This window comes from Vipera berus (genome assembly GCF_964194415.1).
Source record: "Vipera berus genome assembly, chromosome: 5".
In the NCBI taxonomy this organism is placed as follows: Eukaryota; Metazoa; Chordata; class Lepidosauria; order Squamata; family Viperidae; genus Vipera; species Vipera berus.
Genome location: NC_138207.1, coordinates 39,082,975 through 39,216,388, shown reverse-complemented (window position 1 = coordinate 39,216,388; position 133,414 = coordinate 39,082,975). Strand labels below are relative to the sequence as shown.

The following is a 133,414-nucleotide window of genomic DNA, read 5'->3' as shown; positions in this document are numbered from 1 at the left end:
CATAAGAAAGGCTGAGCGCCAAAGAATTGAGTCCTTTGAACTATGGTGCTGGAGAAGACTCCTGCGAGTCCCTTGGACTGCAAGGCGATTAAACCGGTCAGTCCTAGAGGAGATCAACCCTGACTGCTCTTTAGAAGGCCAGATCCTGAAGCTAAAACTCAAATACTTTGGCCACCTAATGAGAAGGAAGGACTTACTGGAGAAGAGCCTAATGCTGGGAAAGATTGAGGGGCAAGAGAAGAAGGGGATGACAGAGAATAAGGTGGCTGGATGGAGTCACTGAAGCAGTAGGCGTGAGCTTAAATGGACTCTAGAAGATGGCAGAGGACAGGAAGGCCTGGAGGCATTCAGCCTAATCTGTGCTTTTACAACATGTCTAAATCACATTTTTTAAAAATCAAACTGATTTTATTGAAATAGAAGTACAAGAATGTTCCTTGTAACTGGATTTGTAACAAGTACCACAAATAGTTTGATCTACAGATCTTAGAAGGTTTGGGAATGAGATTACATTCAAATCAGTAGAAGATTCCAGTCAGATCTCAGTGAACAAGAGTGAAAGAGAACTGCTGTATCAGAGAAGATGCAACTAAACCTTGTTGCTACATACTGTATTTTCCGGCGTATAAGACGACTTTTTAACCCATGAAAATCTTCTCAAAACTTGGGGGGTCGTCTTATACGCCCAGTCGTCTTATACGCCGGAAAATAGTACATAAATCAATCGAGCGCCCCCGTTCTTGCAAAGCAACTTCAAGCCTCCTTAGTCCAGTCCCCCCTCCAACGTGACTCTCCCTTCCCACCCCCAAGAGCCTCTAAGCCCCTTCCCCTCCCCCTTGCAAACGCCAGACCCCGGGAGCTCTTGCATTTATTCCAAAGGGTGGGTGGAAGGAAAAGCCCCTTTCGGCTCTGGCGTGGCTGCAAGTCGACGAGCCCGGGAAGGCATGCCCTCCCCTCTCACTGTGGAGGAAGCAGGGCAGGCTGGCGTCAGGCGGGAGCCGGCAGGGCAGTCCTGCGCACGCGCGTGCTCCCCAGCTGCTAAGGTGTCCTCGGGGAGCCGTGGCAGGCGCTTCACGCCCTTCCCTCTCGAGGCGGCACCGGCAGAGCCGTCCGGCATCGGGCAGGAGCCGGCAGGGCAGTCCTGCACACGCGCATGCTCCCCGACTGCTAAGGATTGCTCGGGGAGCCATGGCAGGCACCTCACGCCCTTCCCTCTTGAGGCGGCACCGGCGGAGCCGGCAGGGCAGTCCTACGCACGCGCGTGCTCCCCGGCTGCTAAGGAGTCCTCAGGGAGCCGTGGCAGGCGCCTCACACCCTTCCCTCTCGAGGTGGCACCGGCGGAGCTGTCCGGCATCGGGCGGGAACCGGCAGGGCTTTGCACCATCTGCATCAGACAGGTCTGAATCGGGCTTGTGTCGGACACTTGGCAACTGGCATATAAGTATTTTCTGGCGTATAAGACGAAAAATCTTGAAAATCCTTTCAAAAGTCGGGGGTCGTCTTATACGCCCAGTCGTCTTATACGCCGGAAAATACAGTAAGTAAATATGACGTGACTAAAATAATTGCAATACTTCCTGTTTCTATATAGAAGTTTACTGGATTGGCAGCTGTATCTTTATTCAGTCCAAGATAGTAGCATCTTTGCATCCATATAGATTAGATTGTGTTGTATAACATAATTTTATACTTCCCATGTCTTCCTAGTGTTCCTTTAGATTTGTTTTTTTAAAGCATATAATTTTATTATATTGTAATCTGTCTCCAGTACTTTAACATTAAAAAACCCAGCTTTATATAACTATAAATCATATTTTACAGATTGTGGTGTGAGAAATTTGAATTGGATGGATGGATAGATGTGTGTGTGTGTGTGTGTGTGTGTGTGTGTGTGTGTGTGTGTGTGTGATGTTAGGGAGATAAGTGGAAACCTCAGGTTGAAAATAGGAGAAAAAGAATAAGACTTGGGTACTGCAAAAATACAAGGACTTGACTTGAAGCCCTAGACACTGCTATACAGCCCTGGCTACCAGCCTAAGGAGACAACACTAGAGAAGCAGGTGTCAAGAAGACAAATGCCCTGTTCTCCATGGTGTACAGCTAACTGCAGTGCAACACAGAAACAGCAGCACATGGGAAAAAGAGAAAACACATACCGGTAGCACCAGGTGGCTGCAGGACCTGAAAGCAGACCATATGATCTCCCAAAACAGGAACCAGTTACCACAACAGTAGCAGATAGCCAACAGTAAGTCAAGAACGTGACATGCTACACAGCACCTGACCCAGACATGATCTATACCTACTGGTTAACAGTGTTGCATTGATGCCTAGTAGGACAGATGAACCAGCTGCTAGCACCAGGCTCCCACCCAGACTGGCTAATACAAGGAAGGATATTATTGGTCATCAAAGACTGCCACAAAGGAACAGCATTGTCCAACTTTTGACATTAACCTGTCTCCCCAAAACATGGAAAATCCTATCAGGTATTGTAGCCATCAAGCTACAGGGCCATATGGGTCACTGCATATGCACAGTTCAGAAAGGCATTTGGAACAACACCAGAGGCTCAAAACACCAGATGCTAATAGATAAAAAGAGCCATCCTCAAGATCTAGACAGACCGACCTGAGCACAACCTGGACTGACTACAGGAGAGCCTAAAACTTGGGGGCAAACTCAAAGGCAAACAGATGGATCTGTGGTTGCCTGGCACTACAGGACACTAAGGATCTTCCTCAAGAGGACTGTGTGAGACAACACTGGCAGCTCATATAAATGGCTATTAAGTGAGGCATATAACAAAGTAATGCACTGTCCCCACTGCTCCTCTGCTTATGTTTAAACTCCCTCAGCTGGATTATCACAAGAACTGGATACCATGAGAGTGGAACTACCATTAGTCACCTCCTGTACATTGATGATGATGATGTCAAGTGTATGCTAAGAGTAAATGAGAGATTGATCCACCTGACATGGATCTATAGTGAGGACATTGGGATGTCATTTAGATTGGAGATGGTAGTAAAGAGAGGGAACATAGTTAAGACTGATGAGGAGGGACTACCAGCAGGCCACATAGCAGACATATAGACCAGCTAAAAGTATCTTGTTATCCCACAGCCACATGGGAACCATGAGAAAAATATCAGGAAGACAGCAACATTCAAGTAGCAAGTATCGACAAAGGATAAGACAAGTCCAGCTCAATAGAAAGAAAGAAAAATCACACCATCAACAGATATGCCCTGCCAGTTATCAGGTACCCTGTCAGTTACTGAGGATATGGAGGATAAAGAATCTGCCAATGTGAAAACCTGGAAAGTCTTCACAATGCACAGAAATTTCCATTGCAAGTCCAACACCCCAGAGTCTACACCAGCCAGAAAGAGGGTGGATAAGGTTTGATTGACTTCCAATGCCTCTGCCCTAGAGAAAAACCCAGAGCATCCTGGAATACCTTGGCAAGATGGCATCCAAAGATGAGCTGCTAAAGAATGCTTGAGACACAGACAGACATGAAAGAAAGATCAAGAAGAGGAAGTGCTGTGACAAATCAAAACCTGCATGTACCAACAAAGATAGCTAAGGTGTCAGCAATTGGGAAATCTTATCATTGGCTGGAAAGGGCTGGATTAAAAGACAACAGTGAGGGTCTGATTAAAGCAGCACAAGAACAGGCACTAACATTCATATCCATAGAAGCAGGAGTCTAACAAGTTAAGTAAGACGCAGGGAGAGGGAAAAGAGAGGAAAAATCGGGTTGAAACTAAATGGGTAGGAGAAAGCTTGTGGCCACTGGTTCATTCAGAGCTATGGATTGCCTTCATCTTCAATGGCCCTCAGACAAGACTGCAACATCTATGATTCCATTTCCAGAAGGGTGAGTGATATATATCCAGCATGTTTTTCCTGTTCCAGTGAGTATTTCAAAGGGAGCTAATAAAACACTGTGCAGGTGACAAATCTGTATGGAGGTGTCTGTAACATCAAGATAAGAGGCCATCTGCTCAGCAAGGTGCTTCATTAACTCTCCTCAGTGCCTCTCTGATAACTGCCATTCGCTGTTCAAAAGAGCCATTTTTATCTCACCAATAACTAAAAAGTAACCAAAATGAACTGCCAACTCAGCAAAGAAATCTTACTGATTAAGGGGAAGACTTCCAATTGATCTAGCTACTGGAGGAACAGCTTCAGGAGTTTGTTGCACGGAGACAGTGGCATTTCTTATTCCCTAATTTGATAAATGCTAGAAGATGGGGGGGAGGGGCGGGTGTCACAATGAGCATAGAATTCCTATGTGCCCTCTAAGAAAGTCATCTCCTGGGAGACAAACCTGTGTTCTTATCTACTTCAGTACAAGTAAGGTGACATCACAGCAAGACATGATATCTTTTCCTGCAATCTCCCCCCCCCCCGAATCCTGAAGTTCAAAAGCTGAGGTCTCAAGCTGCAATTAGAATTGAAGCAATGTACAAAGGTTGTTACCAAAATATAAATTCATTGAAAAGATTTATTAAACATAATTTGTATGGACTCATGTGAATTATATTTCATTAACTTAAATTAGAAATGAAATGAAATTCCATTTAGTTTTCGTTCTAGCTTCATCCCACATTTCTTTAGAGTGTGGTTCCCCCCTCCATGGCACTCAACAGGCAAGTGTGATCATCTAGGAAAAGTTTGTGTATCATGTAGTTTTTGCAGATGTCATGCTATCAAGAGCCTGTTTCTTTGGGGAGATGGGTAAAGGGGAGATAAGACTAGTTCTGTCACATCCAAACAATGGGCCAAGGAAGATCAGTGAAAAAGAAGACAACTTGAAGATGCTAAAAAGGAGGGAAACAGAAAATGCATCTGTGATTGCTATCAATGTAATAAATTAATAGTATATACGAGTCTAGGAATAAATGGCCTCAATGTCTTGGAAGTTCTTACATGTTTAGTTCTATCTGTCACTCAGCTGTGCCACTTGCACAATAATTGAGAATGGTCAGATTTTTCACATTTTTGACCTAGCTTGACAGTGGCCAATTTAAGAGAGGAAATGGTTTAAAATCGAAACAGATAAGGATTATTTCAGGTGGCCCCTGGTGCAGGGAGGAGTGATATGAAGACAACTTCATGACAATATATCACAAAAAAAGATGTTGCCAGGGCAAGTCTATGTTGTGGTTAGGTGCAACTGGAGAATTTTTGATTTCTACTCATTTTCCTCTAAAGGTTTGTGAGATATTTTTCATATCGAAACTGCAGGACACTGCCTCTTCAGTATCACAGGAGCCTTTTTTTAGCTAGACATTTGTAAATAGCTGATCAAGCCAGCTTGTATAAATTTATTTCTATTTACTTGTCTTTTTGTGATTTTTTTTTGAATGGTTGCACTCCCACCCCATGAGCGTTCAGTACTGTTACATATCTTTGCTGCACAGCAAGTGAAATAAAATTAAAAACATTTGACCAATGTCTCATTTCCTACAGTTATTACTTCCAGGTAATTCAGTTGATGTTTATGTTTTTAAACATCCAGAATAACAAATTTCACAGTCCTGTTCTCTCAAATATTCCAATGCCTCCAAATAATTTAAGTTAGAGAAATCTGTACCTCCAGTTAGTTGGCAATTCTGCCCAGGGATGATAGGGATTAGAATTCATAAACAACTAGACATCTTATTCTCCAGTGGCGTAGCGTGGGTTGTCAGCACACGGGGCAAGGCAAGTAATTTGCGCCCCCTAACCTGTGGATTTTAGCACTCGAGTCTCTTCCACTAGCTCAGGAATTCTGGGAGTTGAAGTCCATGAGTCATAAAAGAGCCAAGGTTGCCTACCCCTGAGTTAGGTTCAAGGCAAAAAAGGGTCTCTGGAGAAGAGGGAAAATGCTAGTTTAAAACTGAAACAAGGCAACTTTAAGGTGCCTCAGCTGTGATTTAGGATGAGACAAAGAGAGGACATGGCGTTGAAAATGGTTAATGGGGCATGTTTGTTCCACTCTTAGTGGACGTCAGGATAAACCCCACGAGAGAATGACCTTACAACAGATGTGAATAGGCTTGGACTACGTTTGTAGATTGAGTGCATACATCACATGGAGCGATGATGGGCTTCATCAAGATTTATGATCCCACAATTGGCTAGTTTTCTCCATCTTGTCCTAAACCCTGGATACCAACCACGGTTTATGGCTTAGCATGTGCCGTGGGGTTGACCCAACATGTTAGGCGACAAACAATGACTTCCAACTTACAATGCCTCAGCTTCCCAAGGTTATTCCAAAGCCGGAAAAGCCAACCAACCCACCCTGCAGCTTTGCCTGCTTAGGCTGAACCCCAGGAATTCATACTTAAAGTTGGGAACTTTAACTGAGTTTCCGAGTGAGGTACTATCATTCCTTCTCTTTGTACCTTTATCCACATCCATAACAATAAGAGAGTTGGAAGGGACCTTGGAGGTCTTCTAGTCCAACCCCCTGCTCAAGCAGGAGACCCTATACAATTTGAGTAGTCTCCTCTTAAAAACTTCCAGTGATGGAGCAGCCACGATTTCTGGTGGCAAGCTGTTCCACTGGTTAATTAATTGTCCTCACTGTCAGGAAGTTTCTCCTTAATTCCAGGATGTTTCTCTCCTTGATTAGTTTCCATCTATTGTTTCTTGTCCTGCCTTCTGGTGCTTTGGATGTATAAGTTCACACACACACACACACACACCATTCTTTGCTGTCATGTCACCCCAATGATACGTTTGGTTTGCCATTAGGGTGCTGTGTGAATGTGGTCTTTAAATAAACCGCTGTTTATTAAATAAAACAGTTTTTTTTAAAAAAAACACAAACAAACCCCCTTTAAATAAAAGGGAAAGTCTGTAGCTTGGGAGTTTGGAGAGAGAAATGTTTTGACACAGTTAATGTGTGTTTCTGTGACGTTCACGAAGCCCCGGTTGAATGACATGAAACGAATCCCAGTTTATGGCCAATTTGGGGAAGGCGGCATCTGAGCGCTCGTTTTCCCCGCACCGGGTCCGGTCAAATTCACACACTCTTGAGCCAATCGAACGCATCCTTGTCTTTTAATCCTGTTCGCGCTCCAGAAACTGAGATTGAAGGCAGAAGAAGAGTTCAAGCTTTTAATGGGGGGGGGGGGCGAGGGCTGCTTTTCTGCATTCCAGCAGGATAGGATTTTTTTATTTTTTTATTTTTTATTTTTAAAAAAGCGCCTTTTGCAGAACAGAGACAGCACGGGCGCGCCCACAAACACACACACACACGCACACGCACCCGACCACGTCCTCTCGCCCCCAAAGTCTGCATGCACGGTTGGATCGGCAACCTGCCGACGCAGCTTTCGTTCCAGAGCAGGGACCCCCGGAGAGACGCTGCAGCGATCCTCCCCCCGCGGGAAATCCACCCTCTTTCAAGCCCCGCCGCGCCCCCCCCCCCGCCTTTGGCAACCCCGGGAGCGCCTTGGGAGAGCCTCCGCAGCGGAGCCCCGGGCTTGCAGGAGGGCCGCGCTCTGTGCACGCTCAGGAGCCGCCTTCTCCTTTGCGGGGGGGGAGGAGGGAGAGAAGGCTTCCGTCCAGCGCCGGAGCGAAGGCGGAGCGGCCCGAAGGAGGAGTCACGCTGTGTGGTTGTGTGTTTGTGTGTGTGTGTGTGTGGCGCGCCGTGGGGCGTCAGGCCCTTCCCGGCTGGGGCTCCGGTGCCTCCGCCCTGCCGGATCCCGGCGCCGTCGAGCGCGCCCCCCCCAGATGTTGCGCCCGGTGCGGCCGGCCCCCCCTGCACCCCCCACGCTACGCCACTGTTATTCTCCAAGTTGCCCATCCATGACAGGTTGTAGTTAAATTATAGTTTAGCATTCCCTTTCTTCTGCAGCTTACTTTGGGAAAAGAGGATAACATTTTTAATAGAGAACTTTCAAAATTCCTACTAACGTGTCTGGGTATTGTTCACATTGTTCAGATGCTAAAAATAGCCCACCACTTCCAAAAGTCCTGTTCTGGGACAATAATTGCACTGCTGGTTCTGTTCTCCTGGTCCTTGAACTTGATCTAAATGGGCTTCTTGAATTCTATGGTTTTTATGACCTTGGGAGAAAAGAGATCCTTTCAATTACAGTTTCCTTTGTTGCTGTTGTTCTATTTAGTGAAAAGCCGTATCAAACAAAAATCCTTTCAATATCTCTAAAATACATAGAGTAGTTTCAACATTTGACTAGGGAAGTTATTTATCAGAAAAGAAAGGCAAATCAATCAGATAATGTCAAGTGCAAAACTATGTGTAGGTGATAAAAAAATAGAAGGGTAGAAAGAGGGCCAAAGTAAATTGTAAAAAGTTAATGTATAAGTTCAACAAGAAACTAAAACTGAGTGAACAATGAGGATTCAAATATTTATTTATTTTCATTTACAGCAGAAAGAAATTGAGTCCTGGGAAAGGTGATATTCCTGCAACAGAAATATTTGCTTTAACATTTAACCTACACAACATGCACAATCATTTTGCTTTACTAAACAAACGAGCATTAGATTTTGCTAAACAGCAGATAAATTAGTGTCTTGGCTGGTTTCTAAAGGAAGAAGAAAGGCCAGAAAATGTGCAGCAAATCCAGGCTGGACCACAGAGCTCCATTACCTAGCAATCCACTTTTTTATATTTAATAGATACAATTGTAATTCCTAAAGTCAAACAGAATTTGTTATATAATTATGCAAGAGCAGAGCAAAGTTTTAAAGTTGTTCTATAAAGAATAATCAATCCCATTGTTGGCTTTCAAATAAATACTAGAAATTAAAATTCTTTCACAATCTTGCTTTCCTTTTCACTCCAAGCTGGAGTGTTAATAAAAGGAGGTTGAGAGTAGCATTTTTCCTCTCCATTTATTGCTTCCTTTTGATACATATCCATTATTCTATGGGCATCTTGCCAGTCATAAATAAAGTTCACAAACAGTATGAAATCCAACAGACTGAGGATGCACCTTCATATATTTCAGGAAATGATGTGGATACCCAACAAAAGGAACAGATAATCAGAATGTGGATAGGAAGCATGCAATAGTTAAGAGAGTATATCCTAACTAAATATTCTAACAGCTCAGATTTGATGTTTCCTAAATGCCTTACTTCCCCTTCATGGATTACTGCCTTGTCGTGGCGAAGGGGCTTGCGTAATTCAATGAAGCTATGAGCTATGCCGTGCAGGGCCACCCAAGACGGACAGGTCATAGCTGAGAGTTCTGACAAAACGTGATCCACTGGAGAAGGAAATGGCAAACCACTCCAGTATCTTTGCCATGAAAACCCTATGGACAGTACCAAAAGGCAAAACGATATGACGCTGGAAGATGAGCCCCTCAGGTCGGAAGGCGTCCAATATGCTACTGGGGAAGAGCAGAGGGCTAGTACTAGTAGCGCCAGAAAGAATGAAGCGACTGGGCCAAAGCCGAAAGGACGCTCAGCTGTGGATATGTCTGGTGGTGAAAGGAAAGTCCGATGCTGTAAAGATTTTTTCTCCATAGGAACCTGGAATGTAAGATCCATGAATCAAGGAAAGCTGGACGTGGTCAAACAAGAGATGACAAGACTGAACATCGACATCTTAGGTATCAGCGAACTAAAATGGACAGGAATGGGTGAATTTAATTCAGATGACCATCAGGTATACTACTGCGGGCAAGAATCCCTCAGAAGAAATGGAGTAGCCTTCATAGTCAATAAAAGAGTAGGAAAATCAATACTGGGATACAATCCTCAAAATGACAGAATGATCTCAGTTCGAATCCAAGGCAAACCATTCAATATCACAGTAGTCCAAGTCTATGCCCCAACCACCAGTGCTGAAGAGGATGAAATTGACCGGTTCTATGAAGCCCTACAGCACCTTATAGAAGTAACACCAAAAAATGAGGTCCTTATCATCATGGGGGATTGGAATGCTAAAGTAGGAAGCCAAAAGATAACTGGAATAACAGGCAAGTTTGGCCTTGGAGTACAAAATGAAGCAGGGCACAGGCTGATAGAATTTTGTCAAGAGAATACGATGGTCATAGCAAACACTCTTTTCCAACAACCCAAGAGACGGCTCTACACATGGACATCACCAGACGGTCAACACAGAAATCAGATTGACTATATGCTCTGCAGCCAAAGATGGAGAAGCTCTATACAGTCGGTAAAAACAAGACCAGGAGCTGACTGTGGCTCAGACCATGAGCTTCTCCTTGCAAAGTTTAGGCTTAAACTGAAGAAAGTAGGGAAAAGCACTAGGCCACTCAGGTATGAATTAAATCATATCCCTGTTGAATATACAGTAGAGGTGACAAATAGATTTAAGGAATTAGATCTGATAGACAGAGTGCCTGAAGAACTATGGACAGAGGTTCGCGACATTGTACAACAGGTAGCAACCAAAACCATCCCAAAGAAAAAGAAATGCAAGAAAGCAAAATGGCTGTCTGAGGAAGCTTTGCAAATAGCTGAGGAAAGGAGGGAAGCGAAAGGCAAGGGAGAAAAACATAGATATGCCCAATTGAATGCAGAATTCCAGAGAATAGCTAGAAGAGATAAGAATGCCTTCTTAAATGAACAGTGCAAAGAAATAGAAGAAAACAATAGAATAGGGAGGACCAGAGATCTTTTCAAGAAAATTGGAGAGATGAAGGGAACGTTTCATGCAAAAATGGGCATGATAAAGGACCAAAATGGCAGGGACCTAACAGAGGCAGAAGAGATTAAGAAGAGGTGGCAAAATTACACAGAAGAACTATACAAGAATGAGCTTAACGTCCCAGATAATCACAATGAGGTGGTCACTGACCTCGAGCCAGACATCCTAGAATGTGAGGTGAAGTGGGCCTTAGAAAAGCTGAGCAACAACAAAGCTAGTGGAGGTGACAGTATTCCAGCTGAGCTATTCAAAATCTTAAAAGACAGTGCAGTAAAAGTGCTACACTCAATTTGCCAGCAAATTTGGAAAACTCAACAGTGGCCACAGGATTGGAAAAGATCAGTTTACATTCCAATTCCAAAGAAAGGCAGTGCCAAAGAATGTTCAAACTATCGCACCATTGCACTCATTTCTCATGCTAGTAAAGTCATGCTTAAAATCCTACAAGCTAGACTTCAGCAGTATGTGGATCGAGAACTACCAGAAGTACAGGCAGGATTTCGAAGAGGCAGAGGAACTAGAGATCAAATTGCCAACATACGCTGGATCATGGAGAAAGCTAGGGAGTTCCAGAAAAACATCTACTTCTGCTTCATTGACTATGCTAAAGCCTTTGATTGTGTGGATCATAACAAACTGTGGCAAGTTCTTAAAGAGATGGGAGTACCAGACCATCTTATTTGTCTCTTGAGAAACCTATATGCGGGTCAAGAAGCAACAGTGAGAACTGGACACGGAACCACTGATTGGTTCAAAATTGGGAAAGGAGTCCGGCAAGGCTGTATACTGTCGCCCTGCCTATTTAACTTATATGCAGAGCACATCATGAGAAAGGCAGGGCTAGATGAATCAAAAGTTGGAATTAAGATTGCCGGAAGAAATATCAACAACCTAAGATACGCAGATGATACCACTCTAATGGCAGAAAGTGAAGAAGAACTAAAGAGCCTCTTGTTGCGGGTGAAGAAGGAGAGTGCAAAACTTGGGTTGAAACTTAACATTAAGAAAACCAAGATCATGGCATCTGGCCCTCTCAATTCCTGGCAAATAGATGGGGAAGAAATGGAGGTAGTGACAGATTTTGTTTTCCTGGGCTCCAAGATCACTGCAGATGGGGACTGTAGCCAAGAAATTAAAAGACGCTTGCTCCTGGGGAGGAAAGCCATGGCAAATCTAGACAGCACACTAAAAAGCAGAGACATCACCCTGCCAACAAAAGTGCGTATAGTCAAGGCTATGGTCTTCCCAGTTGCAATGTATGGCAGTGAAAGTTGGACCATAAGAAAGGCTGAGCGCCAAAGAATTGAGGCCTTTGAACTATGGTGCTGGAGAAGACTCCTGCGAGTCCCTTGGACCGCAAGGCGATCAAACCGGTCAGTCCTAGAGGAGATCAATCCTGAGTGCTCTTTAGAAGGCCAGATCCTGAAGCTAAAACTCAAATACTTTGGCCACCTAATGAGAAGGAAGGACTCACTGGAGAAGAGCCTAATGCTGGGAAAGATCGAGGGCAATAGAAGAAGGGGACGACAGAGAATGAGGTGGCTGGATGGAGTCACTGAAGCAGTAGGCGTGAGCTTAAATGGACTCCAGAAGATGGTAGAAGACAGGAAGGCCTGGAGGAATGTTGTCCATAGGGTCGCGATGGGTCGGACACGACTTCGCAGCTAACAACAACAACAACATGCCTTACTTAGTGAGCTCTATTGCACCCACATCTTGGGTTCTCCCCCTTTTGAGTCCATACATGGGGAGAAGACCAAGGCATTTTAGAACAGACCTTTTGCAATCAAAGCTGCTCTTCTGAAGAACATCCCAACTTTAACCACTGGAATATTGAATGCATAATGAAGTTCTGCTTTTTACTCAGCAACTCTTACCATTCTCAGTGCCGATGCACCAACTCTCACAAGTCCAGACAAAGGAAGCTTTCTACAACAACCTGGACCAGAATATTCAAACAACCATCACCAGTGATAAATTCATCATTCTGGGAGACTTCAATGCTAGGGTGGAGACAGACAGTGACAACTGGAACGGAATCTTGCAAGATACAGGGTGGGAAAACAAAACAGCAATGGCTGGTCTCTGAGCAAATATGCTGAGTGCAACCTCTGTATCACAAACACTATGTTCACACTTACAAACAAGTACAAAACTACCTGGTTGTTACAAAAGTACAAAACTGCCAAATCCAAGCACTGGCACCTACCTAAGATATATGTCATAGTATGTCAGTGTGATCTTAAAAGCCCATTACCCATGTCATGTGAAGTGCTGAGTGCATCACAAGCTGGTCTGGTCAGTTCTCAGCCTACCCATTTAAGCAACCAAGGACTGACAGAAAGTCATTCAATATTGGTAGACTACAATAATAATAATAATAATAATTTAATTTTTATACCGCCCTTCTCCCGAAGGACTCAGGGCGGTGTACAGGGCAATACAGTACAATAAAATACAATATATAAAAGTTAAAAAATATTAAATACTATAGCCCAATTCAATAAGTTAATACAATAGCATTAAAATACCCCTAAACCCATCAGACCAGGCCGGCTTGTTCAAATAAATATATTTTTAGGTCACGTCGGAAGGAGCGAAAGTCGGGAGCCATCCGGAGCTCGACCGGTAAACGGTTCCAAAGGTCTGGCGCGCCCACAGAGAATGCCCTCCCCCTGGGGGCCGCCAGTCGACACTCTTTGACCGACGGCACCCTAAGGAGGCCCTCTCTGTGGGAGCGCACTGGACGAAGGGAAGTTGATGCCGGCCGCAGGTGCTCCCGTAAGTAACCCGGACCCATGCCATTTAGGGCTTTATAGGTCATAACCAGCACCTTGAATCTTACCCGGAGGACAACCGAAAGCCAATGCAGCTCGCAGAGTAGAGGTGTTACATGGGAGTATCGGGAAACCCCCACCACCACTCTCGCGGCCGCATTCTGCACCAGCTGGAGCCTCCGAGTAGTCCTCAAGGGCAGCCCCATGTAGAGAGCGTTGCAGTAGTCCAAACGGGAGGTCACGAGTGCATGAGTGACTGTGCGCAAGGCATCCCGGTCCAGATAGGGCCGCAACTGGCGCACCAGGCGAACCTGGGCGAAGGACCCCCTAGTTACAGCTCCTATATGATCTTCCAAAGAGAGCTGTGAGTCTAGGAGGACACCCAAGTTGCGAGCCCTATCTACGGGGGGTAATATCTCACCCCCCCATAGTCAACGATGGAACAAACTGAATTTCCTGAGATGCCGGCACACACAGCCACTCAGTCTTGTCAGGGTTGAGCCGAAGCCAGACAAGACCCGAACCGCCTTCAGGCAACGGGACATCACATCGAGGGCATCACTGGGGTGGTTTGGGGTAGAAATAAAAAGCTGGGTATCATCCGCATATTGATGGTACCCAACCCCAAAACCACAAATGATCTCACCCAGCGGCTTCATGTAGATGTTGAACAGGAGAGGCGAGAGGACTGACCCCTGAGGGACTCCACAAATGAGAGGCCTCGAGACCGACCTCTGCCCTCCTGCCAACACCTACTGTGAACGTCCCAGGAGGTAGGAGGAGAACCACCATAGGATGGTGCCTCCCACTCCCAACCCCCAAAGACGCCGCAGTAAGATACCATGGTCGATGGTATCAAAAGCCGCTGAGAGGTCTAATAGGACTAGGACAGAGGAGCAGCCCCTGTCCCGAGCCCGCCAGAGATCATTCACCAGCGCGACCAATGCCGTCTCTGTGCTGTACCCGGGCCTGAAGCCCGATTGGTACGGGTCTAGATAATCAGCTTCCTCCAGGAACAAAGGGAGCTGCTGCGCCACCACACTCTCAACAACCTTCACAAGAAAGCGAAGGTTGGAGACCGGACGATAGTTGTTTAACACAGCTGGGTCCAGGGCAGGCTTCTTGAGGAGGGGTCTCACCACCGCCTCCTTCAAGGCGGCGGGAAAACTACCCTCACTCAAAGAAGCAGTTATCACTGCCTGGAGCCAACCTCGTGTCCCCTCCTGAGTTGAATATACCAGCCAGGAGGGGCACGGGTCCAATAAACACGTGGTGGAGCTCAGCCTCCCCATAATCCTGTCCACTTCTTCCGGAGTCACAAGATCGAACTCCTCCCAGATGACATCAACAAGACCACCCATGTTCTCACCATCAGACTCTGCCCAGTCGGAGTCCAAACCGGTCCGGATCCGAGCGATTTTGTCCGACAGATGCTGGCTAAACTCCTCGGCACGACCCTGCAAGGGTTCCCCCCTCACCTCCTGATTCAGGAGGGAGCGAGTCACCCTAAACAGGGCGGCTGGGCGATTATCTGCAGACACGATGAGGGTGGCAAAGTAGTTAGACCTTGCCGTCCTCATCGCCGCGAGATAAGACCTCGTAAAGGATCTTAGTCACAATCGGTCGGATTCAGACCAGCTGGACCTCCAACGGCTCTCTAGACCTATACCAAGACCTATACCAAGTCCAAGGCTTCCAAGATGTATTTTTATTTTTTTTTTATTTTAATTCCATTTATATCCCGTCCTTCTCCGAAGACTCAGGGCGGCTTACAAGCTTAGCAGTAGCCTTCATTCTATGTATATGCCTGCTTATTAGGGCTATCACACACACACACAAGCGGCATTATTACAAAGTCAGCTTAATTGCCCCCAACAATCTGGGTCCTCATTTTACCTACCTCGGAAGGATGGAAGGCTGAGTCAACCTTGAGCCTGGTGGGATGCGAACCTGCACTAATTGCAGGCAGCTGGTGTTACTTAAGGAGGCATTAGCCCACTGCTCCACCAAGGCTCTTTTAATGTACTTAATGAAATACTGTCTGCCGCTTATAGGAACCTATTATGAAAAGTAGACTTAGTTTAAAGATGTCATCATGCAGACTGTAACAACTGTATCTGGACTAAAATCACATCAAGACTGGTTTGATGAAAACTGCAAACACATTTCAGCAGTCGTTCACGCCAAGAGCAAGGCCTACCCACATTGGCAGAATAAACCATCATCTGTCTCAAAGAAAGACAAATTTAAGTACCTACAATCCAAATTACAGATGAAACTCTGAGAAATACAGGATAAATGGTGGCAAAAGGCGGCTGTGCAGGTGGAACATGAGGCAATCATGCATGACACCAAAAAGTTCTCCAATGCCCTGATTTATTTATTTAGCTTATGGTGATGTTACATTAGCTAGGAGACTACAATGCTAGTACATGGTAGTAGTTTGGCTACGTAAGACTACCATTCTGTTAACGCTCACGTACTTTCCAAGGCACACTACAGGAGGTGAGCTAGCTTTGCCAGAAAGAAAGATGAATAGCATCCTGCAGCAGCAGCCGGGGCCTTCTTCCTCCACCAAAGTCACCTCACAAATGGGTGTTGCATCCCAGAAGGTCCAGCTCCAGCAGGGTTTTTTGACTGTCTGCACAAAACACCAGCTTGTCTTGTCTTCCCACCAAATGTCATAAAACTGAATGCTCCCCCTTATTGTCATCTGATATGTAAGCTTGATCAAAGACTAGGAAGCACTGGAAAACCACTGGGTTGAACATTTTTCCAACTTTCTTTATAGGCCAATCCACAGCTGCAGCTACGTATTTTACTGCAGATTCCTCAGCTGCCAGCCTTGGGTGCCCTAGACCTGCTTCCCTGTATTAATGAGATCAACATTGAATCATTTCCTCAATATATCAGCCTCCACACTTTCATCATTTGCAGTTCATGCTTGACCTGATTTCTTCTGGTTACCATCACTAACTCACCAAAGCCAGTGAGATAATATCTGAACTTATTTTATAGCTGCAAGTTTACAGCCACTTGACTGGTTTCAATGAGACTCTGTATTCAGGTCATTTTAAACCATCTTTACATATACCTATCAATGTTGAAATGAGACTTTTTACACCATAAAATTCTCTAATGGCTCAAGAAAGCAGGTATTCAGAACTAAGGATAAATTTCCTGACAGTGAGAATAAACCAGTGGAACAACCTGCCTCCAGAAAGTTGTGGGTGCTTCATCAGACCTCCAAGCTACCCTTTCCAACTCCATTATTCAGACTATTAAAATGCAAAGTGCTGCCCAATTTATTTTAAAAAATTTGGGTGAAGGGGTGACTTTGAATAAGTGTTGTTTCATGATCCCGGAAGTTTTCTTGGCAAGATTTTTTAGAAGTGGTTTGCCATTGCCTACTTCCTAGGGTTGAGATTGAGCAATTGGACCAAGGTTATTCGGCTGTCTTTGTTCCTACAGTAGGACTAGAACAGGGGTAGGCAACCTTGGCTCTTTTATGACTCATGGACTTCAGCTCCCAGAATTCCTGAGCCAGCATAGCTCAGTGATCTATGCTGGCTCAGGAATTCCGGGAGCTGAAGTCCATGAGTCATTAAAGAGCCAAGGTTGCCTATCCCTGGACTAGAATTTACATTCTCCTTGTTTCTAGCCTGGTGCCTTAACCACTACACCAACCTGGCTGTCATTAGGAATACAAGGTTATTATTTCATTTATTTGATTGCAAAAATATGAAAAAATATGATTTTTTATCATTGAACAAATATGAGTACTCATGAATACGAATTACCCCCTAATCCATGAGGTCACTAGCACTTTTTGCCCATCTATTTCATCCGTTCACTACCCTAATTTCCATTGCCACACCCAACAGACAGGCTTGCTGCTGTGTTGCCAATATACCTGTTTACCCACCTCTCTTGTGAGAGAGAGAGAGAGGGGGGGGGGGCAAATCTTCCATTAGTAATTGGTGTGGCTAAAAAACAACATCTGGCTAAAAACCACCAGGAAGGAATTAGAATTGAGGATTGTTTAGTGCCAAGTCCGGGGGTGGGAAAATTTCATCATCAGCCAGCCAATTCGTCTTCCTTTTCCTACTCAAGAGACACACCTGTGGCTTCTGTCGCACCTGCTCTCTCTCTCAGCAGGTGCCGGTTAGATGCTGGGGAGGGTGGACACTAGATGGGGGTGAACGAGAGGCGACAGAAGCAGTTAGGCCTCCGTTCCTTCCAGAAGGTGCAGCCAACTCCTTCAGGGGTTGGGATTACCCTCTTCGCGGGATCATAGACAGCCGCGAGCCCCTCCTTCCCCACCAGCAATCCGGGTTCGTCTATGCACAAGCACACCCCTCTCCTGCAGCACCGCATTGGACTGCTGGCGCTCCAGCATGACATCAGGCTGGCTGGGATAGGGCCAGAGCGCAGGCGCCGAGGACTGGGGCGGGAGGCGAGCGGGTGGCAGGCGGCATCCAGGAGCAGCAGCGGCAGCGGCAGCGGCAGCAGGCGGCCGAGAGCAGCGCGCTCGCTCCAGCATCTCCCGCAGCACTCCTCCGGTGCGGACTCGCGTCCTTGCCCGTCACCCGCAGGCTGTGCCCCGCTCTGGCGGCTCCCCTGTAGAGGTCGGAGCCTCCCTCCGCTGGTGGCGAGGGCAGGGGAGCGCTAGGGTCGCCCCGAGCAAAGGAGCCAGTCCGCAAGACGCTGCTTCTCCCCGCCCTGCCCCTCGCTTTCCTCCCGGCGCAGCCCTCTGCCGAGCCAGGCGCATCATGTCCACGGGCGGCGATTTCGGGAACCCACTTAGAAAATTTAAATTGGTCTTCCTAGGGGAGCAAAGCGGTAAGTGGCCGGGCGCGCTTTCTAGCCTTATTCCCCCCGCTCCCCCATCCGGGTCGCCTCCTGCCAAGTAGCCGCTGCGAAGGGAGCGTTGGCGCGCGGTGCCCCCCGGCTTGCTGCGGCAGGTGCCTGGAGGCGCCCGGCTGCTGCTCGAGCCCTGCGCTTGTGGGCGCGCTGTCCCCGACCGGTCTCCTGTCAGGCGGGGGAGGGCGAGCCAGGTTCTGGCCGACTCTATTGCGGCAACTCTACCGTCGCTGGGGCGCCGCTTCGCCCCTTTCTCGGGCTGCCCTGTGCTGTCGGGTGGGCTGCAGCGTCGCTTCTGCCTGGGAAAGAGCATCCGGGGAGTCGGAGGCCGGGCTGCTCGCCAAGGAGAAACGGGGAAAGATCGAAGTGTGGGGTGTGGGTTCCGACCGGTCGCTTCGCCTTTGAAAACAGGCAGCCTCCCCGTCGGCTTTGTAGGACCTATCCGGGGGCGAGGGCTTAATAGGCAAACCTGTCGTTAATGGAGGAGCCCTGGGATCTCCTGCAAAAGAGATGGGGGCGGCGACGGGTGCAGGTAGACAATTCCGTTTGTATTTATTTATTTATTTTTATTGTCGCCCTTCGGGTGGTTCTCGGGTCTTCTACCTCCCGGGTGGCATCGTAACCAGGGGATTTCCCGCTCTCCCCTCCGTCCTCCTCTAGTCGGTTGCTTCTCCTTTGGGAAAGGTTTGCGCCAATAAAGCAGGAAGCGAGAGACGGGAGAGGACACACCCTGCCGCTGGTCAAGGCTCGGCCCCCGCCCCCCATCTGCGACAGCGTTTCCCAACCTTAGGAACTTGAAGATGCGTGGACTTCAACTCCCAGAATTCCCCAGCCAGCTATGCTGGCTGGGGAATTCTGGGAGTTGAAGTCCACGCATCTTCAAGTTCCTAAGGTTGGAAAACGCTGAGATAGAGAACTTCCTGGGTTGTCTTCGCCGCGAGGGAGGGGAGCTCCGGGCGTTCAGTCTCAGGCCTACACCGCGCTTAACCTCCCCCCCCTCCGCCCCCGCACCATCCCTTCCTTGGCTTTGAAGGAGGGGGAGAGGCCAGAAACCTTTCCTCCTATTGCCTCTGGCTGCGGAGTCCGCTTAGCAGCAGAAGGGGAAAGGACAGCTGTTGCAGCCTGCAGGGCTTAACTTGGGCCAGGCTCGAAGGCTTGCCTCAAGGTACCGCGAGCTGTAAAACGGCAGAGCCTAGCAAGCATTCTCTCTCAGCTGGTTTTTGTTGCATGTATTGCATAAAGAGAGTAAGAGTACAGCCCAGCTAGACTGGACCACAAAGACACCCTGCATCGTGTTTTCCAGCAGGATGCTCCAGAGAAGACTTATTAAGAGCTGGGAAGAAGAAATGGGAAATTGCTTATAATGGAGTGCTGGGCGGTTAATTTTCCCAAGGGCCCACATGAGAACTTGGGACTGTTGTAGAGGCCTGAACTAATAGGGCTGTGAAGTTGCACAGGCATACAGGCGTGCTCATATGTAAATTGAAAAAAAAATAGGAGTCACCTTCAAAATGAAGGCAATCCATGTGAGCTGGACACACAGCCAAAGGGCTGGATGTGGCCTGAGGGCTATAAAATGCCCAGGTCTGTTATAATGGTTGGATTTCTACATCAGGCTTAGCCTTAGCCTGCATTGTTTGCTTAACAGTGTAACTTATACATACCTGCATTAAATCTTAGTTTGAATAAAGTAAGCTACAATCTATCTTGGCTGGCTTCGCAAACCACACTGACAAATTCTAAACACATTTTAGGTAAATGTTGCACAAATAAATCTGTGATTTGATGTGCTTGGCTAAAGTCTTTAAGGTCAGTAAGTCATGATTTATGTCTTAAAGTGGGTGAACACATCCAGTTGTTATTTAACAAACTATGACTTAGTGCAATGCAGTCCTTGCCCCTGATTCAGACCATTGGTGCATCTGGTCTAGTACTATTGATCTGGCAGATATTTAATGGATGTTTATCCAGCCTCTATAATACTTAGGAGTATTTGAATTATTGCACAGATAATTTTCTGTGCAATAATAATTGCACAAAATTTCTGTTACTTTTGTCTCTGGCTCCAGTATGTCGCCTCCTTGTCCCACTGCTGAAAAACCACAAACCAGTTTCTGCATTTATGGAATATGTAGCACATGACTTCAAAGACTCTTGAGACCCATCATTTTTTTCTTTCTTGAAATTAGGTATCCATTTGATAATATCTACATCATAACAATTAAAAAACTAAAGGGAAGAAGCATGTATAATCACTTTGAAGAGCAGTAGGTCAATCTATGGGCCCATCCTCTTGGGATATACTTCCTCTTTAAAATTTAGCACAGAAACACCATCTGCTGGATCAAGTCTATTAACCAAGCCACTTCTATATTTTAGACCAGAGATCCCCTTTCTTCATAAGAAAGCTTTGATAAATGATAAAATTCATTTTCAGGAGCTGTTTCCAGTGCATTCAAATCCATATCCCAGAGTAGTTTCTCTAGCCTGGAACTTCCTAAATGGTGTCTGGACCACAATTCTGAGGATTTCTCATTTGTACTCTAGTTGCTCCAGTATTTGAAACTCCCATATGATTCCTCCAAAATGTATGATGTTTTAACAAATTGGAGACAGGTGCTGCAATAACACTCCATGTGCTCCAAATCAACTTGGGAACCTGAGCCTAAAGCAGGGGTGTCAAACTGCCAGCCTATGGGCCAGTTTCATCATACTGAAGCCGCGCCCACCCCATTGCCGGCAATGCACAAAGAGTCGCGATAGTATGTCACGTCACTTCACGTGACATGGCGAGTTTGACACCTGTGGCCTAGAGAGTGCAAAGCGCTAAGAAATGCAACAGTACTTTACAGCATTACTTTTTCTTTCAAATGATTCTTCAACTAATCATCTAAAAGAGGTCTGTCACATCTTTTGTGTCTGTTCCTTATTGCTTTTATTAGATGCCTGGACAAAATTACCGTACTAAGGTGAACTTCCTCTATTTTTCTGTGAGATGCCCTCTTCCTTGCCAAACTTCTGATGCTATTGAAAGCACAATAATGGGCTTAGTGAGCAGCCATCTTAAGTTCCATTGAGGGCAATGTGTTGAAAATGGAAAGAATAGTATTTAAGTGGCTGCTTTCTGTTGTATAGCCAACTCATATACCTTCAGGCCAAACCATAATGTTTTACAACATTAGACAGAGAGAAACACTAGACTTTAGTGTCCACAACTTACAATATGTACAATATGAGGTAGCTGTGCGTTGTGATGGCTACAATATGATGCTAGCCGTAGTCCATTCTTGGTTATTTGCCAAATTTATTCCAACTTGCATGGAAGTATAGTTTGGCAATTCAGGGACCTGAAGTGTCAGAATTTAGAGGATCTCCAGGTTGGAGACACCTTGAATCACCCTGAATCCATCTTGTTCACAGTTTGATAAAGCATTTTTGCATTCCATTTTTTAAAAAAATCCAGAATTAGGAAAAGAATGAGTCTCATTAGTGAACACAGTAATGGTGATATAGAAAGTGTTCAATCACACTAAGAGGGCTATCCTGTTGTACAGTACTTATATGGGCTATGTAAACAGGAGGAGGGTTTTGTGAGGCGGGTTTGCTGATGTCTGGCTCAGCAAGTACCTCCTTTCTTCAGGACTAGCCCCATCAGGAGGCATTTTGTGGCAACTGCTGAGGCCATCACACTATACAAAAGGTAATTCATACAGTCACAAAACGTGTCATGAAAGATAATTATTACCACCATAACTATTAGCATCTACTGCCCGGTAGGGAGGGGTGCGTGGGTTTTTCTTCTTGGATATTATTCATCTGCAGAACACTGAGGTCGCCTTTGTCACTCTGCCTCGAGCAGCGAAATGCTTTGAGCTGTCCCTGCTCAGAGACAGAAGGAATGTTAATTACATTTTGAAAATGGTACATTCAAAAAACTGTGCAAGAGCGGAAGAGGGTAAGTCAAATGACCTTGGTTGGCTGCCTGTACCCGTGCACCTGATAGGCTGCTATATTTCAGAGAATTAAATGGCTTTATATTGAACAAAAATATTTGATTTATCAGTGTTTGCCATTCCTCCATATCCTCAGGACAAAACCCCTAAATTAATAGCTTTGATACATTTCCTCTTCTTCTCTATCTCCCCTGATTGCCTTGGCTTCCTTGTCTACTGTATATTCTTGATCCATGGGGGGAAAAATTAGTTGTTGGCGTGGATTGCTGTCTGAGGCTAAAAGTGGAGGGAGACGGCCTCTTAGTTTTGTTTCAGTTCTTAAGGCAGATAGACAATTGCAGTGGTAGAGAAATACATGCTTTGAGTATGAATTGGGGAAAATAATCCAATAAAAGAACAGGCTTTTTTGTTTTTAAGCATTATTCCTAGTTTCCTTTTTCTGTAACATGATAGACTTAGGCCCCAGCAAAAACAAAACAAACCCAAGCGGCATCCTTAGGAACAAAAGCAGGCTTGGAAGAACCTGTAGGACTCCATGGCATGAGCCCACACACTGCAGCTATTTAGTTGGGTTAGAGAGGAAGCGAAGTGAATGAAACATTAAAATATAGTTAAAATAGCTGAAAAATAGGAGTAGTAAAGAAATAGTGGCCTGGTTATTTGTGGCCATTGGGGATAATGAAAGTTTTAGTGAAGCTGAAATGGTACTTTTTGGTCAGTACTATTCAGTATCTTCATCAATGACTTAAATAAGAGAATGGAAGGGGAACTTATCATATTTGCAGATGACATCAAACTGGCAGGAGTAGCTAACACCCTAGAAGACAAACTCGGGATCCAAAAAGATCTTGACAAACTTGAACAACGGGCCCTATCCAACGAAATGAGTTTCATTGTGGAGAAAAGCAAAGTCTTACATTTAGGCAGGAAAAATCAAAGGTACAAGTACAGATTGGGCAAGATTTGGCTTAAAAACAGTAACTGTGAAAAGGACCTTGGAGTCCTAGTGGACGATCACTTAACCATGAGCCAGCAATGTGCAACAGCAGCCAAAAAAAGCCAATACAATTCTGGGTTGTATAAATAGAGGCAAGAATCAAGATCATGTGAGGTATTAGTACTGCTTTATAAAATCCTAGTAAGACCACACCTGGAATACTGCAGCCAATTTTGGTCACCATATCACAAAAAAGATGTTGAGAGTTTAGAAAATATTCAGAGAAGAACAACTAAGGTGATCAAAGGCCTGGAGACTTAAAACGTACAAAGAATGGCTGCAGGATGTGGGTTTGGCTAGTCTAAAGAAAAGAAGAGATAGGGGAGACATGATAGCAGTATTCCAGTATTTGAAGGGCTGCCACAAAGAAGAGGGGGTCACATTATTCACCAAAGTACCAGAGGGAAGGACGAGAAATAATGGTTGGAAACTGATCAAAGAGAGAAGCAACCTAGAATTAAGGAGAAACTTCCTGACAGTGAGGACAATTAACCAGTGGAACAGCTTGTCTCCAGAAGTCTTGAGCATTCCATCACTGGAGATTTTTAAGAAGAGGCTAGACCAGGGGTAGGCAACCTCGGCTCTTTTATGACTCATGGACTTCAACTCCCAGAATTCCTCAGCCAGCATGGGGGAACTATGGCCCCCTCATGACTCATGGACTTCAACTCCCAGAATTCCTGAGCCAGCATGGCTCAGCTTGGAAACCTCTCCCTTTCCCCTCAGCATAGCTGACTCAGGAATTCTGGGAGTTGAAGTCCATGAGTCATAAAAGAGCCGAGGTTGCCTACCCCTGGGCTAGACAAATGTCTGAGATGGTAAAGGTTCTCCTGCTTGAGCAGGGGGCTGGACTAGAAGACCTCCAAGGTCCCTTCCAGCTCCGATTCTATTCTATTCTATTCTATTCTATTCTATTCTATTCTATTCTATTCTATTCTATTCTATTCTATTCTATTCTATTCTATTCTATTCTATTCTATTCTATTCCAAACATAGGATTACCAATGGACCGCAAAGGCAGGGTTTTCTTTACTTCATAATCCAGTTTTTTCCTCTTTAAAGAACTGGCAGGCCTGTATTTTTATACTATTCTTTCTTATCCACTTTGCCTGAATAGCTTATGTCCTCTCTTAAAAACACAATGTCTTCTTTAAGTTCAGATGCTGATGGCTACATGGGAATAGCTGGGTAGTTTTCTCTGTAGAAATACTGAAGTCGGTTGCCAGTGTTTCTTCCTAATGTGTTCTATCAACTTTATTGTCTTCTCTGCCAATATGGGATTTGCTGGGATTTTCATCCAAGTAGCTAGAATAGATGTTTAAAAATCATCAGGCACTGTTCACTTAGGTAGCCATCCTATTCACCTAAAAAGTTGTTTGTACTAGATTAGGTGGCAAATAGACATGGCTATCGGACATTGTTAAATAAAATTTAAGAAACTTGACTTTTGAATCAGCTCCCAAGGCAAAGACATGGGGCTACTTTAAACACCCTGTTTCAGTAGGCCTGGGTTTGAATGGAACCAACTGAATTGGCATAAAGCAGAACAGGTTTTGCCATCCTCTTGTTTTTATTTCTTGTATTTATATAGTAGCTATATCCATATCAAATTCTTTTCTGTTTGTCATTCTGTTTATAATAATGTGAGCAGTGCAGATTCTGAATTTTCATGTATATTAAGATTTTGCTATTTTTCTGTAATAGTGGTATCTTGCTCAATGGGTTGTTGCAAATGAAGTATCTTTTGATCATGTATTTGGAAGCTCAGTAAATCAATTTGTTTAAACTTTTTTTCTTACAAGGATGAATTTAAGGAGGAGAAATCATTCTTTTCAGTTCTTAGGAAAAAACCTGGTGCAGAGCACTAATTAGCTCATCTATAATATTTATTATTTTTGGAACTTAACTGAATATTAATTAAAGCAATGTATATTAATGAAGTATTTCTCAGCCTTGTGAACTTTAAGATGTGGGGACTTCAAAACCCACAATTCCCCAGATAGCACGCTGGCTAGGGATTTTTGAGAGTTGTAGTCCACACATGAAATCTTACTGAAAGTTCCACAAATGTCACTTTAGATTGTAGTCCACAGGAAATGGTGAACTTCGCTGATCTGAAATAAAAAAAAATAAGCAGTGTCAGACCTGGTTGTCCTTGGATGAGGATATAGCAGGAAATCTCACAGTTATAGATAAGCTGGAAAGTTCAAAGAACATCTGGGGAGGAGGGGGAATAGCAAACCATTTCCTATTGTTGCAAAAAAAAAATCACAACACACTACAGTTTATCTTTCCCAGAACTATCCAAAGGATTATCTTTCTAATACTGTCAGGTCCCCAAATCCTTATTGTTTTCCTTACATATATACTCTTGTGCTTTTGTTTTGGGGCCTACCATTATGCTTGGGGGAGAGGAGACATTTGATTTCGCTTGGGATAACTTTCGCTTTCTGCTCGTCCTCTCCTGCCTCTATCCCCTTGAGAGAGGATCGTGTCTCCCTTATCATGGAGAAGGTTACAAACAAAACAAAACTGGAGAAGATCTTGAGATATGCGCCAACTGTGCTGGTTACCTGCACATCATGCCACCTGTGGATTGGCTGGATTTCAAATGGACGTTATGACTTTGGTGGGGGGAGGAGGAATATTGCTGGTTTAACTATACCAGGGGTAGGCAACCTTGGCTCTTTTATGACTCATGGACTTTAACTCCCAGAATTCCTGAGCCAGCTGGTTCAGGAATTCTGGGAGTTGAAGTCCATGAGTCATAAAAGAGCCAAGGTTGCCTACCCCTGAACTATACGTTTAAGCGAGATTTTCCCCAGGTGGGTCCTTACAATTACCCAACCATGGAAATGTTTTGCCAGAGAAACGGTGTCTTTCTTTTTTCAGATTACTATGTTAGACCTCTCACTTCTTCCCCATCCAGTTCTCTATGACTGAAGAAGCCCTTATTAACATTATTAGCAGGATAGCCCTGGGCAAATCTTACAAAGTTTCAGGACTTATTAATTGAGAAAAATCACAAATTCCTGGACGGATTGTAGTTCAGTATTTTACACCCATTCAATAGTTTCAGGAGGAGAACTAAGCATGTGTTCTGTACATATTTATAATGTTTAAGGTCCCATGGTGCTCAATATATCTTTCTCCTTAATAAGTATGAATGTGTTGCAGTAGGTTATAATGCCTTGTTCTCTTGCATAGGAATGAGTCCTATTTGAGGCTGGTGAGATTTATCTCCAAGCATTTTCATGCCTGAATCACACGTTAATTGGGTGTTTTTGCCCATATGTCAGGGAAGTAGCCTGAAGCTCATCATCAATCGGCAGGGCTCCCCCTGACCTCTCACGCTTTTTTGCTCACTTTACTGCTAGTTGCCTGGCAACTGAATAGCAGCATTCTGTACATATCTGTGTACCTGCTGTCAGGACCACACTTTTCCAAAGGCCAATGGCTTACACAAAGTGAATGGAAGAGTTTCTCCCCCCACTGTGATGGAGTAGAAGTGCAGCTAAAGAGGCTGCAATGCTGGCTGGTATGATGAGGAGAGGTGCACAGTTTGCTATGAATTGCACATATATTTTTATTTATTTATTTTTATTTTTATTCCATTTATATCCCGCCCTTCTCCGAAGACTCAGGGCGGCTTACAAGCTTAGCAGTAGCCTTCATTCTATGTATATGCCTGCTTATTAGGGCTTTCATACACCCCCCAAGCAGCATTATTACAAAGTCAGCTTAATTGCCCCCAACAATCTGGGTCCTCATATACTTGAATGTTATTTGTTCCAACCCACTGCATGGAGAACAGCTACTTGTGGAAGCAGCCAGAGTAAGCAGCCAGAGGTGATGCCGTCTCTTTGCCCCAGATTCTGTGCTACCATGGAAATGGGATTGTTGGTGCTGCACCCTTGCCAATGTGTGTCTGAGTAACCCACCCATCCTAGGAACCCTGTTCATTGTGACAGATGCTTTTGCTGCCCAAGCATGACTAATTGAGAGAGCAGACATGGGAAGAGTGGTTTCCACTCCATAAGACATCAGGATGGGCTTTAATTATGCATCAGGATGTTTGGCAGTACCACTGCTCATCTCTCATGAGTTCTGTGTTTCCCTTCATAGCTCTTGTCATCTGCTGTTTTCTCAGTAGTCAGTTTATGGTTTAACTCTTTCATTTGTCTGAAATGGTATAGGGTTTCCTGCCTGAGCATGGGGTGGTTGCTGTTGTTGCTGTTGTTATTGTTGTTGTTGTTATTCATGCGTTCACATAATGCCCAAATTCTTTCTTCCTTCCTGACTGAATCTTCTATTTCTTTGCTCCTTATAATCTTTGGTACTCAACGCTTAGGACAAAAATGTAGATGTTCCATTGAGAAAATGGTTTTGCTATTTCCTAAATTAACAATATTAATAAATAAATAAATAATATAATGATAATAACATCCAATCTGGACATCTGGCTGACTGTGCAATGAAGCAACATAACCAGAACTGAAGAGAAAACCCCCCGGAGAAAATCGCAAAATATAAAGACCTGAAAATAGAAGTAGAATGACAAATAGGCACTTTGAGAGCTATCCCAAAATGACAGCAGCACCATCTGAACACCATCAGCACTGAGAAATTCACCATAAGTCAAATACAAAAGGTAACTTTACTTTGAAAAGCTTACATCCTGTGATGGTACTTCTAATACCATTAAATCCAGTTTAAACATCTGGCTAACAGTGTGATCAACCAACGCAATTATAATGGTGGTTCACACACTAAGCCAAATGTTTAGACCAGATTTGGCATTTTTGTCCACTGATCGAGTCCTTCCCAAGGACTTGGGATAGGGTAGATGATGTTGCTGCCAGTGCAATAACAAATAGTATTGGTAATAGTGAGTGTTCTTGAAAGATTCTTCTCTTGATATTAACCTCTCTCAATATGGCCAGGCCCACACATAGATAAATGTTCCAGTTCTGGAGTGGGGAAATGTTTAATCTTCTTAATCTTCCCTGCAGCTGGGATTCCTGGCTGGGAAATGATGTGCATTTTAGTCCAATAAAGCTGCAGGACAGTAGGTCAGAGAAAGTAGTTCCCTAGTATAAAAATAAATAGAATGCAACTAAATTACAAAAAGGTGTATTTTTTTCATTAACATGAATACCCAATTGAGACCTAATACGAACTGTAAAATGTATTCAATGTATCCAACTGTAGCCCATCAATTAAATGTAGCAGAAATAGTTATTTTTTATTGGAAAGAATCATATTTAATATTTCTAAACAGAAGAAAGATCTTTGGGAGAGAAATTTAAAATATTTTTCCCCAACTTCACATTGCCCATAATTTCTGGAGGATGCTAAATAGGAGAAAGCTCATCTGGATACTCCCTTTTCCATGAACCTCCAAAAGACTGTTCTAAGAAATCAAACTGAAAGTGTAGTTGCATAGAAAACCTGTACTGTTAATGGTGCATATTTTCAAGTTAAGGGACCACAGAATTAATCGGCAGTAGGAATTTTAGGTATGACATGGGAGAAAACATTTGTTACCAAAAGATACTAAGCATTTCATCCTAATGGTCTTGATCTGTATTTTGTCACTTTTATGAATATAACATTTTCTTTGATATTTCAACTTACATGTGTATGAATGATATACAAATTAATGTAATAATTTACTATTCAGTTCTTTGGACACCAGGGGATTTGCGGAGCACTTTACAAGATCAATCAGTAAATGAAACAATATAGCTATAAAACTATTTCAGCTAGTGTAATAAAAAAAGATTGCAATTTAAATAAACAAATTTAATATATAAGAGCATCTTTTAAGTCATGAAACTAATCCTTGATTAATGGCATCCTATTCTGAACAAGTTACGTGTTTTGCAAGTCTCAAATCATGCTCATCTTGTTGAGTTTCTGATTATTAGCTCTCATTTGCACTATTATTGGCTCGAAAAAATTTGTGTCATATACAGGGGATAGTTAAGTGTCATCTGCTTGTGGTCTGATATTGTAATCTAAGTTCTCAGGTGAACTCAGAGCAATATTTTCAGACCAGTTCAACCTTAGAGGGAAAAAATGAAATTAGAGTGCTTTCTGGAACACTGCTGATAGCAAAAGATCCCAAGGACTTCTAATGGAAGAAGTATGCTGCTTTGTAGGTATGAATATAAATTGGAAGTATCATATAAATATCCTTCAATGGTGCTATTAAGATACTTAATAACTTCTGCTTTTCCATCCAATAATAATTTTGAATTTAGAACATTTATAGAACTGATGATATGTAAAGGTGTATCTGCATCTAAGATCCTTGTCCCTAGCCATTCCATTTTCTCTCTTCCTGCATTGAGCTGGAATGTCAGAAGTACTCAAAGACAATCTTGTATTAGCCCAAGACTTTTTCTCACTGTACGGTAACTGTAGCAGGAACTCAGAATGTGCCAATCAGCTGCAACTGACCAAGAAGGAAGAACCAAAATCGGCCTCCGGTGGATACTCCTCACCTATCCCTGCCCTTGCTTCTTCATCTCATGTTTATGTTTGTAATATAAAACTGCAGAAATCTAGGGGAGTAGTTCAACATCATTATAAAAGCCTGGGTAAGAACCCTGGGACACTGAAGCAGCTTAATGGCTTGTGGGAAAAGACAAAAAAAACAAACAAACAACCTCCAAGATAGAGATTGGCATTAGTTCCTGCCAACAGGAAATTGGAAACTTGGAATATCCAGTATCATAAATTCCAAATCAAATTTGAGCTTCTGGTTCTGAAAAAAAAAGAAGTTGGACACTTCCCAATATCTCATCTAAAATTGCTGTAAGATTAGAAAATGTCTTGTTTGGTTTGCAGATATTACAGAAATGTCATGTGTGCTGGTATCTTTTATTTAGAGGCACCTAACCATTAGCCCCATCTCCACTGCTGCAGAGAATGCTAGAGCTTGTTGGAAATTTCTACTATTTAAATATATGATGAAGAAGAGTAGTGCTCTGTTCAAAATCAGCAGCCTATCACAAGCAGACAGTTGTCTCCAGACAGACTATAAAACAGTTATTTGTTCAAAGTCACAATACCTTTTTTCTCCTCTAGTCAGTATAGCTCAGTCAGGACAGATTTTTCCTGTGTTCCATGGATAATGTCAAAGAGGCCTGTGACCTCCATGATGAATTGCTGAGACTGTTTTGTGCTAGACACCTTTGATCTAGTATTGATTTGGCTAGGCTGCCTGGCTAATGGATAAAAATTGTCCTTTTTCTTTCCCTATCTTCGATATCTTCCCAAGAAGAGCAGTGAAGTGGCAATTCTCTCAGTCTCTGCTTGCACAACACACTGAATAATAAAGTACCTAAGCCATTTTAGTCCTGTGTGTCCACTGAACTAAGATCATATTGCTAGTCAATAATTTAGAGTATCCCATGAAGCCCCCAAAATGGCTTATTTAAATTAATTATGAGTGCACCTGCCTGTAAATAAAATGTCTGGGTTGGTTGTAGTATACTAAATTCTTACCTGGAGTTCCAGATAAGCTAGGTTTTAATAATATAAAATCATACCTCCAAATCTGTAAGATGATGTATGATAAGAAACTGTTGCATATTTATATTAGGTTTCCTGTGGAACTGATTTTTTTTCCCTTTTGTTTCATTATGCATCTATTTCACTTTTCATAATACCCATCCTTAATAACCAAGTCAATTGAACCACAGTCCCTGAATATAAAGCATTATGTGATTTTCTGCGAGAAGAATTTTAGATGAATTGTTGGACTCTGGGATGATCTGGCTACTCCTTTTTCCTGCCGTTTTATTATTTTAGATTTGTAGGCAAAGCAGAATGGTAAGCTAGTAAAAGACTGATTGTGTTTCTGTGAAAATGGCAACAGATCAAAACTCCAAAGACCAAGTGTTTATAACCTTTTCAGGTTGCCAGCATGTAATGGTCAAAAAATATAAAGTCTCTTAGGAGAGAAAATCTCTTGTGAGTTTTTGCAAGATTCTGGTGTTCTTGCATGAGTTCTGGCTGGTGCATGTGCCTGGAATACAAACAGCCTGCCTGTTTATCAGTTTCTCAGATAATGTATGTGTGAAGTGGGTTTCACCTTTCCCTTTGTCTGACTGGACTTTGAAGAATAGGATTGACTGATGCAAGTGTTACAGAAATTGTTAGCTGAATATTTGTCTTGTTTCTTGGATTCTGTGCATGGATCCTGTGCTGAATGTGTGTCATATGAGTGTAAAGAATGCTCTATGCAATGCCAGTATTCCTACATAAACTCCTTAGGCAAAATAAATGTGATTGGGTTAGGCAGAATAATATTCGAGGAAGATAAACTTTTATTTAAAAACAATCTGGAAATGTTTTTACCTTGCAGCAATGATGTGAAATACCAATATGTTAAGTTGGAGAAAGCAGTTACAATGTAGGGCAGAAACAAGCAACCTTTAAGACATGGAATTTTGAGAGAATGGGGCTGGTTTTCCAAAATGGCTTTCATGGTGAGGAAGATCAAGAAGACAGACAAGTTGTGATATTCTTCACATCCCCTGGCACCTCAAGACTTCCCTGTATGGATAGATATTATTTCTTTTTGTTTTCCTTTCGTATCTTAACACTTTTTAATTGAATATTATTTTATACTTTTTAACATAGAGTGTTTATTCGAATTGAAGTGGTTTGCATTGTAATCACTTCATATTAACAAGAACCTACAAAAGTTAGGAAAAAGCAGAATTGTAGACCACAGAAGGGGCATCAATCAACTAACTTCTCATTTTCTACTATCTGGCCCAGTCAGACCATGACACACACCGTGTCTGCACATACCTCATCTTTAACAAGCGTAAGGACCTCTACCCCCATTTGAAGATGATACTGCATCTGAGGAACTTTATCTCATAACTCATGTACTAGAATGAAGGCTCTTTCTTATTTTAAATGCCACAAAATTGTTTGTTTTTTTAGGTATTGAAGATTCAGTGTGTCTGGTTAGACAACACGACCAACTTAGCCAGCTTCTCTCCTGGAGTATTGATTTAGTCTCATGTATCACCAGTGCATAATTAATTATTACATTTGTATGCCACCTGACTGAACAACTTTGAGACCCTCACAACAAAGAATTACAATAAAATCATTAAAAATAAAGGTAAAAGATGGCAAGTGTGATGAACTCTATCAGTATTGTAGAAACAATTGAAGCAGTCCTAGCTACTCTGAAGGAATCTAGAAGATACACCATCATAAAAGGAAGACCACTAAGATATCTCCATCCTGGTTTTTATTCTTTTACAATTGCAGATGGTGACAAACATAAAAAGGAGGCTAAGTAGTAACTTAGTCAGTGTGGTGTAGTTGTCAGGACCCACCCCAATCCACGTCTTAGGAAAACAAAAACTCTTGGAGTCAGTTCTAGTCCAAAAGGAATCTTTACTAGGACATGCTTGGTTGTGGGAATACAAGACAGGACTTAGTATTGTTTTACAAACTGAAATTTTATAAAGGGTACCCGGTTCAACCCCCCCCCCCTTCCCTCAACCCCATTTGGTCAGCCCCCATCCTTCTACTTCGTGTCATCCCTTTCGTGGGGAAAAAGGAACTTTGAATCTTTATGGTTATTGCCTTCTTCCTCTCCAGAATTAAAAGAAGACACAAGCCAGATGCCTTCTTCTCTAACCCTCCCTTTTGTTCCCCCCAGTTCAAAAGGTTCCCTTGGCCTTTGAAATAACCTAAGGCAGGCTGAATCCACATATGCTCCTCCTTCCTCTGGAGATGGCAGAATCCATAGGGGGGAGGGATAATGTTTTAAACATACATTTATGAATGTGATATAAATGAATTCTGACAGTAGTAGTTAAGGCACCAGGCTAGAAACCAGGAAACTGTAAGCGGGATGAATACTTGTCACTGTCTTAGCCAAACCCATCTCACAGGAGTGTTCTTGTGAAGAAATTAGGAGAAAAAAAGTATTAGGTATGTTCATTGCCTTATTTATAAAAACAAAATGTGGCTCAAAAATTTATAAATAAATAAATATCCAGAGAAATTCTGTCTTTTTAGGACCTCTCTGGAGTTCAAGATTAATTGAACTGAATTACAATGTTCACACAACAGCCTTTATCTTGACTCAATTAAGCTGTCATGTGAATAGAGCCATTATCAACCAAATGAGATATTACCTAGCAGTTGGATATTTTAATCTCATATACAGAAACATTTTCCTCCTGCTCTAGGAATTATATACGGTAAGATGGCGTAAACCAGACATGTCAAACTCACGACGTCACGTGACATCACATGACATATCGGAGCTTTTTCTCCATTGCCGGCAATGGGGTGGGTGCGGTTTCCTGATGATGTGTCCGGCCCGCGGGCTGGCAGTTTGACACCGCTGGCGTAAACTAAACTAAATTCATCTACGTAGTATAGCCTTGTTCACTTTAGATTAACCTGTGTTCAAACTATTTTACTGTGAAGGAAAATAAAATTCTAGGTAACTACTATTCTAGCAATTCCAGTACGTTCACATGCAATTGACCACTTATGTCCATCCTTAGGAGCAAAGCTTCATACAATGTAAGTAGTCCCCAACTTACAACCATTTGTTTAGTGACCATTTGAAGTTACAATGGTACTGAAAAAATGATTTATCCTTGAACTTACAAAAGTTGCAGCATCTCCATGGTCAAAATTTGGGCAGTTGACAACTAGCATACTGTATATTTATGAGATCGTGTGATCGCCATTTGCAATCTTCCCAGATGGCCTCCAACAAGCAAAGTCAATGGGGGAAAACCATATTCACTTAACAACCATGTGATTCACTTAAAAACAGCAATAAGTCATTTAACAACCATGGCAAAAAAAGCTCTTAAAATCAGTTGTGACTCACTTAATAACCACCTTGTTTAGCAACAAAAATTCTGGTCCCAATTGTGGTTGTAAGTTGAGGACTATCTGTGGTTTCCCTTCTCGGTATCACTGACTGACAATAAACCTATTCAGCAAGTCCACATAGCAAAGAGCAAGAAAAACCTGCCGTGCAGATTTCTGATATCAGGAAACTCACTGCTACTAAGAGTAGTATCTTTCTTTGTGCCTCAGCCTTGGCATATTTTGCATAATTTTCCCCTTCATACAAACTGATATTTTTTTTATTTTTAAGCCAGGTACTACTGTGTCCTTGACGAGAGGCTTTGTGGTCTATCCTTCCTGTGTTCTTTGATTTACTTAGTTACCTTCTGTTCCTAAAGAGAAAGATGTTAGCACATTATTTGGTCTTTGATTGCTAGCCTTTGTCCTGAAAACTACTTTTCTTCATCCTCAATTTATTTTATTACTAATTTACCCCAACATTTGGGGCAGATTTCAGTTACAGAAAAATGTTTTTAGAAATACTTCATATTTTTAAAGGTTATTAAAGAAAAACAAAACTGTTTTGAAAGAATTAGCTTTTAATCATGGGTAAATAATTGCTTATGTAAGAACTAGAAATATAAAAATTATATAAGCATTCTAATACAGAGAATATGTCTTGTGCCATTTGTAGCATTTCAGTTAACAAATGCATAAAACTATTTGGATCTATCAGTTTCCTGAAAATAGGAATTCTCAAATACAGCTATCTTTAAAAGTATTTAACAAAAACTAACATTGGCAAATTATCAAATTATTGATTAGAAAAATGATTATTGTTCTAGCAGTTTTCAATCACTTTATGGATTATCCCAGAAAGTATTAGGACACATTCTTGCAAGACATATACAATGAATTCAGATGCCTACTAAATTGGACTAACATTTTTTCCGATCATCTGTTTGTTTCTATAAATTGATGGAGGTGATTGTTGATATTTTATTAGGATATTTAGATATTGATTAGGATATTTTGATATATTTAAATATTTTGTTGTATGTTGTGTGTGATTGCTTACAATTTATCATGAAGGAGAGGGACTTGTGTCTCTTCTTTTTGTACTATTTTGCAACTTCCAAATTCTAGTCCTTTATGATGAAACAAATAAGCTGCAAACGTGGAAACCATGTCTGGGTCCATTGTAGGGAAGTTGTGAGCTTTTGTTTCATTATATAAAAGCCTCAGACCAGCTTGCATTTCTCATTCATACATTTTGGTATAGTCTCTGAGTTAACAACTGAATGCTGTTGTACAAAAGAATTCTGGGAAAGAGAAGATCCAGAATTGGATCTTTTGATATTTTCATGTTATACAAGTAAGAGCAATGCAATTTAATTGGTTGATGAAGGTGTGTGTGTGTGTGTGTGTGTGTGTGTGTGTGTGTTGTGTGTGTTGTGTGTGTTTGCGTGTGTGTTAGTTAATCTTTTTTCATAAATCCCATACAGTAGTGGAGAATGTAGATTTAGGAGTTTGCTTCATCAATAGAATTGAAGTTAGCTAGTAAAAATGTGTGTGAATTCTTGCAATATTGCTGACATCTACCATCCAGGAGCAGATTTTTCATTATTTATATTCTGATTTTTTTTCTTTGTTCTTGTTATAAGCCACCTTGAATGTTGGAATAAACAAAAGATAAGCTGTAAATTCAATATGAGAAGTATAATTTCAGAATAATTGCTAAAATTCATTCTGTATCCTCCTCCTATCTATCCTATAACCTCAAAGGTATATCTGACTAGCCAGATGTCCTATTTTACCAGATCAATTTGAACAATGTCTGGTTTTTTAAAAAGTTATTTAAGTAGAAGCAGAAGATATGTATGCACAGGTTACCTAGTCATAATTTTTCTGACATGGTGAGTTGCATTTTTTAATTCAAATTTACATTCATAAATTAACAAATGCGGATTTTATGTAAATGTTTTTCATGTCATGCTCTGTTTTTGTGGATATTTTTCTTAATTCTTTCTCTCCTTCTTGACAATGCATAAATGGCCCAAAATGGAATTATGAGTTGGTGCTTGTAGAAGTATGATAAAATGTCATGGAACAGTGGAACCCTTCTACAAGGAATCATTCCTCCTGCTGCCCTTGTTGGTGTTAAAAAGAAATTGTCTCTGGAAAAGAAATTGTCTCTGGCATCGATAGCGATGGCTGCTGGAGACAATACTGTTTATTCTCTCCTTTCCCATTAAAGGAAAATCAGTCTGCTATGTCCCCATCTTGCCATACTTTTGTTTTTGTTTTTTAAAGAAGTGCTAAATAGTTGTACCATTCCTATAAACAACAATTCCCTTCTTTTCCACAAGCTAATCATATTTTTCATGATAGCTCTGTAATGCTATAGTGCTAAATTAGCTGGCGTTAAGCCTTATCCACCGAATACTGTATAGTGCTGAAGAAAAATAAGGTATTTTACCTTTTTCTGGCAGGAGGTTTTGATGGAATGGAAATGTGTGAAAAATTCCAAACCAATAAAGACCCTTGCTGTTGCACTCCTGCTGGTATGCCCTCGGCACAGGATGCTCATTAAACCTAAAGAGAGCTCCTATCTTTACAGCAGGCGCAACAGAGGGAATTAGCATAGTTAATTAAGGCTCTTGATGAATGGCATTGTAAAGTTTCTTAATTAACCAATGACTCCTAGGGGGGAGATGGTCTTAAACCAAGGTTGAGTTAAAATGTTTTCCTTTAAAATGTTTTCCTTTTTGTGCATTTAATTAGCATAATGAGAAATGCTGGTTTTTTTCATTGTTGTGTGTAGAAAGGTAGGTTTTTTTTTGTAGATGGGCTTTACATATGGGAGCGTGTCAAGAGAAGTATAGAACAGACACCATCATGTCTTCTCTTGAGTTAGCATAGGAAGCTGCAGACTATAGAAAGATAATTAATTGCCGAGCAAGAAACAAGTCACTCACCTATCTTAAAACTAAACCAAATGCTGGAAACTTTGAAACTACAAAGAAAGCAATCTTATCAAAAATAATAATAATAATAATAATAATAATAATAATAATAATAATAATAATAATAATAATAATAATAATAATAATAATAATTGAAAGTAATGCAGTAGAAGTTTTTTGACACAGTGGTAACATCTGCTTTTATAATAAAACATTATCAAGTAATCAGGCCAGCTCAGAGACCATCAAAGACTCCACAAAAATATAAGTAATATCCTGCTATTTTCCTCAATAAAGAATTAAAGATTAGGGCCAATTTCTTAACACTTTTTATTGCCTCAGTTCTCTGATGGGACAAAGGATTTGTTTATTTATTTATAAAATGTATATACTTCACTTTGGATAGCTCTAAATGCTAAACCTTAGAATAACAGTACAACACGCCCTATTCTTATGCAAAAACTATTAAAATCAATACATTAAACATAATAGTGTATTTTATCAGTACTGTATATGCTAAAGGGGGAGCTGTTATAGATTTTCTGATAAACAATAGAAACTTTTCCATATAGCTGTGTTTCTTTCAAAATGAAAAACCTGGCTGAGAAAAAAACTGAATTGCTTAGACTAGTTTGCTTACTTAGAGGGTCTCTGGTTGGGTACCCTTTGTTTCTATCTTCATACTTCATCGCTTCAGCATAGACTCTGTGTGCTTCTTATTCCTTGTATCAGTGACCACACTGAAGCATACTGAAAATGTTAAATCATTTGCTTAAAGCTATAGGCTAGAAAGGGACGCGGTGGCTCAGTGGGTTAGGACGCTGAGCTTGTCGATCAGAAGGTCGGCAGTTTGGCGGGTCGAATCCCGAGTGCCGTGTAACAGAGTGAGCGCCTGTTACTCGTCCCAGCTTCTGCCAACATAGCAGTTCGAAAGCATGTAAAAATGCAAGTAGAAAAATAGGGACCACTATGGTGGGAAGGTAACAGCGTTCTGTGCGCCTTTGGCGTCTAGTCATGCCGGCCACATGACCACGGAGACGTCCTCGGACAAGCGCTGGCTCTTCGGCTTTGAAACGGAGATGAGCACCAACCCCTAGAGTTGGAACCGACTAGCACGCATGTGCGGGGGAACTTTTACCTTTACCTATAGGCTAGAAATTTAAATCCATGCAGTTTGAATCCACTTATACCTCATTTTCAGTTTTGTCTGATTCTAGGGCCCTTAGTCAAGAATCTAGATAATAATAATAATAATAATAATAATAATAATAATAATAATAATAATAATAATAATAATAATAATAATAATAATAAGAAGAAGAAGAAGAAGAAGAAGAAGAAGAAGAAGAAGTTGGAAGGGACCTTGGAGGTCATCTAGTCCAACCCCCTGCTCAGGCAGGAAACCCTATACCATTTCAGACAAATGGCTGGCCAGTCTCTTCTTAAAAACTTCCAGTGTTGTAGCATTCACCGCTTCTGGAGGCAGGTTGTTCCACTGGTTAATTGTTCTAACTGTCAGGAAGTTTCTCCTTAGTTCTAGGTTGCTTCTCTCCTTGATTAGTTTCCATCCGTTGCTTCTTGTCCTGCCTTCGGGTACTTTGGAGAATAGCTTGACTGCCTCTTCTTTGTGGCAACCCCTGATTCTAGATAAAGAAACGAGTATTGCTTAATAAGAGGAGTACCAAATTTTGAAGTCCTGTAGCAATGGGTTGATAATATGCCTGCAAAGTACTGGTCACCAAGAAACCAGATTTTCTTTAGGAAATACCAACACATCTAGAGAAGACGAAAGTGAAGTGTACAGTATAAGCCTGAGATATGGCATAATGTTATATCATGGTAGCTTGCAGTGCTTCAAATCAATCATATATATGCCATTTAGATGTTTTTGGTTTAAATCTTATGTTCCATCTTTTCTCAGAATTACACACATCAGTTCTAATCTTGTGATTTTTCCCTTACTTAACTTGCAAGATCATTAAACTGCTTTTGATTCAACATTTCTTCTACTTGGATAGATTTTTAATTCTCTAGAAAATGTCTTTGAATGCAATGAAGACAAATTTCAAAGAATTATTTTAACAAAATAATTCATAATAATAAAAATGAACTACAGATAATAATAATAATAATAATAATAATAATAATAATAATAATAATAATAATAATAATAATAATAATAATAATAATAATAAGAAGAAGAAGAAGAAGAAGAAGAAGAAGAAGAAGAAGAAGAAGAAGACGAAGAAGTTGGAAGGGACCTTGGAGGTCATCTAGTCCAACCCCCTGCTCAGGCAGGAAACCCTATACCATTTCAGACAAATGGCTGTCCAGTCTCTTCTTAAAAACTTCCAGTGTTGGAGCATTCACCACTTCTGGAGGCAGGTTGTTTCACTGGTTAGTTGTTCTAACTGTCAGGAAGTTACTCCTTAGTTCTATGTTGCTTCTCTCCTTGACTAGTTTCCATCCGTTGCTTCTTGTCCTGCTTTCAGGTGCTTTGGAGAATAGCTTGACTCCCTCTTCTTTGTGGCAGCCCCTGAGATATTGGAACACTGCTATCATGTCACCCCTCACCCTTCTCTTCATTAAACTACACATACCCAATTCCAGCAACCGTTCCCTATATGTTTTAGCCTCCAGTCCCCCAATCATCTTTGTTGCTCTTCTCTGTACTCTTTGGTCGTGGTGACCAAAACTGGATGCAGTATTCCAGGTGTGGCCTTACCAAGGCATTGTAAAGTGGTATTAGTACTTTACATGATCTTGATTCTATCCCTCTGTTAATGCAGCCTAGCACTGTGTTGGCTTTTTTGGCAGCTGCAGCACACTGCTGGCTCATATTTAAGTGATTGTCCACTAGGACTCCGAGATCTCTCTCACAGTTACTACTATCGAGCAAGGTACCACCTATACTATACCTGTGCATTTGATTTTTCCTGCCTAAATGTAGAACCTTACTTTTTTCACCATTGAATTTCATTTTGTTAGATAGTGCCCAGTGTTCGAGTCTGTCCAGATCCTCCTGTATCTTAAGCCTATCTTCTGGAGTATTGGCTATTCCTGCCAGCTTGGTGTCATCTGCAAATTTGATGAGTTCCCCATCTATCCCCTCATCCAAATCGTTGATGAAGATGTTGAAGAGCACTGGGCCCAGAACCCAATATATATTGTTGTGGTTTGACTTGTTGGAAAATGCCTGTAATAATTAGAATCTGTTCATAAAATAAGATGTTATGAAAAATATACCTATGATATCAGTAACTAGAGAATTAAAATGTCACTTTGAGTTTCTTGCCGAGATAACAGAGGATAAAACTAAATCCTTTTTGAGTCAATCAAGTTACATGATATAACAACATTTGGATCTTGTTATTTTATCATTTTATATTCCTTCTCATACTACCGTATATGATAAGTATCATCATGTAGTTTTACTAAAGTTTCTGTTTCTTGAACTTTTAGGTAGCTCAGAAGTTTAAAATTTCTGCCATTTTAGTATGTTTTACAAATTATAAAATGATCAAGTATATAAGTATTTGAAATCTGGGGGTTTAAAGAGAATGGATAATGCTTGAGGAGAGGGGTTTAAAAGGCCCTTTTTAAAATGTTTCCTCTTTATTGTGCTGAACCTGCCAATTGATGGAATAAGGTGGATGACCTTCAACTATTGCTTTGGCAACCATTTCACTGTGTCTAAACTACGCAGTTCTTAGGAATGTCTGTATGCAGGCTAGTCCGGTCTTCCTTTTACAGATACAGGTTTGAGGAACCTTGTTGAATGTTTTGCAACAATGTTTAAGGTTATTTTTTTCTCTTTGACCCTGAGATCATTTGTGAATAATTTTCAAAAATGGAAAATTAACTTAAGTACCCCCATTTTCACATCTCATTTGGATAAGAATTATGCTTCTAAAATACCTGCTTATGGGTTGAATGGGATATACAGGATTGTGACTGATCTCAACATTCATGGCTACTGTTCAATCTCTAATTGTTGTTTTCCTTTACAGTTGGGAAGACATCCCTGATCACAAGATTCATGTATGACAGTTTTGACAACACATATCAGGTTAGCTGTTTTATTTTCAATCACTTGATATATGCTAATGAAGAAGAATGTTTCTGGGTTAGTAGGCTGTGAATGTGAAAGCTTGCATTGATATTTTTTTCTAATTTTATTTAATAGCAGTGCTGCATACCGATTAAATTATTGTTTGTTGCTCAGTCAGCCATGTTCAGACCGGATTTGGCATTTTTGTCCACCTATCGAGTCCTTCCCAAGGAGCTGGGATAAGCACATGTGAACGTTTGTTAGCGTTTAAGGTATTGTCACAGGTCATAGGATATAAGCTGTTCAGAGTAATATTAACTGCCTTTTGCAATTGATTAATGGTGATTTTGTCAGTGCTGATAGTATTCAATTGATGCCCCAGTTGTTTTGCAATTGCGCCCAAGCATCTATTGCTTTTGGTACACCTTAGCTTTCTTTTGCTACAGTCATTCTATTTCTATTTGCAGGCCTTTGTATTTTATTATCTTCTCCAGTTCTTTCTCTTCTATTCTGCTGTCTGCAGGTACTGCCATGTCCACTATGCAGACATTTTTTTGTCTTTCTTTTATTATTATTAGCCACCTGAAACCTGAAATTTCTAAATCATCTTCAAATAAAAAGGTCATTGCAGTAGACCAGCCTTTCAATTAAGAACTATATGAGTTACCAAAGCCAATCTGCCTTCTTCAGAGATAGATGTCACTACTTTATCAGTCAGAGCCTCTAAAACCATTCTCGCCTCTAATAATATGTGGCCATTCAGCATCAGTGATGGACCCAGAACAACCTCTACAGTACAATTATATAACTTAATGGAGAATACAACTCCATCAAAATCAAGTGTATTTCCCAAAACCCTGCTCCCAGTTATAGCTTCATCTTACTTGAATGCAACTTCTGGTTTATTTTCCCATATTCACAGTTTTATGCCTGGATAAATTGGAATGTCTGCTACATGCAGACCTGATTCCATAGGAAAAATACATTGAGAAAATAAATTTAGCTGAACATTATCAGCGTATTGATGACACCAAGTTCCAATTTATTTTATTTATTTATTTATTTTAATTCCATTTATATCCCGCTCTTCTCTGAAGACTCAGGGCGGCTTACAAGCTTAGCAGTAGCCTTCATTCTATGTATATGCCTGCTTATTAGGGCTTTCACACACACCCCAAGCGGCATTATTACAAAGTCAGCTTAATTGCCCCCAACAATCTGGGTCCTCATTTTACCTACCTCGGAAGGATGGAAGGCTGAGTCAACCTTGTGTGAGTGATCCTTCCCTATACGGCTTCATATAGATATTAAATAATATGAAAAACAAAATGGAACCTTGAGCAATTTCTATTTCTAGTAGTTAGAGATAAAATGTTAACTACTGAAGACAGCATCCTAGGAAGGATACCATGGCCAGCAGTATTAAAACCAGTGAGAAATCCAAGGGTATCAACACAATGCATCCTCCTATCTCCTTCCCAGGCAATAAAGGCCATCTCCATTCCAAAATCCATTTGCAAGTAATTTATTACAACTCAAATCTGGACTACATAAGTTATTGTACTGTTATCTGGGCAAGACACATCTGCTATTCTGAGCAAAACAAAACAATTGTTTAGTTATCTTTTAACTTCCATAATGTCCCTGACCTCCAAATCTGCTCCAATTTGTGTGTGTGTGTGTGTGTGTGTGTGTGTATTTCCCCCCACTCTGCTTTGTCCTGTTTTCCCCACTAGAAATGGCTGTTAGCAACACACAAGGAGGGGATACTTTCCTAAGAGCTCACAATTCAAGAATACCAATGTTAACTTGGATTGCCAACAAAGTTCTGTCTGTGACAAAACAGAACACAAAATTGCTTTCTCCTTCGAACTAGGGCATTTACAACTGAATTGTCTCCTCCCTCCCTCCCTTCATTCATTCATTCATTCATTCCTCCCCTGCTTTTTTTTAAAAAAAACTGCCAGAGGCTCCGGGCATAGGTGGCAACAGATAGGCAGTGGTGGGCAGAAGCTTCACATTTTGACCCCTCCCCCCTGTTGTTGCCTCTGCGTGTCTCTCAGTTCACCTCTCCCAGACTCACATTTGTGTTTCTGTGTACACGTGAGAGGGTCTCACCCCTTGCAGCCCCGTGCCCTCAACAGAGACTTTCTGCGATGGCAGGCTGCAAACTAATGAAAGCTATATTTTTGGAGTACTTGTTTTTTCCCCCAACATGCCGCTGATCACATTGTGCCCTGGCCCCCTCAGCTCCCGCCCCAAGCCCCGTGGAAGGCTACAAGAAACTCCCATCGCACCTTCTCTTATCTCTCCCATTCTTTTCTTCCCCAATGCCACAGTGTGAGGCTGCAAGGAGTGACACACACACAAACACACACCTCTGTGCATGGGTCTGGGAGTGAAGTGTGGTGGGTTAACACACAACAAGATGATGCCAGGCAGTGAATTCAGCTCTTTATTTGTAGAGAAGAACCAGCAACAGAATGGGCTGCCTGTGCCCTTTATATACTCTGGCTGCTGAGCTGACAGCCAATCAATTTAACCAGGCTTTCCCGCCGAAAGCTGAGCCACGCCTTGCAACAGTTATGTACAGCCCCTTCTAGCTGTCATCTGTTAAGCTATTGCTTAATACAATACACACTCCAATACACAGCACCCCTTCCCTCTTAAGAATGAACAATACAACAATATAATACAACTATAATACATTTTTCCAGACAATATGTTGGTTCTTATGGTTGCACATAGTCTTTGAGGTAAGCCGGTGGCCTGTGATTCCTAGCAGATCTTCTCAGAGGCTCGCCCCTGTCCTAAGCCGATGAGTCAGCGGGTGCCTCTGCTCTGTCCTCACCCAGTGTACCACCCCCAGTTCCTGATTTTGTACCCAGCTCATTGTGAGCTCCTTGTGCCTGTTGTTGCCTGGGTTGAACAGTTCTTTCTGGCCACAGGTCCAGTTCCCCCCTTGCGTTTGGCTGGTGATCATACGGAATCGTGGGTGGTACTGACAAGTGTCCCTCATGTTGGTTGCTGGCTGGCAGTCTTTCAGAAACTCGTGACCTGATCTGATCAATGTGTCTTCTTATTTGTCGATGCCCCTCCACCCCTATAATGTAAGACAACGGCCCCGTTCTGTCAACCACCACCCCCGGGATCCATACTTGTCCATGCCCATAGTTCCTTGCCCATACCAAGTCGCCTGTGTGTAGTTCCCTAGGGGGGTTGGATTGATCCAACTCCACAGCCACTCTGTCGGGGTGCAGTCTGTCTAGCTTGGTGATAAGCCTTCTGCCCCAACGAAGTTCCGCTGGGCTCTTTTCAGTAGCCGTGCATGGTGTGGTGTGTTGATTAAGTAGGAATTGGGCTAACCTTTGGTGCCAGTCACCGCTGATAATTCGTTTTAATGCGTCTTTGGTTGTGTGCACCATGCGTTCTGCCAATCCGTTGGTGGCTGGGTGGAAGGGTGCTGATGTGATGTATCTAATTGCGTAGCTCCTCATGAAAGCCTGGAATTCAGAGGAGGTGAATTGAGAGCCATTATCCGATACTAACACATCCGGGAGACCATGTGTGGCAAAAAGTCCCCTGAGCGCTTGGATTATCCTTGCTGTGGTCATGCTAGTTACTGGAACTACCTCCAACCACTTGGAATGGCTATCTACGACCACTAAAAACAATTGTCCCTGGAATGGCCCTGCGTAGTCATTGTGGACACGGGACCATGGGGTATGTGTGGCCTCCCACTTGTGAACGGGCGCATGTGGCATCTCAGGTCTGGACCTTTGACACACATAGCACCCTTTTACTTGCTCCTCTATGGCCTTATCTAGGGCTGGCCACCACAGGTAGCTTCTGGCTAGTGCCTTCATCCTTACTATTCCTGGATGCCCCTCATGTAGAGATTGGATGACTCTGTTCCTTAGCTTTTCTGAAATTACCACTCAGCTGCCCCACAATAGGCAACCCTCGTGCATGGACATCTCATGCCTGCGAATAAAATACACCTGGAATTCTGGCCCCGGGCTTTTCTCCTGCCACCCAGTTGCTACCCATGTTAAAACTCGGCTCAGGATTTTGTCTGCCACTGTCTCAGCAGTGATATCCTTTGCCTTGAGTGGGCATTCTGGCAGGTCCTGAATGGTCAGTAGTTGAGCTGCCAGTGCCGGATCCGAATCCGCTTGCGTTAGTGGCAACCTACTTAATCCATCAGCGTGACCCATCTCCTTCCCTGGCCTGTATACCAGTTTACAGTTATAGGCCGATAGGAAAATGGACCACCTGAGCATTCTTGGGATAATATCTGGGGAGTTTGCCTATCTCATGTGAACAACCTCAGTAGTGGCTTGTGATCTGTGAATATTGTGAATTCTTGGCTGTAGAGGTAATCATGAAACTTTTTAACCCCAGCCACTATTGCCAAGGCCTCTTTGTCAATTTGAGCATAATTCCTTTCAGCCCCTGACAGTGTCCTGGAGTAGTAGGCGATGGGTCTTTGGACCCCATCCCCTTCCAAATGACTCAGGACAGTGCCCACTCCATATGGGGAAGCATCACATGCTATACAAATGGGCTTAGATTCTATAAAGTGAGTCACAGTTGAATCGCTGGACAACAGTTTCTTTAAACTCCTGAAACTATTTTCATGTATATGGGTCCAGGTCCACACTGCCTGCTTATCCAGCAACCTGTGAAGGGGCTCAGCAATAGCTGCTTTATTTGGGAGGAATGAATGATAGAAATTTAGTAGCCCCAGAAATGCTTGCAGTTCTGTCTTATACTTGGGGGTGGGGGCCATCTTGATGGCCCTTACCTTGGACTCTGCAGGATGGATTCCCCTGGCATCAATTCTGAAACCCAGGAATTCTGTGGCCTTTATGCCAATGCTGCATTTGTCTTTCTTTAACTTAAACCCTGCAGCACGAAATCTTCCTAACACTGTCTCCAATCAGTCAGCCAATACTTCTTCCATGTTCCCCGCGATGAGGACATCGTCAGAGTATGGACATACTCCTGGAATCCCTTTCAGAGTCTTCTCCATCACCTCCTGAAAAATCCCTGGAGCCACAGTCACTCCGAACTGTAAACGGTTAACTTTATATGCTCCACGGTGAGTTACAATAGTTTGTGCGTCGGCCGTCTCCCTGGTAACCGGGAGCTGCTGGTACGCCTTTGCAAGATCTAATTTAGCGAAAATGACGCCGCCTTGTAGGGAAGCGAGGACATGGCTGATCATTGGGACCGGGTAAGCATACAGATTGAGCGCTCGATTGATCATGCACTTGTAATCTGTGCAAATCCTAACCTCCCCATTTGATTTAAGGGGGGTGACTATTGGGGTTTCCCACTCACCCCCTTCTATGGCCTCTAACACCCCTTGTTCCACTAGTTTGTCCAGTTCGCTCTCAATTTTATGCTTGAGAGCGAAGGGAACTCTTTGGGGCTTAATTCTAATGGGCGGTACCTTAGGGTTTAACTTAAACGAAATGGGGGGCCCAGTGTATTTGCCCAGTTGATCATTGAACACATCTGCAAACTTCTTGCAGACGGTTTAGATGCTCTTGGCCTGGGTGTTGTGGATCCCTCCGATCACGATACCCAAGGCCTTGAACCAATCTAACCCCACTAAATTAGTCCTTCGGCCTTCAACCACGAGGACATCCAAACGCCCCTGGAACCCCTTCAACCCCACAGACAATGTGGCTTCCCCCTTAATTTTAATTGGAGTGTTTTGGAAATCTGCTAATTTGATATCAGAAGGCCTCAACGTGACCCACCGCTGACTCCAGTTGCACATGTGTTCAAAAGTCTCATTTGAAATTACTGAAATCGCTGAACCGGAGTCCAGTTCCATCTTGCAGGGAATCCCCTGCAAACAGATATCCAATTTGATTTTTGGGGTGAGTGGCCGGTGAACCCCGGTGTTATATATTTTGAAATTGCCAATGGACGACTGCTGGGGCCCCCTGGTACCTGTTAGATCTTCATCTTCAGACTGGATCTCGTGCAGGCCGTCTCTGGGGCAATTTCGGCAGACTGCTGTGATGTGGCCTGTTTTTCCACAGGCCCGACACTTAGCCTTACGGAATTTGCAGGCCGCTCTCGTGTGATTTCCCCCACAGCCTGCACACTTGGGGTGGGTCGTGCCGCATCCGCAGCAGGTGCATTTGTGTTGTGTCATTGGTGTTGTTGGTTTCTTCTGGGTCCTTTTGCTGTTGTTGTGCCCTTGCCGTTGTTGTGGCATCTGGTCTTGGTGAACCACGTCGATGTCAGTTGTCTTGTCCCAATGTCCGCTCCTGTCATACATAGCGTTTGCTCGGTGCATGGCCCCTCTGGTAGTGCTGGGTCTAGGGTCACTCTGATCTGCGCCATCATCCAAGTCTCTGGCCAAAACCTCATCCTGGACCTTCTGTAAGGCCAGGTTTGGCTTGGTGCAAAGTTTCTGCCGCAACCGCTTGTCCCGGAGGCCAAAAATGACCCGGTTGCGAAGCCTCTCATCTAAATTTGTGAATTTACAGAGGCGGGCGGCTTGTCGCACCCCCGCGATAAAATCTGCCGCTGATTCACCCGGCCGCTGATCCCTTTTTTCAAAATGGAATCACCAGGTCAGCTCAGACATTCTTCTGTTGAAATGCCTGTTCAGTTTTTCCACGAGGTCATTGTACGTAACGGCTCCAATGGCTGTTGGCGCGCACAGTCCAACGGCCAGATCGTGAACGGCTGGGCTGCTTGTGTACATTAGAGCTGCTACCTTCATACTGTCCTCCGTGATTTTGTTCACCCTTAGTAGAACTCGACCTGACTCAGGTGTGATTCCCATCGCTCGGGACACCTTGGGTCAAATGGCTGGATCTGGCCGAACTGTGCCGTGTTGCATCTGGTCCTGCAGATCCTGCTTCAGATAGCCCTTAAACTCGGTAGCTGGGGAAGATGCCTCTTCCCCCAGTGAGTAATGCGGGCCCTTTGTTAAGGAGGATCCCATCCTCATCGCCAGTGAAGTGTGGTGGGTTAACACACAACAAGACGACGCCAGGCAGTGAATTCAGCTCTTTATTTGTAGAGAAGAACCAGCAACAGAATGGGCTGCCTGTGCCCTTTATATACTCTGGCTGCTGAGCTGAAAGCCAATCAATTTAACCAGGCTTTCCCGCCGAAAGCTGAGCCACGCCTTGTGGCAGTTATATACAGCCCCTTCTAGCTGTCATCTCTTAAGCTATTGCTTAATACAATACACACTCCAATACACAGCAGGGAGAGGCGAGGTGAGAGCCACGCAGTGGCCCTTCAGGCACAGAGGCAACAACAGGGGGGAGGGGTCAAAATGGGAAGCCTCCTGCCTGGAGCCTCGGACAGCTAAAAAAAATAAACCTGAGAAGCGCTCAGAAGGCAGTCCCTTTCCCAGCTCCTTCCTTCCTTCCTTCCTTCCTTCCTTCCTTCCTTCCTTCCTTCCTTCCTTCCTTCCTTCCTTCCTTCCTTCCTTCCTTCCTCCCCTGCTTCTCTTTCCTTCCTCTGCGCTCAGCCTTAGATCCACAGGGCAGCCCTGGAGCCAGCGAGGGTCGCCCCCCCATCTCTGCCCCGCCCCCTGCACAGAGAAGGCAGCGAGCGCGTGAGTGCTGGCAACCTGGGGGAAAGGGAAGCACTTCTCTTGTCTTTTATCTTTCTCAGTGGTCAGCAGGGGTGGTCTGCAGGGATGCCTCCACGTGCCCAGGGGGCGGGGTGGGGGCAGCCCCTCACAGGCCATTTCCCATTAAAACCTTCTTTTATATCCTCTCCTCGCTCCCCCCTTCCTCCTCCTTTTCTCTTCAGCGCACCTCCAGCTCCCAGAAGCGCCGATCAGCTGGAGCCTGGCGCTGATCCTGAGGCTTCTGCCCAGCCCTGACAGCCCTGCATCTCCAGCTGTCTCTCCCTCAAGCTTGTGTGGTGCTGCCGCCAGCTTATTCCTCTCCCACCCCCTCCTGCTACCACTTCTCTAGGATGGTCACCTACCACCTGCCAGGTGCCAAAATACCACCTGTTATAAACCAATGGTACTTCCTGCAATAGATAAGGCTTCTATTGAATAATAAGTGGCCTCTCAGAATTTTTTTTTTATTTTAATCCCATTTATATCCCGCCCTTCTCCGAAGACTCAGGGCGGCTTACAATTTAAGCACAAACCAATGTGCTTAGCAATAGCCTTCATTCTATGTATATGCCTGCTTAATAATGCCTGCCCCCCCCCCAGCGGCATTATTACAAAGTCAGCTTATTGCCCCCAACAATCAGGGTCCTCAATTAAAAGCATTGAAAATAAAAAATAAGCAAGAATTCATCTAATCCAGATCAAGAATAAGAAATCAGAAGGGGTGAGAAAAGCAGTCCTTATTGTGCCTTATAGGTTAATCAGCTCCTGTGCTGATCATTTTTCCCTTAAGCTACAGAGCTACAGAGCTACAGAGCTAGTGGCTTTTAGCTAGGAAGACTTTTTCTTTGACCATATGTTCACAGTTTACAATTTCAAACAGGTTTCAGCCAGCCCAAAAGACTGTTGGCCTTCAGCTATCATTTCCTCTGCCATCCTAGGTTTAAAGAGCCACCTGACTCAATCATAGTGGCAATTTAATGTGGTAAACAAACTCCCCTTTCACCTTTTGACAGGCAATTTAAAATGCATCGCAGGAGCTGCATTGCTTGAGTGAACTTAGTAGATTGATTTTCTTGTTAAACCCTGCTTCAATTTCCAGAATAGCTTTGTAGGGTTTTACAGTGTGGCATCTTTTCTCACAATATTTTTTACATTCCTTTCTGGCCACTTGAATTAGATGCCAATAAAGAACATGCAAAGGCTAGAGATGAAGGCAAAATTAATTTAGTTTGCACTTAAATTCAAACTATCTAATCTTTATTTTTCAGTCAGGCCAGTTATTTAAAATTCACAGACCTCTGAATATCTCAATGTACTTTTTCCAACAAATGCAAAGTTTATATTAGTGAAAAACCTGTACAAATTGCATATACTCATGAATTTGTAAAAAATGTATCATTTATTGAACTTGTTTAAAAGAAGTATAGATCAGGCTACATTGTAAACTAAAGTTGCATAGATTTTAGCATAGATTTTCATAATCAGATTTGATAAATGAACTTGGAATATTTTAAAACATGCAAAACTGATGTAACATGTTCAAGGGTTGTAACTTCAGAGTGACTATTCCTTATTACAAATTAAAAAACTGCATATAAGGGACATGTTGTAATTTTCATATATCCACCAAGTACAATACAGCCTGATGTGATATACTCCTGGGCTTACTGTACTCTATGCTTCATTGTGTTACGTTTCTCAACCCTAACTAGTCTTCTGACTGGCTCTTTTGTTGTGTTTCTTTGTCTTTGTTCTTTCCTCTTTCGTGGCTTTTCATCGCAGACGAAGAAGTCATGTGTTCTAGGGGGGGGGGAAAGTGTAGTCTGATCATAAAACTTTTGCTCCTTAATGGCTAAGAAATTGATATAACAGCACAAGCCAATTAAGCATTGTCCTCCTGATTTAGGCTATAAGGCAGGACAACTTTTTGATTTGTGATATATGATTTTAGCCTTGCCATTTTCATGGTTTGCAGACAAAATGGCATCAGTTCTGATATGCAGAAATGAAAGCACATTCATCTGTATTCAGAAAAACACATCTAATTGCATTTAATTTCTACATCTTGCAAATGAAGCAGTTGCGTGAAGCAGCCAAATTGAAACTGGGAGAGGAAAGCTATCAGGGACAGCACACATGAAAATTTAGGGGTTGAGAGAAATATTGTTTAGCTCATGGCCCCACTTTACAAAATGCTTTACAGATGCTGAAACCTCTTAGAACTTGTTGCCCACCAACATTGCTATTTCTAATACCAGCCTAGAAGCCTCTAAAAGTGACTACAGGTTACTAACTTTTTTCTGTTGTATTGGTTCTCTTGCTGTTGACTAGAAAGTGACCAATTTTTGCATACTATATGTCCTAGTGGATTTAATTTAAATATTTCTAAAATACTATTTCCTTTTGCTCTGCAAAAGAAATGTGAACTCTTGATTTTCCTTGTTTAAATATTTTTTCTTGAAAATACTTAGGTCTGGAGATTAAATCTGTATTCTTAATTTCATGTATAATGTGGCTTGTGTTAAACATAGTATTTTAAATCAGCTATTTCTTGTGAAATCTTGGGAAGGCATGCCTTGATGGGTGATATAAGTGAATGAAGTAAATAAAATGAATACATTTCTGTTAATGTGGAAGGAAAAACAAGGGAGTCATCTACAATGCGAATGGGTTTCCTGGCCAATGTAGCCATTGCAACCCAATAGCATGTTGCATATTAGAACCCAATTGAAAAAAAAGCTGCTTTGAGCTTTGTGTGTGAAAAAGCCCACTCTGTTATCTAAGAAAAAAATGGCTAAGTGCTGCTTTCAAACAGCTCTGGCTCCAGACTGATTTTGACAGTGATCTCATGTGGCAAGGATTTCACACAAGAACTGTCATTTAATGCAGCATGTATGTTCCACAAGCAAAGCAAGACAATATTCCTGGAACAGTTCTCTCTTGCTTTTACTCTGAGCATCTGGTATACAATATATGATGAATCTATGCATTCATCACTATTGCAATAAGATTTGCTGTGAGTGTTTTGGTTTGTAGTTCATGCTGTTAATTTTTGGGTATTGTAGGTTTTCGCAGCTTGACAAAAGGAAAGTAGCTGCATCTTTTCACATTCCGAAGAGATTACCTGAAATGAGCTGGATAGCAGGAACTGGGGATGGGGGATGGGGATGAAACAATTTATGCATGAGTGGAGATCCAGGTGTGTGACTCAATAGAACTTCTCTTGAAGTAAATGAGAGGAAAATCCTAAAAGGCAGTGTCCAGAAAAATTAAGTATATTATTAAGGACTCTGGAATGCATACCCATGCTGTAAAACAATTATAAGAATGAAACCTGATATAAATATTGATGTTAAATAGAATTATAAATAAGAGCAACCCCCCCACACACACATTGATATTGTATCTATTTGTAGTAGAGTTAAAATCCTTTGAAATTAATGTGGCACTGGTATTGTATCCCAATGGTATTAGCAAACAAATAAAAATACTTTATCTATGGACAGCAGAAAGAATATGGCTAAAGACATTTGGTAAGGTTGCCCAAAGACCAAAGCATTTTAGTGGGCAATCTTTAAGGAGATCAGTATCTGTTTCATTAGCTCAATCAATAGCAAAATATGCATTTTATACTTGTTCAAAGAAGGAAATAAAAATATTAAGAATACAGATATTAGGTTTATGCTGATAACAGCAAGAATTATTGATATTCAGAAATAAAGAGATAGGAATCTCAACACTGGATTTTTGATAATCTAAATTATTAGCATTGTCTCGATGGAAGTGTCAAAACTGATTCGGCTTCATTGTTGCCTGTACCTGATTTTGGCTCGCAGTTTTCCAAACATAAATGGGAGGGGAGTTGGTAAATTCCTAGGAAATGGGGTGGGCTAAGGAATGCACCACAGCCTCCTGCTGCCTGAGAAGAGTTACCCACCAAGGTCAAGTTCCAAGAATTGTTCGAATGGCACAGACTGTTTTCCCAAAAAAAAGAACTGCATGTAATTGGTGGGCAATGAACTGTGTGGGTTGCCCAGAGAAGAAAAGAGATTTTTACCTATGTCAGTTTTAGCGGGAAAACCTCAGAAGTGACTTTGCTTCTGCTGTACCTAGATGGATCTTTCAATAAAGTTTTACTCTTAGTTAACTCTTTGAACCAGGAGTTCCTTCTTTAGAATGCGCCAACTGGGATGGTTGACAGGAAGGACCTATAGATACAAAAAATACATGTTCTTTAGGTATAACATTCCTTTTATCTAATTTGTAAAGGTTGTGTACATTTTTGTATAAAATAAGAACTAGCAAGGAGGTACTTAACCTCAACAGCAGGCTGAATTTTGTGGCATGAAGATATATCATCTTAAAGGAGAAGGAGTCTTGACTTTGTTATGAAGAACTGTATTTTTTAATAAAATCCTTTTTTTTGTATTTATTTTTTTAAAGATAATGTTCAGTAGGTGGTGGCCTACTTTTGCAATTTCTTTACATACCTATTTAAATTCTGCTGTATTAAAAGTGGTATCTGGCAAAGAGCCTTGGTGGAGCAGTGGGCTAATGCCTCCTTAAGTAACACCAGCTGCCTGCAATTAGTGCAGGTTCGCATCCCACCAGGCTCAAGGTTGACTCAGCCTTCCATCCTTCCGAGGTAGGTAAAATGAGGACCCAGATTGTTGGGGGCAATAAGCTGACTTTGTAATAATGCCGCTTGGGGTGTGTGTGAAAGCCCTAATAAGCAGGCATATACATAGAATGAAGGCTACTGCTAAGCTTGTAAGCCGCCCTGAGTCTTCGGAGAAGGGCGGGATATAAATGGAATTAAAATAAATAAATAAATAAAAATAAATATTTTCTGGCTTTCCTGCCTCTCATCATTTTTCTCTGATCTCACCTCCAGTAGGACCCTTGCAGAGAAATGATTCAGTGCCATTCTCATTCATCCCCAGTGGCCCTCCCAAGCCTTTTGGTTGTTCTGTCTTTCTTCTCAAATGCCTTCTTACTCCTGAGATTCAAAGACTTTGAAATTCAAAAGATTATTTGTTTTTCTTATAGGAACTGTGCATATCAGGATCTGGAGCTTAATGAGCTTCCAGATCCTACTGCTTTCCTTTCTTTCATCCCACTCTATCCCTTCTGACAGCTGCAACTACAAAGCAAATCAATAAAAGGCCATAAAGTAGAAGCACATTATCTCCATCATCTGAACATAGAACATTCCCAAGAAATATAAAATTAAACTGTATTAAACTGTAAAGTCAAAATTCTAAGAAAACTAAAAGACTGAATCTAAATTCAGTCATCACTTTCTGCATTTCTCAGAGCAGGAAGCTTAAGTAGGAACTGGCTGTAAAGTAAGGAAGAGTGATAGGTTCTCACCAGACATACTTGGTGTCCCCTAGGTAGGTGAAATGGAGGTCAAATTCTATGTAAGTGAACACCAGATAAGGCCAAGCCAACCTGAACTAAGGAAGTGTACAGGAATGGGTGGATGATGCCCCACTTGCCTCTATCACCAATCATTTCTCCCTTGTTTTTTTGGTGACCACCATTTGTATATGCCTTGTTTGTTGCTGTTTTTATTTTTATTGGAAATCAGTGATAAATATTTATACCTTTATGGCAAGGATACAATAGACAGCAATTTAAAAATAAGATGGCATTAATATCTAGGTGGGAGGATATGCAGCTACTCAGAACTCATGCCCACCCAGACTATCTGTTGCTATGGAAGTCTAATGAAGGCAAACACTAACCCCTCTGAAATGCAGTTATTTTAGTGAGATGTCAAAATTTCAGCAACAACCAGAAGTCTAAATAAGTATTGAATGGAGCTCCTTTGGCCATGGGAGTATTTCCTTATTTTTCCTTCACTATAATTTAATGCTGCTTTTTTACAGCAATAATAGGCAAGGCAGAATAAACCAATCTGCCAGGGGCATGAAAATGTGCAAATTAAGTTCCATCTGTTTCTTTCTGTGCTGTGCCACTGAAAATACTCTCTTTTATGTCTGAACTATATCACTCAATAGCTTAGAACAGCCATCTGAGTTCAACAATAGAAGATGGATTTTTGTCATCTGATTTTCAAATTCTATTTTTGCATTTCTAAAAAAAACTTGAATAAACACAGCTCATTGTGGGTACTACTAACCATATGGAGTCAGTGCTGTGTTGGCTTGGTAAATATCGGCCAGCTGCCTCTGGAGAGAATGCCTTTCCGGACTGCAGCACACACTGTTTGATTAACCAGCTAAACTCAGAAGCAGATGTGACTTGAAATCTGAACTTCTCCACCTGAGCTCCACCTGACACAGCCCCTTTTAATTACACTGGTCAGCTTTGTAGTCCCAAGGTTGTAGAGCTCCTTTGTCATGTACTTAGCCACAATGTGCATATTTGGTTGGGAAATCAATGTGAAATCAAGTAATAGAAAATAACTACTATTTGTGTATATTATATCAAGTAAGCGCTATTATTTTGCAGCTAGGGCCATATTTAAAAATCAAAAACCTCCAAGGAGCACAGCAGGTATAGTGATGATGTGATGTAAATGATGCTAGATGTGGAAGGCTGCTTGATTGTGAACAGTGTATGTAGGACAGAACTTCATTATGTAAGTTGCATAATGAACAACAAGTCTGCATCTACTTTCTATTTTCAAGGAGGCTTGGGGCTTATTTTAACAATAATAGCCTTCCATTTTTATTTTCAAATTGAGATTTTCTGAAGTCTTGATTATAAAGTCTATTGGAGTTTGATATTGGGGGGGGAGGACTATCTTAGTATTTATCTTACTATCTTACTGACCCTCCCCCCACCCTTGTTCTCTGCTTTCCACACATCCATTTTTTTTGGTTATCATATTCATGTATTCTCATTGTGTTCCTTTTCATTGTTTATTAACTTATTTCTGTTCTGTTTATACTCTTTTTATTGCTTCCTTTTTACTGTTGTAAACTGCCTAGAATAGCCCCATGGTGAGATAGGCAGCATATAAATTTAACAATCAAATATATATGCTGCAATATTTGAATTCACTTGTTCCTGTTGAAGCAGTATAATCTAAAAATAATTTTGAATCAAAATAGTTGCTGACTTTTCTTCCATTTTCCCTCTTTCTTACAGGCTACAATTGGAATTGACTTCCTATCTAAAACGATGTATTTGGAAGATCGGACAGTAAGTAGCAGGAAGTGCTGAACTGCTGAGATTATCAAGCTCTGTGATCAGAAAGAAATAGTGGGCAAACATCAAGTGGTTTCCATGCTAACCCCTCCCCCCCTTTGATCAAACTGCTAATTAACTTATCCATTGACAGTTTATCATACCTAGTTTTTGATATATTGCCCTGGATCTTCTTAGGAACATAGTGTCCTAAAAAAAATGGAATCACACTTTTCCTACCTGGCCTCTTCTTGCTTTTCACAAGATTCTGCTGTTGTTCCTTGCGATGCAAAAGTAGGACAAATGAACAGAATTCAGGCTAGCAATTATCACCTTCCATAAATAATGACCACAAACCCCATGGATTACTGTAAAAGTCCAAAATCATTTATCTGGGATTTTGGCTGAATCTTAATTTAGGGATTAGCAACTTCACTTCATTCCTTCCATGTCAATAAATAAAGTCACCTGTGAATTGAGCTTAATTGCAGATAGCGTCATGGGTGCATCACATTGTTTGCTTGGCAAAAGTACCAGCATGGTTTGTCATTACTCTCTTCCGGATGTATTTTTGACTTTCTAGTTTGGAATACTGCTATAATATTTCATGGTAGTCACACATCCAAGGCTCCGTTTTCTTACTTGCCGCTAGCATGATTGCCTGCCATCTCTGGGGTGAGATGGAGCATGCAATTTCTTCAAAGAGGGACATGTGGCCTCTTAACTAGCAAGCTTTTAAGTGCCTATGTTTTGAGGTTTCTACTTTTTCTTAGAACTGTCACTGCCCCTACTTTAAAAAAACCAATTTATAATTTGGGGAGAACCTTTTTGTAAGGATAATCCAATGTCAACACAGATGGACATTAGCAATAATGAGAGAGAAGCAGCAGTGGCACTGCATTAATCAGTAGCATCTGGTACAGTGTTAATGCAGTCTCAAACATCCATCTTAGTCCTAATGGATTGTTTCCAAGGCTTTCCAATTGCTTTTATGAAAATGACAGGCTGATATAATAGAAATGCAAGAGGAAAAATACTGGTTAATTTCCCTAGGCTGCCCCACAGTTTGTATGATTTAAGTCTAAAAGCTGGAAGATGAATACTGTAGCTTTCTTATTTCTGCTGTCCTTTCATCAGAAGATGCAAGCTAGTTGTTTCCCTAGGGCACAGGTCTGCAACCCGCGGCTCCAGAGCCGCATGCAGCTCTTTCAGCCGTCTCCTGCGGCTCCCAGTCCTCTGCCATGTGCAATCCCAAAAAAAAAAAAAGTGGGACTAAAAAAGTTCAACCAATCTCACCTTGGCTCCCACTCTTCAGTCAAACCCTGTTCTGCGCATGCGCGCATGTATGCGCACGTGCACACATTTTTTGCGGCTCCCAGTTTTTCCTTTTGTGAGGGAACCGGTTCCGAGTGGCTGTTTCACTGTTTCAGGTTGCTGACCCCTGCCCTAGGGGAAAAAAAAGTCAAATGTACCATAGGGTAGGTTACCTGCATTCAGATTATGTTTAATGAAGCATTCCTTTGACAAATATTCCCAAGTCAGTCTGTATTTTATATATGTGTAAAACTCTTGTGCCCAATTATACTTTATGACAGGGGTGTCAAACTGCCAGCACGTGGGCCGGATGCGTCATCTGGAAGCCGCACCCACTCCATTGCCGGCAATGGCGAAACTGTCCCAATACATTGCGCGACGTCACGTGACGTCGTGAGTTTGACATGCCTGCTTTATGATGACACAATGCTTGAGTATTCCTGGAGTATTTATCCTCCTGATTCCTCTAATAATGCAGATAGCTACAGACCATGTTGCAAATCTCATGAATCAATGCAAATATGTATTGCCGAGGCCTTCCTTTCAGTGAAACCTGGCTGTGTCTTTTGTGATACTATTGTAAGCTGATCCCAATTGCTTTTTAAAACCAACTATTACAGCATCTCTCCTTCAAATTTCTAGCTCAGTGCCCTCTTTCTTTTTGTTTATTATATCAAACTTTCATAGTTATAACATTTTTAATGTGTTTTTAAGATGTCAATTTTTAAAATAAGAATTTTTAGATATTTCAACCTCATACTTTAAAACATACAACCTTTTCTGGATCGAAGATTTCGTGAAGATGGAGTAGAAATCTATCAAAGCAGATAATATCCATGTCCAAAATTTTAAAGTTTTCTTCTCAAATTCCATACATAAATTAATTCTTCCCCCTCCCCTCTTCAAATATTCCCTATTTCAAATTTTGTGCCAAAACTGCAAAGTTTAATTTTGATGTACTTTCTGCTCTATCCACAGGGAAAACCACTGTTTTTCTAATCAAAACAGGTTGGGGGAAACCAATGTACAAGATACATTTCTTCCCATGTGTGTTCTATAGATTATAAATACATAAAAGTATATGCTTGTAATCTTGTGTGGGCATTACATAAGATTACAAATAATGCTTTGAATAATTAAAAGACATGAATAAAACATTACATGATCAATTTAAGAACAAAACACATGGCTAGAAGCCTCTTCTGTTTAATTCTTTTGTTTTCTCTTCCTGTTGTTTATATCTGTTTCTCTTCCTAATTGTGTGTGTGTATGTGTATATGCGTTTCTCTTTGCTGCTCTCCTCCCTTGGCCCTGGCAGGTACGGTTGCAGCTCTGGGACACAGCAGGCCAAGAGAGATTCCGAAGTTTGATTCCCAGTTACATTCGTGACTCTACAGTAGCTGTGGTGGTTTATGACATCACAAGTGAGTTAAGTTTGGATGTGGTTGTCTAAATGGAAATACACTCTAAAGGCCGTTTTAGTTCAATATTAGTCCTCTCTATAGCTAGGGTCCCCAACCCCCAGTCCATGGGCCAGTACTGGTCCGCAGCAAGCCAGCAACTGGTCCGCACAAACAAGCAAAGCCCCATCTGTGGGATGCAGGCAGCACAGAAAACCACGTACCCTCCAGTCAGCAGAAAAACCTTTCTCCACAGAACCGGTCCCTGGTGCCCAAATGGTTGGGGACCTCTGCTCTATAACATAGTATATCACATTACTCAATATAAGGTGAAACAAATGATTATATTAGACGAATTGTACTGAAAAGATGTGAAATATAAGACTGGAGAGCTTGGCTCTGTTCTTTATGCTACCCCAATATTTTAAACTGCAGTAGAACGCAGGAATTCTAAATGTCCTTGTTAGCAGCTTCCCCCATCCAGTACTCTTCAATCTTGTTGAAGTAAAGTTTCCCTCATGTGGACAATTGTAATCCAAGGCATTATTTTTCTTCTGTTTAATCTTATCAATTTTGGGTGCTTGCCTGGACAAACCCCTTTGGGGTTTTTTAAAGCAAGGTTTTTCAGAAGTGGTTGGCTATTGCCTCTTTCCTAGGGTGAAAGAGAAAATGACTGGCCAAAGGTGGGACTAGAACTCACAGTCTCTGAGCTTCTAACCCAATACCTTAACCATTACACCAAACTGGCGTAATGGTTAAGGCTAGTTCTTAAGAGGTTCAATGAATATTAGAGGCATACTTTAAATTCCCAGCCAGGTGGTGGGTAGGGAATTCTGGGATTTGAAGTCCACACAACTTAACATTGCCAGGGTTAAGAAAGACTGCCTTAAGGAGTAGCTTGATAGTCCAAATAATCCCACATTCTGCTTCCACTATTATTAGACTTGATACCAGTGGGAAGTCTCATGCCAAGTAAAGCAGGAATCCTTTAACTATACTCTGGTTCCTTCCTGAAAAATTAGATCAATGCTTTTTAAATCTTGTTAAGAGTACATTATTTCCTTTTGTGTATATAATACTGATTGCCCATAGGCTAAAGATGAATTCATTTATGGGCCGAGTGAAATTAGCAAACAGGCAAAACACTGAAATATCTTCTGATCGGTATTTTTATAAATAGCCTATGTAAATTTTTGTGGGTCTTTTTTTAAAAAATGACACATTAGTTTATTTCTTTTAACATGTTTGCATCTAAAGCGATAGTACTTTTGACTGCACTTCTGTTTTCCTTTGCAATATCTATCATTGTAATATTTCTCAGGATGGCTTCAACTGCCATCACCAGAACAATCTGTGGCTCTTTTGCTTTAAAAGTGCTTGTATTTCTTTGATTTATTATATTTATATCTCACGTTTTCTTCAAATTACACTTAATTTGTAATATTCACATACATCCATTTTATCCTCAAATAGGCCGAAAGGGAGTGATTGACTACATAACACCTTTTAGCTGATGGTCATTTTTAATCCATAGCTCCCTAGGCATGATCTACCATTACAACCACATTGGCAAATCCAGTTCATAAGAAAAGTCTCCCGGATCAGACCTACATTATGGGAAAGGTAGAAGTGCAGCAGTCTTAGCTTCAGCTTCAGCTAGACCACAGGGCAAAGGGCCAGTGCCCAGTGCCAGAATATTTCCAAATGATCACTCAGAGAGACAGAGATGACAGGCATGATAACGTTGGCTGACCTACTCCTAGAGGGACACACTAGACTTTTTTCCATGCATCTCTCCTGTGGTTTAAGAAGTATACTACAATCAAGACAGATAAATATTTGTGTCTACAGGTGTTTGTTATTCCTTTAATTTCAAAAATGAACTATTTTTTCCTACATAGATGCATAGTACTTATTCTCAAGAAACAGTATTTAACATCAGGGTAGCAGAAGCAATTATATTTGGTGTCTGTAACTATACTGATGTTATTGCGTAAGCACATGCTTTTTTTATCAGCAATGGCATCTTTTCCTTGTCTGTAAAAAGTGGTTGTAAAACGGAATAGTAGTGTGGAAAAAGATTTATCTGAAATGGCCACAATAAATTATTCATAATCTTACTTAACCTGCACTACTGGTTATCCTTCATGAATTTGTCTACACTCATTTGTAAACCATTTGAACTGGTGGCCATCCACAAACCTTCTGGGGGCAAATTCCATAGTTTAGTTCCCTCAGTGATCAATGACTTTCAGATAGCACTCGCTTTCTTCCTTCCACAAAACCTGTCTCCATGCTAAAGGAGCTACCAAGATAAAATAATTCTGATCCTGAAATCCTGGATCCAGGTTCTGCCATGAAAACACTAGCTTTTTCTGAAGCCATTTCTCACCATTGTATTGTTCCTATTGAAATGAACATAAGAGGAGTGGAAAGTGACAGAAAGGAGGATGTGCCTCCCTCTAGTGGCTCCAGCTGACCAATGCAATTGAGGGTGAACAGACAAAAGTGGCTCAGTATAAATGCTCCTTTTCTAATGGATCGCTTTGGAAGGACCAGGGCTTTTTTTCCCATAGAACGCTCAGAACAGCGTTCCGGCACCTTTTTTTGCACACACACACACACACAAAAAGCTGAAGGAAACTGTTCCGGAGAGCCAAATTCTCCTCAGACAGCCAGGTTGCAGAGCACCAGAATGCATTGCAGCGACGGACCTTCAGATGGCTCAAATTGAAGGAAATGCGATCCGTATGGGCTAATTCAAAAGTGGGAGGATAAGAAGGGCTGAGTGTGAACAGGTTGCCTAGCAACCTGCTTAAACAAACTTTCAGGTCCTGGTGCGGGACGCCTTGCCTTTTTTAAGCTGGGAAGTTGAAAAAAATGCTAAAAAGAAGGCAATAGAGTGCTATCAAGGAAAATGTATAGATATAGCCAGCAGACGTTTAGGGAACCTTTATTTTTCATACACTGTTCGAATTTTGTTTTAATGCCATGGTGATACACAATCAAATGTAGTCAGTCTTTTTTTTTTAATCCCAAAGCATCTGTTCGTTAAATACAGTATAACAAAGTTTTGGATGATGGAATTATTTTTTAATCTAAGGATAACTAATGATAACAGCTCTTAAATCTGTTATTTTGTTTTATTTTTGCACAAAAAATTGTATAATTTGCATTTGCATTCATTTACAAATAGAATATGTTGTTAAAATGTATTGGTGTTGAAATAATTAGTGCACACATATACCTAAAACCAGTTTATTGCATTTGGCAATTGTACTAAAAAAAATCTCATTGTCAACCAATATAATTAATTTAATTTGAAATCAAGTAAAAATTGATTTAAATTATTTTATTAAAACAAATTAATGGCAATTCTTTTATAAGAAGTTGCCTCAAACAAAATGAAATGAAGGTGTACACAGAAAATTAGCTGTATGAACAAAAGACACATGTGACCAAATAGTCTACAAAACAAGAATACTGGGGAAAAGAGCATTACTGTACTTGGAATTTACAGCTGTGCTACACAAAATGTCTTTCCCAAGGGATACTTTATCAGAACAATGTCTGGATGCGGCTGCAAGTTACTAATACAGAAATGCTTAAAATGTTAGTATTAGCTCTGTTTGAAGCTTGTGGTTAAAAATAGATTAGTTGTAAATTTTATAAATGTTGTGTGTGATATGCATGTTTTTAAATTAATTGGTTAGGGGGAGGGGGAATAATAATCTGTGTTTTGATAAAAAAAATCAGCTGAGAGAAATTTCTCAGTTGGCATTAGTTCTATTTCTTCTATAGGCAAAGATGAGGTGCTGCTGAGAACATTCTAATGGACATTGTGGTAAAAGGCACATTTGATGTCATGCCCAATCACTGTTTGGATTACAGTTATAATAAAGCAACAAATCGTCAGCCTTCTGTTCACTTCCTTTTTCTAAGGAAATGAGATTCTCTATAAGGAAATCCAGTCAGCTGTCCAACTTCTCTTTAATGTTCAAATAACCCTATGAGATAGCTTAAGTAATTGGTGCAAAATCCCCTTTAAATTTTCACATATAATAATTTTAAGCTCAATATTCAGTCACTCTGAATTAATTGACTGATCCAGGGGGAAGAACCCAGATATTGGTGGAGTAAAATTTCCGGCATCCTTTACCTTACTGGCTAAAAATTATATGAGTTGTGATTCAAAAATATTTGGGAACCAGAGTTTATCCATCCCTGAGTCTGAATGAATTTTCTCAAATTCATTTAGCACTATGACTATTGTCAGAAATCATAAAAAAAACTCTTCAAATCCATTGGCTAAGCCATTTCCATCATCTGTTGGAAAGACTGGCATTTGCCCCGTACCTAATTTCTGGTTTTTCTTCACAGATCTCAATTCATTCCAACAAACTTCCAAATGGATTGATGATGTCAGAACAGAAAGAGGAAGTGATGTCATCATTATGTTAGTGGGCAACAAAACTGACCTTGCAGATAAAAGGTAAATAGACACCTTCAGAATGAAAAGGAAGCATTGTAGTTACAGAAGCTGTCTCTTAATTTGTTTATACTATATACAGAAAAGTTGAAGAAAGGCAGTAGGTCTCATACTGTGGAAAACCTCTAAGGCAGGGTGTCAAACTGCCGGCCCATGGGCTGGTTGCATCATGCAGAGGCTGTGCCCACCCCAGCTCTGGCAGTGCAAAAAAAGTCACTATATGTCATGATACGTCATGTGACACAGCGAGTTTGACACCCGTGCTCTAAGGTCTTTGTCAAAGGAAGTGATTCCCTAGAGTAGTATTTCTTCTTGCATTTGTTATGGAAGTAGGTGGATCCCAATTCCAAGATAGCCTGTTTTCCCCAATTCCCCACTTGCATTGAATCAGCTACCGTTTTCCCTCTTGTCTGACTCTAGGCAAATTACCATTGAAGAAGGGGAACAAAGAGCTAAAGAACTGAATGTCATGTTTATTGAAACAAGTGCAAAAACGGGATACAATGTAAAACAGGTAATGCAATGTTTATTCTTGGGTACACATAAGAAATTGCATTTTTCATACATGAGAAAGGATACATAACAAGATGAGGAGGGAGAATATATAGGGAAATTATTATTCTGTTGGTGAAAACTGTTATATAGCAAATAGGCCTTCGTGACCTGATTATTTTCAGGATGCCATCACTTTATACAAAAATCATTTTTATTTAATTCATCCCTGATTTGCAGTCAGTTGGCTCTCCAGGCAAATTACTTCATATGCTAGAAATTGAAATGATACCTCCTGGAAACATGTGGCTTTCACTGTTCAGTGGAAGGACTTTTCCCTGTGATACTAATCTGAAGAGCACTTGTTCTTGTAACTTTCAGCTAATGCACTAGTGCAGGGGTAGGCAACCTCGGCTCTTTTATGACTCATGGACTTCAACTCCCAGAATTCCTGAGTCGACTCAGGAATTCTGGGAGTTGAAGTCCATGAGTCATAAAAGAGCTGAGGTTGCCTACCCCTGCACTAGTGGAATATAGTTTGGGATTCTTCTTTTATAAAAGTCACGTGCACAGTATTGTTGCTAGTTTCAATTTCATTTTGGATGCAAAGGTCATGATTGTTTCTTGTCTTGTTGTTTAATCCCAATTCCTATTGCCCTTGGTATCTCTAGCTCTTCCGACGTGTTGCATCAGCCCTACCAGGGATGGAGAGCGTTCAAGAGAAGAGTAAAGAAGGGAGTATCCTTTGTTAATTAAGAACAACAGTTTCACAAAGAGAATTTCCATTTAGGAACTCAGAAGCAATTCAGATAAATAAGAAATGGGATGTTTAAAGTGGCAAGTAAGTTAGTTTGTGATTGTGGTGATAAGGCTGTATGTTGCAGTCTTACATGTAACATGTACTGTACATATGTTATATATCTTCTTCCAAATTATTTCAAGCTTGAAGAGATTTCCTCTACTGTTCCATTGACACCCCCCGCCCATCAATGGTTGAAATAGGGGAAATATTTGTTCCTTTATTTAGGAAAATGTATATGGCTTAACTTAAGCAAATAATTCAGAGAGGCCAATCACAATTCAGAAACTAATATAAAAGCAGAACAGAAAAGTACAATTTCTCTAAAACTAGTTGTAACAATACAAAGTCTGGGGCATTTTAAAAAGCAAGTCACACTCCCTAAAATCACAGCCAGGTCTTCACACCCTTTCGTAAGGCTGGCAAAATTTGGGCAAAGCAGACCTTGGAGTAAGGCTGGGCAGATGCTACTACAGAGAGCAGGTCACCTGGATCACATAGTATGGCACTATCTGAGCCCATCTGGAGTCAGGACTATCTTGTTGTATCTGTTGGAACAGCAAGAAATATTTTAACTATTCAGTCAATACAATCCACTATCTAAATAGTGAAATAATTAATAAGACCACCCAAAATAATACAAAAGTCCAAGTTCTCTAAAAAGCTCCAAAAATGAAGAATATTAGTTTTAATCTAAGGTCTGTCTCTCGCCATGGGCAATATACGGTACGCTTTGGACTGACAGAATGCAGAAGTTAAAAGAAATACAAATTGTTATATAAAGCCTGAGGAATAATTTGGCTAATGCATTAAGTATAATACAATTAAGCCACATTTTTAGCCTAGAAAATTGATTTAGGCCATTTGTAATACAGGTAATCTCGACCTATGACCACAATTGAGCCCAACATTTCTGTTGCTAAGCAAGGCAGTTGTTAAGTGAGTTGTGTCCCATTTTACAACCGTTTTTTGCCATAGTTAAGGGAATGACTGCAGTCATTGAGTGAATTATGTGGTCATTAAGTGAATCTGACTTCCCCGGTTGATTTTGCTTGTTGGAAGCCAGCTGGGAAGGTTACAAATGGTGATCCCCTGATCCCAGGACAGTGTAATTGTGATAAATAAATGCCAGTTGCCAAGAGCCCGAATTTTGATCACGTGACCATGGGGATGTTGCAGTGCTTATAAGTGTGAAAACAGTCATAAGTCACTTTTTGCAGTGCTATTGTAACTTTGAACATCACTAAACAAATGGTTGTAAGTTGAGGACTACCTATATTGCCTCAATACAAACTCAGCACTCCCAGAACTTTCTTTAGTTTACATTAAAATTAAAGTTGGGATGATATTGAGTTTTTTAAATAAAAAGTAGTTCTTAGTGGTTGGGGTGAAGGACTTGAAAGTGAGCAATATATCAGGCTGATTATAATGATCAGTGCCCACAAAATTAAGTTTTGCACTTTCCTTTGTCTTTCCCTTTACGTTCAGTCAACATAGAATACAGAAGGGGCAACGGGCAAACACATAAGAATGGACTCATTTAGAATTCAGCATTTCTTGGTGACAAACTTTTGGTGCTTTATTATCTTAGGGAAATATAGCTTTCCATATATTTTAATGTAAGCGTATATCAAGAAAAGTTCAAAGGTTTTCAGCTGATCTCAAGATCGCTATGTGGATTTCAAAAGGCAACTGTTTTGAAAAGTCCCAGAAATCTATGTGCTGATTCTACATTTGTTTCAAGTCTTTCAAGAATTCTATATCTCTAGAATTTATATCACAGATGGGTAAAAAAATGTTTCAGATTGTTTTGGCTGTATTTTCCTACTGGGAAAGACTGAATGTACTACAGCCAACAACTTTGTGTCTTGGTAACATTCAGCTTTGTACTGTAAGGTATCAGAAGTCTGATGATGAATCAGCTAATCACTTCCTTCCTATTATGAATTCCTCAGACACACAAAATGACCTTGTTAAATTGAACTCAGAATCTCATTTCTCCCATTATGGGATGAATACACCAAATGAAAGCATTAGCACAGAGCAGTACTAATGAATATTGTTCAATTAACTGTTATTTATTTGAAATAAATGAAACCCAGCAATAATGACTTCCTTCTGTCCCTGAGGCTGGCAGGAAATAGTGAATATACATGGATAGTTGCCAGCTAATGGCAATTTATACCATGTTAACATTCTTTATGTAAGTTATTGAAGAGGACTGTGTAAGTCCTCCTTCTCCCTGAATTGCTGATCTTAACAAATAAGTGTGATTTAGAAATTAACTCAAGCAGACTCTAACATGCTGAGTGACTATGTGAACACTACTTTAAAAGAGCTTTAAAAATATTTTATTTCAGCATTGCCATCTGAATTTTAGTTAATTTAGTTATAACAAATGTGAATTATACTTCCTTCCTTAGCCTTATGTATGCTTTCACTTTGTAAAAGTACTGTAGTTAGTCATTTCAGTGGCTTCCAAATCAAAACCAGCATGTGTCTTCGCTAAATTTCAGTGTTCAATTTAGGAATTGCTTTCCTTTTTTCCATTTCCATTTTATTTGCTTTCACAGCAATCAAAGTTCAATAATTTGAACTTTCCACAGCATCTGTTGCTCAGTTATTTTCCTGAGACATTAATGCATGCTTCAAGTTCTTTTCATTATTGAAAATCTAAATCTTGTACAAATGAGATATCAAAAATTGAAAGTTTTCTGATCAAGTGTCAGCTCATTCCAGTGCCTTTTACCAATCTGAATGATGTGCTTGGCTTATTCTTTTTTCTACCTGAGCTTTGCATGCCAATACTCAGATGAAATATGTCTTGCCATTCAGTCTTCCTTAATAAGGTAGTCCTCCCTTAACAAGCACATCATTCAGCAACCTTTTAAATTATAACAGTGCTAAACAAAGGGACTTGCAACTTATACCAGTTCAGCCACCATAGCGCCCCTGTGGTCATGTAATGAAAATTCAAGTGTTTGGCGGTCTGCCCAGTCAACTGCAGGGACGCTGCAACTGCCTTCACCTTCCTACTATATCTCCCCCCCATCTCAATTGGCCCAACAGCATGCTCAAAGCTGCTGTGATCCTGGAGACCCAAGCCAACTCCCCACTCCATCATACCTGCAAGACCTTGGTTTGTTACAGTCTCCGCCGCACACATAAATTGCTCCACTTACCTTTGTGGTTTTCAGTAACAACAGAGGCTGCAGTCAAGGTTTTGAAAGTTGCAGTTTTGATACAATCTATGGTACTTTGTAGTCACGGAAGAGAAGGAGGTACACTGGGCCTAATTTTCATTTATCCAAAAGTCCTAAAAACAATCCAGACAAGCAAATATTTCTTTGGACAGAAAAAAAGAAACATGCTTTAAGTCCCTGTAGCAAAAGAGAGAGATGTCTGCCTTCTAGTCTAATCCCTTACTTTTTTATTTTGGGAAAGGGTAGCTCATTTAGGTGGCGTAGACTGAGTGTAATATATGTTAGTTATGTTAGCAGCACATACAGAAAGCATGGCCTGGAAAACTACTAACAAAATACCTTGCTTGTGTTGCTTTTTAAAGTGAGTGTCCTCCAGGATAGTTCAGGGAGAAATTCCACCCGTTTTTAATGGGACTATTTACATTTAGAGGAGATACACTGAGTATACAGTATACACTGAGTATACACTTTGAGTTCCAATGATTTATTCCTTGGAGGGATAGTGGCACGATTTAGATCTCCTTTTATGTCCTGGTTCTGCATTTATACTACTATCACTGGTTAACTGAGTATCAGATGTAACAGTTGGTTATATAATCTATTTCCTAACTCTTATCATAGATTGCCAAATGATCAGTAATGGACAGATTCTAAAGAGGGAACAGGATAAATGGAAATGGAACTCTTAATATTTTCAGGATAAAGAAGATAATTGATTAGTCCATCTGAACTTTGCTATAAGCATTCTTTAGCAGTGTACATATCTGTGTTTGTTAATCAGAATTATCTCTATAGTGTATTTAAGCAGATTTTAAGGCCAGACAATGCTTATTCTTCCCCTTCAGAGTTGGTGCTGCTGGTTAATACAGTACGGGTACAGCCCTCGGCCTACAACAGTTTGCTTAGTGACTGTTCGAAGTTAAAATGGCACTGAAAAAAGTGACTTATGACCATTATTCACACTTAAGACCGTTGCAGTATGTCCATGGTAACGTGATTTATATTCAGATGCTTGACAGTTGCAGGCTCCCAGGATCATGTGATCCCCTTTTGCGACCTTCTGACGAGCAAAGTTAATGGGGAAACCAGATTCACTTAACAACCGTGTTACTAATTTAACAACTGCAGTGATTCACTTAACAAATGTGGCAAGAAAAGTTGTAAAATGGGGCAAAACTCACTTAACAAATTTCTCGCTTAGCAACATAAATGTTGGGCTCAATTGTGGTTGTAAGTCAAGGACTACACTTCTTGTTTCACAATGACCAAAGGAATGGCTTTTTTTTTTGCTTATCTCCCTTAACCCTTTTTTTTCAGTGATAGACATTAAATTGGACAAACCACAGGAACCACCGGCGAGTGAAGGAGGATGTTCTTGTTAATGCAAAATGCAGGATTTGTCAGCTTCATTTGACACCACGCTTGTTGTGTTGCTTCCTATTGGTTAGCTTCCTCAAAATACAAATTGAGTTATTGGTTGGGGAGGATTTTTTTTCTCTCAATACCTCTCTAGGGTGGGGAGGCTCAACACAAATCAACAGCTGGCTCTAGCCTTTTCTTTTTTTGTTTTATTTAGTTGTAATATAATGTACTTTATTAAAAATGCCAAAACAATTCAGAATTTTCCACAAGACACTTTAATCGTGTGTATACAACTTTCAGCCATGGGGACTTTTATCCTTTTGGAGTACTTTTTTTTTAAATTGTATATTTGTAAAAAATAAAAATCAAGTCTCCATCAACTTGAGCTAAAATTTACAAAGAAAACCCCAAGATTATATAGGCTGCCTAATTTCAAAGTTTAACATATTAGCTGTAGCTGCATCTTGTAGTAACCTAATACTGATCAGTTCGCTGAGCGTTACCATTTATACACCAGAGACAGCAGTCCCGTTGCAACTGTTATAATATAATACAGGTCTCTGATTCTATAGCTATAAAGAGGAGGAAGAGCAAGCTATAAGTGAATTCTAATACATGACAGTGGTGGTCTTTCTGCACAGTATACCCCATTTTCAAAGAGAACATCTTGGCACACTCTGTGGTGCATGTACAGCTTCCTGCATCATATTTTAATATCAGAAATGGTTTAAAGTCTTCACTTATGTCACATAGTCCAGGTGTGTGATTTTTTAAAAACTTTAATGGAAAGCCCTAGAACAAATGTATAATTGAGTGAATATGGAAAACCAGGGACACCGCTGTCTACTTACAAGCATGATTTGTATCAGGGAACTCTGGATTAGTCTTTATTCCCTGCATAAGTCACTATAATCAGTAAGAGCGCCATTAAATTTAGGTTGAAAAACATATATTTCTCCTTCCCACTCCCTAAACATCGTTATGCAATGCTTTCAATTGTTAAAGTAGATTCTTGTAATGAAAACATTCAAACCAGTTGCCAAATTTCAAACAGGATTGTTAATTACTATAACTTCAAAAAAATTACCCTATAAGATCACCTGATTTTTAACCAACAGGACTATTCAAGGTGGTTTATTATTATGAGTGATAGTAATTTCTGCATGAACGAACAAAGGTTGAGAGAGAATAAATGGTCTGTCTCCATAAATTTACCTTGGCAATGACGAAGCGATAGTGTATGTAATTTTGGTATACATGTGTATGCATGTCTCATAGTGACATAAAACATACATTAACACACAGAGCTGTGTAGAGGTGTATGTATACACACCCGGGCACAATATAGATGCTTGGTTTCACCCACTATTACGGTTGAGAATGCAGCCAACAATCATTGTAAAAAATTATAGTTGCTGCAGTGTGTGGGTCTAGAAAGTCTTTGTTAATTGTTGGGGAAAAGTGTGATTTGTCAATGTCTTCAATAAACGAAACTCAGATAAATGTGAAAGTAGAAAAAAACTACACAAAGACATCTCCAGATGTTGTCAATCAATGTGTGATAGTCCATGTAGTCACATTCTGGATGCACTACAGAGAAACTGAGTTTCTGAGATATAATTTTAGCTGTCACTTCAGCTAAAATTACAAAATGTGTCACAGAGATTAACTACAATGTTATAACCAATGTGGGTTTTTTTTCATTATGGAATAGTATTTTTCTATCTCAGTTCTGTACAGCCGAAACATTTCAGTTATATGCTTTGGAAATTACTTCTGCTTACTTGTAGTCCTGCACAACCATTTATCCATGCACAATGTAGTTTGTCTAATTGTAGCAAAATCTATTTATCATCTGTCTGGAGTTTTCTTCCCTTCTGAAATCTGCTGACCTGTTAATTTCCTTGCTGATTTGTCCTGGATATTGTCATTTTTGCAAGCACCTCTGTGACTTCCCCGCCTCATATATTGCTTCATTCATTTACCATTAGCAGAGAGGCAGCTTGTTTATCTCCACTGCTATTTTCACTTTATGGTTGTCACACTTGTTTTCTGCTTTGTCTCCAGAATTAGTTATAAAAATAACATTCAGGTTTTTGACAAGAACTTTTGAGAGCTACCATATTTGATCAGCCATTCCAGGTTCCAATTTTATGAGATGAAAGATGTGAATGGTCACTTAACTATTTTAGTGAGTGGACATAACAGTGACTTCTACACTATAAGTCTGCAGTACATGCTGAAAAAGGGCAACCAATCAGACCACACTTTTACCAGCAAGTAAGCAATCAACGGTGGCTCAGTGGGTTAGGACACTGAGCTTGTCGATCAGAAGTTCGGCAGTTTGGCGGGTCGAATCCCGAGTGCCGCGTAACAGAGTGAGCGCCTGTTACTCCCAGCTTCTGCCAACCTAGCAGTTTGAAAGCACGTAAAAATGCAAGTAGAAAAATAGGGACCACTACAGTGGGAAGGTAACAGCGTTCCGTGCGCCTTTGGCGTCTAGTCATGCCGGCCACATGACCACAGAAACGTCCTCGGACAAGCGCTGGCTCTTCGGCTTTGAAACGGAGATGAGCACCGGCCCCTAGAGTTGGAAACGACTAGCACGCATGTGCGGGGGAACCTTTACCTTTACCTTTAAGCAATCAAATACACCACAAAAAAACAACGGCCATAACTTAGTATCACTGCATTTGTGGTGAAAAATGCATTCCTTTCCAGTAAAAGAGAGACGATTTCCTCCTCCTGGCATAAATATCCTAAGTTTTACCCACTTTACCCTACTGCTTTTTGTTATTCTGGGTGACCAGATGCTGAGAAGCAAAATCAATCAGGTTTCCCATGCAGTAGCCATGTAGGCACCCCTTATGCAAACTACCAAAATGAAATAGCTGTTTCTGCAGTGCTGCTCACCACTGAAAAGAAAAAAGGGGGGGGGACAATAATGGCAAGACAGGATTAAGTGGTATTGCCTAATTGTTGTGAGGTGCATTCTTGCCGTGGATGTACTGGATCCGACAATGCTATTTTTGCATTTCACCATTGAAAACAAAATGTTTTAAAGTAAACAGACTATTTGAAGTGGTCCTAGTTACACACATGTAATCCCAGAAGCAGGTTATCCCATCCCGTTTTCTTTCTCTGGGGTATTTCATGAAAAGAGAACATTTTTAAAGATAAAACCAAATTACTGAAAACCTGCAATTTTTTGACAAGAAGCACACCTAGATGAACAAATTATTGTAAGGTTACATTATCAGAATCTTGCAAGTCTGAAAATACATTTCTCCACTGTTGCCTTTACAGCCCAAGAAACTAGGGCAGGTTTCTTCTGAGTGTTTGCCATGCCCATATTCCTGCTGTGGGCAGCTTAGCTGGCTGCAGCTCTTCCCCCTACCGTTCCCTCATACCATTGCAAAAAGTGATTAAAAAATTAAAGCAAGGCAGGGTGGTAAATTGATAATGCGTGAAAAGGACAACACAATTTACAGTGAGCTGAACGTTATAGAGGCTCAGATATTTAATTCCCAATTATTACGATTCTAGTGAAAATTAAATGAAATATAGCTTATTACTGTTAACAAAGGAAAACGACTTAGGTGGGCTTTCTACATGGAGATAAGCATCTACACCAAAAACAATGGAAAGAGATAATTGGGGAAAGCATATAGACCATTTATTTAATGAATAAATTAAAGCTAGCACTTTTCCCCCAGCAATGAACTCCTATTAAGAAAGGCACTTTTAACCAAAATAGAGCCTTCAAAGTATATTTAATTTTAGCTTTCAAAAGACCCCATAATCTAAGGAACAGTAGCATCAGAGAATACATAATCAGTCTCTTATTGCCTATTCCAAAGAAATAGGTAAATGCAAGGATTTATCGGAATGGTACCTCCCTTTGCACCGTCAGAGCAGAGAAATGTAAATGCTACGTTATGTTATTCCCTTTCATAGGAGATTTACTTTAAGAAAGAGAGAAAGCTCTTCCTCGGGCAGGCGCTGGGGTTAAGGACATGTAAAACCTGGCAGTCATTGTAGCTGTAGGCATACTAAATCCAAATTGGAAACATGACTTGACCTGCATGTAAATAAAAAATGGCATAGCTGAGATGAATATTTTCTAAAGGTCTGAGATTTTGATGCCTTGGCAAAATTATCTCTGTAAAGCATGAAAGTCTCATTCATATTAAATAAACCACACTGGCATTGAAAAGCATCTCCCAAAACTAAGCAAATAAATTTCATGTTTTTAGATACCTTACCAGAAGCTCAAACATAATTACCCCATAGCAAAAATTGGAGGCGATACAATTTAATATTGTATCAACAGAAACTGAACATATTTTAAATTATGAAGGAAGTCCAGCTACAGTATTTCCTTTTAATACCTATTAAACCTTTGCCATACAAAGATGTGAAAGAACCAATGTAGAATGTGTAGATGTGTAGTATTACACATCTCTAAGGAACAACTGGAAAAATCCAAAGTTTTTTTGTTAAGTGACAAATTATACAACCATGGTGTAATTTATTTTTCTGAAAATTCAGCTGAACAGAATAAGAGATGAGCATACGTGACAATTTTGACACCACGGCATAAGGTATTTTGAAGATACCTTGGCCTCCCAAACACACAATGTATGTCTGAAGTACATGAATTGACCATTTTTTTAAAAAGTTGGGAGTCTGCAAGGATACAAACTCATCAGAAACCACAGTCCCCCTTATAGTTCATCTGCTTCAACTATAATCTCTAGCAACAATTATACATAAGTATACACTTCCATCTTTGAAGTAGAAATGTTTCTTTTCCTTCTCCAGAAGATCAGATACATAAAAAACCATTAAAATATAAAAAATGGATTAATGGATAATGTTGATATGAGGGAAGGTTTGTTTTGTTTAGAAGTTTGTTTTGTTTAGAGACTTGGTCTGGATTTTATTCTACGGCAATTGTTTATAAAGCCCAGGGTTTTGTGTGTGGAGGGGCCTCCAATACATATAAAGAATACTGCATCTTGCTGGAATTTCAGATGTATCTTAAGTCTATTCATAATTTATAATTTACCATAGAGAAATTCCAGACTGCTTCCTCACCTCAATGGCTAGATCATAATACTGAAGTCTTTATAGTTTGAAGGCAAACGTCTTAAAAGTTTATCTCTCAACTATACATCTAATACTTAAAACAATTATTGCAGACAAACTCAAGCGCCGTTGTATTGGTTCACCCTCAAAGCAATACTCCAATTGTCCATTAGTTTTGTTTTGATGTGAGGCGTTCCCCACTAGTTCTGGTTTCACACAATGATTCACGAAGCACAAAAATGGTTCGACATGTATTTCAAATGTCTTTCTTATTATTTATTATCTTTATTATCAAGATGATGAGCCTGGAAGGCAAAATGTTTATAGAACTGGAGGCAATGGATGTATTTAGCCTGAAGATGTAAGACAGTGGGGAGGCATGACACCTGTAAGTATCCAAAAGGCCAAGATGTAAAACATCAGTGTCCAATCTTTTGGCTTGCCTGGGCCACATTGACTGAACAGGAATAGTCTTGGGCTGCATACAAAATATATAATATACTTAATCTATGTAAATCACATAATGTTAAAAGTTTACAGCCTTATGGGAGCATATTACTACAGTAGCTGTTTGGGGCCGCATGTGCCTGTGGGCCACAGGTTGGACACACCTGATGTAGAGGATTGAATTGAATGGTTTAAAGTTGTTCCAGAAGACAGGTTTAAAAAAAAGATTTAAATTATGAAGAGGCAAATTTTAATGGCCTTAGGATGAATGTTCTAAGCAGTTGCTCCACAATGGAATGTGGAGCCTTCTTCACAGGGGTTTAAACAGGCTGGTTAGCCCTCTATTATGGTCTCTATTTTGCCACAGTTATAGCTTCCTATACCAGAAACATTTGATTATTTGTGGAAGAGAAAGCAGAAAACATGGGCATTGATATTATGCCATCTAGCTAAAATTCTGGGAGCTGTTATTCCAACACATTTGGGTGCAGAAGTTGCAGAGATGTGGTTCTGATAAATATGCACAAAGATTAGCAGTAGTAAATCCATGTAAATAAATTCTCAAAAGATTAGGCAGAAAAAGAATAAGAGAAAACTTTCACCAAGCTGAATATTTGCTTACTCAAAATATTTGCTTACTCTTTCTTAGCAAAGAGTACTCTCAGACAGCATCACAGGCCTGATTATACCATTGTTCCATCTCTTAACATCCTTTTTTTGTGAAAACAGCAGCAAAATTCCCCAGATGGACATAGCTGAGCTGAAGAGCTTTCAAAGAAGTTTCTAGAGCACTCCCCAGAGCAATTTACAGAAATCACGCAAGGGGGAGTTTCCCACTGAATTGATAATTGAGAGGAAAAACAGATTATAGACAAAAAAGAAGAGACAGTCTCACTGGGACCACTTTTCATTGGAATTGGTAGTATAATAGAACATAATTTTATTTATTAATTAATTTTACTGGTTCCTCATTTTAGCACAGGATAACTCTGGACACCTTACAATATTAAAAAGATAAAATTATATGAATAAAATACTCCAAAAATATAAAAATACAAAAATACAATAGCTAAAACATGGGGAGGGAGGGGGGGAGATGGGATCTGATATTCATCTATCAACCACCCCCAGCATGAAGCAGAGCAAAGTCTTTAAGCTCTTGGTTATAAATCACATTAAAGGTAATTTCTGTATAAATATCATATCAGAACTTATTTTTAATAAAAGCAGCAGACTCTCCATAAATGCAAATGTTCTTCGCACCATTAACAAATCCTTAAAAAAATGCTGCCTTCAATTGGCAGATACATATTGGGCAAATAAAACTATGGGAGTAGTTTCCTATTGCTATAGGAAAAGATTTTTATTTACTTTTATTCCAGCAATTATTTAAATACAGAAACAGAAAACATATACTGTACATATATATACCTGTGTCTTGTAATTCTGTCTTTTTAAATTCCCATTAAAAATATATAAGGTAATTTTATTGCTACATATAAAGCATTTGTATTCACACAAGTAATCCAGCATTTCTCTAGCCTGAAGGGCTTTCATTAAACATCCTGCAGTAGACAGATTTTTAATGTTGGTTGTAACTGTGATATAATTCTTCACACACTGCTATTTGACACCGCTCCAGAAATTAAGGTTTAAATCCTATAACAAATTAAATTCTACAACATCCCTATTGCTTCCTTATAGCCTCCCTCCCAATTACAATTTAGAAATGAAATACAAAAGAATGTACAGTAACTCCTGTTAAAATATCACATCTTTTAACCATATAGAATTTTGTAGCAAGAGTCGTAAGCTTTCACAAGCAAAAATAACCATGTTTAAAATGCACTCTGAAACAATATATTCACATATTCTATTTAAAGAAAATGTGCTTGGGAAAATCAGGGGTATGTTAGGCAAATATCTTTATTGATAGACATAAATAATAATGAAAAACATGTGGGTTTCTACAACTTTGCAGCTTGTTCAAGGACAATGTGGGACATAGGCCTCATGGCAAGCAAAGTACTCATGATTTCTTTACCACTTTTATTTTGGATTTGGCAAAAAGCTTATGAAATAAAAGTAAAGTTCAAAGCAAGAGAACACAACTCCATTCCTAAGCTCAAACACAGTTTAGAGGCATGACCCTGATGCTTTACTTGCAAGCCACCCAATGCACAAAAAGCTATTTCTAAATCTATACTTTGGATCAAATCATGAAGCTATTAATACTGAACAGATTTTTGTAGGATATACATAAATCTTAGGGCCCCATTCATACAATTTAAGAAAACTATTTTAATAGAACTTGGTCTTTAGTAACAGGTACAGGTCAGAGGAGAGGTATACTAAGCATTCAAAAGAACAATTACTGTAAATGTGTTTTCTGTGTATGTATCACTTTTTGGGAAATGCAACTAATCTAGAAAAAGTATCAAGTCCAGCTTGTGACAGACTAAAAAATTTTTAACTTACTTATTTCTGCTGTAAAAAGTATGGCATATAAAATACACTGTTAAACAAGAATATCACTGAGAACAGCTACATCTTGTTTGATAGAGAACCACAGATACAAGTTCTAATGGTTACTCCTTCTCTTAAACACTGAACATTCTACAGGAGAAACATCTTCCAAGAGCTAATGGAATGACATTATCTTAAAGCACTAATGGAAGTTTTTAATCTACTAAAATGTAACATGCTCAGAAGAGAGCGTGTTACATTTTAGTAGATTTACAATCTTGGCATTCTCTTTCCATGAAGATGCTATATAATTTAACATTTGCTAAGAAGTTAGTAATTCAACCACATGTGTATCAGACAAAGAATAGGGGACTATCAGAAGCACACTTTAAATACTGTAATAAAAACATCACATCGGAAGGAAGGAAGGAAGGAAGGAAGGAAGGAAGGAAGGAAGGAAGGAAGGAAGGAAGGAAGGAAGGAAGGAAGGAAGGAAGGAAGGAAGGATTTTCTAATCTTGTGTACCAATTATTCAGTCAATTTTTAGAAGCAAAACAACACATACCAACTGCTAGGCATTGCGCAGAATATTGGTAGTAGTTACCTATTCCTTTTTATGTCACATTACTGTAGTTACAATAGTAAATTCTACTCATTCCAGAGTGCTATAAAATTTTCTAGAAAATGAAGGAATAAAATAACAAGTTGACATGGATCACAAACATTTCAGATGAGATGAGTATTGGAAGAAAAGCAGAAGCAAAGGAATTTGAATCTAGGAATATCTAGAAATGCTCCTTTTCATCTTGTGACTTTGGTGTAACAAGGATTCTCCTTTTTAAAGGGTCTTTTCCTCAAACAGAGTAGGAAAATTATCTGCAACAGTGAGAATGGGAAGCAAAATAGGAGCTACACTTTGCTAGGCTATACTTAAAGAACAAGGATCCTTCAAACAGAGCCTTTCTGCGAACAATGAATAGAAAGCAAAAAGTTCCCTGAGCAAGAATGTCCTCGCCACTGCTACAGTTCCAAATGTGCACCTTTTTCCTAGCCAAACTATTTAAAACTCAGGTTCTTGCTCTATTAAATTGCATGCCTCATTACAATACCTATTCTTTCCAGGCGATGTTCTTTGCCACCTTCCTCTCTACCTCTCCTTTTAAAAACTCAAGCTCAGGAAATTTTTGCTAGCCATTTTTCTAAGTCATTAATGTCAGGACTACCCTCCTCTCCCTTGCTTCCTCTGGCACTACACTCAATAAATTCGACTTTCATGGGTAGCTGAGAGAAGTCAAACTCCTTTCCCTTCTTCCCAAGCTGAATGACAGATCCGGAGCTTGAACTATCCATGGTACTTGGGGCAGCAGAGAGAGTTACTCGTAAGGTATTGCTGTAAAAAAAGGAGAAAAAGTTTAGACAAAGAGAATGGATCTGTATAAAATAAAAAACTGGCATTGTGGGCAGGCTGCACAATTTTTAGAGAGAAATATGTATGAAACTAGCTAATATGGGTAGGATCACAACTTCTCCAGGACCAAACTATTATCTTTTATTGTTTTTTTCCCCTTTAAAACAACTTTTACTTTAATTTTTGTATTTATTATTTTCATGTTTTGTTGGCTATACTGTTATTAAGACTGCTTCCTTCTAAGTCATTCTGAGCTGCCCAAGAGAAAGCATGGCACAGAAATAAATAAAACAGATGAATAACCCAAGTTTGGAAAAAATGACCTAATTATTAGATCATAGATACAGTATTTGTAGCCAAAACACAGAAATCTGGCAACAGCCAATCATAATTAAATTAAATGTAAGTTTCAATAATTGGTCAAGAGTTTAATTCTTTAATTGTACTTTAGGAAAGGAAAAGTGGAGAAAAGGAGAATAAAATTATATTTTCCTCTCAGCAACATCTTTGCAATATGTTGTCAGTTCAGGTGATAATCACAAATAAGATTATAATGATTCAAGGGTTAGCTTTAATGGTTAACTTAAAAGTTCAACAAAGGAAAACACATTTTTGTGCTACATCTGCTCAGAAATTTAATTTGAAAACACAAAACAAATTATGGCATTACTTTAAATGTTCCTTATTTTAATGGATGGAAGAGACTCAGGTATATGTGTGAGAAAACAAAGTAACCATTGCTATTTGTCAATGTGAACTATATAGTATGCATAAAACTATAATTTTCCATTTAGATTATAAAAGAAATACAATTTTGTAAAATTGGATATTTTAGGGACTAAATGTAGGAACTCAGTCACACCTTCTCAGGAAGGAGACAATGGCAAACCACTTCCAAAATCTTGTCAATAAAACTGCAGGGACTCATTCAGGAGGTCTCCAGGAGTCAACAAAAAATCAGTGGTGAGGGAGGGAGGACACCAACTGAGATACTAAATCAAGAATCATTTGAATAATTTTTGAAAGCAATGTTTAAAAAACATGCGCCATCTGTAACTTGATTAAATTAATATGTATGTTGCTATTTAAAACTCTAGCTGATCTCATGCATCAGAAGAGTTTGGAAATTCTACAGGCAAAATTGGTTTTATTTTTCATTGCTCAATGTTACTTTCCACTGTGTCTTCATGACAACATGAAAACAATTTTAAAAGTTCATCACTACTGGGCAGTAACCTTGCACATAAAGAAAAATGCATGAAGGTGACACTTGATAAGCTGATCCTTTGAACTTACAGCTCTCTTTCCAGTTGCTGCTGTATGAGCTTAGAAGATTTTGCCATTGTAACATCTATGGAAGGGAATAAGGAAAAAAACATATTAATACTGTGCTATAGATAACAATGGCTTAATACATTTGAAGGAACTTTCTAAAAGCTAACGACACTGCTAGCCTCTGAACTCTAGGGGGTGCATTCCAAAGAAACTGGAGGGTATTTAGAAAAGGGCTTAATCTGAGTTATCATCAGAAAAGCTCATGAAGGCAAATCTAACTGCATGAAATGGGGAAAGTCACACAATAATTACATCCGGACACAGTCATCACTCAGTTCCTAAAAAGGGCAGTTACTAAACCCTGAATTCACCACTGCAACACTGTGGTTTAGTACCAGGTTGTTGATATCCATCCAGATGTATAAATAATAGTTATATTTGTATCTGGCCAATTGGCTGAGTTCATAAACCACCATTAAAATAAACCATGATTTCCCATCATAATCCAAATTTCAGAAATAGATATTAGCTGTAAATTAGTTTACCAGGATTGACAGAAACCAGTTTCCAAATGTGCACTTATTCTATAACTTATGAAAGGCATGGCAAAATACTAATCAGTAGAAACATTTTAAATTATATGTAAATGAAGGCCAGCTTATTTCAAAGATGACAGGCATTACCTTGTTTGTTGCAGGCTATTAAGAGGGGAGGTGCATTTTTCAGAATTGTGTTGTCAGTCAGGAGCTGGTACAGAAATTCTGCCACATCTTTCATCTCCCGTTGGAAAGCTACACTATCCACAACAAACACAATTGCCCTATACAAAAAAATTGCAGTGAGTGATATTAACTTATGTTATCCTTCAAGTGGTATATCAGCAAGACAGACAAACTCTCCCTCACCCCCCCCCATACAAGACTGCTTGTAATCAGCACTTTTTCCTTCTAAGAATAAGTTTTGATATTGTCAAAATTTGGTATCTGAATGTGAATTGTTTTGTTTTGAAACTCTCCTCTTCTCCAATTAGCAAGACAAAAAAGTTTAGGAAAAGAGAGAGAGAGATGCACATATTTCATCAAATCCTTTTATTTATTTGCAGCAATCCTATAAGTCTATACATCGGTAACGTCTTGAAAATACTAATAGAGCCATTCTTTTGAAACTTACCTAGCTGCAGCCTTGAACCTATCCAGGAACTGAAGCCTCAAGCTCTCATGGCCAGGAAGGTCAATTAAAGTCACATTCCTATTCTACAGGAGAAGCAATAAATAATTTATCATGCAGCAATTTTAGGCAGTATTTTGCTTAGGCTTATATATTTTTTATCACTTTCTACCATTATTTGAGTTTATTTCAAATGAATAACAATCCTTCCATATATGTATACACAATGCTTTTTTTCTAAAAAAAAAAAGGTGCCGGAACTCAGAGGTGATGTCACTGGAAGCGATGCTGGTGTCTTGCTATGGCAGCGTTGCCTGTCCTTTGCACCCCTGCCCCTGCGGCTCGGAGCCACATGCCGCGGGGATTCCCCTCCCCGCAGTTGCCACACTGCGGCCCATGCTGAGCTCCCACCCGGAGCTGCTCCGAACCCCGACCCAGAGCTATGTTCCTCGTGGCAGTGGTCTCCGGCGCCAAACAGCCTCTTTCCAACCACATCCAGAAAAATTTGTAACAAACATTGGAATTCTCAAGGCCATGTTTGGTATTTCCCAGCAATCTGTTACTGGAAAGAAAAAGCAATCCCTGCTGCGTTACTGATCCCACAGAAGCATTTGCATGTATGCAGGTATCCTTAGGGTGCCATAGTTATGGATGAGAAATATTGGTTGCAAAGTTGGCATTTCTGCGTGTAATACAGATATTTTGGACTTATTTTTGTTTCTTTGCATGTTTCTTTGCATATTTTTAAAAAGACATATGCTACTGACTACACTTATGCACATATGTAACATCTTTTGCTAGGATAGATGACCACCGCTTGTCCAGAATGTGAAAAGTGAGATTGTGACTAAACAAAATTTTAATGTACAGATAATACCACCAGAAATTATTTTAGCCTTTTTAATAAATATTGTTATTGATGTTAAGCTCACCATGGAAAACAGCATATATTGTTATGTATATAGTAGGTTAATTATTTAAAGACTAAAGTGCAACATAACTAGATTCTAAATAATCTACTTTTCAAAACACACAACAGTCCAAGTAGTAAAAGTAAAGTCCCAATTAAGAATATTTCATTCTTAAGAATTGTTTAATTTAAATTGGTTTAGTTGTAATAGATGGTTATAGATTCAAAACAGTTTTCAAGAGTATTTATAAAAGATACTATTTTTTTCTAGCATCAGCTAAATTAGACATATTACATTGAGAAAAATGTTTCTCATTTCTTTCCTGTTACCTTTATTGATTTCATTGCAGAGATGTTAACATAGGAAATAGATTATTTTGTTATCTAATTTTACCTTCCAAAAGACAGAAGCAGATGAAAAATGTGAGGTTCTTTCCTGTTGGCTTTTTTGAATTAGCTGTTTTAGATTCTAAACGTTTAGTTCCTAAAGAAGTAACCTTGTAAATAATTTTAATGTCCTCCTCTAGTGCAGGGTAGGCAACCTTGGCTCTTTTATGACTCAAGGACTTCAACTCCCAGAATTCCTGAGCCAGCATGGCTCAGCTTGGAAACCTCTCTCTTTCCCCTCAGCGTGGCTGGCTCAAGATTTCTGGGAGTTGAAGTCCATGAGTCATAAAAAAGAGCCAAGATTGCCTACTCCTAAAGCCAATAGAGGGAGCTTTTTTTTTTTGCAAAAAAAGGTGCCTGAATGCCATTCTGAGCGTTCTATGAGAAAAAAAGCCCTGTGTATACATATATACCACAATATGTAATATTTCCATCCTTACCTTGTCATTTTTTATTCTGTACAAGGCAGAACTATCAGTTATGGAAGTCTGAGTATTTCGGAAATTTTCTGTTAAGAGCTGTGGAAATCGAAAGAAGACAAAATTAAATATTCTCAGTAAAATTATTGATCTAATGCTTTCAAAAGCTTCAAAAGCTTCAAAAGCAAGAAGAAATTAAAAGTGTGTAACTTTAATCTTGAAATAACATGGGGAAAAATCACAGCAAAATATTAGTCTAAAAGAATTATGAAATAAACTTCCATACCCTAACAAATAGAAGAGTTTTTCCTGAGTCACACAGACCAGCCAGAAGCACTGCTGTCCGACTGCTCTTTCTTGCTTGGAAAAGTTTCCAAATTACTGAAAAAGACAAACAATCCACTGATTAATTAAGGTATATTAATAAATAATATTACTATCCATGAAAATATTTTGATTCATGCAATGTCTAAAACTAAAGCTACTTCACATTATATACACGGAGTATAAGTTATCATTTTTAAGTAATGTGCAATTTTTTCCCCAAACCTATACCTTTTCTCTGTGTTATAAACAGTTGATTTGACAGAATAAGCAGGCAATTCACAATATTTATTTCCTGTAAAATTCATTTTTTTCCACTTTCTGTATAAGCAATGACTTTCTCATACTAGCCAGATCAGAAACACAAGAACACCAAATCAGAAATACATCCGCATCAAACAAGTATATTTATTTAGAAATAAGTCTTAACTCATTTATCTTTTATAAACCTCCCCAAGGAGGTTTACAAAAGTCTATACTGAACGATGATTTCATTCAAAACAAAGAATATTTTTAAGATATATATTACTGCAAATATGCAGTAATGCTCAAAAGTTTGTGAGTTCTTTTGAATATTCAAAGTTCCTGCATAAATGTGATCTAAAATGTTATGTGTTCTCCATACATCCTAAAACTAGATAAAGTGAACACAATTAACCAAATTAATAGAAAACATTATACTCGTTCATTTATTTGAGGAAAATGAAGCTAAAATGTGGCAAAATATGTAAACCTCTAGAAATATTAATTCAATTGAAGGGAAAAGTAGAGCCAGGTGTTTCAATCAGTGTAAAGTGCAAGTATGGGATGTCCTGCTTTCTTTAAAAAAACCAGAATTCTGGGTATTCACTATCAATGTCTGATCTTCTCTACATAGGTACATGGAGGAGTGTTGTAGCTTGAATAAAGAAGTTTTCTAAGGTCCTCTGAAAAACAGAAGTTGCTGCTCACTGGTCTTCAAAACATTACAAAACTATAACCAAAGACTTCTGATCCCACCAGTTCACTGTCAGGCAGATAGTGTACAATTGAAAGCAACTGAACACTATTATTGCCCTCCCCTGGAATGGTCAACCAACCAGTATCACATCAAAAGCAATATGTGTAATGCTCTGGGAGGTCTTAAAGAACTCCAGGATAACATCTAAAGAACTAAAGCCTTTCTTGCATTGATGAATGTCACTTTTTATGAGAATATTGAACAGCAGTGATGTATATGACGGGGCTGCAAGGAGACCTAATCTCAAAAAAGAACACTACTGCCCATCCACAAGTTGCAAAAGATCAGATGGGTCAATTGGAAAGATACTGAAAGTATGTTCTATGAATGGATGAGTCCAAAATACAACTTTCTAGCTTGACTGAAAAGCATTAGTTCAACAAAATGCAAACACTGCATTCCTGTATAAGAACCTTATTCTGTGAAACAGGGTGGTGGCAGCATCATGGTTTGGACTACTTTGCTGCCCACAGACCAGGACAGATTGTCATAATTGATGGAGGTATGAATTCTGAATAGTAGGAACATATTCTACAGCAAAATGTCAGAGTATCTGTTTTTGAACTGAAGTTGAAGAGAAAATGCTCGTGCAGAGTTAGGTTAAGGTTAGGAATGCAGGAAGACACCAACCCAAAACACAACTCAAATTACCAAAGAATGGTTAAAGCAAAGAAAATTAAATATTCTGGAATGACCAAGTCAAAGTCCTGATCTTCGTCCTATAGAAATATTGTGGAAGTGGGCACTTCATGCAAGAAGGCCTATCAGCATCTCTGTGTTGAAGCTGTTCTGTGAAGAAGGAATGAGCTAAAACAGGGCTTTTCAACCGGTGGTACGCGTACCACTGGTGGTACGTGAGCACCTGGCTGGTGGTACGTGACGTCACCTTCCTTCCCCCCTCTCCCCTGCTCCGCTCCTTCCCAGCTCACTTGCTGCCAGTAAACATGCTGGTTGGCAGAGGCCCCGCCCTCCCCAGGGACTTGTTGTGCAGCAACTGGATTGACCTCTTCTCGTGCGGGATCCGTGTCGTCCTTCCCCCCCTCTTCTTACTTTACAAGCAAGTGCGAGCCTGAAGGGGAGACAGCCATCCACTCCCTCGGCAGGTAGGTGTTTGAGACGACTTGCGTCGCAGCCCTGAGCAGCAACCTCAGAACCACCCCCTCCTTCTTTCCCTCCTTCTTTCTCCCTCTCTGTTGTGGCCTTCCATCTTCTTTTCCTCCTCCCCCCCCATGCGAGCTTGCGATACCGCTCACGGCCCTCACATTGCCTCCTGGGGCTCGAGACTTTTCCCCCCTCTCCTCTTCCCGAGGTGCCCAGCTTTACAGAGGGGAAAGCAAAGCAGCCAAATGGCACATGCCCTCCCCAAGGGCTCATCCCGCAGCAGCAGGTGGGAGCAGCAGGCTCATGTTTGTGTTGCTGATGCATGCCAGGCGAAGCCATCAGAACGTGGCTACAGAGGGAAAAACGCGCCCGCCTGACTCCCTCCCCCCCACTATTTCACAGAAACCCAATCATACACTCCTGCGCAGCTCATTTTCTTGTTTTCTGCTTGCTTTCTGCAAACAAGTTAACTGGGCAGTAATGCGGGATCAGCCTGTGCAACTACAGCTGAGCTGCGCTGAGAAACCCAATCACACTCCTGCGCAGCTCACTTGCAGAAAGCGAGCTAGTGAGATTGCCGGGAGCCAGGGTCCAAAGGATTTGTGCAACATGTCTGAGAAAGTGAAATGCCGCCGCATCTCCTGCCTGCTTTGCATGGGACGAGCCTAGGGAGATGCAGGGCTGTTTGTCTGAAAGTCGGTGGAAGGGTTTGGCTGGGGGGGCGGAGGAGGCGGGAGAGGACCAGGACTCAGCAGGTCTTGGTGAGGGTGTGCGTGTGTGTGTGTGTACACACATATATATAAATACATATGTATATGTGTATACACACACACACACACACACACACACACACACACACACAAGTTTCTCTTCCCTCCCTTCCGCCGCCTTGGTTCTGCGCTGGATCCTACATTTTGGCTTTTCTTGACAGTCTTAGCAGCCTTTTGTTCGCTTCCTAAAAACCGGAGGGTGGGTGGGGGTAGAAGCAGCAGGAGGTGCGTGGAAAGAGAGGGGTAAGGAATTTGGACATAATGTTCCAGGGAGCCCCTTAGCTGCGCTGCGACTCCCCTCCCCCTGTACCATCTTTTGGATGCAGAGAAAATGCCAGAGTTCAAGGCAAAATTAATACCAGGAGCTAGTAAGTTTTCCTTCTCTTCCTGTGAACAATCCACTGCCTAATTACTAAAACCAAACAGAGAACTTGCAGAGATGGGAGGCGAAAAAAAACACACCTGTTTGATTCCCCTATTAACGGATAGACTTAATGGTTTGTAGTGATTAGGATGCCTGTTGCGGTGAATGGTGATTGGGAAGCCTTCTGTCTTTGCTTTGGCTTCATGATTTGAGCCCGAACCGAAAGATGCATTCTCCAACCGGCTCTTCCTTCCCCTTCTCTGGGCTGGGCTGCAATCTCGCCCGCTGCTTCTGGGCTTCCTCCTTTCCTCTCCCTTGCAGAAAAAAAGGAAAGGCAAGCGGGGGGGGGGGAGGGGGTTTCCCCATCCCGGATGCTCCTTTTGCAAGCAGGAAATCTTGTGGGTCTCCTCGCGAGGAAGGAAACCCCAGATGTGAGCAAGCCAGGGAAAGAGTATGTGTGTGTGGGGGGAGAAAACCTACAATTCCTGTGCAAGATTTCCTGCTTGCAAAAGGAAGGGACAAAGAGGGAGGGAGGGAAGGAAGGAAGGAAGGAAAGAAGAAAGGAAAGAAGAAAAGTAGGGACAATGGGAGGGAAGGAAGGAAAGGGAGGGAGGGAGGAAGGGACAAAGAGGGAGAGAAGGAAGAAAGGAAGGAAAGAAGAAATGTAGGGTCAATGGGAGAGAGGGAGGGAAGGAAGGAAGGGACAAAGAGGGAGGGAGGGAAGGAAGAAATGAGGAAACCTCAGATGAGGAGCAAGCCAGGGAAAGTATGTGTGTGGGGGGTGGGGGGGAGAAATATCCAGCTACAATTCCTGTGCAAAATTTCCTGCTTGCAAAAGGAAGGGACAAAGAGGGAGGGAAGGAAGGAAGGAAGGAAGGAAGGAAGGAAGGAAGGAAGGAAGGAAGGAAGGAAGGAAGGAAGGAAGGAAGGAAAAAAGATAGGGACAATGGGAGGGAAGGAAGGAAGGGACAAAGAGGGAAGGAAGGAAGGAAGGGAGGGAGGGAGGGAGGGAGGGAGGGAAGGAAGAAAGGAAGGAAGGAAAGAAGAAATGTAGGGACAATGGGAGGGATGGAAGGAAGGCATCCACCCCAGTCCCACCCCCTCCACCAGAGACCCACGTATTTCCCCCACACACACAGGGACCCCGCAACCTGAGTGATGAGCTGGCCACGCCCCCCCAGCCATTGACTTCGCCTGTCAAAACAGTCATAAGTGTGAAAAATGGTCATAAGTCACTTTTTTCAGTGACAGTGTAACTTTGAACAGTCACTAAGTGAATTGTTGTAAGTCAAGGACTACCTGTACTTTATTTTTTTTCCTGTTTTTTTGGTCAAGTTTTTGACAACTTTCTGTGCGACTGGTGGTACTCGGATACTGCCTTATCCTAAAAGTGGTACAATGGGTGAAAAGGTTGAAAAGCCCTGAGCTAAAATTCCTCCAAATCAGTGTGCAGGACTGCTCAATATTTTGTTGCAGTTATTGATGCCCAAAGGAGTGTTAAGGTTCATATATGAGATATGGCATACTTTTGCCACAAAAAGATACATATGTAGCTTTGGATCATTTTCCTCAATAAATAAATATACAAATATGTTTTTGACTCATTTAACTGGATTTTCTTTATCAAGTTTCTAGTGGAGAACAGATCACAGTTTAGATCAGGCATGTCAAACTCATGACGTCCTGTAATGTGACACGACATATCACGACTTTTTCCCCATTGCCGGCAATGGGGAGGGCGTGGTTTTGTCATGGTACATCCGGCCCGTGGGCCGGCAGTTTGACATGCCTGGTTTAGATCATACCTATGTAGAAATAGTCAACATTCAAAAGGATTACAAACTTTTAAGTACCACTGTAGTAGGATAGCAGTTCAAAATATTAAACTCAATGATAAATATACTACTTTGCCAGAATTACAAATTTCAATTATCTTGTAAGAAATCATAAGCCTTTTGTCAATTAAATTTGCCTACTTCTCACTTTCTAAATTTGCCTACAAGCTCTCTTTCTCCTGCACTTTCATTAAATACTATAAAATCCTCACAACAAAGTCCAAAGCAATTTTCACCAGCTTGTTGCTAGATGTGATGTATCACAATATTTTCCCAACCACTTTATCTTGACAGTAGAAGACTGTTTGGAGTCAACTGCCAGAACAAAAAAAAAAAGAAAAGGAAAAATAAGATTGACAAGGAATACCGCTTTTGTAAAAAAAAATCCCCCAAATCAGACCATGAATTGCAGTCTTCAGTTAAAAAGAAGAAAGAATACAGAAGTGCCAATTTAATACACTTGGGAGCAATCTACTCCTCCTTTCCCAAACGTGGCAAGACCTTTAGGGGATATTTCTTAATAACCTACCCAGTTTTTCCTCTTCATCTCTACGGCAAGACCCACTGATGAACTTCACAAAAGCCTCACTGCCACCTACCTTCAAATAATCACGCTGGGTACGCCAGTCTTGCAACTGTGATATAAAAGGAGAGAGCTGCGCCGCTCGAAAGCAACTGCCGAGCAGGGCCAGAGGCTGCACAGGGCGCGCCTGAAACTCACCCAGAACTAAGACGACGAAGACGGCCACCGCCACCGAGATCAAAAGCCGGACCTGCGCCACGTCCTGGGCCGGCAGAGGCGCATCTTGGGGAGGGGGAAACCCCTCGCGCTGGGGCGTCACTTTCACACCGTTCATGCCGAGCCGCTCACCACGAGTGACAGCTTAATACGTATAACGTGTCGAGGTTTCCTGCTCTGCAATCGTCATCTTCCGGTTTCTACGGCAGGTGGCTGGCTGCGGGAGCAGAGGATCGTGTTCCAAGAGATTTGTGGGAATTGTAGTTCACTCGTCTTCATGTAAGAAAAAAAACCAAAACCATATAATTACATTGGACTACAGCTCCCAGAATTCCTAGCGAAGAAACGTCGTGATACGGACATGCCGAAGGTTGTTTTAAATCTGAAGCACCAATTTCTTGTAGGGAACAAAAAAAAAAATCATCAGAATTTTGTAACGTTATACCCGAAAACAGAGTTTGGGGGATGATCCAGATTGAAACATTCGAAGATGATTTTATTAGTCCATTTCATTCGACATAGAGTATTGGCAGATTTATAAAAGCTATAGAAGATGAAATGGGGAGCATTTAGAAAGGCTGTTTTACTGCAATTGATCAATGTCCACGCGATGATGATCTTGATCGTGACTCTTGAAAAATCGGGATGAGAATAATATTTCTGCTCGTCAGTCATCTCGTGCTCCACTGACAGAAGCTGACAGCATTGGTTATTAAATTTTGTTTCAACCACAATAATTGGAGAGTGTTTTTAATAAATTCAGAACAAACTGTGTGGTGTAAATCCCATATTATATTGCAACTTCTGTAATGGCAGTATGTCTATTGAACCTGAATTGAGTAATAATTTTATTTAAATAAAGTGCTCTGGTGACTTTGGGGTTCTTCAGAGCTCTTTATCTAGTTTGATACTTTAAAAAAATGGTGAGAAGTGAGGGGAAAAACATGACAATATTTATCTAAAATGTATTAACTACAATGTTTTTCCAATATGCCATACCTTATAGGGACGCAGTGGCTCAGTGGGTTAGGACGCTGAGCTTGTCGATCAGAAGGTCAGCAGTTTGGCGGGTCGAATACCGAGTGCCCTGTAACAGAGTGAGCACCTGTTACTCATCCCAGGTTCTGCAAACCTAGCAGTTTGAAAGCACATAAAAATGCAAGTAGAAAAATAGGGACCACTATGGTGGGAAGGTAACAGCGTTCCGTGCGCCTTTGGCGTCTAGTCATGCTGGCCACATGACCACAGAGACGTCCTCGAACAAGCGCTGGCTCTTTGGCTTTGAAACGGAGATGAGCACTGGCCCCTAGAGCTGGAAACGACTAGCACGCATGTGCAGGGGAACCTTTACCTTTTTATACCCTATGTAATATGCAAATATTAAAGGTAGAGTATTAATCCTACATGTTCTTTAATTTCTTTATATACAGCTTGATGAAGAAATCTGAGGAAACCCCAAAGCTTATTCAGGGTTTTATGAAATCTAAACTCTTAATAAAATATTTCCCATTTCTGAATTTTCTTGGGTGAAAGCAGTTCTTGTTTAACATGCAAACAAATGTAGATTCTAATCTGAGTTTGACTTCCAAGGAAGTGGGTAGGGTTCTCTGTGCTGTCAGCTTGGCAACCTATTTATGGGATCAGGGCTTCTGGATTGTAAAAGTGGCCAGGGAGACAATCTGTTGTTGGGGCCAGCAATAGTGTTGACCTCACTGAAGGTGGTACCATTGGCCGGGCATAGCCTTGAAATCAAATGTCCGTTTTTTTAGCATCTCCAAGTTATTTCTTCCTCAGCAGCTTTTTGAAAAAGTGCTAAGGCAAGTTAAACAAGCTCTGCTCTTTGACCTTAATTATTTGAATAGTACCTTGGGCTGACTTTCACTGATGCTTGAAATTGACAAGATCTAAATTAGCTACATATTGAAGGCTTTTGCCTTCTAACTGCCTTGCAGAGCAGGCTAGGCAAACAGCCAGGACTACCAATATACCTGTTTACTCATAATGTGTTCCTCTCTAATGAAAGTAAATATTGTGTGAGTGTCTCCTCCCCCCCACACACTATTTTCCCTCCTTTCCAATTGTCCTTATTCTCTTTTGCCTGTTCAGATATCTGGTAATGTTCGGTGCACCCCCTCCTCAAAAAGCTGTCCTTCAATCCAACAGTTTTCAACAATTACCAACCAGTTTCCAATATCCCTTTTTGGGAAAGTTTGTTGAGCCGATAGTCAGTCTGCAGCTAATGAGAACCCTGGAGGAAATGGATTATCTAGACTCATTTCTGTCAGGTTTTAGCCTGGGATTTAGTACTGAGACAGCCTTGGTCACATTTGTCAATGACCTGTGGTAGAGCAAGGATGATAATGGCACATCCATCCTTGTGTTCCTTGATCGCACAGCGACTTTCAATACCATTGACCACAGTATCCATCTGAGTCAACTCTGTAGGTTGCAGATTGGGGTGCTGTTTTACAATTATCTTTTTTTCCAGAACCGGTCTAGTCAGTGTTGTTTGAGAAAGAGAGATCACTCTTTAGGCCCTTCCTGTGGGTACCAAAGGGTTTTTCTCTCTCCTGCCTCCTTGTTAACATCTACATGAAGCTTCTGGGTGAGGTCATCTGCCAGCTTGAGATTCAATGTAATTAGTATGCTTATGAATCTCAGTGTTTTTTTTTTGTTCAAAGCTGGTATGCAGTTGGAATGAGGTCGTTCTGAACTTGCAGTTCCTGCTTGAAGAACTGGTGTTCAGCTTTGGCCAGAAAGGCCTTTGCACAACTCCATTTAGTGCCCCAGTTGCACCTTTTCCAAAACCACAGACCTGTACACAATAATTTATGCCCTAGTTACTTTGCAGCTTGACTACTGCAATGTGCTCTACATAGAGCTGCTCTTGAAGACTACCCAGAAGCTTCAACTGGTCCTGAATGCTGTGGCACGAATAGCGATGGGCATGCCCTGGTATGTCCATGTAACGTGTGGTTTGTGAGCTGCACTAGTTGCCAGTTTGCTTCCAGGTGCCATTTGAGGTGCTGGTTACTTATAAAACTCTACATGGCATACAGCCTGGTTACTTGGGGGATTACTAGTCTCTCACAGCACTTTTCCTGCAAATTCAATTGTGCAGGACCAGCACACTGTTTAAATAATGTGATCTATTGTGACCCTAAAAATATAACTTCTCTGCAGCAGCGCCCACCCTCTGGAATAAGACTACCCCAATATCTGGATGGCCCCCCACTCTGCTGTTGTTTAGAAGAGTCATGAAGATACGGTAGTATCAATAATAATAGGTGACTTGAGTACAATCTCAAAACATCTGGAGTATCACTTGAACACCACTGACATTGATAAAATCACCATCAGTCCATTGCAAAAGACAGCTATATTTGGAACAGCTTATATCTTGCAATGGTAGTTCTAGCGCTATCAAACTACAGCTTCCTATGCCACGTCCTTGGGAAACGCTAAGTGGATAAAAATACCAAATCCAATCTAAACATCTGGCTGACTGCAATGAACCATAACAATTTATAGTCATAAGTCATATTATTATGGTTGATTGCATAGTCAGCAAGATGTTTAGACCAGATTTGGCATTATCCACCTACTGACCACTTTTGAAGAACTTAGGATAAGCAATTGCTGTTGTTTGATAGTGTTAAAGGTATTGTTGCAAGATGAAAGCTGGTCCAAATAAAGCTGCCTTATTATTTGTTATTATTATTTGTGTCCAAGGAATTATTTGGTAGAAAATGAGACAAAATGCTAATATATGAAGGCAAGCTACTAAAATAAACAATCATAATAAACAGAAATTAAACTGTAGATGTTAATTCTATTTATTTTTTTTTGCACTAGTCACTCTACAGAGTTACAAAGCCATAATGGAAAGTTTAACAAATTGTTGGTATTAAAGAATAATAAAGTAAGTAGACTTTTGTCAACTTGGGGCAAGTAAGTGTGAAGCATCCATTTTATTTCACTGCAAGAACTTGATATTCACCAGTCATGAGTGTGGAAGTTGCAGACCTTAAGGAGTTCTTCATAAGAAAACAGAAAAAAAGTAAGAATTAAGAGACAGATCTAAATAAATTGTTCTACAATAGCACAGATTGGCCCACAAACTGTTTAATCATTATAGAATCTTTTGGTGTACTGACTATTCCAGCCCCAGTTTGAATCCCTGCCATCCCAAGATAACTAGAGCATGTCAGATTGGGGAGGCTGAAGCATGGCATCTTTTAAAAGACAACTCGTGTGAAATAATGGAGCTGTGGGGAGAGAAACCATGAAAATATTTATCTAACCACTTGATAGCTATGTGTTTAATTCCACATTAGTCTACAAATTGTTGGGAGCATGGAAACAAAAAAGACATATTCTATAGATAATGAGACTGAAAAAAGACCTTCAAAAGGTGCCTATTCTATTCTGCATCATTAAAATATCATCACTATAAGTGCTTTTAAATTATTCCATAGTAGTGTTAGGTTCTATTAATTTTTTTTTAAAAAAGAAACAACAGCCCTATCCCAATTGGCTTCTTCTCCTTTGTCTTTGAGGAACTTGACAGAAGTGTTAAAAAGTGAACAAAAGAAAGAAAAAATTATGTCATCTTTACACCAAAAACAGTTGTGATATATACCGTAGTGAAGAAAACAACATGCCTAGAGCTCTGATATATTTTTACAGAACCTTTTGCCATAAATTTAAAATATACAGTATTTCCAATATAACTTGTTACAACTAATATTTAATTTTCTCTTTGTCACAAGTTATCTCATCCTCTGAATGTGCTTTATATCAAGAAGTTCTAGTACAATGGTGTTATAAGCCTTCTTTTTAAATTAACTTTAAAAATAGAGAAAGGCAGATATTTATTTATTGGATTTTCATCCTGCCTTTATTACTTAAGGCATTGAACATAAGTAATACTCCCCACTTCTCCTATTTTCTCAACAACAATAACCCTGTGAAGTGAGTTGGGCTGAGAAAGAGAGCAACTGACCCAAAGTCACCCAGCTAGCTATCATGCCTAAGGCAGAATTAGAATTCATAAATCACAATATAACCTCTTGAGTTAATCAATTTGCAAGATGAATGGTCGAGCCTAAAAATCCAGTTATAGAAGCTCTGGACCTATAGAGTAACAACAACAATATTTGGTATATTTGGTGCCCTACAAAAAAAAACTGGAAAAACATTTGGACACAATAAGATGGACAAATTATCAAATCATCAACTGCAAAAAGTTGCACTGTTTGGAAATATAGTATATTATAATATTTTTACAAGCCTAAATGTTTATGAAGGATCGAACAGTTTTAAGTTCCAAATCTAGTCAGAGCTATCTGGTAGATTGCATATTATTATTAATGCTACTCTGTATTATTCATTTACATTTTTAGCTTTTAAGTTAAATTACAATAACAAGCATGTGTGTGTGTATCTGTTTGTGTGTGTGCATGCATGCGTGCGCACTCGCACGTGCCTTAAAGTCACTTTTGACTCCTGGCAACTGCCTGGACTAGTCCCTACAATTTTCTTGGAAAGTGACCTTCTTCCTGGGGCTCAGAGAGAATTGGCCCAAGGTCACCCAGCTGGCTTCATGCCTAAAGTATAACTAAAACTCATGGTTTCCTGGTTTCTAGCCTGGTGCCGTAACCACTAGACCAAACTAGTTCTGACAGATTAAGTAGTATAAACTTATATTATTTGTGATGGGAAACATCACCAAAACAAGGTACAGGGTTAGTTACAATGTCTAGAAATGCCCTCCCACATCCTGTTTTCCATTCTGACAGAGTTACATTTATAATCAGCTTGAAAGGAAATTTCTACCACTGAAATGGATGAATGTCATTCATCTTAATCTAAGATTGTTACCTGAAGATGAACATTTGGCAAGTCCTTCAAGAGACTGCATATATTTCACCCCAAGATATTCCTCAAAGGTAACTTCACTTGGAACAGCTAAGCATTCTGTGCCATCTTTGAACAAACTATCTTTGGCTTCAGATTGGAACATCTGGAAGACATCTTTCTCAGTTCCATGGCTTCCAAATCTTTCCTGTAAAAATTAACAAAAGCAGGATTTCAGTAGTTATCATAATATTAATAAATAGGTTTCCAGTGAGTATATCAAATTTATTGTATTTGGTACTATTTCTCCTTTTTATTTGTGCCTGTCATTTATGGAGGAATTTTATTATTGGAATATTATGGATGCTTCTCACGACCAACTCATCACAGCCAAGTCACTGTGGCCAATTTGCCATGGCCAAATCACCACAGCCAACTCTCCATAGGGCAAGAGTCATACTAATGAAAGAAATGGTGGAACAGAATCATTAAATAAAGAATTCAAAGGAGGGACAAAATGAAATGTGAATGACAAAAATTAAAATCATTTTTAATTATTTTAAATAACTAAATTGAATTGTTGAATTGTCCAATGGCAAGTTGTCCTGCACTGAGTTGGCCATAGCGGGTTGGACACAATGTTCAGTCTATGAAAGCTGATCCACATCTTTCCCATGTATATATGCTACATAACTTTGTAATAATGCCGCTTGGGGTGTGTGTGAAAGCCCTAATAAGCAGGCATATACATAGAATGAAGGCTACTGCTAAGCTTGTAAGCCGCCCTGAGTCTTCGGAGAAGGGCAGGATATAAATGGAATTAAAATAAATAAATAAATAAATAAACTTTACTATTAAACATAATAGTCTTAATTCAGAGATTACCTGTTGCTCAAGTACCACTTTTTTAACCACTTCTGCTCGTTCAGGTCTTGATACTACTGCATGATTGCAAACTTGGGCCAAGCCACATCTAACATATTCATCAGGACGACAACGTTCACCATTTAGGTTCAGAAGAACAAAATCAGAAGACGTTAAGCCACTTGCCCAAGCAGGTCTGTTCTCACCTATAAAAATGATTAAAATCATTAACAAGAATAAGGACTCCCTGCATCACTATGCATATATTTTCCTTATTAGCCCAACTCCACGGAAAGGAGATATGGAACTTTGCCAGCTGCCCCCCCAATGCCGTTTTGTATCCCATTAGCGATACAGTCCATACAACAATGTAATAGTTCCAAACTTCTTTGGAGTGGTGGGTATACATGACATTTTGTCAGCATGTTCATATTTATTTATTAAACATATGGCATATACATAGACCAGCAATATATATTAACATTTCATCTAGATCAGCATATTCATAAAATGACTACCATGGAAACATAGACAGAAAATACCTAAGCAGAGATACTCCCCAGCTGTTCCTTTCACCAAATGCTCACTACAATAACCAGCTTTTGTTTGGTATTTTGTTTTTTGTTCTGGACAACTGTGCACATTCTAATGAACAAAGGCATGGGCTGAAGCTCTTTTTTATCTTTTCAGGACACAGAATCCAGAGGCATTCTTGGACATAAATGCAATGTTTTACTTTGTAGCTTAAGAGCTCTTCTCTCTCTCTCTCTCTCTCTCTCTCTCTCTCTCTCTCTCTCTCTCTCTCTCTCTCTCTGTGTGTGTGTGTGTAGAAAGGAAGAAAGAATATAATTAAATAATTATAATAATTAAACTCTTTGCTCTCAGTGACCACTCTAGCAAAGACATCTCCTTAACAAAGCTGTTAGTAGCAAGAAAAATAATCTAAGAATGTAACAGTAAAATTCATACATTTACCTGCAATATAAAAAGTCCAAGATGGTATGATATGGTTATAGATTGCATGACAAAATGGGCTACTAATTTTGGATATAATATTGAGATGTATACTTGGGAGACTTGAATTATGTGGCTGACAATAAAAACCAGAGTCCACTGAGAGCAATGTGTAAGCTAAGGAGAAACAGACTACACTCTGAGATAAAAGACATTTTACTTCCAACTAATTCAGCCAATTCTAGAATCTCCATGAAACAGAACATCTACATACAACATGAGCTGGTAGGCTAAGAAAATACTATGCAAAGAAGTTTGCCAAAAGAGACTGTAAAGCCAAAGTTGTTTGGAGAGAAGGGGAAACTATCTCAAAGAAGCAAAAGCAGAAATAAAAGCAAAATCCAGCAGGTCTACAAAACTAAGAAATTGGAAAATGTTGTAAATTGGCTTCTACTAGGCCAATAAAAATATCTGGATGTGAGTTAAATTAGATGTAGAAGTAGAATATGTTTTTGTTAGAAAATTTTACACTGCATGCGTATCTATGAAGCAATAATGAAAACTGCTTGAGGATGAAATTTATTTCTACTTGTCTCTCCTGCTTGTGCTGAAACCTTTCAAAACTAACATTTCAGACATTGAATATTTCCAGGTATAAATTGATTTGTTAGAACTTCTTAGATAAAATTGTCCACATCTTATCCACAGATCAACAGCAGTGGCTTAGCGTGGGTTGTCAGCACCCGGGGCAATTTGCGCCCCCTAACCCGGTGACGTCATGGCACCGCCAAAAAGACGCGCCCCGCAGCGGCGTAGACTTTCCAAGAAGAGTCGCGCGCATGCGGGATGCTTCCGGGTCCCTCTCGAGGGCGGCTGGGCGGGGTCCGACCTGCAAGAGCCGCTGCATTCAAGCTCGCACGTGAGCCCCGCTAAATAAAGCCACGCATGCGCACGAAGCTAGGCCAGCCGGCCGGCGGGTCCGTCTTCGCTCGGCCAAGCCTGCCGGGGCGCCTGCGGGGCGCTTGCGGTTGGCCTGAGCCTGGGCGGAGAGTTGGGCGCTTCTATTTATTTTATTCAGTTTATGTGGCCGCCCATCTCACCTGCCGGACTCGCTTTGCAAGAAAGAGCAGCTCGAGAGCGGAGCCAAGCCGACTCTGTGCAGCCCTTGGGGCTCCCTGAGCAGCTCAGTGCGAGCGCGCCCCCCCAGATGTTGCGCCCGGTGCGGCCGGCCCCCCCTGCACCCCCCACGCTACGCCACTGATCAACAGTAAGCCATCATTAACTAACATACCCATTATACAGGTAGTCCTCATTTAACAAGTGTATTTGGGATTTGAATTTCCATTGTTAAGTGATACAGTTATAATGCTTAATGACTGTGCTGCTTCATAACACAACACTGATAATCCTCCAGGACCATTGGTTGTTAAGCAAGGACCTCACATGAAGTCAACTTCCTGTTGACCTCCAACAAGAAAAATCAATGGGGAACTGGCAGAAAATTGCAAGTCATTCTTTTTCTGTGTCACTCACAAGCAGGTTGATGGGCAAGAGCTACATGCAGGTGAGACCTGTACTATGCAGACAGATGGATAGGTAGGCACTACAGAGTATCAGCAGGGGGTGTGGATGCATACTGTAGAATGCAGATGGGGAAATACACAGTGGAGTCTGGGCAGGATGCTGGTGAGTGAGCAGGCACCACGGAGTGCAGGTGGGTGGTATGAGCAGATGCACACTACGGAGAACAGATGGGTAAGCAGATATTATGCAATAGAGATCCCCATGCCACCCAAGAGTTCCTTAGAAGAAAAAGGGGAGGGGAGACAAAGTATTTGAGGCATGTAGCAATGGGAGATTTTTCTTTTTTCTGTGCTGCTCTAAGGTTTTCAAAAACACAGATGCTTGAATTTTCTGCCTGATATCCCAGAATTACTTGGCCAGCCTTAGTATTCTGCATCTTGACTTGAGAAAGTGCATTCAACTTTGTCTAGTACAACTCCAGCACTCCAGTACTTCTTATTTTATAGGATGACGCTTTCTAGTGCAATGTGATTCTGGACCACAGTTAATTTATTTTATAAACATTATCGTTATATTTTTATTATAATTAATTATTATATATTATATTATGTTTCTATATTGGTTATATTATTACCATTCTTTTGATTATGCCTGACAATCTTCATCAGTCTACTGTTTCTCAACTATCAAAAATAAGATGATCAACACTTTATATTTATTTTTATAATTCCATACCTTCTGTGACCTCAGTAATGGTGGTATGTTTAACAAAAGCTACATCTCCTGCTTCAACCAAGCATCTGGAAAATACAACCAAAGAAAAGGGTAAGTAGCACATTTCATTTCTTGCCTTCCATAGGGTTCCTCATCTGAAAAATGTTTCAAAAATAATTCAAAACCAATAGCCATTTAAGCATTCCTGCACTGTTTTCATTTGTTGTTGTTAGCTGCGAAGTCGTGTCCGACCCATCGCGACCCTATGGACAATGTTTCTCCAGGCCTTCCTGTCCTCTACCATCTTCTGGAGTCCATTTAAGCTCACACCTACTGTTTTCATAGAATTTTAATTTGGAATTAAGAAGAATTATAAATAGTTGTGAACTGCAAAGGTTATGCCCTGTTTCTTTATGATATTACAGTAATATGGCTGGGATTGCTTCCTACATGTTAATATAAAATATTTAATGGCTAGATACAAAGACAATATAATATGGTTATATTGTGGGATAGTAGTTATCAGTATACCACTAGGTGGGGCAGTAGCTGCATCCAAAGAGGACTTCCAATCTAGTTTCAGTATTAAGGCTTTGTGCTGCAGTGTGTGTGACAATACCAATACCAATAATAATAATAATAATAATAATAATAATAATAATAATAATAATAATAATAATAATAATAATAATAATAATAATAATAATAATAATAATAATAATAATAATAATAATAATAAAAGACTATAATAAGACTATTCATATGATTCTGTGCAGAGCCTCCACTAACTTATCACAATCAGATTTCAAGGAAGATTCCAGCAGACAGAATCATGTTTGGAAAGTACACTACAGAATCTTGTATCTGCCTAGGATTCTCAGTCCTAGGCATTATTTAAAATGTTATTGTTTTAGTAGTTTCATATCTCCAAAATAATAAAATAAAATATAAAAATGAATATTTTTAAAAATTAGGTGGTAGAGTGACAAATTAAGACAAAACACACAATGATTTGGAATTAATCCCTTATAAGATTTCCTGTGGAAGAATTCAGGAATTGCTTTGGTAATTCTAAAATCTCAAGATAAGCTGTTCCTAGATCAGTTTTACTCTACATGAGGGTGAAGGGTTACGTTTTCTTCCCCTCCAGTATGCTGACTTCTATGAGCCATCTGAAACTATTTGTTCTGACAGTTTACTCTTTTGCATTTACTATCTCAGTTGATTAGACTTTTTAATTCCCACAAATATATAACACATAGATCTGTTATTAGAGGTTAACATCTACAGGAAGGAATCCTGAACTGCAAGTGGAAAATGAAGAATGATCAACAAGTGTCTTCTCCTTCATCTATCACCGGGGTGGGAAACTGTGGCCCTTTTATGGCTTGTGGACTTCAACTCCCAGAATTCCTAGCTCAGGAATTCTGGAAGTTGAATCTCCAAGTCCTAAAGGGGCTATTGTTCCCCACCTCTGATTGTATTCCAAGGAACAGCAACCTACCGAAAAGCACCGCTATAACCAAAGTATATTTCATTGCTGTTAGATTTACACTTGTGTTTCTGAGAGAGGCCACCTTCACCACCGCTGCCTCTGCACAGTTTGCACAATGGAGACTCAGGAGGTGCTCCTGGTGCACAGCTTTCTGCGAAGAATGTATCTAGCATGGGATGAGAGAATAAACATTTTAATACTTGTGTTTATATTCTTATATAGTAACATACCCCAACTGGTTGTCTAGTGTTGGATTTCAGTTTGCGTAATCTCCAGAAAGCATGGTAAATGCATCAGATTAGGGGGTCTAGCAACCGTGTAGTTGTAATAAAATATTGACACACCAGATCTTCAAAATCTGGACCCAAACCAAAAATATTGTTATTGGAAAGCATGGCCAGCTTAAAAATGTAAGCTTCAAAATTCTGTCTTTTCATCATATGTAACTGATTTTATCCATTACAAATTAAGGAAATATCAACAGCGTAGTTCATCAAGAGGAACTGAAATGAACACACATAATTTGCTCTCAGCCATAATAGATTAAACAGAAAAGACTATGCTTGTACTTCATATAAATCATTTTCAAAGAATGACCAGCTTCAGTAAAGAGGATCAATTGCAGAGGTAATAAGGTGATCACCAGTTTATCTTCTGGAAAAAAGTACATTTTGTGATTGGCTGTGTTCAAAAAGTAGCCATTTTATGAAAGGCAAGTCTTCCCATTGATAGCCATTTTGTGAGGATACACAAAACATACCTTCACAAATCAGAACGACTCTGGGATCATGTTTTCTGACTAATAAATTTTCTAATAAAAACCTATCATAGACATATATGTCTCTCCTAGCTACAATGGATACTTTGAGATATGTCTAACAGCACCCCAAAATAATCTATATTTCTCCAGAAACACAGCTGCATTCCTCAATAATGTGAACAATGAAACTGTTTTTAACTGACTGCTCGTGCTTTTAGTCAGAAAAATAAATTATTAATTAGAGTTCACTTTACCCATCTTTTAAATAATATAGGTGATGTGTCAGAATTTTCAGAAATATAGCAGTTAAGGCTAATCATTGAAGGAAAAAACAATAAAAATGTTTTTCATTTAATTTTCATCAGGAATTCCATTTTAGATAAAAATTGAAAAATTGAATTAGGAATAGCTTTCATAATGTTCATTGCTTTCTGGTGTTCAGTTTATCTCATAAATTTCAAGGCAGTAGTCTAATATTGCAAAATTCCTTTTATACTCCTTTATTATCTTAGCAGAATACTATTTTAAGGACTGATATACACATATCTTAAGAAGCATATTAATTAGGGGCAGGGCATGTAAAATGTCTTATTTAAAAACATTTTGAGTGTGATAATTTTTCTAAAGGTTCACTAAATCTCTAGTGCAAAATGTCCTGTTTTGAGTTCTTTGGGGAAGAGTCTGAAACTCTTTTCACCAAAAATGTGCTCAAGACTTTTAGATCAAACATTTTGCTCACCCCTAATATTTATTTTATTTTATTTTTAAAAAGTAATAGAAGAAAAGAACTCTAGGATAGTCTCTGAAACGTTACCAAAAAGGTGTGCCAAAGTGAGAATCTGCTTCATGCATAATGGCATAGCAGAACTTTGATTCTTAGAGAAAAGGAAACTATAATAATAATAATAATAATAATAATAATAATAATAATAATAATAATAATAATAATAATAATAATAATAATAATAATAATAATAATAATAATTTTATTTATATACCGCCCTTCTCCCGAAGGACTCAGGGCGGTGAACAGGGCAAGAGTCAAAAATACAAAGTTACAAAAGTTAAAAAAGAATTAAATATATGCCCACTAAAAACAGTAAATACAAATATTAAAATAACAATAAAAACCCCACCAATCCCCCATCAGGCCAGGCCGGCTTGTTCAAATAAGAATGTCTTTAGATCGCGACGGAAGGAGCGAAGATCGGGTGCCATCCGGAGCTCAACCGGTAACTGATTCCATAGCTCCGGGGCGCCCACAGAGAAGGATCTCCCCCTGGGGGCCACCAATCGACATTCTCTGATCGGTGGCACCCTGAGGAGGCCCTCTCTGTGGGAACGCACAGGGCGAAGGGAAGTTGATGCCGGCAGCAGGTGTTCCCTAAGGTACTCCGGACCCCTGCCATGTAGGGCCTTAAACACCATTACTAGTACCTTGAATCTCACCCGGAAGACAACTGGCAACCAATGCAGCTCACGGAGCAGAGGTGTGACATGGGAGTATCGGGAGACTCCCAACACAACTCTCGCGGCTGCATTCTGTACCAGTTGGAGCCTCTGGGTGGTCCTCAAGGGCAGCCCCATGTAGAGAGCGTTGCAGTAGTCTAGACGAGAGGTCACGAGCGCGTGAGTGACCGTGCATAAGTCATCCCGGCTTAGATAAGGCCGCAACTGGCGCACCAGGCGAACCTGGGCGAAAGCCCCCCTAGTCACAGCCACTATGTGATCTTCCAAAGTGAGCCGTGAATCTAGGAGGACTCCCAAGTTGCGAGCCCTATCTACGGGGGGTAATAGTTCACCCCCCATAGAGAGAGATGGAATATCCGAAATAACCCGGGATGCAGGTATGCAAAGCCACTCAGTCTTGTCAGGGTTGAGTTGAAGTCTGTTCCTCCCCATCCAGATCTGAACCGTCTCCAGGCAACGGGACATCACATTGAGGGCATCACTGGGGTGGTTTGGGGTCGAAATGAAAAGCTGGGTATCATCAGCGTACTGATGATACCCAACTCCAAAATCACGAATGATCTCACCCAGCGGTTTCATATAGATGTTGAACAGGAGAGGCGAGAGGACCGACCCCTGAGGAACTCCACAAACGAGAGACCTCAAGGTCGACCTCTGCCCCCTGTCAACACCGACTGCGAATGTCCCAGGAGATAGGAGGAGAACCACTTCAAGACCGTGCCTCCCACTCCCAATCCCCTGAGACGCCGCAGCAAGATACCATGGTCAATGGTATCGAAAGCCGCTGAGAGGTCTAATAGGACTAGGACAGAGGAATATCCCCTGTCCCGAGCCCTCCAGAGATCATTCACCAGCGTGACCAATGCCGTCTCCGTGCTGTACCCGGGCCTGAAACCCGATTGGCATGGGTCTAGATAATCCGCTTCATCCAGGACCAGAGGGAGCTGATGCGCCACCACACTCTCAACAACCTTCGCAAGAAAGCGAAGGTTGGAGACCGGACGAAAGTTGTTCAACATGGCTGGGTCCAAGGCAGCCTTCTTGAGGAGAGGCCTCACCACCGCCTCTTTCAAGACGGTGGGGAAACTACCCTCACTCAAAGAAGCCGATATAACTGCCTGGAACCAGCTTCGTGTCCTCTCCCGGGCTGCATAAACCAGCCAGGAAGGGCACGGGTCCAATAAACATGTGGTAGAGCTCAGTCTCCCCATAATCCTGTCCACTTCCTCCGGAGTCACAGAATCAAACTCCTCCCAGGTAATATCGACAAGACCGCCCGTGTCCTGATCGTCAGACTCTGCCCAGAGTCCAGACCGGTCCGAATCCGAGCGATTTTGTCCGACAGATGTTGGTTAAACTCCTCGGCACGACCCTGCAAGGGTTCCTCCCTCACCTCTTGATTAAGGAGGGAGCGAGTCACCCTAAACAGGGCGGCCGGGCGATTATCTGTAGACGCGATAAGGGTAGCAAAGTGATTAGACCTCGCCACCCTTATCGCAGTGAGATAAGACCTAATATAGGCTCTTAGTCGCAATTGGTCAGATTCGGATCGGCTGGATCTCCAACCGCTCTCTAGGCCCCGTCTCCGACGCTTCATCTCCCGGAGCTCCGCAGAAAACCATGTAGCTCGACGGGATATGCATCGGGTCAGGGGCCGCAAGGGTACAACTCGGTCAAGAGCCTCCGTGGCTGCCCTTTCCCAGGCTTCCACTAAGGCATCCGCCGAGTTGTGAGCAGAGGGTCCATTAAGCGTCTGGGGCGGTACCATCTAATTGGTTCCAAACGCCCACGGTGGGGAGTGGCAAAACGGAAGACCAGCCGCAGGAGATGGTGATCGGTCCATGACAGGGGCGTAACAATTGGGGAGCCCCCACCAAGATCATCAAACCACCGTCCAGATAAGAAAATCAGGTCAAGGGTGTGGCCTCCCACATGAGTCGGTCCCGAAATTACTTGCGTCAGGTCCATGGCCGTCATGGAAGCCATGAACTCCCGAGCTAACTCAGATGATCCTCCCAGGGATGGTAGATTGAAGTCCCCCAAAACTATAAGTTTGGGGAACTCAATCACCAACCCAGAGAGGACATCGAGAAGCTCAGGCAGGGCTGCTGCTGCGTGACTAGGCGAAAGGTACACCAGCAGCAAGCCCAACTGCGCGCCAGGGCCGCATCTCAGGAAGAGAGACTCACACCCGACTATCTGGGGAACGGTGGCCTCCCGCGGACACAAGGTCTCCCTCATAACAACAGCCACTCCCCCACCCCTACCCTGAGCCCGAGGCCGGTGTAGCACCCGGAAACCTGGTGGGCAAAGATCAACCAGAAGAATACCACCCTCTGGGCCCAACCAAGTCTCCGTGATGCAAGCCAGGTCCGCCTGCTCACCCTCGACCAGGTCACGGACGAGAGGAGCTTTATTAGCAACAGACCTGGCATTCAAGTACACCAGCCGGAGCTCAGGGGGCTGCACATCCTCGCTCCCGGGACCTCGGGGCGGAGACAGAGGGTTGGAGTGCCTCACCGCTTGCAAGCAGCGGAGAGGCCTTCCCTGAGATCGATACGGCCCTCTGTTCCTACACCTGCTGCCATTCCCTAATGTCGTGGGAATAGGTAGTCCCACGACCTGCCCTGGAGCCCCGGAGGCAACCGACCCCCGCTCCTCCCCCCCACGATCAATCCTGGGCCTGGCCTGAACAGCGGTTGATGGACTGCCCCCCATGTCCAAATAACCAAAAGAAATTCCCTCCCCCCTCCCTAACCCAACAAAAAATTTAACTAAGAAATTAACCAGGGGCCTCTTATTGAATTTATATTGGAGGCCCCTGCCCCTGCCCGGCCGTCTCTCAGGGTCCCAGCAATCGGGCCCTTCATCGAGATTATAGTTGGCTAGAAAGGCGGGTCGCACCCAGGAGGGGGGGGCACCCCTGAGGGCGAACAAGTCCGTGCTAGTATAGCGAATATAAGGCATGTCCAGATAGGTCCAGCAAGGCAGTCCCATAGTCAATCAGGAGGATCTAAAACGGAAGGTCAACAATATCCAGTCCACCAGCTCCTCTGCCACTATGAAAATCTCCACGCACTATTCTTCCTTACTATCATTATTAATATTGCTAATGTTGTTATTTCCACTAACAAAAAAAATTGGATGTACTGATGCCCCCATTTTTAAAAGAGTAAAGCATTTTCACTTCTAACACAAGAAGGGCTGTGAATACAAATCCATGCTGGGTAAAAAAAATGTTTTTTGTTTTAGCTTGAGTGCTTATCAGAGGATAAAAGTACTGTATTAATCAACCCAATACATAAATGCACAAATGAAGATGGGACAGGACAGGACAGAACAGGAAAAGAAGGAAAGGAAAGGAAAGGAAAGGAAAGGAAAGGAAAGGAAAGGAAAGGAAAGGAAAGGAAAGGAAAGGAAAGGAAAGGAAAGGAAAGGAAAGGAAAGGAAAGGAAAGGAAAGGAAAGGAAAGGAAAGGAAAGGAAAGGAAATTTACATAAGACCCCTTTCCAAAGTAGCAAATATAAATATTTTCCATGTATAGCCTATCATTTTTTCTTTCTTTTTCCATGCAAAATATTTGTTATGGGGAAGGGGAGAGACACAATTACTACCTAACCCTTTGTAATCCTTTGGAACTACAGGAGCTGTTGCCCTAGAATAGGGGTTCTTAACTGGGGGTGCTTGCACCCCCTGAGGGTGCGAGACAATATTCCAAGGGGTGAGAAAACTTGGGTTTTCAAAATTATAGTGTATATGCATAATTTGTTGCCATTATTTTGAACTTTTGTAAGGGGTGCGAGAATATATCAAGAGCGTTCTAGGGGTGCAGGGTATAGGAAAGGTTGGGAGTCGCTCTCCTAGAAGCACTGGATCCTTTACAGCAATGGTCTTGAACTTCAACAACTTTAAAATGTGTGGACGTCCATAACCAGCATGGTTCAGAAACACTGCTTTAGAGAATGGGTGAAATAAAAACAAAAGCAACCAAATGGACATAAAGCTACTTACCAAAGTTACAGCTAAGATTATTTTGGTTGTTAATAAGGCCCATGGGAATATTCCAGCCAGCAGTTCTACCAACACTAGTATGACAGGACTTTTTTCCTCTCAGATTGGTCCAGTTGATTTCAGTGTCTATTTTCTTAGCAACAGCTACAGCAGTGTAGCCTTTAAGTGGAAAACAAGAAGCAGACTCAGCATTCCTCGACTGAGAGTTCAAATTAGCTAACAGAAGGCAAGCATGATCCAGTGACTCCTTTACACCTTTTGTGAACTTTTAAAGAAAAGAGTTCACATGTATATAGGAATCCTAAGTATAAGTACTTGCTATTGAATTTAAAGCCATGGTTGCCATCTTAAAATGAGAAGATGCCGTGTTTTCCCCAAAAGACCTATCCCGAAAATAAGCCCCAGCTTGATTTTTACGTTTGCACCTAATATAAGCCCTATCCCCAAAATAAGCCCTGGTTAAGACCCCATCCACTCCATCCCACCATCTGGTTGCATGAGGTGGGGTGAGGCACACGTGCAAAAATCAAGCTAGGGAACTACCCCACGTGCCCCGTACCTACTTACCTCAGGACTGTCATAGCCAGGCCTCCCATGCCCCAACATCTGCCTCACCTCATGGCAGTGGCACCAACAACCCTGTCCAGCAGGAGCCCGTGGCCGCCACCAGTCCATTTCTTCTGTGGCCACTCGCCTCTGCTCGCCCACGTTGCCCCCAGTCTCTGTTTCACCAGCAGAGGCCTTCAGGAAAGGCCTCTGCAGTCCAGAACAGAACTCTGGATTGACACGTGTGCTCCCCCCTGGCCTCCATTTCGCCAGCAGAGGCCTTTTCCTGAGGCCTTTCCTGAAGGCCTCTGCTGGTGAGATGGAGGTCGGGGGTGGTGGTGACGAGTGCATCAACCCAGAGCTCTGTTCTGGGCTGCAGAGGCTTTTCCTGAAGGCCTCTGCCTGCAAAACGAAGGCCGGGGGTGACATACATCAGTGATACCAGCAGCCACAAAAGAAGTGGGCTCCTGCTGGATGGGGCTGATGGTGCCACTGCGGCGAAAAGAGACAGTGGGGAAAAAAATCCCCCGAAAATAAGACTTAATAGCTCTTTTAGATGAAAAAAAAAAATAAGATCGGGTCTTATTATGGGGAAAACACAGTAGTACATGTAGTCCTCAATTTACAGCAGTTCATTTAGTGACTATTTGAAGTTACAATGGCACTGAAAAAAGTGACATGACCATTTTTCATACTTATGACCGTTGCGGCACCCTTATGTCACATGATCAACATTCAGACGGTTGGCAACTGGTTCAGTTTTATAGGTTGCAGTGTTCCAGGGTCATGCGATTAACTTTTGCAACCTTCTGACAAGCAAAATCAATCTAGGGAAGCCAAATTCATTTAACAACCATGTTACTTACTAACTTAATAACTGCAGTGATTCACTTAACAACTGCAGGAGGAAAGGTCACAAAATGGGGCAAAATTTACTTAACAATTGTCTCAGCAAAATAAATTTTGGGCTTAGTTGTGGTTTTAGGTTGAGGACTATCTATATTTTGGCAAAAAGAGGAATTTTCTTCAACAGATTAGGAAAATAGGTACAGAAAGGTTTGACTAAGTTTAAATTGCCAGATAAAAGTTTAGATGCTTGCAGATCTCTTAAGTGGCAATATATTTACCTTTTGCAGCTTTTGTGGGATCTGTGCATGCAGCAGAATCTTCACCTGGAAGAAATAAAAGTAAACAGGATTTGGAGAAGTCACTTCAAGCTCACGCAATTTTCGTCTACTTTTGTCTGGACTACAGGAAAGGTGTCTTGTACACATAAACCTAAAATTTAATTTAATTTAATTTAATTTAATAACATTTATATACCGCCCTTCTCCCTGAGGACTCAGGGCGGTTCACAGGGCAGAATAAAATAGCAAATACAAACATTAAAAAGAGATTAAACAGTTGCCCTAGTTAAAAACAATAGAAGTACAATTCTAAAAACCCCAAGATAAAATTAAAAGACCAAAGATAAAACAACCCCACCGATCCCCATCAGGCTAGGCCAGCTTGTACAAACAAAAATGTCTTGAGATCGCGACGAAAGGAGCGAAGATCGGGCGCCATCCGGAGCTCTACCGGTAGCTGATTCCACAGCTCCGGAGCGCCCACAGAAAAGGATCTCCCCCTGGGGGCCACCAATCGACATTCTCTGATCGGTGGCACCCTGAGGAGGCCCTCTCTGTGGGAACGCACAGGGCGCAGGGAGCTTGATGCCGGCAGCAGATGTTCCCTGAGGTACTCCGGCCCCATGCCATGGAGGGCTTTAAACACCGTTACCAGTACCTTGAATCTCACCCGGAAGACAACTGGCAACCAATGCAGCTCACGGAGCAGAGGTGTAACGTGGGAGTATCGGGAAACTCCCAACACCACTCTCGCGGCTGCATTCTGTACCAGTTGGAGCTTCCGGGTGGTCCTCAAGGGCAGCCCCATGTAGAGAGCGTTGCAGTAGTCCAGACGAGAGGACACGAGCGCATGAGTGACCGTGCACAAATCATCCCGGCTAAGATAGGGCCGCAACTGGCGCACCAGGCGAACCTGGGCGAAGGCCCCCCTAGTCACAGCTCCTATGTGGTCTTCTAAGGTGAGCCGTGAATCTAGGAGGACTCCCAAGTTGCGAGCCCTATCTACGGGGGGTAATAGTTCACCCCCCATAGCCAGAGGTGGAATGTCCGAATAAACCCGGGATGAAGGTATGCAAAGCCACTCAGTCTTGTCGGGGTTGAGTTGAAGTCTGTTCCTCCCCATCCAGACCCGAACCGCCTCCAGGCAACGGGACATCACGTTGAGGGCATCACTGGGGTGGTTTGGGGTCGAAAAGAAAAGTTGGGTATCATCAGCGTACTGATGATACCCAACTCCAAAGCCACGAATGATCTCACCCAGCGGCTTCATGTAGATGTTGAACAGGAGAGGCGAGAGGACCGACCCCTGAGGAACTCCACAAATGAGAGACCTCGCGGTCGACCTCTGCCCCCCTGCCAACACCGACTGCGAACGTCCCAAGAGATAGGAGGAGAACCACTGTAAAACTGTGCCTCCCACTCCCAGTCCCCTGAGACGCCGCAGCAAGATACCATGGTCGATGGTATCGAAAGCCGCCGAGAGGTCTAATAGGACTAGAACAGAGGAATGCCCTCTGTCCCGAGCCCTCCAGAGATCATTCACCAGCGCGACCAATGCCGTCTCCGTGCTGTGCCCGGGCCTGAAACCCGATTGGTACGGGTCTAGATAATCCGCTTCATCCAGGACCAGAGGGAGCTGATGCGCCACCACACTCTCAACAACCTTCGCAAGAAAGCGAAGGTTGGAGACAGGACGAAAGTTGTTCAATACAGCTGGGTCCAGGGCAGGCTTCTTGAGGAGAGGCCTCACCACCGCCTCCTTCAAGACGGCGGGGAAGATACCCTCACTCAAAGAAGCCGATATAACTGCCTGGAACCAGCTGCGTGTCCTCTCCCGGGCTGCATAGACCAGCCAGGAAGGGCACGGGTCCAATAAACATGTGGTGGTGCTCAGCCTCCCCATGATCCTGTCCACTTCCTCCGGAGTCACAGAATCAAACTCCTCCCAGGTGATATCGACAAGACCACCCGTGTCCTGATCGTCAGACTCTGCCCAGTCAGAGTCCAGACCGGTCCGAATCCGAGCGATTTTGTCCGACAGATGTTGATTAAACTCCTCGGCACGACCCTGCAGGGGATCCTCCCTCACCTCCTGATTTAGGAGGGAGCGAGTCACCCTAAACAGGGCGGCCGGGCGATTATCTGCGGACGCAATAAGGGTGGCGAAGTGGTTAGACCTCGCCTCCCTTATTGCAGCGAGATAAGACCTAATGTAGGTTCTTAGTCGCAATCGGTCGGATTCGGATCGGCTGGACCTCCAACCGCTCTCTAGGACCCGTCTCCGACGCTTCATCTCCCGGAGCTCCGCAGAGAACCATGGAGCTCGACGGGATCTGCACCGGGTCAGGGGCCGCAGGGGTACAACTCGGTCAAGAGCCTCAGTGGCCGTCCTTTCCCAGGCTTCCACTAAGGCATCAGCCGAGCTGTGAGCAAGGAAGGCAGGTGGGGACCCCAGCGCCGCCTGGAACCTCTGGGGATCCATTAAGCGTCTGGGGCGGTACCATTTAAGTGGTTCCAAACACCCACGGTGGGGGGTGGCAAAACGGAAGACCAGCCGCAGGAGATGATGATCGGTCCATGACAGGGGCATAATAATTGGAGAGCCCCCACCAAGATCATCTAACCACCGTCCAGACAAAAAAACTAGGTCAAGGGTGTGGCCTCCTTCATGAGTCGGTCCCAAAATTACTTGCGTCAGGTCCATGGCCGTCATGGAAGCCATGAACTCCCGAGCCAACTCAGATGATCCTCCCAGCGATGGTAGGTTGAAGTCCCCCAAAACTATAAGTTTCGGGAACTCAACCACCAGCCCAGAGAGGGCATCGAGCAGCTCAGGCAGGGCTGCTGCTGCGTGACTAGGCGAAAGGTACACCAGCAGCAAGCCCAACTGCGCACCAGGGCCGCATCTCAAAAAGAGAGACTCACACCCGACTATCTGGGGAACGGTGGCCTCCCGCGGACACAAGGTCTCCCTCATAACAACAGCCACTCCCCCACCCCTACCCTGAGCCCGAGGCCGGTGCAGCACCCGGAAACCTGGTGGGCAAAGATCAACCAGAGGAATGCCGCCCTCTGGGCCCAACCAAGTTTCTGTGATGCAAGCCAGGTCAGCCTGCTCACCCTCGACCAAGTCTCGGACGAGAGGAGCCTTGTTAGCGACCGACCTGGCATTCAAGTACACCAGCCGGAGCTCAGGAGGCTGCACATCCTCACTCCCGGGACCTCGGGGCGGAACCAGAGGGTCGGAGTGCCTCACCGCTTGTAAGCAGCGGAGAGGCCTTCCCTGAGACCGATACGGCCCTCTGTTCCTACACCTGCTGCCATTCCCTATCGTCGTGGGGATGGGTAGTCCCACGACTGGCCCTGGAGCCCCAGAAGCAGCCGACCCCCGCTCCCCCCCTCCGCGATCAGCCTCAGCACTAGCTTGAACAGAGGTAGTTGGACTGCCCCCCTCATCCAAACAACCAAGAAAAGAACCCTCCCTCCTCCCTAACCCCCAAAAAAATTTTGACAAAAAGCAAACCAAGGACCTCCTATTAGGTTTGCGTCGGAGGCCCATAGCCGTGCCCGGCCATCTCTCAGGATCCCAATAAATGGGACCTTCCTCGAGATTGTACTCGGCTGGAAAGGCGGGCCGCCTCCAGGAAGGGGGAGCACCCCTGAGGGCGAGCAAGTCCGTAGAGGAGTACCTAAAACAAGGCAGTACCTAAAACAAGTACCTAAAAAGTAGATAATGCCAAGTGTATTTGCCAGATCAAGGGCTCCATTGTAGAATGCAAGTTATCTGAACTCAAGACATAATATCTATAATCCAGGATTGATAAAGCTGGTGAACAAAAAGATGAACTCAATTTCTATCCATCTCCTTAGGTAAAGGTTCCCCCGCACATGCGTGCTAGTCGTTTCCGACTCTAGGGGCCGGTGCTCATCTCCGTTTCAAAGCCGAAGAGCCAGCGCTTGTCCGAGGACGTCTCCGTGGTCATGTGGCCGGCATGACTAGACGCCAAAGGCGCATGGAGCGCTGTTACCTTCCCACCGTAGTGGTCCCCATTTTTCTACTTGCATTTTTACGTGCTTTCGAACTGCTAGGTTGGCAGAAGCTGGGACAAGTAACAGGCGCTCATTCTGCTACGCGGCACTCGGGATTCGACCCGCCAAACTGCCGACCTTCTGATCGACAAGCTCAGCGTCCTAACCCGCTGAGCCACCGCGTCCCTCCATTTCCTTACAATTTTGCAATAGGCCATGCATATTGCTCTTCAGTGATGAAGTAAAAGTATTAAATCAATTGGTGGATATGACAATGAAAAGGAAGAAAGACCATGCCTCAACTATGATCCAAGAACACTGGGCAGGAATGAGGTGACTTGGAACAGATTTTCCTCCTTTAGATCAGATGCCTGAAGGCATAGCTTTAGTGAAACATTGCTTTGTGACACCTAAGTTTTTCTTAGTCTAAAGCACAGAGCTAAAATGGCATGCCATCAGAAGTCATTTTCATGCACACAGTTGTGGCTTGATGGCAGTGAGACTTCCTCTGAAGACCATCTATTGAGAGACTAGTAGACTTGTTATGCAATTGGATGGCCACTATGAGACAAACTACTGGAATAAATGGGCCAGGTCACTTCTTATGTACTTACAACAGCTATTGATCTACTGAGTTCATACTTACGAGGGATTTCTGTCAATACTGGGACAAGGCCACATTTTCCTGCAGTATAGATATGCCCTCCATCCAAGGTAATGGCATCAGCTTCTCTTTTCTGCAAAGAACAATGCATTTTCTATCAGCAAACTCATTTCCTAATACATGTCTTTACATGGTTAAAATGAATCATTCATGTTTAGCAGGGATCGTCAGGTTTAAAGAAGAAAAAATACATTGAATAGGGGGGAGAATCCCACCAACATTTTGAATAACCAATCTTGTCTGAGCATACTCTGTGGGATAGAGAGATGATTGACCACTGAGAGAACAAAACTGAAAACTGGGCAGGGAAACAAGTGTCATATAAAAGGGCCTATCTGACAGGCTAGTATTATGTGAGAGTGCACTCAAGTCTGCCTGTTGTCATTTCTATATTTTTAAATGATGAGAAGAAAAATAAATCATTATCTTCTTTGTTGCCTGCTGTTGGGTCTTCTGGTTTCCATATTTTTTTTTCCAAAAGAGTGGGGAGAGATAATTACAGAAGAGTCAAGGTAAATCCAACATTTTCAGGATCTTAGTCCATAGAAATCAAGCTACAAGAATTCCTAAATTTCCAAAAATCTCTATAGAAATTCCAAACACTACATAATAGAAGGAATAATATTGACAATATTGACCTAACTGAACAGAGCAATAGAGGGGTGTATGATCTCATTCTATGGATGGATATTTTCTGGTTCACCTTGGGATTTAAATATCTCAGGGACCAACTGATGTCTCAGAAGAAATAAAATACAAAGAGGACAGGTTACAATTCCAGTCAAAATAAAACAAAGGGAGAAAAATAATGGAGAGACAGCTCCAAATGGAGGAGATAAAATGTAAACAGACCACTGAGCATGTTCCTTGGGAACAAAATGGCACCTGTATTGAGGACAGAGACAGCACAGTATGTGCAGATGTAAATCATGAACAGAAGCATCAGCTGTCCTTATACTGGTACTCTTCTAACTATTTCAATCATTCCCAGCTTAGAAAAATAGGGGTTATAATTCAACATATCTGTAGGACCTCAGGGGGGGAAACACTGCACTATGCACTCAGTGTATTGTTGCAAAGGCCTCTTGCCCCATATGAAAGACTCATACCATGGGATTCAATGGGTATATTCAATTAACATGTTCCAACAAAATCAAACTTGCTTGTTTATTTTACTAGAGTCTTCTTCATAGATTGCACCCAGTACCCTATTTTTAAAAAATATTTTTTTAACTAACGTGCAAATCTGGACTCAGTCACTATTTTCAAGTGAAAAGATATGTAGAAACTTCAAACACTTACTATGATTTTGACAAGGCAGCCTTCTGTAGTTTCTGCAACAGCACATTCAATGACACCATTGCTCTGTCCACTCCACACATCACATTTTTTCTGTTCAGCCTTGCCCACTGCACACCACACAATTTTTTCTGTGGTACCAGGATCTGGATCAGATCTCTCTAAAGGACAAGAAAATATCTCAGTTAACCAAGTATTTAGATTCCTCAGAATGTGGCAAACTAATTCCCGATATAAAAACCACGGCAAACGTTGGTGTACAATCTTTATGCTCTAGACTCAAATAAGGTTATTATTGTCTATTCACTACAATGTGAAATCACAGCTCCCAGTTCTTTAGCTGTTGATTTCTTCCCAAGAACCTAGGTTGTTATAATGTGTTGATGGTTTTTCAATTCTGGCCTTGATTATTAGTGTTATGTTATTATTATATAAATAATGATATTCAACTGTCTTGATTGTTGTAAGGAAAATCAGCAAAACAAAATGGATGGGGAAAAGAACACAAAAAAATGTCCTTTACACTTCATAGCAGTTGGATTGCTTTTGTTCTAGAAGACTAGTATACAAGATAATTAAAGGGTCATTTGGCCATTTTAATAATGACAATAGCAGAAAAATAGTAGACATTACAACATTTACATGATCCAATTAAAACATACCTGTACTAAGAAAAAATTTAGACCTCTTTATTGTATGCTCGAGGTTTACATAGTTAGCTATTTTATTTAGCATGAAAAGGTTTCTGCTCTAGCTCCCAGATAACCTAAAACAGGTTGCCTGGCTCCTGGGGGTGCAACCTTTCTACCTCAGGTCACTTGAAAACTTTTTATTTATTTAGCATATGGCAGCTTGAAGAAATGATTAAATGGTATACCCTTGTACTTAAAAAAAAATCCCAGAAAATGAAATAGGTACTTGCCAAAAGAAAAAAAAGAGCTTATATACTGTTATGTGCATTTTGATCTTTAACTTTGTATTTATACATTTATAAATTTCACTTCAGTTTATGTGTGCTTGTGTATGTATGTATAATACCTGCACATATACACACTATATGTACTACACATGCACCCTTTCTCTCTCACACACACTTATATAGAGCAAGGGAATGGGAGGACATGGTGGCCTGTGTTTCAGACTGGATATTTTGGAAGCTGTTGCCACAGTGTCTCAATCTGGACAGAATTTTCTTTGGTATCTGAGAGTCAAGTCAGCATGAGCACAGGAAAATTAAATGGTAATTTTCACTAGTGTGTCTCTGTGATCAAACTAACATTTAATGTCTACAAAATCTTTTTTCCCATCTGTCTGGAGTTCATTCCACATTATGACATAAAATGGGGACTGTGACGTTGCTGTAATAGTTTTTTCTCATGATTTTCAAGAACGAGAAATCTGGGTCCACACACTGACTTCTACTCTCCCATCCTTTTGCTTATGGTTTGCTATTATTACCCTTTTTATTACTTGATAACCAGCACTTTGAATTTCACTGGAAACATATCAGAAGCCAATGCAGTTTGCTATCCTCAGCTAGCCAAACAGAGTAAAATATGGGTCTTAGCCACAAACAAGTTGGACCTAATCCTGTTATAAAGCTGATGAGCCAACGCATAAAGGTTTCTACTTTGACAAAAGTTTACCATTTCCCTCATCACAGAGATTTTAGAAGCAGTCAACAGACTGAATTGCAATTAAGCTAGTATTGCTGATAGCAAGTGAACTAATTATTTTTAACGGTTTTCTAATGCCTCATTTTCGGTGGCTGGTGTTCATCATTGTGATTTCATAATGCATAACAAGTCCTGCCCTGTTTACCTCTTTTGAGATTCTGTATTGCAGCACAGTACTTAGGTCCCAGGTAAAGTTCAGCATCTGCTCCTTCAGGCACCTGAACAAGACTGACTGCACTGTCCTTAAACAGGAGATCTTTGCCAGAGTCACGAGGAGAGCCAAAAAGTTTGCAGCTTGATTGGCCTTGCTTGTTCTGTTCCTAAAATAAGAGAAAAATGAATCAAAGAAGAATGAGATGAGATGGAACATGAAAAAGATTGGAATATTTATTTTATTTATTCAATTTGGTATAACTGTCCATCTCATTTTTACATGACTCTAAATGGCTTGCAATAAAACAGCTGGGCATGATCTAACACCATCCATATAACTAGGAGATGGGCTTTAATCAACGCTCAGGGTCCCAGGCTCAAGCACAAAACCAAGCTTTCAAGATCTCAAGAAAGGTCAATGGGTGGGGTGAATCTAATCTCAGAGGGGATGATGCTCCAAAGGACAGATGCCATAGTAAAAAAAGGTTCTCCTTCTGGGTTTCTGCCTGTCTGATAGCACTCAAAGTGTACCCTTTCTGCCAAACCAGATAGGACTGGTAGAGACAATTGGAGAAAAATAATCCTGTATATAGCTCAGTCCAAAGCCACAAAGGATTTTCAATTGATAACCAGCACTTTGAATTTCACTGGAAACATATCAGAAGCCAATGCAGTTTGCGAAGCAGTGGTGTTATATGTGCCAAGTAACTGGCACCAGTAACTGCTTTCATTGCCACATTTTGTACCAGTTAAAGCTTTCAAATAGTCTTCAAGATCAGCCCCACATAAAATGCGCCACAGTAGACCAATCTGGATATCACAAGGGCATGACTGACTGTGAGCAGGGCCCCCTCCCCTTTGAGAGACCAGAGAGAAATTAGTAAGAACAAAGCATTTTGAATAATGCAACTGAAAATAATGAAAAAATCAGGAGCTACATTTCAGATAGGAAGTTTTGGAGAAGATTACTGCAGTGTGAACAAACTCAGAATTAAATTCAGAACTTTTTCTAAACCAGAGTCTGCAATTGAAACAGGAAAGAGAATGGTAGCATTTTGGCTTTATGTTAACCAAAATGTTCTCTGACCCACCACCTCTCCTTCCTTGCATATAATTCTGTTCCAATTCTCTTCATTCAAATGATTTATAGAATAAATCTTTTTAAACCTTTTTAAACACTATCAGGAATCAAACATGTCGATTCTCTTTTTCTTTCTCCAGCTTCTTTTCCACTTACTTCTTCTTTCTTTTTATTTTGCAATTATTAACTTTAATGTTACAATTATTTGCTACCCTCAATTTATCTTCCACACAATGCTATTATTGTTCAAATATCACTCTGTCTTATTCATAAAGTGTTATGAAAGAGAGGAGTTCAGACGATGAAAACTTTCACCTGTAATTCTTCCATATTTTCTCACAATTTAGTTCATTTACAAAAGGAAATTGAATCAGTGCACTGTCTTTTAACTGAAACCTGTAGGAACCACCCATCTGAAGACATCCAGACTTCTTTGGATAAATCTGCTTGGGAATTTGAGCACAATTTTGACATGGTAGCAGTTTATTACCCTTCCCTTTAAAAGATAGTGGCAAAATTATTATTTTTCGTCTTTAGTATAGTGAAAATTTATACTCATTGTTTATTTGGCTGATTTCTTTGTGTGTAGCAATTAAAATATCAATTTCTCCATGAAATTATCACAATGATCTCATTACTATTTTTACTAGTGGGTCAGGCAAATTTTCAGTTATATTAAATTTATTAACCATTGCCCAAGAGACACAGTGCTATTTGCCAAAAGAACTTATGTTCTCTATCTGGCTGTGGTAGAAATGGCTCACAATAGGAGGTCAGGAACAATTTAAAAGAATATTTCTTTGTTCTTTTTAAAATGAACTTCGTAGTACACAGATCAGTGAAAATAGCTTTATTTATGGCGTTCCCTTTTCATGTTATCATTTTCCTACTAGTAACTCTAATACATTATTCTTCCTTTAGTCCTTCATAAAATTTGAATTGAGACATATGTGATATTTATTTTTGAACTTCGTTTTATAAAAAAGGAAAACTTGATACATACCAGCGCATAAGAGAGGAGAGCCCAGATTTTGTCTGCCCGGCCATCCACAGTTCGTGCCACCACAGCATGAGATGCCACTCTAGCCCAATGACAGGATTCATATTGTTCAACTGGCTTTCTGGTGCCATCAAGACAAAGTAACTCAAACTTGCTTCTTTCTTCTGGACTGTCAGCTGTGAAAAATGAAAGGGAACAGTGAGTATATCTAAGAGAACAAAGTAGGCTCCATCATGTTGTTGTTTATTATGTCGCTTGTCTTATTTAATGCCCAATTATTTCAAATATGAAAAATAAAGACAATAGAAAAGACAAGAAGCAGAATGAAGGATAGGGATGCCAGTGTAACAACATTTTAGAAATCCTCACAAAAGGTCTGGGTCAAGAGCCAAGTCTTCAGACTCCTTTAAAACATGAACAGGGTGAAGGCCATTCAGATCCTGGACAGAAGGGGGTACCTCATTCCAAAGGGCAGGCACTGTAATGGAGAAGGTGCATTTCTGGGGCGCTGATAGATGGAATTGCTTAACTGAAGGAACAAAGAGTGCACCAAACCTGCCAAATTGAATTGGGAGACATGCGGTCTCTCAAGTAATTATGGGAGACAGGGAGTCTCTCAGATAACTCCCTATGCCATCTAGGGCTTTATAGGTAACAACTAATTCCTTCAATGACACCGGGAAACAAACTGGAAACCAGTGCAGCTTGTGATGTGAAGGTGTTACTTCAGTGCTCTAGCTGATGCATTCTACTAATTGGAGCTTCCAGGTGGCCTTCAAGGAATCCCCACTGCAATGAGACTATTATATGATCAAAAGTGGAAAGGTTTGACACTGCGCACAGTGGAAGAATAATTGGTGAAGGCTAAATTAACCTCTTTGATTAGAGAAAAAATATATCACTGGATAAAGCTGTGCAAAGGCCTTTCTGAATGTCACAGCTGACACCTGCTCATTTAGCAATAGCTATGACTCCAAGAAGACCCCTCCCCCGTATTGTACACCATCCTAGAATAGGAAAATGTAGTCCCATACAAAGTCAGAGATTAAATATCTGCAGATCTGGGTAGCCAAACAGCCACAACCACTCAGTATTAATAGGACTGAGTCAATTCCTCCCTATCGAAACCGTCACACTCCTCAGGCATCAGGACAGAAACTCAACAGCTTTTTTTGGCTGACCAGGGTTAAAATATATAATTGAATCTTATTGCCAGTACTGATTGTATCAAACCAAAACTAGTGGATGATCTCACCGAGTGGCTTCAAGTTGATTTTGAAAAGGAAGGGAGAGAGAATAGAACCCTACAGAACCATACACAGGAGAGGTTTAGGGAGTAATCTCCCTCTCTCCCCTCACTAAATTCAATTGGAACTAGTTCTGGAGAAAGAAACAGGACCACCAAAGAGTGGTGCCCCAATCCCCAACCAACAGAATCGTCTCAGTAGGATACCATGATTGACATATTGAAAGATCAAGGAACACAAGGATGATGCATCACCACCATCCCACCTCTGCTACAGATAATCTATAAGTGTGACCACAACAGTCTCATTACTAAATCATTACTAAATCTGATTGAAATAGAACTAGATAATCAGTTTTCTCTAGGATTCTCAATAGTTGCAAATCAAGAATCTTCTCAACAATCTTACATAGAAATTGAAAGTCAGAGGCTGTTTGATAATTATTGAAGACTGTTGGGTCCAAGGATGGCCTATGGGGAGGGGGGTGCATTACCACCTCTATTAAGGTAGGGGCACCACTCCATCCATCAAAGGGGTTGACACTACAGCATGGAGCCATCTGTTGGTTTCAAAACCCAGAAGGGATCCAGATGTAGTAAACAGGTAACTGAACTGATAGCACAAAGAGCCTTGTCCACTTCCTCAGGAGTCACTGGCTCAAAAGGAGTGATACAGTACAAGCCCTGGCACCTCTCTATTTCAGGCAGCAACTAGGGCCACAGCTGAACTGCCCACCAGGAAAACTCCAAGCTCTCTCTGGAACTCCACCTGGTTCATCAATCCCCTAGGGCAGGTGAATCAAACAGGTCCTGTCTCCCTTGCATATTCAATGCAATACCATTTTTTCTCTTTCAATTATAGACCATCATACAATATCATAAATTGGTTTTGACATTCCTGTTTCAAAACCAGTTTGTCACATATTCTTGTAAGACTGTTGTTCAAGAAATTTCCACATTTAATGTGCTTGGTACACTTTGCTTAAACACATGTACAGTGTTATTATATATATATATATCTATAGATTTCACAGATCTATAAAAAATGCTAAATATAAGTACATCACAAGCTTTCTCTGGAACCCCCCCTACAAAGATAGAGTTGAGGACCCAATAGATGAGTACTTAATCAAATGAAATCCACCTGCAAATAATCATAGGTTTAAGCACTTATTAGTATTTGAACTTACAAGTTAGCATTTTCCCAAATTCATACCTAATACGATTGCCTCATTCACAAAAGCCACATCTCCTTTTCCAGACTTCAGACACCTTATGAAAAAAGGATAAAATATTAGGAAGGAGGTGGTGGTTAAGTATTACATTTCTTGCATATTGTATGATGCTGTCACCAACATTTCTGCTTTTTCAACAGAACAGAAACAACCTACCCAAACTGCCCAAATATGGATATCTAAAGCCAATGAGGCACTGGCTTAGGGCACCAAAATTTGGGATGCGCCAATACTGCCCCTATTCCCAAAACAAAGGTGATTCTAAAAATACAAATCTTTACATTGATGGAAGGTAGCATCATCAGTCAATGTGACCTAAGGGCATCATATACCCTCCAACAAACACTGTAGACACCATAGTTTAATTATTGTTTCTTACCAAGAAAATGAATAAATATGAACTGAATAAAGAACTTTTACAGGAAATAAGGCAGGAGGAAGACAACTGATTTCTCTCTGGTTAGGCAATTTGTCCATTCTAGCCAATATTGTTCAGACAGACTGGCAGCAGTTCTTTAGGATCTTAGGCAAAACACTTTGCCATTAGTGAAGACTGAAAAACAGAACCGTGCCTAGTTGAAGACCCTGAAATCTTTGATAAATAAGATAATCAATGAATTACCGACTTACATCTTGTTACAAGTAGTCCTCAACTTGCGACCACAATTGAGCTGAAAATTTCTGTTGCTAAGTGAAACAGTGGTTAAGTGAGTTTGGCTCATTTTGTGACCTTTCTTGCCATGGTAGATAAGTGAATTACTGCAGTTGTTAAATTAGTAACATAGTTGTTAAGTGAATCTGAGTTCCCCATTGACTTTGCTTATCAGAAGATCGCTGTGATGGCTTTCCTGGTTACTTCCCTGGACGATTCTCCAGACAGCACTTGGGACGAGAAAGAACTGGGTCTAGGGACATGAGGGGGGGGAACAGAGATTGCCAGAGGCTCCGAGCCAGAAACGGTGAGGCCAAGCATTGCAGAGCAATCGCAGGAGGAGTGACAAGACAAGCAGCCAGCTGAGCTAGGGACAGGAGAAGTACAGCTGCATCTGGAAAGCCCAGAGGCTTTGGGCAAAGAGGGTGCACAGCTGAAGCTAGCCAGTGGAGATGAGGAAGAACTGCCTCCTCCTCCCAATCTGAGAGCACGTAAGGCTGAGAAGAGGCAGGAGCAACAAAGGTCAGCCAGGCTATTTGCAAAGTTGCAGCCTCACTCCTCTTGATGGGATGCACCAAGGAGTGACTAGCTCAGTGTGTAGAGTGAAACAACACTGGGAACAATGCACCTGCTTCCTTTTGGTGCATTTTTTAGCCACCGTAATTCTTCCTTGACTACCAGACCTGGATTCGGTAACTCGAACTTCAGATTGTGCCTCTTGAATTAAGGACTTGCCTTTGCCTTGCAGACTTCTCTTTTGCTTTGCAGACAAGCCCTTGCCCTATGGACTGGTGTCGGGTTTTCCTTGAATAGCCTATTAAACTCTTTGGGGCTACTGCTGGTGTGGATGTGAGGAATTTCAGGCAAAGACTATTTGGGGCTTGGGAGGCCTCAATAAAGACTTCTAATGCCCGTGGAGTGTGTGTGTGTGTGGGGGGGGGGGGAATAAGATAGTCACAGAAACTGATCATATGACCCCAGAACACTGCAACTGTTGTAAATATGAGTCAGTTGCCAAGTGTCTGAATTTTGATCATGTGGATGCTGCAAAGGTTATAAGTGTACAAAATGGTCGTAAGTCACTTTTTTCAGTGCCATTGTAACTTAAAATAGTCACTAAACAAACTGTTGTAAGTTGAGGACTACCTGTACTGAAAAAGGAAAATCTGGGAAGAAATGGATGAAAGGCAAATGGAACATATATGTTCCAAAAGATTCACTATGGATAACATTTATCCAATAAAGGAGTTTAATACTGTACTTCTACCGTGTAAAAATACTTAGCCTACTTCCCAAAGATGCTTTTTCCTGAGGCAACTGAACTTTCTTGTTTTTCTTTGAAAACATTTCGCTTCTCATCCAAGAAGCTTCTTCAGCTCTGACCGGATGGTGGGGGAATGGAAAGATTTATACTCCTTGCAGATACTGAAATGACCACCTGTCTGCAAGGAGTATAAATCCTTCCATTCCCCCATCATCCAGTCAGAGCTGAAGAAGCTTCTTGGATGAGAAGTGAACCGTCTTCAAAGAAAAACAAGAAAGTTCAGTTGCCTCAGGAAAAAGCATCTTTGGGATAATTATGGATGAATGAGAATCTCCATAGACACTTAGCCTACTTCCTGGTGCAGACAGTAACAGGAGTGATTGTTGAACTGGCTGTATATTGTCCTAGTCAGCCATCTAATTGTAGGCAGCTAATATATTAACAAATAGAAGCAATAAACAAGAGCTTATTGAGTATTCTCAATGGTAATACTGCACTTTGAGGAAAAATGATCAGCTGAAAAACATTTATAGCACTCAGAATGAAGAAGGAATAGTGGGCGCTATATAACAGGCTGGGAGCATTGTAGAGCACACCAGCAGTGCTTTGCTGCATGCAGTGGAGGATGGTCAGGGGTATGATCTACAACAAATCTGCGCTACTTTCCAGGAGCAGGAGGGCTACTAACAATCTGAGATTTTAAAGAGCTCCATGCAGCACTAGTTCCATACTACACATGCAACATGCATCTAAAAGAGGCTTGACTTCCATGACCATGTGCCTGACCACACTCTGAGGACAACATTGCAACATCATTTACCCACCTCTGCAATGTCTATAATAAAGCTCATGTATATGTGGCTTTGGGAACTTTAAAATGAGATTCTGCATATTATAGCCTCTGAGTGATATTGCTCTTGTCCCCACCTTATTTGATGATCCCTTGTTTCGCCTTCATTTCTGTCATAGTTTTTTTATTTCTTAATTAAATAGTCCTTCACAGTGCTTTGATTCTCCCTCCGTGAAGTGCCATTTCTCTGTTCATAACAGCAAAGTGAATGTAGCAAGTCCTTTTTTGTCTATGCACAAATCTCTCAGAATTCAGTTCCCATGGGACCTAAGAGCAACTGGAGATTTCTTGGGATAGAGGGAGGTGTTATCAAAGCTGCTTTGCCAGCTTCCTCCCCCATCTGAAGAAATGGCTGATGGGAAAAAGAAGAACAGAAATTTTTGGCTCAGTTATGGTCGTACATTGAGGACTACCTGTATATGAAGGCTAAAGGGATCTGCATATCACCTAAGAGGGAAATGGAACAATAAGATTGTAATTATCTCTTAAATAAAGGTTGGAACTCTTTCACATTTTTAACTTTAGTTTTTTTCCTTCTTTTTCATTTCCTATATTTTCTTATTTTTTCTCTTTCTCTTTTCTTTTTCTTTCAAGTTGTTTTTTATTCTATAAAATAAACTTAATAAATGGAAATTTTAAAAAGGTGAGTTGAATATGAGGGCATATACCCTTATAAAATATATTTTGGAAGGAATTATAGAAGCATAATAAAAGTTTACCATGGCTTATGGGGGAAAGCATGTGTCACTTACTGATAAGCTCCTGCATATCCAACAAAGGGGTCATTCCAGTCACAGTTTCCAGCACAAGCAGCGCACAGATTTGGTACATTTTTGACACCTGGGACACAACTAACTTCAAAAAATCTTCCTACAGCTATAAAAAGAAATCAGATGGGTAAGTCATTGACAGTTCTTCATTAGCAGCATACTATTTGAGAAAGTATGGTCCCTACAAGGTTGTATAAGTAGACACACTTTTTAGATTCTGTTCTGTAACTACATAAGGCAATAAAAATGTATGGCAATAAATAATATTGTTTTATATATGGATCATTTTACTGTAGCTGTGTTTATATGAAAAGAATATATGGAAAAGCAAAGAAAAAGAAAAGCTGAAGAATTATTAAACACACATACACATGACACAGTTTTCTTTTGGAATAAACAACTTGTGCAGAGTACAAAAAAGAGGGTAATAAATTATATACCAAAGAAATTAAGTATATAAGATAAGAAAAAAAAGAAATTTGTGTAAAACTGGTTTATAGCCATACCATTCATTCAGCGTCTCCATATAACCATATATTTCTATGCTTGCAAGCTATCCTTTCTTTATCACACTCATAACTGCTTCATGTTTTGTTCTTTGTTTTAGGGACAGATTATACAAAACCCCTAAACGTCATAATATCAGCTTCATGATTATGACAATTCACAATTCACACTTTTATAAACTTTAATGGCGCCAGACTCATTGATTATTCTCTGGTATCTTCTTAGTTCCTCCTGTAATATAATTTATTTCAGACAATTCTGTCCAGGATAAATAATGTCTTAAAGGAAGTATTGCCCTTACTGGGAGGCTTTCTGAATTTCATGAATTTAAGCACTATGCTTTCCTTAAAATTATTTCCATTATGAATACAGCTGGTAAATAAATCACTGAGGAATTATTCAAAAAAGGACTAGTTGGACCAGGAATAGAGGCTTTTGATATAAGCTTGCAAACACTTCAAACTAAAGGGAATAGAACTGAAACTTTGGTTCAATTTTTGATATAACTCTATTCTCAATATGAGCACTTGCTAAAAGCAAAAAAAAACTGTTATTACAAGAACTAATAGAGAGAGATGTATTTCTACATTGTACAAAAAAACATTACAGAAGGTTTTTGTGTCATTTGATATACATGCATGCAATCCCACCACAATTCCCCATATTCCATACTGAGATAGCATTCTACTCTTTCTTGTCTATCTACTGTAGTTCCCCATATGAATTAATCCAAAACTATCCACGACCTAAATTTTATGTCCAGGGTGGCCTGCGCCCTCAGCCTGAAAAGCTGATTGAAGTCATGACATTAGGGAAATCTTCAGCAGTTGTGAAGTGAATATCCATTGTTCATCTCCCCTTTTTTTTCTAGTTTGTTTCAGAAATTTATCATATCTGTCCTGGCTCTATAAGCTGTAAACAAAGTATTATATACCCAAGGCAAGAGACAATTATTACATTTAATCTATTGCTTGTTTACTTATTTATAAAATTTAACTCGCCCATCTTATCCCTTCTTACAATTAGAAATATCCTCCAATATATTCTCCATAATTTCTAAAAATGATAGAAAATGGACAAATTCTACTACACAGAGCAAGCAGATTTAGCAGAGATCATTTAACCAATCAATTGGATTTTTTCTTTCTGCTTTATTTTGTGTATTAGGTATTATGCCTGTATTATAATCTGTGTTTATTAGAGTAAACTTTAGTTACTAAACTTGTCCCAAAAACTCAAAATAAAACTCCAACAAGATTTTAATATGACTACATAATACATATAATGTGTATTTATAGTGAAGTGTGTTAATTTTGTTACAAATTGGTTACTGTTCAAAAATTTTAAGTATATCTGATTAACATGACTAGATTTCCCAGTAGCCACTGAACAACATAGATCATTATAGGATTTGGGCTATAGTTGACTCTCTTTGAGCTCAACTGAATCATAAAGTTGCTATTATAGAGATAAAATGTACATTGTCTTGAGGTCCCAGAGAGATATGCATGGGAAGGATGGATGGATGTTAAGGCACCAGGTTAAAAAAGCAGGAGACTGTGAATTCTAGTCTCACCTTAGGCATAAAAGCTGTCTGGGTGCCTTTGGGCCAATCACTTTCAGCCCAACCCACTCACAGGGAGTGGGAGAGAATAGAAGAAGGAATGTGTGTACTCTCTACCTTGAGTTATTTGTAAAAATAATAAAGACGGGATACAAATAAATAAAATAAATATGAATGTAGGTAGATGATAAATAGACAGATAGACAAACAGAGATATAGAGATTTTTCTTACCATTTTCTACAGGTTCCGTTTCTGTTCCCTCCCACTCTAGCAAATTCTTTTCCACAAGTGTTCCTATTGGGAGGTTCCAGCCTGCAGATCTTTTAAAACCAGTGTGACAAGATCTCTTCTTTTTGAGATCTTCAAGTGAAGTAATAGTTCCTACCTTCACAACAGCAATGGCATGATAACTAGTAGTAGATACTGACAAGATGAGAAGAAAAAAAATCAAATATAGGTTATAGCTATAGTCTCTGCCTATTTCCAAAATAAATTAAGCACTGTTTAAGAAACACATTTTATTATCATGGGATATCCTATTCTATAGAGGAAACAGCTAGTTATATTAAACAAAATATATATTTAGGAGCGGGCTTGCCAGTGTACTTCTATGATAATTGCTTGTAATGTTAATGGGCTGAAACTATTTGTATAAATGAATCAAATAAATTAAAGACTAAAACACCGTGACTGTGTTAAGGTGAAATTGATTTCGGCAAATGTAAAACATGGAGACTGTATCTTGAAAAAGAGGAAAGACACGCTTTCTCTTTCGATCAGTCCAGAGGACTTCACCAGTTGGGGGCTCTGATCAATGTGGCCCAAAGAAAACATCAGGCCACCATCGTAACTAAAAGAGAGGAAGGAGTTGAAATTCTGAAAGGGGATTTTTTTAAACTGACTTAGTTTCCAGAACTTTGTGTGCAAGAGTCTGGCAGCCTAAGGCAGAGCATAAAAATCCTGAGCATGTGAAATTATCCTAGTACTGCATCCTTGAATCATAGATCCAAAATTCATCTTAAATACATCTGGAGTCTCAGAAGTCAACACCAAGAAAGGGTACTGTGGTATTTCTCAAACTTGACAACTTGAAAATATTTGGACGTTAACTCCCAGAATTCCCAGGCCTTTCTGGAGAATTCTAGGAGTTAAGTCCACACATCTTTATGTTGTCAAGTTTGACTGGACTAGAACATAAACCTGGCATGCTGCAAATCCTCAAATCCAGTCCCTGGTGGCTTTATTTGAGTGAATTTCCAAATGGATTCTGCATGGTGAGTTATAGCAACCCACATATCCAGTTTAATTCATATTAGCAACTTTTACCTTTATTTCGTTATCGAATTTGGAAGGGCACTTATCTATCCTACAAAACTGTGGTTGGCAAATATCAACAATATTATAACAGTAAAAATCCAAGATAAAGTCCTCTTATTAAAAACACAAAATATCTATGCTGTATGTCTACCCCAGAACTTCCAAATTAACAGCCTGGCCCAAATGCCTGGGGTAGAGCCAGGTTTTCATGGCTTTCTGAAAGGTAGTATGGTTGGAGATACCCATACCCTGAGCAGGTCCCATGACAGAAAAGGGCCCACTTCACCTCCCCTCCCAATGAGCAACCATTGGATGAATTATGCAGCCTCTTTACATTTTCAGATCAATCCTATTAAAATTTACCTCCTGAGCCTCTTGTATGAAGTTCAGCTACAACAGGCTTTAAATAATAAGGGTTCAAGCTTGCTTCTAAAATAAGACCAGCATCTAAAGTGATGGCATCAGCTTCTGAGTTCTAAAAAACATAACAGTAGGATAATGAGAGGATATTTCTTTCACATAAAATATGTCACAAATGTATGACAGTTGTATCTCCTTGTTTCTTACTAGATCTGGAAATGACATGACTTCCTTTTCATTCACAACATGTTTGCCATGAAGAATGATAATGCTATCTTGAACAGAGCACTGGGCCTCTAGGTCAGTTGATAATTTCATGGGTTTCTGAAATTGACTTCTGGCCAAAGTCAGGGGCATTCACAAAGGAGATCACGAAAATCAGGATGATGGCTAAAACTGTATGATTGAAGCTAGGCCCCTTTATTATATGTTGAAGGGAAGGGGAGGGGAGGGGAGGGGAGGGGAAAGGAAAGGAAAGGAAAGGAAAGGAAAGGAAAGGAAAGGAAAGGAAAGGAAAGGAAAGGAAAGGAAAGGAAAGGAAAGGAAAGGAAAGGAAAGGAAAGGAAAGGAAAGGAAAGGAGAATGGAAGGGAGGATTTAATCCCATGATCATGATGGCCTTTTGACTATTTAGACTAGGGGTCCCCAACCCACTACCGGGCCATGGACTATTTGGAATTGGGCCACGTGAATGGCTAATTGGAGTGTGCGTAGATGCGCAGCTCAGCTTGCCCAAGTGGCAGCCCGGTGGGCACTCGCGTGAATGCACCAGCCAGCTGCTCACACAAGTTGAGCTTTGTACATGCATGCCAGTCTACTACTCACTCAGCCCAGTTCCCCTCTCCCCCCCCCACATCTGGGCTGCCAATCTGCAAAGGTTGGGAAACACTGATTTAGACAACCCTCTGCAGACTTTGTGTGGTCAGCATTTTATTGATCTAATAAATAAAACATGCAAGCAATGAATGGCTGTCGTGAAATCTGAAAATTCAATAAGTGGACAAAAACTATTTTATACTGATTGAATCATTTCAGTATATGTCAGTTTTCCCATCACCCAAGCACATTTTTCCAAATTCTCTTTCCATGTATGAGATTCTACTTTCTATATACTTGCTCCTATTTTATTTCTCTCTGGAACCTTCCAAATCAACCATTCTTTTCAGGGGGAAAAAAAGGTTGTTTGAACAATGAACTCAGGAAATTTCCCACTTCCCTATCCAGCCATCAGTGGTCACTTACTTTAATAGCAGCTATGCACTCCTGGTGATCAGTCTTCCTCACACAACCCAGTTCTGGAAAATCCTTGGATTGTCGTTGGGAAAAGCATTCCCTCTTCAGCCTTAGGCATTTTTCCTGCTCTTCATTGGATACTGTGCACCATCTTACGGAAGAAGATGCAAAACACAGAGCTATGAAAAGAATGAAAAGGGTGCAGATAATGTTAATGTGCTTAAACAAGAATTGATAGTTCTGCCTTACTGAAGCTTTTTCTACAATTAAATACATATGAAATCAGATTAAAAGAGTGACTGTGGACTGAATTCATTTTTATTGACTGTAGACATGATATTTTTCACGTCTTGGACAAGAATATCTGGACTTGTATTTCGGTTGCCACTTATTGAACAATGTCACCTGTTATTTACAATCCATTTTTATATGCAAGGTTAGTTATATTACTAATTTCATAGAATGAGAAACAGCACATATTTTATATATAGAAAATGTATCTTTTTTTAGTTTCTAAAAGGAATTCCTCAGTTTGAAGATTTGTCAGCAGACAGTCCTAAAATCCAAGTAAATCCAATTTCAGTTTAAGGTCACACAGAAAGAGCAGAGTCAGAGAAAGAAAGTTAATAAATGAAATTAACTAGAAATAAAATTGTGGATACTGAGTACCTAAATAATTACAATTATATCATTATTATAAAAATGATAATTTGTTAAGGTGTTTAGCATGGTAAGTGATAGAAAAAATAATTGCACTTTTTTAGCAGTATATTATAGATTAATTACTGAGAAAATTTTTATAGTTTGCAAAATAATTTAGAAAATGTCTTTGGGCTTCAAGAAAGGATATGTAACAGTCATTAAAGCAATTTAAATGCAATTAAGATTGAAGACAGACCAAAAACTTTGCAAAGAGTCAAACTGTTAACAAAACATTAGAAAGCAACAAATATTGGGCAGAATAGGAACATTCTTTTTTTTTTAATTAAAAAGTTTTACAATACATTTTATCTTTAACAAACCAAAAAAAGAAAAAAAAACCCTCCCAACCCCCTCCCCCCCTCTTCCCCCTCCCCAACCCTCCCCAACCCCTCCCTTATTATCGTACAGAAGGTAATCAGCGAAGATAATCTATTCTCCTTAGGGAAGAAGTACTTAATCCTCATGCTGCTACAGAAAAGGCCATGTCACACATTTTCATCTAAATTCTCTAATTCACGGTCCCCAGCCCCTGGGCCACAGGATATTCGCGACCGGGCTGCACAAGTGGTGGGTCGGTGTGCACACACACATGCAGTTCAACTTGCAAACGTTTAAGAACATGCTGTAAAAAATTGCTAAGAAAACTGCAGCAACTAGTCCATACAGTCACCAGAAGTCAAAAATTGACCTGAAAGCACACACCTACCTAAAGGATTATAAGGGTGTAGTCTAAAATATTTTAATTATCCCTGTTGGCATTTGTCTGATTTAGACTATCATAATACATTCAAAAGGTTTCCAAGCTATAGCTAGATGCATATAATCTTGCCCAGTAATTAAGATTTTCTTTTATGTTGTGCACTGTTCAATAACTTGCCCATCAAGTTCTTCAACCAACTTTCAAAAATCTTATTCCAAGTTATGTACTGTGTTGTATTGTTTCCTAGGATAATGGAAAGCTAATACTATTTAGAGCAATTTCACTATCTGTTTGGAAGTTGAGTTATGGCAACTGGATTTTTTCTTTCTTTCTTTGTTTGGAACATTTCACTACTTATCCAAATAAAGACTTCTTCAAGACAGAAAAAAGCTATGTGGATAAGCTGTGAAACATTTCAAAGAAAGAAAGAAAAGAAGTCCAGTTGCCATGATTCAACTTCCAGACAACTCTACCTGGATGACTGAGAATCTTCATTAACATATTTCACTATTATATTTTTTTACAAATATAGGGTCAATTTGCATTACATATGCATATTAATCCATTGCATATTTGTTGTTATTCAGTCTCTGTTGAATTACAGCTGTTTTGCAGTAATTCATTTTAGCAGACATCACGTGTAAACTCATGACATGAGGTAATTTTCTTATTCTCCATTATACTACAAATGTTCATTATTGGAACCTGTACCAATGCATGACACATGAAAACATACAGCCTTTGAAATACACATTATTGATCCCTACGCTATCTCTTGCTATTAATTCTGATGGTTATGAATATTGTCATTTGAATTGAATCTGAAGACCTATGATCATCTGTTCTGCAAAAGAACTTTTGTCAAGATTTTGATAAAATCACAGATTACAGGAAGATTGCATTAATCTCCCTTTACTGACACCCCAAGGTTGTGGTTTTCATTTCAGCTCCCAAATTTGCACTGTTTTTTTAAAAAAAAATGTTGGCATATTATTTACTTCAAGGAACAACATTAAGTTACTGATAGAGCTGAAAAACTCCCCATTCTGAAATTTAGGAAAGCCACTGCCTAATAACCTTCCAAAATTTATGACTTCCAGATGTGCTGCATAACATATCCTATTCTTTTCAGTCCACAAAAATCACATTATAAAATAAATATAATGGGTTTCTCAGACTCAGTTTTACTTTGTAACCTGTATAGAAGACAGAGATAATAATAGCAAGGACAAATTGTTAAGATAAGTGTGTCTATTCAGTTCCATAGCTGCCCCTTCTACCTATATTTTGTTCTAATCTCACCAGGAAAAAAGTAAAAAAGTATTTGCAGGGATAATTTAGATGACAGAGGAACAATTAACCAACCTATCTCTTATTCACCGTTTCTCTCCTACAGTTTCTTTTAGTATGCAATCACCTTAACTTAGAAATATTTCTTAAAGTATCATCACACCCTAATATTCCTTGTTCAAAGCACATCTTCATCATAATAATAAAAATAGTATTTTTTCTTCTTTTGCCTTTGAATTCACATCTAATTAAATAATTTATGTATTATTCTCCCTTTCAATCTGTATGAAAGCATAACTCCAAGTTCAGCATGTGCTTAAACTAAAACTTAAATCATATTTAAAAAAGTATATTTGGCAGAATTCTTGGAACAGATCCTCAGTTAAAAACGAAATTTCTGGGAGGTTTTTTTTTTGCAGTTTTCTATTTCTTAAAAAAATATATTTGAAATAAGGTAGTTGGAGTAGCATAGTGCGTAAGGTGCTAGACTTACATGATGGAAATCTATTTTCAGGTCTTCATATGATCATGGAGTATGCTGAGTGACTTCATACTAAATTCTCCTCAGCCAAACCAATCTTTAGTGTTAGTGAAAACATAAAAGTAAAGAAGATCCCATATATGCCAACCTGAGTTCTTAGAAGAAAAGGTGGAAAATAAATGCAATAGAAAGAGAAAGAAATACTCCACAGAATTTTTAAAACTAGTGCAGAATGTTCCCCTTTAATCACCTCATGCAACTCTGTTAGTCTGCATTCACTTACCCAGCAGCCCAAAGGACAGAGTGGCTTGGAGGGCAAATTTCATTTTCCCCCCTCTGGTGGCTTTCAGGAAAGGTGCTGCAAAACTGTCAGTCACAGACTGCTCCCAGAGTCTGTGAAGGCTGTTGACTCAGCTGACTTGCCTTTTTATAGAGAGCCTGGACTCTGCAGGGTTAGCAGAAGCAGTGACCCAACAGTGTTTGTCCTTCCTTGTTTCCCAATAGTGCCTGTCTCCTGTTCTATCTCACCAGCCTACTTCAGGGAGAATCTCACATTGGCACAGAATTCACTGCATGCCCTGAATGGAAAAAGGGGAATTCAGCTTCAGCTGGGAATTTCCACATCATTTAAATTCTTCCTTTACCTGAAACTCAATTCTATTAGCAAGGACACATTCTTCCACTCCCATCATTGCAATAACATCTATGTATGCCTGCTGAAGCTGTGACTAAATTTTGCCTACTTATGCAACAGCTTCACTCTATTAAAAGTCAGAGATTTAATTTCTGTACAACTAGGACTATATCCTAAAAGCAATATCCATTATTGATGGTTCTCTGTTAGGGGGCCTCAAGATAGATATTGAAATGAGCAAAGGGTTGAAAGTCAAGGAACCCTTCCTTCCTTCCTTCCTTCCTTCCTTCCTTCCTTCCTTCCTTCCTTCCTTCCTTCCTTCCTTCCTTCCTTCCTTCCTATGGTTTACTCTTACAAGGCAATGCATTCGAAAGTCCATTGTGGCTCTGGACTTGTTTCAAGTAGGAAACAAATTATTTTTATGTATTTATTTATTTAGCTTCCAACTGCTATCTGATTCTGAGCAGCTTATAATTCTACCATGCGTAAACAGGATTAAAGTAATTTAGACATAACCAAATAAATAAACAGCATTGCAGAGTAATATATTCCAGTGCAAAGGACCCCATAGAAACCCATATGTAGGAATATAGAGATGCTATTCTTTTCTGGAATAACAACTTTGCAAGATATTTATTTGTTACAAAACTTCCACCTTTAGCAACTTAAAAACCAATAACACCTGTATAATAGCATAATATTTTCTAGATTCTTAAGCGTT

General features: G+C 40.8%; 3 protein-coding genes across 4 annotated transcripts; 1 reads left to right on the top strand and 2 right to left on the bottom strand.

Moving 5' to 3' along the window:
• The first annotated feature begins 17,911 nt into the window (after positions 1–17,911).
• On the top strand, positions 17,912–83,837 carry RAB6B (RAB6B, member RAS oncogene family). 2 transcript variants are annotated; one of them, XR_014026675.1, is made up of 10 exons: positions 17,912–18,276; positions 41,081–41,139; positions 55,862–55,915; positions 58,533–58,638; positions 62,995–63,106; positions 63,524–63,617; positions 64,267–64,333; positions 68,915–69,040; positions 74,347–74,438; positions 83,731–83,837. XR_014026675.1 is itself a non-coding variant. In XM_081329536.1 (8 exons), exons 1-8 carry the CDS (start codon positions 18,207–18,209, stop codon positions 68,977–68,979), a joined length of 627 nt encoding a protein of 208 aa, XP_081185662.1. In that variant the 5' UTR covers positions 17,912–18,206; the 3' UTR covers positions 68,980–70,748. The 2 variants fall into 2 exon arrangements, 1 of the variants encoding a protein (XP_081185662.1); XM_081329536.1 differs by lacking the exons at positions 74,347–74,438; positions 83,731–83,837 and having other exon boundaries at positions 68,915–70,748.
• On the bottom strand, positions 75,829–88,861 carry SRPRB (SRP receptor subunit beta). Its single transcript, XM_081329534.1, has 7 exons — positions 88,645–88,861; positions 82,816–82,910; positions 82,551–82,628; positions 80,817–80,899; positions 80,330–80,466; positions 79,668–79,722; positions 75,829–78,353 (listed from the first exon to the last, which is right to left on the bottom strand). Exons 1-7 carry the CDS (start codon positions 88,778–88,780, stop codon positions 78,137–78,139), a joined length of 801 nt encoding a protein of 266 aa, XP_081185660.1. The 5' UTR covers positions 88,781–88,861; the 3' UTR covers positions 75,829–78,136.
• A 3,619-nt stretch (positions 88,862–92,480) lies between these two features.
• On the bottom strand, positions 92,481–132,559 carry TF (transferrin). The gene is made up of 17 exons (XM_081329805.1): positions 132,343–132,559; positions 128,896–129,065; positions 127,658–127,769; positions 126,209–126,400; positions 123,888–124,011; positions 120,351–120,406; positions 117,892–118,064; positions 115,800–115,974; positions 113,982–114,139; positions 112,662–112,752; positions 107,987–108,031; positions 106,314–106,472; positions 100,082–100,238; positions 98,599–98,663; positions 95,407–95,591; positions 94,546–94,729; positions 92,481–92,699 (listed from the first exon to the last, which is right to left on the bottom strand). Exons 1-17 carry the CDS (start codon positions 132,383–132,385, stop codon positions 92,659–92,661), a joined length of 2,130 nt encoding a protein of 709 aa, XP_081185931.1. The 5' UTR covers positions 132,386–132,559; the 3' UTR covers positions 92,481–92,658.
• Between the last annotated feature and the right edge of the window lie 855 nt (positions 132,560–133,414).

Coding starts and splice junctions, on each gene's coding strand:
- RAB6B (XM_081329536.1), top strand. CDS start 18,207: ATGTCCACGGGCGGCGATTTCGGGAACCCACTTAGAAAATTTAAATTG. Junction 18,277..41,080: donor CTTCCTAGGGGAGCAAAGCG/GTAAGTGGCCGG, acceptor TTTCCTTTACAG/TTGGGAAGACATCCCTGATC. Junction 63,107..63,523: donor ACTGACCTTGCAGATAAAAG/GTAAATAGACAC, acceptor GTCTGACTCTAG/GCAAATTACCATTGAAGAAG.
- SRPRB (XM_081329534.1), bottom strand. CDS start 88,780: ATGAACGGTGTGAAAGTGACGCCCCAGCGCGAGGGGTTTCCCCCTCCC. Junction 80,900..82,550: donor ACAGAATAAAAAATGACAAG/GTAAGGATGGAA, acceptor CTTCTCCTGTAG/AATAGGAATGTGACTTTAAT. Junction 79,723..80,329: donor AATAGCCTGCAACAAACAAG/GTAATGCCTGTC, acceptor TCCCTTCCATAG/ATGTTACAATGGCAAAATCT.
- TF (XM_081329805.1), bottom strand. CDS start 132,385: ATGAAATTTGCCCTCCAAGCCACTCTGTCCTTTGGGCTGCTGG. Junction 114,140..115,799: donor AATACAGAATCTCAAAAGAG/GTAAACAGGGCA, acceptor CTTGTCCTTTAG/AGAGATCTGATCCAGATCCT. Junction 112,753..113,981: donor GCTGCCTTGTCAAAATCATA/GTAAGTGTTTGA, acceptor TGTTCTTTGCAG/AAAAGAGAAGCTGATGCCAT.